This window comes from Pinus tabuliformis, chromosome 6, assembly GCF_031772625.1.
Source record: "Pinus tabuliformis cultivar Carrire ecotype Pingquan chromosome 6, CPIR1, whole genome shotgun sequence".
Taxonomy (NCBI): Eukaryota; Viridiplantae; Streptophyta; class Pinopsida; order Pinales; family Pinaceae; genus Pinus; species Pinus tabuliformis.
Genome location: NC_142292.1, coordinates 249,089,890 through 249,234,068, shown reverse-complemented (window position 1 = coordinate 249,234,068; position 144,179 = coordinate 249,089,890). Strand labels below are relative to the sequence as shown.

Sequence of the window (144,179 nt, the reverse complement as noted above, 5' to 3'; positions counted from 1 at the left end):
TGATTCTATTTCCAAGGTTGCATCTTGCATATTAGCCAAGGTAGTACATCGTCTCTCCCTCAACAGTAGACAGAAGTCAGAATCAAAGGCATTAGCATAGGTGAGTTTAGCAGAGGTAGTGGTGGGTTTTACTTCAGCTGGTATCTTGTTGTACATGCGGTTAAACCTCTTATTAAAATCAGAAAACAACTCACCATTTTCCCTCTTTAAGTTCCCAAACTCGGTGTGGTAGTAGAGTAGATCCTTCTTATCCCCCCAATGCTTTAGGAATGCATCATCTAAAGCCTCAATATCTGCTATAGACCTTGGGGTTAGTTCTCTGAACCATTTTCTAGCCTCTCCATCTAGACTTTGGACAAAGACTCTCATCCATACATCATCTTCACTAATGTCCAGGTTATCAGCATAGCTATAGAATGATTCAAGATGTTCTTCAACTGTAACACCTTCAGTCCCAGTGAACTTAGGCATATACTTCTGATATTCTCCAGTAGGCATGGCATTCAAAGGAGTGGCCAGTACTAGAGGTCCATACCTAACAGCTATGCTTCTTTCCATTTTGGTAGGTGCTGCCATAGCTGTGGTGGCTATAAGAGTACTGGAAGTCTGAATGACAGAGGGTTGAGGAGTGACTGATAGGACTAAAGGAGTATGATGGATAGGAGGAGTTGCTTCCTTTGGGCTTACAATGAAAGGAGAACCTAAAGAATAAGGAGCTCTATGAATCTCTGAGATTTTTTCTTCACTACTAGTATTAGATGCTATACTCTCAACATGTATTTGTTCTATTATAGGATTTTCTTGAAGAGATATAGAATATTGTTTAGAGCTACCTGAACCTGATGCTCCTTTTTGCAACGCCTTTCTTTCTTTGATGATTTTTTCAGGGTCAAGTACTAGGTCAGCTCGTGGCTTCTAAGGATTTCTCCGAGTATGCCTCACAAACTGAGCCAGAACTATGGAGTGGAGTTGCCAAGAGGTTCGTCCTCCAGTAGAGTCGCTAGATAGATGACTACAACCCAAATAGTGTCCAGACTTTGTCTATCATCAAAGTTGGATCTGTGTCGTCCCCCAGGGAAGCTGAGCTTCAGTCTCCTCTCCCCGGCAACGATGCCAATTATGTTAGCACTCCAGGAAACTCTCCTAGGTTGTAGCTCGGAGATGCCTAGAAACATATAAATCTTCAATATCGTTCTCTGAACTATTGGAATGGATTGGGGTTTGGATCAAGTCAGATGACTGTTTCAACTTTGTTTTCACTCAAGACATGCATGAACACCCTCAGCTTGACAAGGCTTTCGACCACTAATGCTCAATAGTTTATAGATTCAATGAATAGATGGAGAATCCTGACTGTACCAGCAGATACATACATAAACACATATGAATGGCTAGCTATAGAAAGTAAATGAATTTTACAAATCTAATTTATCAATGTAGAGATAAGATGACAATTATCTGGCATTCGACACAAAAGAAAACATGAATAACCTATTCAAGTGCAAGCTTAGAACAGAGGAGAAGACGACAATTGAACATGTAACTGCAAAAGAAGCTTGTATTACTGGAATGAAGATGAGACGCTGGGAGGAACAGAGTATCCACAGTCTCCAAAAGTTGAACCCTTCTTCTTTCAAACTTTCAGCCATTTATAGGCTTTTTACAATACTTTCGAACTCTCTGAGGCTCGAGATGTCTTAATCTATCCCCTCTGTCTTCTAACTACTTGATGCCGTAACTAGACAAACATGAGCTCAAAGAGCTCTGTTTCTAACAAACAAGGTAATCAAATTCTGGTAATTTCGCCGCGCTATCAGGTGGTTCACTCGTGCCAGCGATGTTCCATAATCATTTTTGTTGGTTCGGCTGCATCGTGCTGTTGTTTTTTCCCTTTTCGGCCATGCATTCTGTTATTTCAGTTCACTGTCCGACTGTCAAAAACATTGACGAAGCCAACAAATTTCCTCCTCGGGTGACTGGTGGGAAGTGGGGTACGGGGCGGAGATGAACCGAGAGCGGACCCGCCGATATTTATAAGCGCGGGTGTATAATTTTTGAAGTCCGACTTATGTTTCGGCTGCGGGTTTTCCCGTTTTTTTTTTTGTATTGCGATAATTGTATGGTCCCGGGTTTTTAAAGGCTTATGGTCAAAGCGGAGCAAGAGGAGACGTGGACCATCAAAGCTAAAACATGGGACATTTCCGTTAAAATAGCAGCACTGCACCTCAAGGCTAACACATCTAATAAAAAAACTAACCCTAACATAAGCTCAACCTAGTGATAGAAAAATAAATAAATAATTTCAGCCATCTCAATATTGGTTTTGGGATAGACTTGGTTTTGGCATAGACTTTGTACATTTTTATTTGAGTGGATCTCATTGTCTATTCAAGAGATGAGACTCAGCCTCCAATACTGGTGGAGTTTGATTATATTTACAGTTCACTTGTATAATTTCTGTGCATTATCACCTAATTGATATGGTATATCTATGAGTGGTTTACAATTTTCATTTGATACTAAAATAAGATGAATTAAGTGCATTAAGAAGCATCGAACACGTTCCAGTGAAAGTGAATATACTCTAATGCCTGCAGGACATACTGTAGTTCTTAAGCATAGGAATATAACATCAAAACTTGAATACAAGAAAACTGAAAGTGTAAGAACATGAAAGGCATATAGAAACGTTGGACATGACTTCACAGTAATCTAATGCTAATATCTTTCTACGGGCTTATGATGATCTGGACTTTTTTAATTTTGGGTGAGCTTCTCAAAAAGTTTCACTTAATTTTTTCCTGTCAAAATAATTTTATTTCCTCATGATAAAGAGCTCTACCACACACCTTTCTGATCGGTCTGAACCATATCTATTCTGAATGCTGTGTTATCTTCAAAGATAACGAGTTCGCAGCAAGATATTGTTTTATAGCTTTATCATTGTTTACATATTCTTCCGGATTTCTTGCATTCATTTTTACAAAATTGAATGTGACAGCTCTAGAAGAACTTGTAAACAATGTTATTCATCGCCAAAGTCTGAGAATGGAAAAGCTTTATCATTGTTTACAAATTCTTCCGGATTTATTGCAGTCATTTTTACAAAATTGAATGTGACAGCTCTAGAAGAACTTGTAAACAACGTTATTCATCGCCAAAGTCTGAGAATGGAAGAGCTTTATCATGTTTGTGCTTATGATGGTCTAACCGATTTTCTTTCAGATTAGGTGTTTAGTTCTGGTTTGTGTTTGGTCATATCCTAAGTAACGACAAAGAGTTTGTTGGCCTGATTAGATTAAAGAACTTTATTTTGAGGCTGTGGAGTTCAGTAAGAGTCCATACTAAGTCATTAATCATTAACGATTATTTTGGAATATATGAATTAAAAAAAAACTTTCGTAGGTTCAGTGGGTTGTTTGTTTGATTTACTGAATTTATCTATTCCTTTGTTTTTTTCGAGGAGGGAGGGTTAAAGGCGGGCCGAGGAAGGAGGGTTAAGGGAGGGTTAAAGGAGAGAGGGTTATTCTTTTGTTTTTTTCGAGGAGGGAGGGTTAAAGGAGAGAGGATTAAAGATGGAAATCATTTTGGGAATTAAATTTCTTAAGAAGTGTCTAGGCTCGACTGAACTTCACATAATTTTGATAGTAAGTAAGTAATAAAGAGGCTAGCCCCAGCCTAAGCTCAGTTAATGTCAATCTATTAGGCATCAGTATTGGTTTGGGCGTGGACTTCTTACATTTGTATTTGAGTGGATCTCGTTGATTGTCTATTCAAGAGATGAGACTCAGCCTGCAATATGGCTGGAGTTTGATTATATTTACAGTTCACTTGTATAATTTCTGTGCATTATCACCTAATTAATATAGTATATCTAGTGAGTAGTTTACCATTTTCATTTGAAACTAAAATCAGATGAATCGAGTGCATTACGAAGCATCTAACACGTTCCAGTGAAAGTGAATATACTCTAATGCTTGCAGAACATATCTATCTGTAGTTCCTAAGCATAGGAATATAACATCAAAACTTGAATACAAGAAAACAATGTGTAAGAAGAGGAAATGCATTCAGAAACCTTGGACGTGACTTCACAGTAATCTAATCGTAATATCTTTCAATAGGTTTATGGTAATCTGCACTTTTCTAATGCTAGGTGAGCTTCTCAAAAAGTTTTAGTCAAATTTTCTGTCAATTTTTTTTTTTTTTTTCTCCTCATGATAAGGAGCTCTACATCACACCTTTCTAATCGGTCTGAACCATATCTATTCCGAATGTTGTGTTGTCTTCAAAGATAACGAGTTCGCAGCAAGTATTGTATTAGAGCTTTATCATTGTTTACAGATTCTTCCGGATTTATTGCATTCAATTTTACAATATTGAATGTGACAGCTCTAGAAGAACTTGTAAACAATGTTATTCATCACCAAAGTCTGAGAATGGAACAGCTTTATCATGTTTGTGCAGAGGATGGCCTAACCGACTTTCTTTCAGATTAGGTGTTTAGTTCTGGTTTGGGTTTTGGTCATACGCTAAGTAATGGTAAGAGTTTGTTGGCCTGATTAGATTAAAGAACTTTATAATTGAGGCCGTGGAGTTCAGTAAGAGTCCATACTAAAATCATTAACGATTATTTTGGGAAAATATGAATTTAAAAAAAAAATGTTTCTTAGGTTTATAGGTTGTTTGTTTGATTTAATGAATTTATTTATTTTTTTGCTTTTTGTTTTTAGGATGGAGGGGTTAAAGATGGAAGCCACTTTGAGGGAATTCAACTTCCTAAGAGGTGTCCAGGCTCAACCGCGCTTCACACAATCTTCGTGATAAACATCCCATTGTGAGTGGATCGGTCTTTTTCCTTCCAATAAAAGGGCTAGCCCCAGCCTAGGCTCAACCTAGTCGCAAAAAATAAATAGTAATGTCAACCTATCAGACATCGGTATTGGTTTGGGCATGAACTTCTTACTTTGAGTGGATCTCATTGTCTATTCAAGTGATAAGACTTAGCCTGCAATACATTGGAGTTTGATTATATTTACAGTTCACTTGTATCTTTTTGTTTGTTTGTTAGTTTATGTGAGTCCTGAAATGACTAGTACGATTAATTTATGGCTTCAGTAACCACAACCCAGGGGCTGCTAAGCTATCAAAATCACTGAGGGATCACACCTGACCTAGGCCACACCAGCGCTTAGCATGGCTAGATTTTGCCCATAAAATTTCAAACCTACCTTACCTTAATAAAACACTTTGTCACCATTTACAATTTACTTATATCATTAATAAAACACTCTGTCACCATTTACAATTCACTTATATCATTTCTGTATGGTGCATTATCACCTAATTGATATAGTATACCTAGTGAGTGGTTTACCATTTTCGATTGAAACTCAAATCAGATGAATCAAGTGCTTTAAAAATCATCTAACATGTTCCAGTTCCTAAGCATAGGAGTAAAACGTCAAAACTTGAATACAAGAAAACAGAAAGTCTAAGAAGAGGAAAGGCATTCAGAAACCTTGGACGTGACTTCACAGTAATCTAATTCCAATATCTTTTTACGGGCTTATGATATTCTGGACTTTTCTAATGCTGGGCGAGCTTCTCAAAAAGTTTTACTCAAACTTTTTCTGTCAAAATCATTTTTATTTCCTAATGATAAGGAGCTCTACGTCACACCTTTCTGATCTGAACCATATCTATTTTGAATATTGTGCTATCTTTGCACGTAACGAGTTCGCAGTAAGATATTGTATTAGAGCTTTATCATTGTTTACAGGTTCGTCCGGGTTTATTGCATTCATTTTTACAGAATTGAATGTGACAGCTTCTAGAAGAACTTGTAAGCAACGTTATTCATCGCCAAAGTCTGTGAATGGAAGAGCTTCATCATGTTTGTGCTTATGATGGTCTAACTGATTTTCTTTCAGATTAGGTGTTTAGTTCTGGTTTGGGTTTGGTCAAATGCAAGAGTTTGCTGGTCTGATTAGATTAAAGAACTTTATAATTGAGGCCGTGGAGTTCAGTAAGAGTCCATTAATGATTATTTTGGGAAATATTGTTGGTTCGAGCAGTTAATTAAGCAAGAAAGAAATGAAATGAAAACTGAATGGAAACCAAAAAGATCACACAAGTAAACACAATATTTTATGTGGTAAAACCTTGACAGTGTGTCAAGGAAACATCCATAGGGCAAGGGATTGGATTTTTATTTAATCAAAAATGACTCTCCATGATTACATTATCTCAGGCATTCATCAGTTTTATAAGAGCCTCTCCTCCGTTACATAACTGCTATTCGGTATAAAACTAACTAGCAGTAACTAATAAAATTTTTACTCATTTTTACACAATTCGTTGTCACATTTCAACAAACTCCACCTTGACAACAATTTTCCTAATCCCTTGCCCATGCCCATTCATCATCTCTTCTGCAAGCCAAGAGAAGCTAAACACCATTGCAGCTTCTCTACTGTAACTGGCTTCGTGAATATGTCTGCATAATTCTCTCGTGTATGGACCTTCTTGAGAGCTACTTTTCCGCTATTGATCATGTCTCAGAAAATGATACCTTACATCAATGTGCTTGGTCTTGTTGTGATAAACTGGATTTGTACCCAAGTGAATAGCACTCTGACTATCACAGAATACATTCACTCTCTCCTGTGTCCTTCTAATCTCATCAAGTAGACCCTTTAACCAGATTGCTTCTTTACTGGCATCTGAAGCAGCTATATACTTTCCTTCAGTAGTGGACAACGCAACTGTTTCTTGAAGCTTTGACATCCAACTAATTGCTCCACTTGCAAGAGTAAAGACATAACCTGTAGTAGATCTCCTTTGGTCCAAATCACCTGCATAATCAACATCCACATATCCACAGACTGATCCGTCACTACCATTAAAGATGATGCAATGATCACTTGTGCCTTTTAAATACTGAAGCACCCATTTCACTGCTTCCCAATGTTGTTCACTTGGATTTGCCATGAACCTGCAGACAACTCCAACTGCATGTGAAATGTCAGGTCTTGTAGATACCATCACATACATTAAGTTGCCTACAACATTAGCATATGGTACACGAGACATATACTACTTTTCTTCATCAGTTCTGGGACTCAAAATCGAAGAAATCTTAAAGTGGGAAGCTAATGGAACATTAACAGGTTTCACATTGTTCATACCGAACTTTTCAAATACTCTTTCCACATACTTTTGTTCCGATAAGCAAAGCTTACCATTTTTCCTGTCTCTATGTATCTCCATGCCCAAGATATGTTTTGCTGCTCCAAGATCCTTCATATCAAACATCCTAGAGAGCTGAGCCTTTAACCTGTTGATCTCTTCCATGCTTTTGCTTGCAATAAGCATATCGTCAACATACAAAACTAAGATAATGAATATGCCACTGAAACTCTTGAAGTATACACAATGATCATACTCACTTCTAATAAAGTTTTGGCTCACCATGAAGGAGTCAAACTTCTTGTACCATTGCCTGGGAGACTGCCTCAGGCCATATAATGATTTCTTGAGCTTGCAAACTAATCTTCTGTTGCGATCTTGTACAAAACCTTCTGGCTGTTCCATATATAATTCTTTATCTAAATCACCATGTAGAAACGCTGTTTTAACATCTAACTGTTCTAACTCAAGGTTAAGTAATGCAGTTAGTGCCAACATAGTACGAATAGAAACAAGTTTTACAATTGGTGAAAAAATCTCATGAAAGTCAATACCTTCAACCTGAGAATACCCTTTTGCTACCAATCTCGCCTTATACCTTTCGATACTTCCATCAACTTTCCGTTTCAATTTGAAGACCCATTTGCATCCAACAACACTTCTCCCTTCAGGAAGTTCTACAAGTTCCCAGGTATTGTTCTTTGCTAAGGAATCCATTTCTTCTTGCATAGCCGTTTTCCATTTTTTTCTATCCGTAATCATCCACTGCTTCCTGATAACAAGAAGGTTCCCCATCTTTAGTAATCAAAGCATAAGTTGAAGCAGAATCTTCATACCTTTTGGGAGTTTTTCTTTCCCTTGTAGACCTTCTTAGAGTGACTGGTTGCTGAACTGGTTCAGAAACTTTAACAGATTCCTTTTTATCTTCGTCACCTTTTCCTCTAGAAGTCTCTCCTTCCTTTTTGACTTTCAAAAAAAGGTCTAGCCTCCAACTGAATTTGTTGATTTGGCGATATTTGTTCCTGTTCAATTCTTTCAACATTTGATTTTAAAAGAGAAGATTCATCAAATGTTACATTTCTACTAATGACTATCTTCGATGATGTAGGATCCCACAACCTGTATCCTTTCACCGCATAGTCATACCCAACAAAGACATAACATTTTGATTTTGGATCTATTTTTGAACTCTGATTTTTAGGAATAAGAGCATAGGCTTCACAACCAAATATCCTTAAATGTGAATAATCACAAGACTGACCGGACCAAACTTCTTAAGGTATTTTACAATTAATTGCTACAGAAGGTGATCTGTTAACTAAGTAACAAACATTGGAATTTGCTTCTGCCCACAACTCCTTTTGCAGGTTAGCATTGCTGATCATGCTTCTGGCTCTTTCCATAAGAGTCTGATTCATACGTTCAGCAACACCATTTCGCTGAGGAGTAATGTCTAACAATTCCTTCATCCTTAGAGTATTGTTCAAATTCTAGAGAAGTAAATTCACCACCATTGTCAGTTCTTAAACATTTAATTGATTTGCCTGTTCTTTTTTCTACCATTGCTTTAAATCGTTTAAAAACATTGAATACATCAACTTTCTTTTTAAAAAAAACATTGAATACATCAACTTTCTTTTTTAACATAAAGACCCAAACTTTTCGGGAGAAATCATCAATAAACATTAAGAAATATAAAGCACTTCCATACGATACTACAGGAGATGTCCCCATAGATCAGAATGAATGTAGTCCAAAATTTCTTTACTATTATGATTTCCAGTTTTAAACCTCTGTTTACACTATTTTCCATACACATAATGTTTACAGAAATCCAACTTCAAGGATTTCAAATCAGGGAGTAATTTACGGTTCATCAGTACCTGAAGACCTTTCTTGCTTATGTGACCCAATCGCTGATGCCATAGGCGAGTACCTTCTTCTTTCTTCGACACAATCGCTACTTCACTGACCAGAGTACTGCCTTTGAGTCTGTAAAGATTTCTGACCTTTTCTGCGTTCATAACAACTAGGGCGCCTTTTGAGACTTTCAACACTCCATTCTGACCTGTAAACTTATAACCATTCGAGTCCAAAACTCCCAAAGAAATCAATTTCTTCTTCAATTCAGGGACATGTCTAACACTAGTTAATGTTTTCACTGTGTTATCATACATTTTAATCCTGATATTTCCCATCCCAACTGTCTGACATGATACATTATTACCCATAAACACAGAACTACCATTTACACCTTCATATGAAGAAAACCAATTTCTGTGTGGACTCATGTAATGAGAAGCACCAGAGTCTAACAACGAACTTTCAAAATTCTAAGAGACATTACATATAGGTAAAGTTTCATCTATCATACATAATTCTTTAGTAGATAAAACTTCATCTATCATACCTGAATCAACTTGATTTGCTTCTTTCTTTGGATTTTCAGACTCTTTCCGTTTCCAACAGTCTTTCTTGAGCTGTCCAATTTTATTGCAGTACCAGCATTTGGCTTTACATTTTTTACTCTTTGATTCTGACATGGAAGAGCCCCTTGTTTTCTCCCCTTTTTCTTTTGATTGTCCTCTGGCTACCATGGCTTCTGATGCAGAGGTTTCAACATTGGACTTCTTCTTTACTTCTTTAGCTAATAGAGCTCCCACAACTTAATCAAATTCCAAGGATTCAGTTGTGCTCAAACTGATAGAGGTAACGAAGTGGTCCCATGACTCAGGGAGGGAACACAGCAAGGTGATAGCTTTGTCTTCTTCCTGAAATTTAACTTCCATATCCGAAAATTGGCAAATAAGTGTATTAAAAACATTTAGATGTTCTGCAATTTTGTACCCTCCTTCATTCGAAGATTGTACAATTGTCTTTTTAGATAAATTCTGTTGGTTAATGATTTGGTCATATATAAAGTTTCCAGTTTTCCCCACAAACCTGCTACTGAAGTTTCCTCAACCATATTGAAGAGAACTTCATCCGCCAGGCATAACCTGATGGTACTGAGAGCTCGGGCATCCAAGTCCTCCCAGCTCGAACTTCGAATCTATTATGCTAGCAAGTTTGTTCTTCACCCCGTCCAATGCTTTGTGCAACCCTTGTTGCACTAGCAAATCCCTAACTTCCAGTTTCCATAAAGCAAAGTTGTTCTTGCCAGTGAATTTCTCTACCTCGAACTTTGCATTCGTCCTTTTTGATATTTCTTTCCTACTAATCCTCCCTCCTAGGGCTTCTGTCTTTCACCTAGGGTTTCTTGGTTACTTGAGTTTCATTTTTTCTTTAAAAAAAACTGAGCAGAAAACCTACTCCAATTTCTGTTACTTAAAAGAATTCCAGAATCATTTTTGCCATTTCTTTCCTACTAATCCTTCCTCCTAGGGTTTTTGTGCTTCACCTAGGGTTTCTTGGTTACTTGAGTTTCCTTTTTTGTTTTCTTTAAAAAAAACTGAACAAAAAACCTACTCCAATATCTTTTTTTTTTGCTTAAGCAAGACACGGTCCTTATATTAACTTAGGTAAAAAATTATTTTACACATGTTACAACAGATGCCCATAGGCACAAACTTCCTCAAAGGGGAGTGAAAAAAACCCAATGTACCCAACAAAACCTCCAAAAATCAGACAGAGACAGGGCCTAGACTGCCTTGGAACCAAGAACGGGCCAGTGGATCCGAGGTCCGCTCCCCAAAACCGACCAAGGAACAGTCTTCAAACAATCCGACAGTCAAGAAACGACCCACGCAGGGGCGAAGTCACCAAGACACCCTAAAGTTGCCCGATCAACGCTGACTGTTGATCTTCTTTTCCTGATCCAACGACTAAAGTCCATATCACGCGGCCTAAAAAGCCCACTGAATACCTCGCAATGAAGGTGGTTTGCTTTTTCGGTCCTCCGCCATGTGTTACTTCCTGAATGGAATCGCTGGCTTTTCCTTAAAACCGTCTTTGGTTTGGAAGGCGCTCGATGAAGGTGGGAAACCATTAGTGGTTTTATCTTTTCGGCCCCACCAACATGCGCACCAAAAGGTGGCCGTTGATCTTCCCTCTCCAGATCTGACGGCCACAGATCAAATCGGACCACACACCTGCACACGAAAAACCTTAAAGTTGCACGATCAACGTTGACTGTTGATCTATTCCTTTTGATCCAACGGCTGGAGTCCATATCGCGCGGCTTAAAAAGCCCGTTGAATACCCGCGATGAAGGCGGTTTGCTTTATCGGTCCTCCGCCACGTGTTGATTCCTGAGTGGAATCGCTGGCTTTTCTTTAAAACCGTTTTTGGTTTCCTTCTCAATGAAGGTGGTAAACCATTAGTGGCTTTATTCTGTCGGCCCCACCAACCTGCATACCAAAAGGTGGCCGTTGATTTGCCCTCTCCAGATCTAACGGCCACAGACCAAAACAGACCACGCAACTGCTCACGAAATACCCAGCGATGAAGGTGGTAATCACTGCCCAACCATCTCCACGCGTCGCTTTCTGAATGGTATCGCTTGTCTTCTGTGAAAACTTCTCCCGGGCCAGAGGTTTCGGGCAGTTTTGACCACAGTAATTTCTCCCATTGCCGTCTTTGTCTTCCGTGGAAACATTCCTCCTGTGAACAATTATTTGCTGTCTCGATAACCCACTGTGCATCTCCACTGAAAGGCCGTCTGAAGTGAACTTATCCATCATTTTCATGGAGTAAAATTCTGTCTCTTGATTTTTCTTGATACTGCTATCGGTCGCTGAGGGCCCTGGATGAGCATCCCTCCTTCAACCTGTCATCCTTTACCTCCTCCCACCAACAACACAAGTCGATATGCTTGTTTTGTACCGCCTCATTGGCAAGCTAGTTCGCAACTTTGTTGGCTTCCCTGCGAACATGCACCAATCTAAGAGTTCTTAGCATTCTTAGGTGTACTTGAATTCTTTGGTAGACTTGCAGAAGCCGCCAGTGTTCTGAGATTTTCTCTGGAGCAGCGCCAACATTTATCCTCTTCACTGAGTTAATGACTAATTCCGAGTCAGCCTCAATGATGACATTGTGAATGTTGTACTTGAGCAGTATTTCCAGGCATAATTCCATCGCCATGAGCTCAGCCATATTGTTGGTTGCCTTTCCTAGATAACTGTGGAAGATGACTTGTATGTTTCCTTCCTCATCCCTCATGACCCCTCCATATCCTACTTCTCCCGGATTCCCTTTTGAGGCCCCATCTATGTTAGATTTTAAAAAGCCATGTGAAGGGGGTTGCCATGAAGACTTTTCTGCAGAGGTATTCTTGTTGATCTGCATAGAACCCTGAGGGGGATGAACCTTGAGCTCTAACTTCTCCAATATTCTGGCCTCTCTTTGTCCAATGGGTTTGCCAGTAGCTGCACCTCCCAGGATATGAACAGTCTCTTTGAGTTGTTTAAGGATTAGCTTAAGGATGCTGCTCACCGGACTCGCTTTCTCCTTGAAAATCCTGTTGTTGCACTCCTTCCAGACATTCCAAATTATGAATCTTGGTGTCAACATCCAGGCAGAGTTAATGATCTCATTATCCGAAATTTTTTTCGGCCAATTCTTCAAAGTAGTAATGATGTCATTTACATTTTTGTCTGTCTGCTCGAAGACTTATCCAACCCAATTCCAAAGTATTGTAGTGAAAGTGCATCTATTCAGGAAATGATTTGTAGTTTCTTCCTGTTGTCTACATAAGTGACATCTTGAGGGGCCAACAAAACCTCTTTTTCTTAGGTTATCCCATGTCAGAATCTTGCCCTGTTGAACCAGCCACTTGAACAGTTTGACTTTCATCCAATGAGGATTTTCCCAGATTTCTTTCCACGTCTTATCAATGTTTGGAAGGTTAAGCCCTGAATCTATCTTTTTGGCTTCCTTAAGGTTGAAGAGACCCGCCTTGTTCTTTCCCCATCTTAGTTGATCGTCCAAGTTTGAGTTTAAGATTTGTCTCTTGTCTAAAAGACCTTTAAGGGCAATAGCTTGAGTATGCAACATGCCCATTCCACTGTAATCTGGAAGTTTCCATGTTCTCCATTTCCCATTGTTCCTTGATAGGTCCTAATAGTCACTTACCCACCTTAATCCTTTGTTGATGGTGTCGGTGTGAATGTCTGCTAATTCTTCACTTTAGACATTGTCCTCCTGCTGCCAGTTATCCTCCCAGAACCAAGCCAGGTTTCCATTTTTGATCTCCCAGAAACTGTGATTTTGGATTAAGGCCCTGTTCTCCCATGCCCTATTCCAAATTGCAGAACCTTTTACTTGTCCTGTCATTCTGATTAGATTCTTCTCTTGCCATTCTCTGGCATATTTTTGCTTCCAAAGTTTTGCCCAGGGGGCTTGTATTTCTTTTAGCCATCTCCACCAGATTTTGGCACCAAGAACTCTGTTAAGAATTCCTGGGTCATGAAGACCCAAGCCACCATGGGACTTAGGTTTGCATACTCTGTCCCATGCCACAAGGGCCCATTTCTTCTTTTCTTCACCTTTCCCCCAGAGAAAGTCTCTCTGAATGTTTCTTATATTAGTAATTACACCAGTTGGTGCTGGAATGGCAGATAGCATATAGATAGGGATACTTTGGAGGATAGCCTTAGTGAGAATCAGTCTCCCTACTAGATTTAGTGCTCTATTTTTCCATTTTCTAATCTTATCTTTTAGCTTATTAAGAACAGGCTCCCAGATATCCTTGTGTAATGGTTTGTCAGTGAGAGGAACTCCCAGGTATTTTGCAGGCAGTGACTCCCTTTGAAAGCCCAAAATTCTAGAAAGATTTCTTTGTATGGAAATATCAGTATTGAAAAAGAAAATCTTTGATTTAGTAAGACTTAGCTCTGTGCCTGCTGCTCTAGCAAACTCACTCAGAATCTGTTTGAATGCTTTGGCTTCCTTAACAGTGGGTGTGCCTTGAAGCATAGTATCATCCATAAATTGCTGATGTGTCACCATGTCCTCACCTTGAGTGAATCTCAGACCCTTAATTCTCCCTTCCTTCTTAGCAGCTCTAATTGCTCTCCCTAACCCTTCCATCATTAGAATGAAAAGGAAAGGATAAAGAGGATCTCCTTGCCTGAGACCTCTAGAAGGCCTGAAGGTTTTGGAAGGAGAGCCATTGAGAAGAATTGAACAGCTGGCAGTGGTAACTAGTGCCATAACCTATTTAATCCAATTGTAATCAAAGCCATAGGCTTTTAATATTGCTCTTATGTACGACCAGCTAAGTTTGTCATAGGCCTTTGCGATGTCCAGCTGCATTATCATTCTTGCCTGTTTGTTGGTAATGAGTGAATGAACCATTTCATGTGCTTGAATTATATTATCTAGAATTTGTCTTCCTTCCACATAGCCCGTTTGCTCCTCTGACACTAGGGTTGGGAGGAGTGGTTTGAGACGGTTGGCAATGACTTTGGATATAATTTTGTATATCACATTGCATAATGCTATAGGTCTAAATCTGTCTGGAGAGGTGGCCTTTTCCTGTTTGGGGATTAAGGCTATGAAAGATTCATTGAGCGCCTTTAAGACTGTCTTAAATCTTCGAGAGTCTTCCACTACCTCCAGGATGTCCTGTTTCACTATCCTCCAACAAGCTTTGAAAAAGTCCACATTAAAGCCATCCGGGCCTGGTGCTTTCCCATTTTGCATCTCTTTCACGGCTTCCTCAATTTCTTCCTCTGTTACTGGTTTGTTGAGATTGTAATTATCTTCTCTGGTAACCAATTTAGGAATGTACTGAGTAAATCTTTTCGTAAACTGGTATCTGTCTTTCGAGGTTTTCTCAACAATTTCCTGAAAAAGCTGGAGTAGAACCTTCCCCATCTCTTCACGAGTGTTTCTCTCTATTCCATGCTGATCTGTAAGTTTCACAATTCTATTGTTGTTTCTGTGAGCTATGGTGGATTTGTGAAAGAATTTGGTATTTCTCTCCCCTTCTTTAATCCATTGTACTCTGGATTTCTGTCTCCAAAATATTTCCTCTTGAAGACATCTGTTGTCCCACTCCTGCTGGAGTGACTCTGCCATCTCTTTCCTTTCATCTGTATAGCCTTCTGTGATAAGAATATGATTTATTTCCTTTAGTTTCTTTTCCACATCTCCTTTAGCTTTGAAGATGTTACCAAATTCCTTTTTATTCCATTCTTTGAGTCTGCCTTTAATGTGTTTGAGCTTGCAATGTAGAAGGAACATCTTTGTACCTTGAAGGTGTAGCTCTTCCTTCCACCATTTTTCAATGTTTGTGAGGAAATCTAAATGTGTAAGCCAAGCGTTCTCAAACCTGAAGGGGGTGTTCCTTGGTTTACCAAAAAGAGAAGCTTCCAATTGGATAGGCCAGTGATCTGAACCCCCAAAAGGTAGTATGAGTGCAGTAATGCTGCTTCCCCTGAGAAGAAGTTCCTCTGAAACAATAAATTTGTCCAATTTGGAGGCTACTTGGGTAGGGCCCCCTCTTTTGTTATTCCAAGTGAAGATTCCATTGCTTGTTTCCATATCAACCAATTTCATATTGGTGATGAAGTTCTGGAAGGCAACTGAGTCTCTACCGAGTGTTCTAGTTCCTCCTTTCTTCTCCATGAGTGATTTTGTTATGTTAAAATCACCTCCAAGAATCTAGGGTAGAGCTGGGTATCTCTTCTTCATATCCTCCAATGTTGTGAGGAGTTGAAGTTTGTCCTCCATTGGCTGCGGACCATAGACATTGGTGATCATGTAACATTGTCTGTCACCCACCGGTTGGAAAATCAGAGAAAGGTGATGTCTGGATGCCTCCACAAAATTCACACCAAATTTCTGTGGATCCCATAGAGTGAGAATGCCACCAACAGATTTATTTGCCTTAACTTCAAGGTATTCATATCTATTTAACCATATGCTATGTTTTTCGCAGATCCTCTCCACTGAGCATTTTGTTTCCTGTATGAATACTATGTCAGGTTTTTCCTCTCTGATTTTTTTACCTAGATTCCTCTGTTTTCTTCTGCTCCCTAGTCCTCTAATGTTCCAGGTTGTGATTTTCATTGAGGTGGGGTTATAAAGGAGTAACTGGAAAAGTCTTTCATCCTTCCAGAGTCAATCATGAGTTTGCCACACTACAGTAGTAGTTCTTTCTGTCTTTTTCTTCCCCTCCTCTTGCCTGGATTCTTTGTTAGTTTTCCTGTTATTAATCCTATTGAGGAAGACCCTTTGTTTTCTTGGTTGTCATGTCCTCGTTTGACTCCTGCAACTGTTTGATGTGACTTGTTAAGGCATATTTGTTGGACCTTGTCCACATCCTCCTGGGGGATGGAGTTTACTCCCAGGGTTCCTCCTAGTTCTAGAAACATTTCCAGCTCTAGGTTCTCCCTTTCCAGGATCTCCTGTAAGTCTTGATCCTCTGTACCACTTTCACTTTGAGTCATTTCCTGGTCTTTTTTTATTTCCTTGGTGTAGGAATTTACAGGGTAAGTTCCTCAGAAAGAATACCAAAAGGACACCGCTCACAACCAGATCACAGATCAATACACCAGTATTTTTGACGTGGTTAAAACCCTCAAAGAGGGAAACAGTCCACGGCCTGTCCCAACGTGGGTACTACAGGCAATTTATTAATCAAAGAATGAAAATTTACATAAGCTTCTCTCATGCACGAATTACCCGAACAATGACCCTCCATGCGCTTTAAATAGAACTCATGGACCAATCGGGTGTCAAGCCACGGATCAAGTGTCGGTAATACCGAGGAGAGAATGAACCGTTGGATCACTACATATCGTGACCGTCGGATTGTAAGTTACAAAATGTACAACGGTAAAGAAACACACTTTACCTAACTCTATACCTAACTCTACACTAGACCAAGTTGAACTTAACTATATCCTATGTGTCGGAATATCCTAACATCCCCCCTTAAGAACAACTTGGGATAGGATTGAAGGATTTACAAATATGACACAATAGGAGAAGGAAGGAGGCACTAGAGCCTATCCCCCCTTAGTGACAACTTCCTGAACTCCAAGCATATATCGAAGTTTAGTGAACTTCGCCTCTGTGAGAGCCTTTGTGAAGATGTCTGCAACCTGATCATCTGTTGAACAATATTGCACTTCAAGAACATGGTCATGAATGAGCTTTCTGATGAAGTGCATGTGTAGTTCAATGTGTTTGCTGCGCTGATGCTGGACTGGATCTTTGCATAGCTGAATGGCACTTTGATTATCACACCAAAGTGTGGTTGGATGCTGCTGCTCAAAGCCAAACTCTGATAGGATCTGACGAAGCCACAAGGCTTCCTTACTAGCTTCCACGGCACCACGATACTCTGCTTCTGCTGACGAAAGAGAAATGGCAGCCTGTTTCTTACAAGCCCATGTAATAGGTCCTGAACCAAGAGTGAAGACATAACCGGCAGTAGACTTCCGATCATCAGGGTCACCAGCCCAATCAGAATCAGTGAAACCAACTAATAGAGGAGCTGCTTTGGCACTGTAATGAATCCCAAACTGTACTGTACCTCGAACATAACGAAGTATTCTTTTAGCTGCTTTCCAATGACTTCCACGGGGGTTTTGCATAAAACGAGCAACAAGGCCAACAGCAAAGGAAAGGTCAGGACGAGTATGGGTTAAATACAAGAGTTTTCCTACAAGTTGACGGTATAAGGTAGCATCAACTTCAGGAGAAGTACAAGAGACTGAAAGTTTGACTCCAGACTGAAAGGGAGAAGGGGCTGGCTTACAGTCTTCCATGTGAAAATGACGAAGAATATCACAAGCATACTTGGACTGGGAAAGGAAAATACCCTCCTTGGATTGCAAGACTTGAAGACCGAGAAAATAGTGTAAGTGTCCTAAGTCTGTCATTTCAAATTTCTTTTTAAGGCTGGACTTCACATGGTTTATAAGGTTGGGATCACTACCAGTAAGAATAAGATCATCAACATAAAGAACAAGGATGATAAGAGAGTTGCCCACTTTCTTGGTGTAGACAGTATTGTCAGAATGACACCTAGAAAAGCCAGATTCTAAAAGAAAGCTATCCATTTTGGCATACCAAGCCCGAGGAGCTTGCTTGAGGCCATAAAGGGATTTCTTAAGTCGACAAACAAGGCTGGAGTCTGTTTGTATGAAGCCAATGGGTTGTTCCATATAGATTTCTTCCTGCAAGTCCCCATGCAAGAAGGCAGATTTAACATCCATCTGATGGACTTCCCATTTTAAAGAGGCAGCAAGGGAAAGAACAAGGCGGATAGAGTTCATTTTGGCAACAGGGGAGAAGGTTTCAGTGTAGTCAATGCCTTCAACCTGTGAAAAGCCCTTAGCAACGAGACGAGCTTTATGCTTATCAACTTTCCCATCTGGTCCATACTTGGTTCTGTAAACCCATTTACATCTAACAAGTTTGCGTCCCTTTGGTAGAGGAACAAGATCCCATGTATCATTTGTCATCAATGAATGATATTCTTCATTCATAGCTGCTTCCCAATGTGGATGGCCTGAAGCTTCTGCAAAAGTGTCAGGATCATGATTTACTGGAGCTTGAGCCAGTAGAGAAGAGGCTCTTTCAAACTGAGAACGTGTACGTCGCTGATCTGTAGGATCACCGGCAAGATCACCTGCTGCATCCCGAGTAGCACGGACCCATCTTGGAAGTTGAGGATCCTGAGAAGGTGGGGGAGGATTATCATCCTCGCTTTCATCATCTGAAGAAGAAATGTTTTCAAAAGTAGAAGAGATAGGAAGAGGTGGCACATCCGCCGGACTAGGCTCGCAGGCCGATTTATTTTCATCAAATTTTACATCTCTTCTAATGATAACATTTTTGGACTTAAATGGAATAAGTCTATAACCTTTTACATCTTCAGAATATCCAACAAAAGTACATTTCTCACTCTTAGGTTCTAAAGCTTTATGCTTTTCATCTGGAATATGGGCCCATGCTTCACTTCCAAACACACGAAAGTGACTTACATCTGGTTTAATGGAACTCCAAGCTTCTTTTGGAGTGATATTCTCTAGAACCTTAGTAGGAGTGCGATTGATTATATAATTTGCACAATTAATTGCTTCGGCCCAAAAACTAAGACTGAGTCCTTTAGATTGCAGCATACAATTAGCCATTTCCTTTAAGGTGCGATTTTTCCTTTCAGCTACACCATTTTGTTGTGGAGTGTATGGAACAGTATGTTGCATTTGAATTCCATTTTCGGTGCAAAAGTTGATGAATGTGTTTTTAACATATTCTCCACCATTATCAGTTCTTAGCTTAAGAATTTGATGTCCAGATTGTTTTTCAACAAAGGCTTTGAAGGCCAAAAATGTGTTAAATACTTCGCTCTTGAGGTTTAAGAAGTATACCCAAGTGCGTCTGGAGAAATCATCAATGAAAGTTAAGAAGTACTTGCAGCCAGAGAATGAAGCAACAGGAAGAGGACCACATAAATCACTGTGCACAAGCTGTAAAGGGGCTGAGGCGTGCCAAGAGGCACGTTTGTCAAAACTGTCCCGATGATGTTTTCCGAGTACACATCCGGAACAAACACCATCTCTGCAAGATACCATAGGAAGACCTGTCACCATATTTTCTTTACATAGATGCTGAAGGGAGCGATAGTTTAAGTGACCAAATCGCTCATGCCAAAGTTTGCTCACTTCATCACTATGAGCAACAAATACTGAGGGAAGATTTGATGACCCAAAGTTGTGAAACTTATACAACCTTGTGGAATCATCAGCAAGACCAGTAGCTAGAATCTGTTTAGGATCTTTTAGATCCTTGATTACAACATCATGAGGTGAAAATTCAACAATTTTACCTTCACCTGAATGAGTTATCTGATAGACAGATAGAAGGTTGCAGGATAAGGTTGGAACACATAATACATCATTAAACTGACCATTGTCTAGATGAATAGTTCCAGTCCCTACAACATTAAGAGATCTATCATCACCAACATATATATTTTTGGTGTTACAATCATTTAAAGAAGAAAACATGGCTTGGTTTTTGGCCATGTGATAAGAGGCTCCAGAATCAATGAGCCACTCATGAGAATGAGAAGAAGAAGAAGATACATTTAATGCATAACCAGACTGAGATGATTGACAACGACATGCAGAAAGTGCCATTCCGGAAGTTGAAGTTGAAGTAGGCTCCACATGGATGTTATGTTTCTTCATTGCGGCTTCCAAGGCTTCCATCTTCTTAAAGCATTTAGATTCTAAGTGGCCATCTCGATTACAAAAGTTACAATGTCTATCAGTCTTCTTCCATTTGTTTTTATTGGTCTTATCATTTTGCTGAAATGATCTTTCATTTTGAGGCTGAGTTGGTTTAGGACCATTCTTTTGAGGATATGACTTCTTAGGATTCTTTGAATTTGGTTGCTGCTGGGCGGCTAACGCTTTCGTGGAAGAGTTTCCAAGATTAAGAAGACCAAGGTGTAAGAGTTTTTCTTGTTCTCTTATTAAGGAATCACAAAAGGAGTCAAAGGAAGGGGCCTTGTAGTCTTTTCCTTGACAAATGAAAGCTTCCCTTGTAGAATGGAAAGTGGAAACAAATACAGAGTAGGCTGGTCCCAACTTAGTAAGGATGGAATAAATAAGGTTACCATCTTCTTTCTTAACTTTATCACCTTCCAAGAGATATCTAAGGGTCTTGAATTTGGACAAGAAATCTTCAATGCAAGAAAAATTATTAGGATCCAAAGTAAGCAACTCATTTTCAAGTTGATGGGCTCTAATTTCATTTTTAATCCCAAAAACTTTAGCGAGTTTTTCTAATGCTTCATGAGGAGTCTCAAGTTCTGCAATGTGGAATCTAAGATCAGGAGAAATAGACATCCCTATCAAACCACGTGCTTGATCTTGTCTATTTTCCCATTTTGCAGCCTTGTCTTCATCTTTTGGTTTCTTCTCTTGGTCTGTGGCTATTCTGAAGAGACCTTTACTTCTAAGTAAATCTTCCTTGTAGGCTACCCATTGGAAGTAGTTAGTGCTGTCAAGAATGACTTGGCATGGACTTTCCATTTTAAAAAAAAAACTGAAGCTGAAGATGCTGAAAGTAAGTGTTCCAATGGATAGATCTCGAAAAAATAGGCGGTTTTAAAAAAAACGGCTCTGAAAAAGGCTTCCGGATGAAGAAGTTATGGCTTTTTGAAAAAAAAATTGTTGACGTTGCCGGCAAAGTGCGCGAATGTGCGGGAATGAAAAATCTGCCCCCACAAAATGGAGACTTGAACCCAAGACCTCTACTCTCTTAAAATAGCTTTGAACCAATTGATCTATACAAAAAATTTGAGAGAGAGAGAGAGAGAGAGGGGGGGGGGGCCTTGGTTTGCGTGCTTGCCTTGAGAAAGCTCTTTTTCCCTACAAAACACAAAACACAAAACCCAACACGAATATGCAAAGAAAAACGAACCTTGCGGCTCGAAGTTAGCTTTAGCCAAAAAACTAGAAATTTTTAAAAAAAATCTCAAAGTTAGCTTTAGCCGAAAAACTAAATATTTTTCTCAATGTTTCTGATTTTCCGAGATCACACTAAGGTGCAGGGAAAAGAGCATACGCATGAGAAAAATCCTTCCTTTCTGTTTCTGATTTGCCCAGATCGCACAGAGTCGCAGGGCAAAGAGCATACGCAGAAATGAAAGGTATAGATCCGGTTAAAAAAAAGGGCTAAATAAACCGAAACCAAAATAAGCAGAGAGAAAATAACAATAAACTGCAAAAAACACTGTATACCTCCCGATCTGAAAAATGACGCAACTAGGGCTACCGGAAACCTTTTCGCGTGAAACGAAAGGGCTTCCTCACTGGAACAGATGCTCTGAACGCAACAGAGCAGTCCTCTCGGCCCGAAAGCAGTCAGAAACAGCAGATCTAGGAAACGACAGCCGCATGCAGTTCTACCGGCTTCAGATTTGGATCACCAACGGACGCGGCCCTCAAATAGCTCTGATACCATGTAGGAATTTACAGGGTAAGTTCCACAGAAAGAATACCAAAAGGACACCGCTCACAACCAGATCACAGATCAATACACCAGTATTTTTGACGTGGTTAAAACCCTCAAAGAGGGAAACAGTCCACGGCCTGTCCCAACGTGGGTACTACAGGCAATTTATTAATCAAAGAATGAAAATTTACATAAGCTTCTCTCATGCACGAATTACCCGAACAATGACCCTCCATGCGCTTTAAATAGAACTCATGGACCAATCGGGTGTCAAGCCACGGATCAAGTGTCGGTAATACCGAGGAGAGAATGAACCGTCGGATCACTACATATCGTGACCGTCGGATTGTAAGTTACAAAATGTACAACGGTAAAGAAACACACTTTACCTAACTCTATACCTAACTCTACACTAGACCAAGTTGAACTTAACTATATCCTATGTGTCGGAATATCCTAACACTTGGTACTCAAAGGGTCCGTCATATGTTCATTATGTTCCTAAGTGAACTCCATGCTGGTCTCTTTTCCTTTCCCCCTTGCTATCTGATTCTCTGTACTCTCTTGATCACCTCCATGTGCTTCTTTTTCTCCTAAGATATCAAAACTATTATAACTTTTTGTTTTGTTATCATTCGCAATAGGGTTCTTTTGTGTCTTCCTTCCCCCTCCTTTTCCTTTTCCTCCTACTTTGGTGAAACCTGTCTGGTCTTTCCCTTTGCTAGTATTTAGGGTTTCCTCCCTTCTGTTAAGAGGACAATCTCTGGATAGGTGCCCATGCTCATCACATTTGTGACATCTGAACGGGATATGTTCATAGTCAACTGTTTGAACCCATTCCTCGTCATAGACTTCTAGAATGACCTCATTTGGAAGGGTTCCTGATAGGTCCATATCCACACATATATGGGCATATGATGTATATTTTCCCTGTAGAGTTGCCTCTGAAATTTTTAAGAAATGACCTAATTTATTGCCTATAGCTTTTAAAGACTCTGGCATCCAATAATCTAAAGGTAAGGAGTATAGTCTAATCCATACCGGTACCAAAGTGAAGGTTTCTCGTTCTGGCACGAAGTTCATCGTCCATGGCCGCATATAGAGACCAGCAGCTGCAAAGAAGTATGGTCCTCCTTCAAAAATTTTGTCTCTGTCTTCCATGTTTGTAAACACCACAATAAAAAAAACCCTTGGATCCAAGATGTATATTTAACTCCCCCTTTGGTTTCCAGTTGTATTTTATCCAGGTGTACAACGCTTTCTCTGATGGCCAGATTCCCATAAATTTGCATATGATGGCATAGTTTGCCATGTGATCCTTGTGCGCTTGCAGAGCTGGATCATTTAGAATAACCCGAGGTTTAGTTATGGTCTTGGGTTTACAGGGCCCCATCTTGGCTCTGTTCCCTGACCTTTGTCTTCCTCTTTCATTTCCTGACGGTCTTCTTCGAGGGTCCTTTGATCTGCATGGGTTTTGCTGCCTTCCGCCTTCTAAGTTTCGGTGTTTTTTGTCTTGACCTCCAAGGGTTGTGGAGGTTTGTTCTTTTTCCCTCCTCTTCCTCTGTTTGCTACCATATTACTGTAGGAGGGAGTGGAGCTCCCTCCTCCCTGTGCCTCCATGGGTGTCTGTTGCCCTTTGTCACTCGCTTATTTAAACCCTAGAACTCTCTGCGGACTCCTATCTACCAGATAATTTTTATTGTTCACGGTTACACCAAAAATATAAAAAAACCTACTCCAATATCTGTTACTTAAAAAAATTCCAGAATTTTGTTCCTTTCCCCCCCAAAAAAAAATGCCTCTTTTTTTTTCAATTTAATGAAAATCTGGAAAATTATTTTCTTCAATTTAATGAAAAACCACTACAGTTTTCTGGGCAAAAAAAATTTCACTGGTTTTCTGAACTCGCAACAAATAAATTCGGAAAAGATTTGCTTTCATAAAGAAGGAATAATTTTGTAGAAACAATGAGAATTTAGAAACAATATTGGTTTTTCCTTCAGAAACCCTCTTCACGCAGGAACAATGGCCTCCTCTTCCTTGTTCAACAAAAACGACAAACTGCTTCTCGATTTGCAAACAGGTTTATGTGCAACTTGCTTATTGGGCTTTGTCTTTCACAAGACGGCTCAATAAAATTCGACTGTTCCTTCGGACTGCTTTGTGGTACTGTGCGTTCCTCCAATGATGGACAACGTTCCACCAACGATCACTGCTCTACGACACTGTGTGTTCCTCCAACGATGAATGCTCTGCGACATTGTGCATTCCTCCTTTTCCAGCGGTCCAGCGACAACTGAACTTCAACGACTTTGCTGCATTTGACTAACCGACGTCTCCTTTGTCCTTCACAACTTCTTTTTAACAATAACAATTTTTCAAACAGTTATCACAGCAGTGCTTCAGTTCTTCAACCAGTTCTTCAATTCTTCAACCCTACTTGATAGCTTTCAACCTAGCTCTGATACCACTTGTTGGTTCGAGCAGTTAATTAAGCAAGAAAGAAATGAAATGAAAACTAAATGGAAACCAAAAAGATCACACAAGTAAACACAATATTTTACGTGGTAAAACCTTGACAGTGTGTCAAGGAAACATCCACGGGGCAAGGGATTGGATCTTTATTTAATCAAGAATGATTCTCCATGATCACATTATCTCGGACATTCATCAGTTTTATAAAAGCCTCTCTTCCGTTACATAACTGCTATTCGGTATAAAACTAACTAGCAGTAGCTAATAAAAATTTTACTCATTTTTACACAATTTGTTGTCACATTTCAACAAATATGAATGTTAAAAAGATGCTTCCTAGGCTCAATGGGTTGTTTTTTTATTCAATGAACTTACTTTTTTGTTTTGTTTTGAGTATAGTGGGTTGAGGATGGAAGTCACATTGGAGAATTAAATTTCTTAAGGGTGTTGAGGATGGAAGTCACATTGGAAAATTAAATTTCTTGGTGATGTTATCGGTTTTCTTCCCTCCAATAAAGAGCTAGCCCAGCCTAGGCTCAGCCTAGTCACAAAAAAAAAATGTCAATGTCAATCTATCAACCATCGGTATTGATTTGGGCATGGACTTCTTACATTCGATTGGATCTCATTGCCTATTCAAGAGATGAGCCTCATCCTTCAATACGGCTGGAGTTTGATTATATTTACAGTTCACTTGTATCATTTCTGTGCATTATCACCTAATTGATATGGTATATCTAGTGAGTGGTCTACCATTTTCATTTGAAACTAAAAATCAGATGAATCAAGTGCGTTAAGAAGCATCTAATGCGTTCCAGTGAAAGTGACTATATTCTAATGCCTGCGGGACATATCTATCTTTAGTTCCTAAGCATAGGAGTAAAACATCAAAATTTGAATACAAGAAAACAGAAAGTATAAGAAGAGGAAAGGCATTCAGAAACCTTGGATGTGACTTTACAGTAATCTAATTCTAATATCTTTCTATAGGCTTATGGTAATCTGGACTTCTCTAATGCTAGGCGAGCTTCTCAAAAAGTTTTACTCAAATTGTTTCTGTCAAAATAATTTTTATTTCCTCATGATAAGGAGCTCTATATCACACATTTCTGATGGGTCTGAACCATATCTGTTCTGAATGCTGTGTTATCTTCAAAGATTACGACTTGGCAGCAAGATATTGTATTAGAGCTTTATCATTGTTTACATATTCTTCCGGAGTTATTGCATTCATTTTTATAGAAGTGAATGAACCTGCAAACAATGTTAGTCATCCCAGAAGTCTGAGAATCGAAGAGCTTTACCATGTTTGTGCTTATGATGGTCTAACCGATTTCCTTCATATTAGGTGTTTAGTTCTGGTTTGGGTTTGGTCATATGGCGAGAGTTTGATGGCCTGATTAGACTAAAGAACTTTATAATTGAGGCCGTGGGAGCTCAATCAGAGTCTGTACTAAAATAATTAATTTTTGAGAAAGATTTCCTAGTATGCACTGATGCCAGTGGCTAGGGTATCGGGGGAGTGCTTATGCAGGAAGGAAAAGTGGTTAGCTATGAGTCTAGGAAGCTGAAGGTTCATGACCAGAATTACCCAACCCATGACCTAGAACTCTTGGCGATAGTGCACGCACTGAAGGCATGGCGGCATTATCTGATTGGCAGAAAATGTTCATTAGACACTAACTCCCCTCAAGATAGATACTTCAACCGAATAACAACCAGAAAGGTCCCCCTTCACACTACACGACGAATTATCACACTCTCACGGACCTTTCACACTACACTAGAGCCTACATTCTTACACTATCCATTCGGATGGATACAATTATTACATATGTTGTTCCATTCAATCCCACCTGCCTCCGATTGGGGCTCCCTATTCCCCGACCAAGCGCAGGGGGCTAGGGATAGGAAGCTACTGAGTACTCACCCCCATCCCTACCTCCGATCCAGGGACATCCAAAGCACCATCCAACTTTTGCACCATACCTCATGCATATACATGGACAATTTTGCTTTCTTTGATATTTCAGTGATATGTCCTTCCATATGCCTCAAAAGTGGTGATGTTTCAGTTATATGTCCTCCCAGTGACTGGAATATTTTGAAATGACGTGCTCAACTGCATCTTTGTGGGTTTGTTTACTGCAACCAAGCGAATTCCTGTGCTAAGTTTCAGCGGTCACGAAATTTCTGTTCAGCAAGATATTCACATTATCTGGCTCACGGCAATTGATCGAAGTGATTTAGTTGATTGCAGTGTTTTCCCATTCCTCTCATCTTGTTATTACCCATTATGTAACAGTGACATTCTCAAAGGAAATAAATACCTTTCAAATTGGGGATGGGGTTTACTTCTTTTGTTGGATCTCCATTTAAAGCCTCCATTATAATATGGTCCTTTTCAAAAGTACCTTTGAAGCTCACAAATAGCGTTCTTTCAGAATAAAATACTTCATCGTCTTTTTTGGAAGTGCTACCCTTGAGAAAGAATGCAAATTGTAAATTTATCTCATTTAACGGCAATTCCAGCAAGAAATAACTTCTATGAAGTAAAAACATAAAAACCTTCACAGTATCTTTTTAACAAGTAGTACACTTGAGGAAGAAAGCAAATTGCAAGTTTATCTAATTTAAGGGCAGTTCTTGCAACAAAATAACTTGTATGAAGTAAAACCTTAAGCATTACACTTTTGGAAGGATACAAATTCCCTATTTATCCAAGCATGATCTGAAGTTAGTGTGTATCTGGTAATTAGAATATGAGGGGCATTATTGATCAGACTTAGCAATAAAAAATGTGGTTGATGTTGGGAGGAATTTCATTTCATTATTAAGTGTCAACAAAATGCAGTCTAGATTCATGCCTTGGAAACTGACACATCATCCATCCAAAGATGATACTCACTCAAGATGAACAAAATGTAGTCTAGATTCATGCCTTGGAAACTGACACATCATCCATCCAAAGATGATACTCACTCAAGATGAACAAATGGATCTGGTTAGCATCGTTACTGATAGCTAATAAGAATATATTGTCAAACAAGAAAAAGAAACATAAATTTATCGTACATCATATAGTTATGGCAATTCTCATCATACACACGAAAAGAATGAGAAAGGAATTCTCATCATACCCAGAAAAGAGTGGAAGGGAATTGATATTGTTCTTTTCATTACTTTCAGGAATCAGTTCATGGCTTTTCAGAAAACGTGATACATACAATAACCATGAGTCAATTCTGCAACGATAATCCAATAGCATTTTGACATCATAGGCAGCTTGTCACTCACTATTGTATATTAATTACGTTGTATGGAACTACCCGAAATTATTTAGTTGGTAGCTACATACAAACAGCTCTATTATAATCAACTAGATCCGCAGGTTCCAAGCCTTCATCTGTGTATCTGCAGGTTTCCATGTCCAAGTCCCTTGATGCAAGCGCCTTATTGCAAATTCTGGCCCACTATCGGAGTCATAAACACAACCATTTCTTTGACCAACATCACACCCAACGCTATCAAGTTGTGCTGTCCTTTTGACAATGCCTTGGAAAAATTGTAAAACTAGAGTGACTTCTTGGAAAATTGACTTGGTTGCACTAGGAAAATGATTCCTCAACTCAAGGATTCCTTCCAAAATCAACTGCCTTAACTATGGTGGTGCAAGCCTATAATTCTGCCAATTAAACTGAGCACAATGCATCAATGGTGGTGAATTCATAGGCGACAATATTCCGCTAAATTAAAGCTTCAAACTTTACATGCAGGGCACAATGGGTTCTCCTTGTAACAATATATGTGCTATGCCCTTCTCAAAAGATCAAAACTACCCCTTGGTCTTAGTCTCGATGTGAATTACAATGAGATGCATGGCATTTTTCATTCTCTGCTTCGTTCATCTTCCATTGCATGAGCCCTTTTTCGTTCACTTCCACTGCTATCTGCCTCTTCTTCGTTTCTCCATGAATATGAAGAATCATGAGGGCAATGCTCTTCTTCTTGTGCTCCATCTCTTTTGTTCTTTTACGTTCACTTTATTGCCAAATACCCACCAACCACATAATGGGTTCATGAAGATTTTGCAAGCTCATAATGCTTGAGAGCTTGCTTTTCTTGTCATGCATCAATGCTTGTCGACTGTGGGCTTTCTGTTATTTTCTTAATGCTTAGTCAGCCCCTCAAGTCATCCTTTGTCATCCTTTGCTCATACATTCCATAGCTTCCTTCGCTGTATTTGCACTATCGATGGGGAGGGGATCCAACAACATGTGCACACCACCTTAACATCCCCTTGTCCAGGGCCTTTAGAATGCACATATTGTCCATCTTACGGTAATCAAATGGAGCATGCATTTCTCCAACTCATCAATGTAACAACCGCTCTACCACAAATGGGAAAAAACTTTCAACATGTGCATAGGATCTTGCAACTAATGGGGAGGGCACCCTGCTTCGGACTCATAGGGAAAAATAAAAATGTGCTCCTGTTCACAAGATTAGTAGAATATTTTGGCCACTTGATCCCACCTCTTCTTCCGAAATCCACATGGCTAGTTTTAATCCCCCACCTTCTCAACAAATCTAGTATTTTTGATCTCAGATTTTTGTGATCCATATTATTTCTTCGGAATTGATTTTCGGAATAATCACATCATCTGTACTCTAATGGGGCCAAGGTGAAAAAGTCAATCTGTCATTAAGAATAAATAGCAGAGATGCATCCAGTTCCAGAACTAGCCGTTAAAAATATAATTTATTTTTAACTCACAAAAGAACTTATTTTTAATTCACAAAAGAACGTTAAGGGGGATTTTAATTGAATTTAAAATATTAATTCTTTGGTCTTTTGACTTCGAGTTGTTCCTGCAACTTTTTCTTTTAGTATCTCTGCAATCTCATCCTTTTCCTGCTTTGTAATTTGCTTTTTCCAATCAATATCTGCTCACCTTGATCCGCGATGTCCTTGTGGTACTTGTACAATTTTCTCACGACGTCCTCATGGTACTAGTACAAATTTACAACATTGAATGTTGATGACACATTGAAACCTTCGGACAGTTCTAGCACAAAGGTGTTATCTTAAATTTTCCTCAAGGTCCTCTCTTCTTCATTTTCAATTTGTTATATGTTCCTCTCAGGGACCCCTCCTTCCATAGGTGTACTAACAAGGTCACCTTCTTTGAATTTCTTCTCTCATCTTTTCTTATTAACCCTCTGCTTATATCCTTAGCTATTTGTAGTTGTTGCACTTGTGTATGCACTTCTTTATCTGTTCTGCAAGTGAGTCTACATCTGCTGTTCTCTTGCTTGCTTTAGGGATGCTTGCCAAATTTGTCACGCCTCTTGGCAACCTGCCATTCACAATTTGGAAAGGACTCTTTCTAACAGACTTGTTCATTGAATTGTTGTACACAAACTCTTCTTGCACCAACACCACTTCTCACTATCCTGCCTTTTATCCAACCAAATATCTAACAAATTTCCAAGGCCCTTGCTCTTGTTCATACCTTAGTTTTCCCATCAATTTGCAGATAATGTGTATAACTATATAATATGCATAACTAAATGACAATCTGATATCAGGCTTCTTCTACAGTGCCTTCCAAAAGTGAACAATGAGTTTGCATGGAATAAAACGTAATTAGTCTTTTTGCATAGCATAAAATGTCACATTTTCAAGAATATATCTACAATTACTAATAATCATTACCTCTTTGGGTCCTTGGAATTTCCAGCATGAAGTCCATGTTAGTATTTTCCCATGGCACTTTTGACACTGACAATGGCTTCTACAATATGCTATTTTGATTCTTCCCCTGTGCACGTTGGAATATTTTGCAATTTTCGACTAATCTCTTTATGCCCTCGGCAATTTCCAGCCAATAATAGTTCTCTTACATTATTGCTCGATGGTTATCCATTCTGAAATGGAACTTAAGCTCTTAAAAGGTTCTCCCTCATTGACCCTCTTGTGATGAATAATATTTTATTTTTGGAAAGAAATCCTTCTTGGATGAAGAAATTCAGTTATGGAGTTTCGTCTCCACTACACTGTTCTTTGTTGCCTGCCATGCTTCATCAAAATTTGCATCTAACTCATACAAATTCCTCATTTCTTCTAGCTGCCAGCTCAACAGTAATGGTAGTCAACATTGGCTTTCTTGGCTTAAGGCATCAACGACTTTGTTTGCTTTTCTGGATATATGCTGTTGGAAATTGACAACTAATTAATGTAAATTTGGGTAAAATTGTATTAGTTATTGACAAGTTAGTTTTATACCGAAACAACAGTTATGTAACTGAGGAGGCTCATATAAAACTGATGAATGCCCGAACTATTGTAATGGAGAATCATTTATTGATTGAATAGAAATTCCAATCCCTTGCCCCGTGGATGTTTCCTTGACACCTTGTCAGGGTTTTACCACGTAAATCTTGAGTTTTTACTTGTGTGGTTGTATTCAGTTTCATTTTCTTTCTTGTTTAGTAACCTCTTGTAACTACAAATGGTATCAGAGCAAGGTTGAACCCGTTTTAGCTTTATAAGCTGCCCTCCAAAATCTTTCTTGAATTTATTCACCGCGTTGATCATCTCTGCCATATCTTTCTTGTAAACACATTCTGAGAGGATCATGGCACAGAGAATTTGCTGCAGATCATGAATATCGTCGGCCCTGATCGCTTTGCAGAGGCCTTGGACCTGGTTCAGCCATCTATCGTATTCTTCCTACAATTTCCGCATCTGTTGTCAACGCGGGGGTTTCCATCGTCAAATGCAGTGTCTAAATGCAAATAATTGGCAACTGGAACCCAGTGCTCTCTGCGTGGACCTGAGCCTGCCGCAGACTCGTCAAGGAGTGTTGCTGCGTCGTTGCTGGCTTGTCGAAGAGCCTGCTGCCAGAGGAAGAGCCGTCGAGGAGGAGCTGTTGCTGGCCTTGTCCAGAGCTTGGCTTGTCGAAGAGCCTGCCGCCAAAGGAAGAGCCGTCGAGGAGGAGCTGTTGCTGGCCTTGTCCAGAGCCTGGCTTGTCGAAGAGCTTGCCGCCAGAGGAATTCGATCAGCAGAAATAAGTCCGGGTATTTAAAAAAAAAACAACAGAAATAAGAATTTGTTGCTGAGATGCTGGTGAATTTGAAATTTTTTGGGGTTTGAAGTAATTTTTTATTTTTATTTTTATTTATTTATTTTTTCTGGAAATTGAATTGTTTCATGTATATTTGAAGTAATCAATATGTGTAAAAGAAATTTTGGGAAATAAATCAGGGTTTTTTTAAAAAAGGGCAACAAAATTAAGTTTTTTTGTTGAAAAGAAAGAAACCCTAGTTGAAGACAGAAATCAGGGTTTTAAAAAGGGGCAACAAAATTAGTTTTTTTTTTTTTTTTGTTGAAAAGAAAGAAACCCTAGTTGCTAGTTGAAGGCAGATTGTGGAGAAATTCAACCCTAGAAGTAACAGTTTAGAAGCAAATTAGAAAGAAATGGCTAAAATGACGAATGCAAAGTTCGAGGTGGAGAAATTCACCGGCAAGAACAACTTTGCTCTTTGGAAACTGAAAGTTAGGGATTTGCTGGTGCAACAAGGGTTGCACAAAGCTTTGGACAGGGCAAATAAGAAACCTGCTAGCATGAAAGATTCGGACTAGGAGGACTTGGATGCCCGAGCTCTCAGTACCATCAGGTTATGCCTAGTGGATGAAGTTCTCTTCAACATTGTTGAAGAGAGTACAACTTCAGGCTTATGGGAAAAACTGGAAAAACTATATATGACAAAGTCATTAACCAATAAAATTTATTTGAAAAGACAATTGTACAGTCTTCAAATGAAGGAGGGTTCAAAAGTTGCAGAGCATTTAAATGTTTTTAATACACTTATATGCCAATTATCAGATATGGAAGTTAAAATTCAGGAAGAAGACAAAGCTATAACCTTGTTGTGTTCTCTGCCTGAGTCCTGGGACCACTTTGTAACTTTAATCAGTTTGAGCACCGCTGATTCTTTGTAATTTGAATAAGTTGTGGGAGCTCTCTTGTCTGAAGAAGTATGAAGAAAATCCAGTACTGAAACAACTGCATTAGAAGCCATGATAGCTAGAGGACGATCAAAGGAAAGAGGAGAAAAAACAAGGGGGTCTTCCAGGTCTAAATCAAAGGGAAAGAAGTGTAAGGCAAAATGTTGGCACTACAACAAAATTGGACACCTTAAGAAAGACTGTTGGAAACGAAAAGAGTCTGATAACCCGAAGAAGGAAGCAAATCAGGTTGATTCAGGTATGACAGACGAAGTTTTATCTGCTGAAGAATTATGTATGATAGATGAAACTTTACCTATATGTAATGTCTCTCAGGGTTTTGAAAGTTGGCTGTTAGACTCTAGTGCTTCTCATCACATGTGTCCACACAGAAATTGGTTTACTTCATATGAAGATGTAAATGGTAGTTCTGTGTTTATGGGTAATAATGTATCATGTCAGACTATTGGGATGGGAAATATCAAGATTAAAATGTATGATAACACAGTTAGAACATTAACTAGTGTTAGACATGTACTTGAATTGAAGAAAAAATTGATTTCTTTGGGAGTGTTGGATTCGGATGGTTATAAGTTTACAGGTCAGAATGGAGTGCTGAAAGTCTCTAAAGGCGCCCTAGTTGTTATGAAAGCAGAAAAGGTCGGAAATCTTTATAGACTCAAAGGAAGTACTCAGGTCAGTGAAGCAGCGATTGTGTTAGAAAAAGAAGAAGAAGGTACTTGCCTATGGCATTAGCGATTGGGTCACATGAGCGAGAAAGGTCTTCAGGTACTGATGAAACATAAATCACTTCCTGATCTAAAATCTTTGAAGTTGGATTTCTGTAAACATTGTGTGTATGGAAAACAATGTAAACAAAGATTTAAAACTAGAAATCATAATAGTAAAGATATTTTAGACTACATTCATTCTGATTTGTGGGGACCATCTCTTGTTGTATCATATGGAGGTGCTCTATATTTTTTAACATTTATTGATGATTTCTCCCGTAAAGTTTGGGTCTTTATGCTGAAAAAGAAAGCTGATGTATTCAATATCTTTAAACAATTTAAAACAATGGTAGAGAAAAGAATAGGCAAATCAATTAAATGTTTAAGAACTCATAATGGTGGTGAATTTACTTCAATAGAATTTAAACAATACTATAAGGATGAAGGAATTGTTAGACACAAAACTGCTGTTTATACTCCTCAGCAAAATGATGTTGTTGAACGTATGAATCAGACTCTTATGGAAAGAGCTAGAAGCGTGATCAACAATGCTAACCTCCAAAAGGAGTTGTGGGCAGAAGCAGTATCCACTGCTTGTTATTTAGTTAACAGATCACCTTCAGTACCAATTAAATGTAAAATTCCTGAAGAAGTTTGGTCAGGTCAGTTTTGTGATTATTCACATTTAAGGATATTTGGCTGTAATGCTTATGCTCTTATTCCTAAAAATCAACGTTCAAAATTAGATCCAAAATCGAAATGTTATGTCTTTGTTGGGTATGACTATGCGGTGAAAGGGTACAGGTTGTGGGATCCTACGTCACGAAAGATAGTCATTAGCAGAGATGTAACATTTGATGAATCTTCTCTGTTAAAATTAAATGTTGAAAGAATTGAACAGGAACAGGTATCACGAAATCAACAAATTCAGTTGGAGGCTAGACCTTTAGGTGAAAGTCAAAAGGAAGAAGAGATTCTGGAGCAAAAGGTGTTGAAGATACAAAGGAAGTTGTTGAAGTTTTTGAACCAGTTCAGCAAACAATCACTCTAAGAAGGTCTACAAGGGAAAGAAAACCTCCCAAAAGCTATGAAGATTCTGCTTCATCTTTTGCTTTGATTACTGAAGATGGGGAACCTTCTTGTTATCAGGAAGTAGTAGATGATACGGATAGTGAAAAATGGAAAACAACTATGGAAGAAGAAATGGATTCCTTAGCCAAGAACAATACCTGGGATCTTGTAGAACTTCCTGAAGGGAGAAGTGTTGTTGGATGCAAATGGGTCTTCAAACTGAAACGGAAAGTTGATGGAAGTATCGAAAGGTATAAGGCGAGACTAGTAGCAAAAGGGTATTCTCAGGTTGAAGGTATCGACTTTCATGAGATTTTTTCACCAGTTGTAAAACTTGTTTCTATTCGTACTGTGTTGGCACTAACTGCATTACTTAACCTTGAGTTAGAATAGTTAGATGTTAAAACAACTTTTCTACATGGTGATTTGAATGAAGAGTTATATATGGAACAACCAAAAGGTTTTGTACAAGGTCGCAGCGGAAGATTAGTTTGCGAGCTCAGGAAATCATTGTATGGTCTAAGGTAGTCTCCCAGACAATGGTACAAGAAGTTTGACTCCTTCGTGGTGAGCCAGAACTTTATTAGAAGTGAGTATGATCATTGTGTATACTTCAAGAGTTTCAATGTCATCTTCATTATCTTAGCTTTGTATGTTGACGATATGCTTATTGAAAGCAAAAGCATGGAAGAGATCAACAGGTTAAAGGATCAGCTCTATAGGACATTTGATATGAAGGATCTTGGAGCAGCAAAACATATCTTGGGCATGGAGATACATAGAGACAGGAAAAATGGTAATCTTTGGTTATCACAACAGAAGTATGTGGAGAAAGTACTTGAAAAGTTCTGTATGAACAATGTGAAACCTGTTAATGTTCCATTAGCTTCCCATTTTAAGCTTTCTTCGGTTTTGAGTCCTAGAACTGATGAAGAAAAGCAGTATATGTCTCATGTACCATATGCAAATGCTGTAGGCAACTTAATGTATGCGATGGTATCTACAAGACTTGACATTTCACATGCAGTTGGAGTTGTTAGCAGGTTCATGGCAAATCCAGGTGAAGAACATCGTTTAGTAGTGAAATGGGTGCTTTGATATCTAAGAGGCACAAGTGACCATTGCATCATCTTTAATGGTAGTGAAGGATCAGTCTACGGATATGTAGATGCTGATTATGCAGGTGATTTGGACAAAAGAAGATCTACTACAGGTTATGTCTTTACTCTTGCAGGTGGAGCAATTAGTTGGATGTCAAAGCTTCAAGAAACAGTTGCGTTGTCCACTACCGAAGCAGAATATATAGCTGCTTCAGATGCCAGTAAAGAAGCAATCTGGTTAAAGGGTCTACTTGATGAGATTGGAAGGACGCAGGAGAAAGTGAATGTACTTTGTGACAGTCAAAGTGCTATTCACTTGGCTACAAATCTTGCTTATCACAGCAGAACCAAGCACATTGATGTAAGGTATCATTTTCTGAGACATGTGATTGATGGCGGAAAAGTAGCTCTTCAAAAGGTCCATACACGGGAGAATTGTGCAGACATATTCACAAAGCCAGTTACAGTAGAGAAGCTGCGATGGTGTTTAGCTTCTCTTGGCTTGCAGAAGAGATGATGAATGGGCATGGGCAAGGGATTAGGAAAATTGTTGTCAAGGTGGAGTTTGTTGGAAATTGACAACTAATTAATGTAAATTTGGGTAAAATTGTATTAGTTATTGACAAGTTAGTTTTATACCGAAACAACAGTTATGTAACTGAGGAGGCTCATATAAAACTGATGAATGCCCAAACTATTGTAATGGAGAATCATTTATTGATTGAATAGAAATTCCAATCCCTTGCCCCGTGGATGTTTCCTTGACACCCTGTCAGGGTTTTACCACGTAAATCTTGAGTTTTTACTTGTGTGGTTGTATTCATTTTCGTATCTTTCTTGTTTAGTAACCTCTTGTAACTACATATGCTTCAACACGAGGGAAGAACTCCGCGAGATCTGAACCCATTCCATGTGCCTTTGATTCAGATGTGCTCGACTGTTTATGAGCTATAGTGCTTGATGATCAACCTATAAAACAGTTCCTTCGCCAACAAGTAATGCCTTCACTTCTTCAATGCCTTAATGATGGCATAAAACTCCTAATCATAGATCGAATGTTTTGTTTTTGCATCTTTTAACATCTCATTGAAATATGCAATGGCCATACCTTCCTCGCTAAGCACTGCTTCCATTCTAGTTTTGTTGGCATCGCAATCCACTTAGAACACTTCAGTAAAATCTAGTAAAGCTAATACATGTTTTTTCTGTTATCTTTTTCAGCAACACAAAACCTCATTGTGTTGTTGCATTCCATTAGAACTTTCCTTTCCTCGTGCACATTGCTACACACACATGCCAATAAAATTTCGAATTTTTTATTTTTATTTTTCTTTGATAGGATCTTGCCAACCATGGAAGCTTCTTACCGTGAATATCCTTCTTGGTATAGGCCACTTCACAATGGCACTCACATTCTCTGGATCCATCTTCAACCCATCTTTAGATATCATGAATCGTAAATACATGAGTTCTTCCTTCCTAAATGAACACCACTGTAGATTTATTAAAGGTCTCTCATTTTAGTCCTTTGTCTTGTTGCACACAAGTATATTGACATATACAACCAGAAGCTTCCCCAAGTATGATTTCAATGCTTCATTCATCAACCTCATGAAAATGCTGGACACATTTAACAACCCAAATGGCATGATAATGATTTTTATAACCCTTCATCTTGAACGTTGTCTTTCATTCATCACCTTCTTGAACTTTAATTTGGTGATGCCTACTCTTCATCCAGTTGTGGTGAAGCATTTTGCTCCACTCAAATAGTGCATTAAATCGTTTGTCCTCAGTAACAAAAACCAATACTGAATGGTGATCTTGTTGATCATGGCCACTGAACCAGTGCACATCCTCTATTCTCCTTCTTTCTTCAGTGCTAGTACAATTGGTATTGCACATGGACTCAAGCTTTTTGTGATTAGTCCTTTGTTCAATAGTTCTTACACTTTCCTATTGATCTCCTCACTTTCCACTAGAGTCAATCTATGGGTATTTTATCTGGTAAACTTGAACTTGGCACCAAGTCAATTTGATGGAAAATACTCCAGCGCATGGCAATTGATTCAAAAGTTCATCTAAAGTAACTTAAACACTTTTAGCGATGTTGTGATGTCTATGGGCACTGCACTTTTCTCCAATTCAGATTTCACATATTTTGACAAAATTGCAAAACAACATTTCACCCCTTTCTCCTCTTCCAAGATTCCTTGTATTGTACACAACATTAATTTGTAGTAGTTGTTATTTTTGTCCTATCTTTCCTCTCATAATGGCAACAACCTTAATCTTCTTTCACCCTTCTCCAGCCGAAAAGTGTTCTTCATGCCATCATGAACAACTTTCCTACTGAATTGTCAAGGCCTTCCCAACATAAAGTGCTAGAGATCCATTTGTACAACGTCACATATAACTTGGTCATGCTAGTTCTCTAAGTAGAAACTTACCAAGCGCTGTTTTGACATACTGACCTGATGCCCCTTCATAACCAAAAGACTTATGCATTAGGATGTTTAGCCTCTAAATCACCTTACTAGACTCTAAATTTTTTTAATGGTACCTCCATCAACAATGAGATATCAAAACTGACCTTTGATTTTGTATTTGGTATTGAAGATAGCCTAAATTTGTTGCTTTGGCTCCTCTTTGAGCTCTCTTTGTCTTCAACAACTCTCTATGGAACATGAGATTCTCGCCATGCATTTGTTGAACTTTATCAATGTTGTCTCCAGTGACATACCCGCTGGTACTTTCAGCAACTTAAGCTATATGTACTTAAATTTGTTCCCCCTGCCGTGGGATAAGCACTTAATTATGTACCAAAGTTCAAAAGATTAAACATGGAAAACACATGGGTTTTATCCATCAATGGAATTACATGTTAAAGTCATTTTCCCTTTAAAATTGAAAGAAAAGGAAACATGTGGCTTTTATTAATAGAAATAGATGCTACAAAGGAAACCTTATTGTTTCTCTTGTGCTGAGGCCTTGTTTTGTGTAACTTTTTATATGGATTGGTAAAGTTCAGAGTCACAATATGGACTCAATAGAGGATTAAGGATTTTTTCTGTTCATTGCTTTACGGGAAATCTTGCCCCTTACATTGTATTTTGAAATGGAGGTATTAAGGTAGTGACAACAAATCCACTAAATGATCTGGTTATTGATGGTAGAGTTGGTTGCTTGGTTGAAATGCCCATTTAGCATTGCTTTAATACAACTTGAGTTCAATGAAAAGGCAACAGATTCTGTTAACATATATGGCTATCTAAGAATCCCCTTCATAGGCAATCTACCAATTCTCACTGCAAGTTTGTTAAGAGCGGCTGTATTTAAGGATTGGTAGGTACGTCGATTCATGATATAATTTTTTATTATAAGATGGGTTGTCTCATTGGTGTGGCTATCTAGTTCTGCTTTTGCATAGCATGAGTCAAAATGTTAAAATGGTTCCTTCAGTTTTTCTGCAATCTAGAAACGCCCTTTAGATAAGATTTTTGAGAGGAAGGCGAGATCTAAAGATGCGTGCGAGGGATGTTCTGGCTACCATAATAGATCCCACACTCGATTAAACAAATGGGTTTTGATTGACTACAGTTAAGGGTTATCTACAGTATGCTTATGTAGTCTAAACCACACACCCAATTCTTCTACTTTGCAATTCATGAAGTCTTATCTACAATGCCCACGATGTGGTCTCCATCTTATGGTAGTGGCCTCCTTTAAAATCTACAACAGTCACTACAAAGATATTTGATTGTAGCATGAGATGGGTTGTAATTGTAATGCAGGACATAGTGACTAGACACAGTTGTCGATCAGATTAAGGATCACAAAGCCATATGACTCAGAATCGTGGTTACATATACTGCAGAAAATTACATGGCTTAGAGTGGACAACAGATCAGAGAAGGATAAGCTTAAGATCACAACATTGTCTCCTTAATACCTCGATGCACATGAGTATTGGTCAAACTTGTACGAATTGGTTAGGTTAGAGTAGATGGCTTCTCTAGCTTTCTGGTAGCATGATTGGTGTTGTGGATGGTAAAGGAAGTCGGTTTGTTGCCAATGCATTTCAAACTAGAACTCTGGGCAATTATGGTGCCAATAGCACCATTTGCTAGTGTTAGCCTTGTTGAATTTTGTAGCTATGTTCGGTCTTCATAATCAAGTTTTATGCCTCCAAATATACAAGAAATGATAAATATATGTGGATTCCAAGTCAACTTCAAAAGAAGAAAAAAATGAATTTTAAAATTTTCAATTTTTGCCTCCAAATGTAAGGTTGGCTTCAAGTCGGCCCTAGTGAGGGGATGCACCCATTCGGGTCATTCAACATCTATATATTGGCATTCATCCTCTCCATTTGGGCATCAAAACGGATCACTTTCTGTTCACACATGGAGGATAAAGAGGACGAAATCTGAGGCAAAATAAAGGACGAAATCTGAGGAAGAATAAAAGGACGAAATCTGAGGCAAAATAAAGGATGAAATCTGTGGAAGAATAAAAGGACAAAATCTGAGGCAGACCGAATTCTTCTAAGGCAGACTTAATTGTCTGAGGTAGACTGAAATTTTTGAGGCACTACTAACCGAATTTCTGAGGTTATTTATAGGAAGTTTGACCAGGTTTGACCTGGTTTTAATTGCTGGTTAGTTTGAATTGATTTGACTAGAAAATTCAATTTGTATTCCTTGTTGAATTGGTCAAATTTCTCTAAGATAAGGTTGTTGGAATTTTTTCCCTGATTTAGGGTTTTCTCAGGATAATTTTTGTCCCTTTTGTTTGACTGTCTCTTCATGTTCATATTGTCTTTATTGTCTTATTGTTGAGATTTTCTATGTGTAATTGCTTAAATACGAATGTGATACAAGACAAATAATGAACTAATCATTGGAAGTAATTATTAATCTAGGAAATCATGAAATATCGACATTGTATCAGGGCTTGGGTTATAGAGCAACCATTAAAAGCGAAGACACTTATTGAAGGGAAAAACTATCTAAGTATTTCTATCTTAGCCAAACCTTGCTTATGTCAAGTATGAAACAAAAACCAAGTTTGAAGGAAGACTAAAGGCCTAACTCTTTTTAGAAGACCCTCATTTTAATTCTAGGTTGAAGTCTACCTCAGGTGGGTCAAGAGGCCTCAGGGATAATCTTAGAAGGCCCAAGGAGCCCCAGGACAAGGCCACAGACCTAGTAGAATCTGAAAAAGGGTCTCAGTCCGAGCATCAAAGGCCAAGGAGCCTCAGAAAGTGGCCGGAGAAGTCTGAGGAATTAGGCCAAAAAGCCTTAGTCGACTAATTACAGAAGGCCAAAAAAATCCTTTGGATGTTACAGGAGGCCGAAAATGACCTCAGGACTGAGGACAGGAAGCTTAGAAGCCTTTGTCTCTTGAAGTATAGTCGAAATGCCTTAGAAGGCCAACCAAGGTGGATATATGTTGCTAATGATTTTGGAGATCTTGTTTTATTGCAGATCCATATGTAGAAAGGTAATAAGTCTGCTCCATATGCTGAAGCTATTGATCATACATGCATCGATCTCAAGAAATCAAGGATTATTCAAAGTCTGATTGAAGAATGAATTCTGGACTATAGAAGAGACCTTGGACTGAATTGTGCAACAAAGAAATGGAAGTCAAGGGAAGGCCTATTTAGGACCTGGATTGGATTAGGAGCTATGGATCTTAAACATTCCTTTGAAATGCTATGAATAAACCTGTGAGGCTAGTTGACTATGAAGTACACCTGCATAGAGATTGGCAACATGAAGTGTGATATGATTGCCTTCTATTACAAAAGTAGAACCCTATCTTGAAGATGATCACTGCCATAATTAAAGAAGGATCAATCTTGTATGAAAGAAGTTTCTGTGTGAACATTGGAGGGATGCCTGTAAGTCTACTATGAAAAGGAGGCCGAGTTCCTCATTGTTTTTGGAGAAAATAAATTCTCTTGTAAAGATTGAGTCATTTTCAGAATTGAAGATTGTCCTTGTAAAGGACAAATTGTTTCTATAGCTACAATTGTTTGAAGAGGCCGGGCCACTTACTTTGAAAAGGCAAAGAACAATCATCTCTATAGACAAAAACTGTGGACAAAATTTGCTATTGATTTTGAATATTCACATTGTCTATTACAATGCTCAAATATGGAGGTTTTTCAAACCCAGGTCAGTCTAGAAGTGTTGAGTTAGTTTGGGATACTTCTAGTGAACGTTTTTGATGTTATGAAAGCTCCATCCATCTCTCATTGGGAAGCTGTTGTTCATTGCTAAGTTATAGTCCTTTCAAAATGATTTGAGAGAAGTCTAAAACCTGAGTTGCTGGACCAAAGGACTGTGTGGGCTTGTATCAATCAAAATCTTGAAGTAGGATCCTTATCAATTTCCATTGAGCTTGATTCTGCATTCATATTGTTTGGAATCAAATTCTTTCACATGCTCATGCAAATTGAATATTGTCTGATGGAACAAGTTTTCTTTGGAAATTTCTATGGAAATTATTGAAACATCTTATTAAGCAATATTTTTGTTGTTGACATGACATTAGGCAGATTACAAGCCTTGCAAAGGCTATATTGAATCACTTTACATTTGCTTGGACTAGATGGAAGATTCCTTGATTGATTTTGTTGACAACCTCATCTCATATGCAAAGGAGTCCATGTTCTTTTGGAAGATATTATAAGGTCCTACACCTGCTGTTTTGTAGTTTCACGAAGTAATGACATCATCACAGTCTTGAGTTTGGATTTCAGGCAAGATAAGGCTTGCTAAAAGGGATGGATCGAATGTTCTATACACTTATGCTGAGACTGGTTGATTGAAGTTTTGGATATTTCGTTTGATTATATCAAATTGGAAGATATGTGAAGTGTTATTTTGAAGTTACTAATGCCATGACTGTGTAAGGGCTCTTGTCAAGTATGTACTGATCTATGACAGTATTGAAGCTAACATAAACTCAAATTTTCAAGAAAAACCTGAGTTGATCTGTGTTGTAGATTGTGCTTATTGATTTCAAGGGTTCATTGTTGGAGCTACTAAGAATATCAATTTATTCACTGAGTTTAGCTCATATTAATGCCATTGCATATAGCAAGAATGTTAGCTGTAGAAGTATGCTGCCTAAGTTAAGAGTACAAGTGTTGCCATGATGGCCAGAAAGAGAATCTCTTATAGCAGGAGTATGATGACTGATTTAGTACTAAAGCAGCAAGAGGACAACCTGGTACAAGGTTGAAATTCCTAAGAAACCCTAGCTCATGCAAGGAAGCAAGGAAAGCAAGATGATGAGTTTGCAAATGGATTTCATTTCTGCAAGAAAGCAAAGATCAAGAGGGAGCTGTAAATCCCCTACAGTCCTCAAAGATAAGTATTTCATATATTTCCTTCATTATTATTATTAATTTAATTCTGGTTATTCTCTTGTCTTTATTTCCTTTTTCAGGTTATGATTGTTTTTTCCTTGACTTCCTACTGAGGGTTGCAGGCACATTGTGATAGCATGCCTCTGGCAGTAGTTGGAAGAATTCAGAAGAACGAAGCAAAGTATGTAGCAAGACAACTCTCCCAGGAGTGATTTGTGTTCAAGAGGGAGAAATTGTATTGATATCTTGAAGGGATCCTAGTTTAGAGGGAGTAGACAGGTCCACAAGTTTGAAGGATGTCATTGTACCAATATCTCTGGAAAATTTAGCAATGATTTCAAGATGGATTTATAAGATTAAGCATTTGTTGGCAGCATAGAAAATTGCAAAGCGAAGATTCTCTCAGGAAGAGGGAGAGCACATTGAGAATACATTTGCTCCAATTGCAGTTTGGCAAGTTGAAAAGTAGGGGAGTTTCAAGATTGCTTGATCAGGTACAATCATGATGATAAATGCATGTGATACAAAAGTAGTGAGGCTCCTATGTATTGCTATGGTCGAGTTGTTTGCTGACATTCTCACTACCCCTGAATGAAGTTGGACAAGCTTGAAGTAATTGAGAATGTTTCCCTTGAAGGGAGTGTTGATGTTGTAGCATCAAGGGGAAAATAATCTCCCTTAGGTATTGGACCGGGAAACCATGTAATATGGTTGGGGAGACTGGCCTAGTTAGCATCAAGGCCTCTGAGTGCTCTCCTAGTCAGTGAGTTCTCACCATATTTCCATGGGGTTTGGTCACTGGTGTAACAACCCTAGGTTGATTTTCCATGTAAATAAAGTTGAACCAAGGTCATGGGACACGTATTCCAAGTTGAATGGAGGGAAAAACATTATAGTGGACATCACGTGTAGTTTATTAATGGCTATGGAAATTGGCAAAGACAATGACAAAGGCAAAGAGATATAAGTGACAATTTAATATGAAAAATAAAGAAAAATAGGAGGAAAGGAAGATGAAGAGACACAATTATGCATGCAAGGGAAATTAGAGAGAAAATGAAAGAAAATAAAGAAAAATGGAAAAAGGAAATTAAGAGACTAGACATCAATGATAAAAAGGCATCAAAGAAACAATTTACAACTTTTGACAATTTTTGGCTCAATTATTATTCATTCTAGCTCTCTTACACTCTTTGTTGGCAGGAAAAATTCCCTAAGGCAAGGGTTGAAAGCCTTAACAAAGAAGAATAAGATAATCAACAAAGATCAGTCAAATAAGCATGCCAAGCATATGAATCACTAAACATGGATTTGGAAACATACCTGGAGGTCCTACGTTTGATGATGTTCCTGTAGGATCCAAACCCTCTGCTTCCTCCAGAACGAGTGGGCCTGCAAGTCAATTCATAGAAACCTATACATAATAGATAATTCAATGTGCATACATAAAGGATATGTTAGATCATCGTATATAAGCATATAAACTACTATTCATGAGACAATAACATATCAGGTGTTGAGAAATCTAGGGCATGAATAGTTAAAAGATTTCTTGGCTTGATAATTGCTTGTGATATACTTTTACCTCTTAGCCTATAGTCTTTTCTTCGTTATGTTATTATTGTGTTCTTTTCATCAAGACAATTACTAATATGCACAATAAAAGACAAGTGACTCAGTATGTAGGCTTGTCAACTAGGGCCAAAACCTCTCACCTCTTGAGAGGAAAATCTGATCAAAATTCTTCTTCTAGATCTTCAATTGATGAGTACCAAGACCATGACAAAGACCCTTGATTCTAGTATCCACCCAAGAACCTTGTAACTAACCTTGATGCTCTGCCTCTTCCCTTTCTTGACTTTCTGCTTGATCTCGAACTGCTCTCCTCGACTCCTAGAGAAACTTGGCCTCTATACTTCACACTGCTTCTTCTCGAATTCTCTTAGAGAAACTCGGTCTCTAGATCTCTATCTCGGTTACCCATAACAAGTATCCAGAAAAATCCTTCCTACGTTGCCCCAGAAGAAACCTCCTTCGCTGTCCCAAAAGAAACCTCTTCTTTGTTGCCCTAGAAGAATCTCTCCTTTGCTGCCCCAGAAGAAACCTCTCTTCATTGATCCCAGAAGAAACCTTACTTCGCAATACCTAGAAGAATCTCCTTCGCTATGCCTTCTTTGCACTTATTTTGCTGGACTCTACTTCGCACTTCTTCTTGATTGAATGCCTATCCAGTTGCTTGTTCTAAGTGAGGCCGAGTGTGGCTTATATATACACTTTTCCTCATGCCCTTTAGGCTGACATGATTATTTGTAGTTAGGTCGACTTCTTCTAGCAACTTCTTCCATCGTTGTAGGCCGACTTGAAGAGGATAAGTGACAAGGTCTTGGAGGATACTTTACATAGACAAGTTTGACCTTTTACAAAGTGTAACATGACTTCATTACATGACAATGACCCTAACATTTTATGACTAGGTGACAAATAAATCCTAAAGACTCTCAATGGGAGTCTTGACTCAAAAATAAAATTTCTTGCTCATAAAACCCATGAAGCAAGTCAATACAATAATTTTATTTTTCTTCTTTACATCTCATTACATAAAATCATAATTACATGTCATTATGAAGACCGAACCTAGTTACACTTTTCAACACTCCCTCTTAACTAGGGAGGTATTTATAATGGTACTTGGAATTTCTCAATATTAAGAGTTTCCCATAAGAATAATTCAGATTTGTAACTCATTTGTATAACATCATATCAACCAACATTGTTACATAGTAAGACCTTGACTAGCAAATCCTTATCTCCACAAGATTTGAGCTCAATGCTGGTGAGACCAATGATTTATAGACACTCTCATCATTGTCTCTCTCGGAACATCCCTTTCTGGGTACTCAGGGTGTGTTCCATGAGGACTATTCTTGGATTCCCCAACTCTCAAAGAATATCAGTCCTCCACAACTACTCTCCTATTAGATTCCCTATCTCATCCTCAAAGAGTATTAGATACCAAATGATTACCCAATCCTCCATTATGTCTTCCGAAGTGAAGTCTAGAATGATATGTCTATCTCTCCCTCTCAAATAGGGAGGGCATATTCCAATAGAGGAATGTACTCATTCCTACCGAAAATGAATGTACCTAAATTCTCTCTGGGCTTAGAAATTTTCAAGTTTCTTCCAAGTAAGAAACTTCTTTTTCCATGCTCCCTCTCAACTAGGGACCTACAACAACTCCTCATGTGGAACCACCAACTGCCTAAAGAACTCCTCTCTTCTTTGATGTCATCAATTTCTTTTGTCATGGAGTCTTAATCTTTCGAATCTTTCGAGAACTTCTTCATAGGGCACAAACCATCCATCACTTTCATCCATGAGTTAGTCATGTCCTCATTTCATCAGAAAATGATCCATCAATTTTCCATCTGGCTTTGCTTCATGTCATTCTGCTTTCATGCCATATTTTGCGGAAGGATCTTACATCCTTCAATATGATCATCTTGGAAGTCATCCACAAATATTTCCTTTGGTAGTCCTATATAAGCCCATCCAGATATTAGTTTAAAAATAAATGAACAGTTAAATCAAACATTACCATTGTGATGGTTTTTCATCATGACATCTTCTTGTAGGTATCAACATCCTGCATACAAGTTGACACATCTCCTAAAGATATTAATTTTCAAGGGTCTCCATCTTTTTCTGACTTTTGTTAGAGTCTTCATATCTTTCCAGGAGATATTCTAGTCAACTCTTCTTGGACTTCGGATGTTGAGTGCCTTCAAAGTTTGTTGCATATTTTACGATCTCTTCCTGTCTTTTCACGCACTTCATTCCCAAGAGCTTCTAATCAGAGTTCCTTAATTGTAGTCAACTTCCTCATGATTCACATGAGAATATATTATGTTGATTTCATCTAGTGTGACTTATGCTTTTCTGCAATCTTTCAGAGGAGGAGATCCTCTCTCCTTTTGATCATGTTTCCCAAGATGGAAATAGTGATCCATATTATCTGCAACCATATGACATGACTTTCATAATAATCTATGTAAGCATACATACCTAATCTTTCCTTTCAGTCATCCAAACTTCCTGTAGCAACTTCATTTGAACTAATGAACTTTATCCTTTAGACTTGCTTTCATGTTATGTCATCATACCATCATCCCTTGAATCCTACGAGTTGGAATTCCTGATGAAACTCTTGCTTCATTTCTAGATCGGTGAATCCTTTGATAAGGATTCCATCATAGAAAGTTGAGGATCTTTCATATCGTCACTCGACAAATGTTTCCTTATTGACTATTGTATGATGGTCCTAGTCGATGATGACCTCTACTTCTTTCTATAAGTATCACTTGAGGTTTTAATGAGGTTTCCAAGAACTCTTATCCTTTGTAACCAATAGAATTTATTCCAGACATTCTTTCTACTTGCCATGTCAAGAGTTCTTACTTCTAATGCTTCTATTATGATCCTATCTTATTTACATTGCTTCCTATCTATAATTTATAAGTGAAAAGTACCTTATAGTGAAGAAGATCATGTTAGTCATAGTAGAGATTTTTTTACTTCTTCCTTCTTAAGATTCTTTGTCTCAGGTTCTTTCACTTTCTCAGTAATATGGGCTTCTTCCCTGTCTCTTTTGCATTTAGGACAATCTCTTATATAGTGTCCAAGTTTCTGACAACCATACCATCTTTCCTTAGCGATGCTCTTCTTTTTCTTTGGAGGATCAAACTTTCCAAATTTCCCTTTTCTTCTTGTCACTTATTGATCCCTTCTATTCGATCTTTTGTTACTTTCTTTCTTCAACATGTCTTCTTCTGCCTTGTTGAGAGACCATAATTTGATGAATGGGATAACTTCCTCTTCCCATAGTAGATATGAGGTTACCTTGTTCATCAGTCAATGCATTTAGAATAACGAAGATTATTTTGTTATCAGATACCGTCTCTCCTAGATCCTGCAATTGACCTTTTATTTGAGATGCCTTTGAGAGTCATGACGATATCCCTTCATCCTTTGACACCTTCAATTTATATAGATAAGATCTAAGATATATGATCTTTTCTATCATGCTTTAAGAGAAAAGTTCTCCCAACTTATCATATATTTCTTTAGATGTCTCTAGCTCGGCTACATAGGAAATGAGAGCATCTTTGATAGACTCCTTAAGAATCTTTTGAGCCTTGAGATCCCTTTCCATGTATTCAGATAATGCTTGTTCTTTGGATGGCTTGGAGACCTTTCCATGGACATGATCGATGAATTCATTTACTTTGAGGACTATGTCTATCCTTCTTTTCCATACAAGGAAGTTTGATATCCCAACCAACTTTTGATTATCCTTGAAACATGAAGTTATTTTTGCTAGAATAAGGAAAATGTACTTACTTGTGAAGATAGAATCTTCAACTTGATAATGATGTTGCTTTAGATGATCCTTTCTTCAATAGAGAGATTATTTCCTTTCGATCTAAACTTCCTTAGATTTGAAGAGCTTCCACTTCTTTGGTGATGTATGAGTGGTGATCTCTGAACTGCTTCTAGAATTTCAACGTTTCTTCCTGCTTTCTTGAAGATAATTTCAAGACTCTTGTTGGTATTGATTTCTTCGATCTAGGGTTTTGAAGATCTTGCCCTTGGTAGCCCTTGGATTTGCTACGATCCTTCTTTGAAGCTTGATTCTCGTGCTTCTACTTGCTTGAATGCCCCTTCTTGACTTCAACACCTAAGCTCTGATACCATGTTGAGAAATCTAGGGCATGAATGGTTAAAAGATTTTTTTCTTGATAATTGCTTGTGATATACTTTTACCTCTCAGCTTATAGTCTTTCCTTCGTTATGTTATTATTGTTTTCTTTTCATCAAGACAATCACCAATATGCACAATAAAATACAAGTGACATAGTATGTAGGCTTGTCGGCCAGGGCCAAAGCCTCTCACCTCTTGAGAGGAAAACCCAATCAAAATTCTTCTCCTAGATCATCAATTGACTAGTACCAAGAACATGACAAAGACCCTTGACTCTAGTATCCTCCCAAGAACCTTGTTACTAACCTTGATGCTCTGCTTCTTCCCTTTCTCAACTTTTTGCTTGATCTCGAACTGCTCTCCTCGACTCTTAGAGAAACTCGGTCTCTATACTTCACACTGCTTCTTCTCGACTTCTCCCAGAGAAACTCGGTCTCTAGATCTTTATCTCGGTTACCCAAAACAAGTATCCAGAAGAATCCTTCCTTCATTGCCCCAAAAGAAACCTCCTTTGTTGTTCCAGAAGAAACCTCTTCTTCGTTGCCCCAGAAGAAACCTCTTCTTTGCTGCCTTAGAAGAATCTCTTCTTCGCTGCCCCAAAAGAAACCTCTTCGTTAATCCTAGAAGAAACCCTACTTCGCAATACCTAGAAGAATCTACTTCACTATGCCTTCTTCACACTTCTTTTGTTGGACTCTACTTTTCACTTCTTCTTGATTGAATGCTTGTTGAGTTGCTTGTTCTAAGTGAGGCCGAGTGTGGCTTATATATACACCTTTCCTCATGTCCTTTAGGCCGACATGATTATTTGTAGTTAGGCTGACTTCTTCCATTGTTGTAGGTCGACTTGAAGAGGATAAGTGACAAGCTCTTGGAGGATACTTTACATAGACAAGTTTGACCTTTTGCAAAGTGTAACATGACTCCATTACATGACAATGATTGAAGATTTAATGACTAGATGGCAAATAAATCCTAAAGACTCTCAATGGGAGTCTTTATTCAAAAATAAAATCTATTGCTCATGAAACCGATGAAGCAAGTCAATACAATAATTTTATTTTTCTTCTTTACATCTCATTACCTAAAATCATAATTACATGTCATTATGAAGACCGAACCTAACCACTTTTCAACATCAAGAACTAGGCATGAGCTTCTTTATTGATTAACAACAATAGATACAGGAAAGGTACAACCTGATCTAGGCCAAAGGCATCGACGAAGTCTTCCTCCGAATCTGTCCAACCCAAGCCACAAAGACAACCTCTCTAACAAGCGCGAAAAGATCCTATAAGGATGATGAACATCTCTGCAAAGGAAACGAGGGTTTCCTAGAGATTGGGAGTGTAGGAAGCACAAGAAAAACATACTCGATCTGGGGAAAAATGGGTATAATGTCGATAACCCTTCTCTTATATCAATTAGGCCTACCCAAGGGGTGTATATATACCACTTGAAATTGGTTAATTCAGTTGTGCCACAGGCTCCTGTAGGTGGGCTCTCGGTAAAACTCGTAAACCCCTCCCGAAAAATAGCATTTTATTTTAGTGTATGTATGCGATTTAGTGTGGGAAAAGTCGCATATAGAATTTGAAATATTATTTTTTAATATAAGATCAATTCTGTATGGAAAAAGGGACTGCCAAGGGCCATAAAAGAGCATCAAGTCTACATGAGTGCTAAATGATGCTATAACAGATGCGCCCTAATACATGAGGTCAAAAGGGGTACATGATGGCTGAAATCTATTGATTATAGAGAATGGAGTCATCCGAGAACCCGGGAGGAGATCACCAGATTCCAGCGCATTGAAAACCAATGAAAGGAGTAAAAAAGAAAACTCATGTTTGAGGCATGCATACCCTTGCACAAAAGTAATAAAGCATGTCCGCTGATAAAGTATAAATCGAATCCATAATGTTTACATAAATGAACGCAAGGAGATGTAGAATACATAATGGATCATTAGATCATAGCCACAAATGAACACATCAGAACTATGTCTCAATATCACATATAGAAGAATATCTGATTAATGATGCTAGAAGACTTTCTGATGAATGATCCTGCATAACTGATCATCATAAAAGTACCAAGTCATATAGGTGAAATAGTGGTACTACATAAACTCGAGTGCCAACATATAAGATGTTGTTGTGAAGGATTGCAACATATAAAGGTGGGAGGTGTCACTGGCAGAAAATTGAAGGATCTGTCAAGTGAACCAAGATGCTAACACAACTTGAGGTCTTCACTGACCACAGATGGTACATTTCTATACTATGGGAATAAATGAGATGAAGTCAACCATGTGAGAATTCGTTTGATTATCGGTCATTGATGTATACCGTTAACAAAATTGAGACAACTCACCAATAATGATAATGAGTGTTAAGGTACCCCAAGACAATCTAACAAGTGCAAATAAATGTGTTGAAGTCGAACACTTGAAAGAATCTACCAATCATGAGACATTGATGTATTCTCACTGTCGATAACGAAGGATTCTGCCACTGATGACTGCAAACCCTAAGGTACTAAAATGAGGACTCTAGACCTTGTTCCCAGAGCAATGAGTTGAAGTCGATGGGAAAAGATTTGCTGGAAGGAAGGCATTAAGGTTTCCCACATCAACCAGTATTGTTAATAATATGCAACTGCAATCAAATTCCACTTTGGACAACTCACCTAATGGAGATATTTATTGCATTGAATTCCTTTTTTCGAGAGGACCAAAATTGACCTAAATATCACTCAAATCGGATAAGGGAAAGTGTACTTATGAAGAAAAGCCCACATGTGCACATTTGATAAGGTCGGCCCTAAAGCAAAGTGGACCACCTTGAAAGGCTATAAATACAAGTGCCCTCTATCTCATTTGGACACCATCAATTAGACACTCTTCTATCTTGTTTTTGGCTCGCACAAGTCCGAGGTTTGTCCATGAATGATCACGTTTGCTATGAGGTGAAATCACTGGGTCCAAAACTCGCATCTATGATTTAGGGTTTTGGGCCCTAGTCGCAGGCACAAAACATGAAAGATTCGACCGTAGTTGCATGCATAGAAGCTCATCCGTGCATCTGGAGGCTTCTAGTCGCATAGACAACTCTCCAGCCATGTGAATGGGGGTTAAGGGTTTCCGCAGTCCAGATCTGACCCTAGTCGCTCGCATGTCAGGCTTAAGGGAGTGACTGGGAAAGCTATAGTCGCTCACATGAAACCTCCTCCATGTGATCGAGATCCAAAAGATGAAATCTCAGTCTTCCGAAGATTTTGCTTAGTGATCGCATGGTTCGACAGTTGACTACAGATAGTGACAACTCAGTATAATCTTCAGAATTAGATTTTTGAGTATATACATTGTTGGGTTCATTTCATGGATGTTGTAGTTGTTTTGCTGGTTAGTTGCATAGATGAAGATATGGATCATTGCACTTTCTTTTGCTAAATTGTTTGATGACAATCTAAGAAGAAGAATTTGCAAAGGTTTTCCCCATAGTGGGTTTTGCCTTGGTCTCCAACCAATCTTGGTGTCTCGATGTGTGCATGGTATTCTTCTATTGTTCCTTTATGTTCCGCCACATTGATGATGATGATATTGTTCTTTCTACATAATTGCATATGATGATGAATAACGATGTAAATCTGAATAATGTTATGATGTTATGGGGTGAACTTAATGTGTTAATGAAGAAATGCAATTATCAAAGCAAATACCAATGTAGCCGTAAGAAAAATTAACATGGTTTCAGAGTTGGGCTAAAGAAAAGTCATGGAGATCATCCCCATGGAGACAACTTTAATGAAAACAAGAGAAGATAGAGGAGACCTAAAATAATTCTAGGGTTTGATGGATATTATGAGGTTAGTGTTTGAGAGAAACCCTGGTTTATGGAAAGGACATGAGATACGAAATCTAGCAATGTCAATGTGAAGATGCTCAAGCGCTTGTGACAGATTTGATGAAGCCCTAAATGGGATAGTCTCTAGTAGGCTTGGTTGTTGATAAAGTTGATTGAAGGCAACATTGTTATATGGACAATGAACAGTGATGGCTCTTGAAGGTTGGTTCAAAAGGGAGATGATCACCTCCCATTGAAGATAAGTATTTCTTGACTTATGATGCTCCTTTATGTCTTTACTTTTGTTATTACATATAGATTTGATTATTGTTTTTATCATTACTTATACTTCTTGCATGTATATTTGAGTATTTGGATATTTCTAACCTCCTTGATGAGATGTAATAAGAAGATCCTTCTTGAGGATCATTTGAGACACAAGAAAGAAATGCTAGAGTTGGAAAAGGTAAAGAGGCACATGATGAAAATATGATTTAGTGCTACACATTTCCTATGTTAAATATGCATAGGTATTTGAACACTACAAGGTATGCATGATATATTGTTTTAATATTGGATGGCAAGGTAAGCCCTAAGGTATGATGAGAATGTCTCCTTCTCATATGGTTCATGCATGCAATTGAAAGTGATTTGAATTCATGGTTCTTATGATAAAATGGTGCACTTGATATTGAACAAGTATCTTACATGATGAACTTCTTGATTCTATTAGGCTACTTAATGTTGATCTTTGATATAGTGGCATACTTGATGTTTGAATAACATCTACCATTTGAGAAGGTTAGTACCTTGATTCTAGTAGATGGTAACTATACACTATTTGTGAAATGCATGGTAGTCATGATGATAGAAATATAACGATGAGATTGGTATTCATGATCTTTTGTTGACCATGGTTTTGCATTGATGTACTTAGTAATTATGATTGAATGCCCTGACTTGATGGATTGAGTTAAGTGACAAAGAAGTAATGTTGTGATCATGATTCTTGAAGTATGCTCCTATTAGCTATTTGACACTAACCCCTGATGAAAGATTGATGTCATGATGTAATGGTGAAATAGCTAATGTTAACATGTATGACCATGATGAATGTGTCTGACTCTATGATCTAACAAATCTCCTGATGTATGGCCATATTATAGATAGGTTGATGGCATGGATGAAGAAGACTGAAGTGGATTCCCATTCAGAGGGAGAATCTCTCCATAAGACTTCTTCTCCTATTTTCCTTTACATTATATGTATATTATTTTACTGTTGAAGTACGATTTATGGGCATCTAACATTGTTAATTTGCAACAAAATTTTGATCTGAGAAGAGAGAGTTTTCCCTGACCCTAAACCTCAGTCACACAGAATCATGTTCACAAGTGCCACTGTAGCCTTTCCGCTGCACGGAAGGTCGGTCAAGGGTGCCACTGTAGTCTCCCAACCGCTTGCAGGGAAGGCCTATGGGTGCGACTATGCCTGCTAGACACAAAAGTGAAGTTTTGTGCATGAGATCAGATGTTCACCTGAAGGATGCCAGTTCTACAATGTGAAGCAGACATCAAGAAGATTTGTGAGATGGAAAGTTTGAATGTTTGCTATAATATGAATATGTATACTGAATTTGTGTTTGCAGGTGATCGAGACATGCATACAAATATGTCATTATGTTTAAAGTTTGAGTTATAAGTGTTTGACATGATTTCGCTGATTGATATAGACGAGCAGTGTTTGGAGTTTTAACATGATGCTTGATAATGACTTAAAACTTTGACTTGATGTTGATATATATTCTAGACTATAGATCTCTTTATGATAGCAAATTTGGGATTTGACTTGATGACTAATGATTTGATTTGATGACTTATGATTTGCCTTGATGAGAATGATATATGAACTTCCAATGACTAATATTGGTATTCAGTAATGGTTTTGTATTGACCTCGTCATTCTTAGCACATTGGTTGAAGTATTGATAATTGTGATTCAGCATGAGGCTATCTCCATGAATGGTTGGAACTTACATGACTTATCCTTGGTGTATACATTTACATCTAGTGACTTTTTATGATCACGAGGATGACTTGACGAAATTTGGATTGATATTTTATGACAACTTGTTGGCATGATAATAGATGAAGTCATGACTTGATGAGAGCTCTACCTATCACCTGGTCTAAAGAATCTAACACTGTGATATTATGATGATCTAGATATTGGTTATGATTTGACATCTAAACTTTGATAAGCCGACTTAGTTGATTTGATTGTACAATATTTTGAGCATATTGGTTTGGAAAAGTGTTATGGTTGCAGAGAGCATTGTATGAAGCAAGCTCCCAGATCCAGATATGTCCACATTGATAGTTATCTAGTGAAGCCAAGAAGATGACGTGTCTATCCAAACTTCTACTTCAGAAGTGTTCCAAGTTGGGAAAAGAAAATCTATATTGTGCATCTTTTGAAGAAGTATTGGAAAGTGGAAATGCAAATCCTTAGACACTCCAATTGAATTTCAAGAAGTTGTGAAGAGATGTTATTGAACTTGACTTTACAACCCACTGCTGATTGAAGCGTCGATGTTTCGTTTTGAACATCTATTCGTATACATACATGATGTGCATACAACCTGAGTTGATTTATGATTGAGCCGCATCATTCACATTGAGTTGCTGCCTAACATCCTTAAAATTACTTGCATGGGACAATCTTCCTGTGATATGCGACTACTTGGGTGTACTAATGATGATTAGGATCATCATTGATGAGATGAGCACATTTGGATGCAGCCTTAGTATGAGATCTGCCATGATATCTTGGATGAGAGGTCCATATCACGACCAAGGTTGAGTACGGTGTTGCTAGCATAACTAGCCATGTAGCAGGATGAAGAAGCTCCTTGGAGAGCCGTCTGAGCAAGATATGGACATGACATGGATACATTATGATGACAAAAAGTGGGAACCGATTGGCAGAGAATCTCGCATATAGTTGGAATGAGATACCTTCATATATGGAGACAATGCTGCTGTATGATACAAGCTCAAGCCTGTGATTAACACCTCCTTGAGACGGAGGACGAATATGGTATTCTTTTTATGATATATATGATTATTTATGTTCTAATATGATATTTGATTTGATGTCTTTTATGAACATGAGACAACTACTATTGACACATGATGACTACCAGATATGAGCACGATGATATGTTTATGATCTATAGAGAAAAGGATTGATTGAGGACACTGAGCCGACTCTTCCCCCTTGTTTGAGCTCCCAGGGTGTGGAATTGAGATAGAGGGCTCCTAGGGTTGAGGGAACTCTGGACAATAGGGTATCACCCCTATCTGTTACCCATAGGGTTGGAGTAGTATCTCACCCTATCTTGGTCTTTGTAGAGTATACCCCAGTTGGCATCATACCCATAAGCAGGGATTGGTGAGATTGTCCCTCCCCGTTTGGCCAATGGGTTGAAGAGGCTTGGAGGCATGTGATCCTTACCTCTTGGTAAGTCGGGTATCTCATCCAAGCTCGGATTATGATGCAGGTGTTCTACCATATGACTATTGAGGGTCATTGTTGGGAAGATTAATAGGAAATAGGATGGGTTGAGTAGTAGCTCCCTTATATCACCTATTGCTCAATATGGGGTCGTAGTAGTAGCTCCCTCATGAGATTCTGGGTTGAGTAGTAGCTCCCTGATGTGGTTCAGGTTGATATGTGCTCCTTGATGATATCCTCTCCTATGTTGATGTGGATTGTAGACCTGACTCCCCACTAATATTCCCAGGTAGTATCCTGCTGGCAGAGATTCTGGGTAGTAGCTCGATGAATAGAGGGTGGTAGCTTAGGCTCCCCTCCGATGACAAATTATTCTTCTAGATTCGAGAATATTCAACACATGAGCAGGGAAAATCAAGAGATAAGTAGGAATGGGCAAGATATGAATTGAGATGATCAATGATGATATGAGATGATGAGATACTTAAGATTATATATGATTTGATGACTGGATACACATGACAGGATGCAGGTGGAATTCTCCCTAGTTGAGAGGGAGTGTTAAAAATATGCAACTGCGGTCAAATTCTACTTTGGACAACTCACCTACTGGAGATAATGATTGCATTGAATTCCTCTTTTTGAGATGACCAAAATCAACTTAAATATCACTCAAATCAGATAAGGGAAAGTGTACTTATGAAGACAAACCCACATGTGCACATTTGATAAGGTCGACTATAAAGCCAAGTGGACCACTTGGAAAGGCTGTAAATAAAAGTTCCCTCTACCTCATTTGGACACCATCAATGAGACACTCTTCTATCTTGTTTTTGGCTCACACAGGTTTGAGGCTCACCCACGGAGGTTCAATTTCACTCTGAAGTGAAATTGCTGGGTCCGAAGGTCGCATCTCTGATTTAGGGTTTTGGGCCCTAGTCGTAGGCAGAAAACAAGAAAGATTAGACTATAGTCGCATTCGCAGAAGCTCATCCATGGGACTGGAGCCTTCCAATCGCACAAACAACTCTCCATCCATGCGATTGGGGGTTTAAGGTTTCCGTAGTCCAGATATGACCCCAGTCGCTCGCATGCTAGACTTGAGGGAGCCACTGGGAAAGCTATAGTCGCTCACATGACACCTCGGTGTGACCAAGATCCAAAAGATGAAATCTCAACCTTATGAAGATTTCGCTCAATCACTGCGAGGTTCAACAGTTGACTACAGATAGTGGCAGTTCAATACAATCTTTAGAATAAGATTTCTGAGTATATACATTGTTGGGTTCATTTCATGGATGTTGTAGTTGTTTTGCTGGTTAGTTGCATAGATGAATATATGGATCATTGTGCTCTCTTTTGCTAAATGATTTGATGACAATCTAAGAAGAAGAATTAGCAAGGGTTTTACCCATAGTGGGTTTTGCCCTGGTCTCCGACCAATCCTAGTGTTTTTGTATGCATGCTTTTCTTCTATTTTTCCTTTATGTTTCACTGCATTGATGATGATGATATTGTTCTTTCTACATAGTTTCATATGATGAAGAATAATGATGTAAATCTGAATACTGTTATGATGTTATGCGGTGAACTTAATGTGTTAATGAAGAAATGGAATTATCGAAGCAAAGAAAAATATAGCCCTAAGAAAAATTAACAAGCACGAGTGTAACCCATAGGCCAATAATTTGGAAGAACTCGGACAAAGAGAGATGAAGTAACCATTCCAAAGTTCATTTCTGGCGTATGCAAGATGTGGCTAGCGCATGACCAAAATCCTCTGAACCAACCAATAATGAAAGATGACACAGAGGCAAGGAATCCACTAATAGGGTCAAATGGAAACCAAGGTACTGCACGAATCCTAATGTGTGATAATGTACGCTGACATCGAGCACAAGGGAAACCAATTAGTCAAAGACCCATAATACTGATTGATTTCGAGCACAAGGTCACTTATCAATGATGTAAATAGGGCCAGGGTGCAACTCTAGGTCTACACTTAGAGCAATTTGTTGGAGTCGATAAGAGCATACTTGCTAGTAAGAAGTCAATGGGGACCCTCTTAACCAACACAAGTGAATGACCATGTCACTAATGTGATATTGAGAATAACTTGACAGACCGGGTATGGCTGACAGAAATGAGTCAAGAGACACTGTAGAATAGCCGACAACAGGTTTACTTGCCTTGAATAAAAGCACGACTTGATGTGACTTTATGGTAGCATAAGATAACTTCGTATAAGTTTGTAATGCAGGAGGCATTAATAAACTCTCCATATGTTTGGAAGAGATAACCAATCAGAGGAGGAATAACTCTAGAACAAGGTTATGGCTTCCCTAAAGTCGAACTAAGTCCCATCCCGATGGAGGAAAGACTCATTTTAAGTGCTTTGTTCAAGGGAAATGTGACTGATTCTTGCTTCCATCAAATGATGAATAAATTGTCCCATTTCCGCTTTTTTTGGAATATTTGATTTTTTTGTCTTTTTCATATTTAAGGCTGAAAAAGAATAAAAGAATGTCTATAGTACAATGGAGAGAACGAGCGTCAAGGGAAAGTGCACTAGTTCCTGGGACTGGAATAACACTATGCTCAATGCAAGGTGGTAGATGCTGGGCATCGACACTCGAGGGATGTTCTCTCCACAGAAAAATGGGTGTCAAGTCGTAAAGGCTAATGAATGCATGGTTTGAACTTATAAAAATTCATGGTCAAAAGTGGCTTATACACGTGTCCAAATGAAGTCGACTTAAGGCTTAAATAGGTACAAGTGGTAAAAATGCAATGCAATAGTACAACTTAACATATGGGAGCCTCTTGGGTATAAGGCCAGAAAATAACAAAGAAGAAGAAGAATGAGGCTTCAACGCAAAGTCCTGGCAGGACTAAAGAGGAATCACGAGCCTACACAATATTTGCAGCATGGGAGACATATGCTAGCGAGGATTTAACTAGAAAGCCCATGGAAGGAAAGACTCTATCACTATGTTATGATTTTACAAGTCCGCGAGTGAGAGGGGTTAAAAAATCGCAACATAATGGGGTCGACCCTATGGCTAAATATCATAGTATGAGGTCAAGATGCATAATGCAACGAAAAAGTGATATGTCGTGACTGTTGATTTTGGATAGCATTGTATGTGCTCTAGCTTCGAAATTTTGTGGAGGGGCTAGAACACATGAGATCTCCAGAACCCAAAAATCATTTGGAGAAATTCCACCCGGATGAAGAGTTATTAGAATAAGTAATATTTTTAATGGGGTTCCTAAGTCTAACTTAGGAAAATAAAAATATTAATGGGTATTAATACAAATATGGGTGAGAAGCTTCTAAGAGACGAGGATCAAGTCTATTTTAATCTTAGCCATTGATTAGGGATTTAATCTCGACTATTGTTTCATCAACAAGAAAAGTATAAGAGGAGGCTTGAGGGTTAGTTGGAGATACACTTGACAGATCAATCAGTTCGATTTTTCTGGGGTGAGGTTTGCTGAGAAAATTGAACGAGTGATCTATTGCATCTGTGGGGAAGGGATAGTTGAGGTTGGAGGATCTTCTCCAGGACCTTGAATACACAACAAAGAGAGGCAGAGAGATGCTAGAGGAGGCAGTGCAGACCCATGGAGATTGATGTTGGGTCAGGAAGGGCCCACACATTTCCAACGATGGGGTAGAGCCACCCTCCAGCAGAAATCTAAATTCAGCTAAAGAGCAACAGGATCAGCCGAGAAGGTTGATGTCAGAGGAGACAACACAGTGCTAACGCAGTGTCCCAGTGTGCTCCACGCAGCTGTTGCGAAGGGGTAGCGCATTTGTAGTCGGGGAAAACTAGTCCAGTTGTCGGAACGGAGAAAATTTGCCGGGTGAAGTGAGGTAATCTCACTTAGGTTTCTTCCAGTACATTTTTATCTTTGTAACTGGATTGCTGAGAGGGCATCCAGAGTTGTATTCAAAACTATTGCTTAATAATAGAAAACCCTCAGAGCTGCTGCACCGATTTTCCCGCATTGGGTTTTTCCTGGGACGATTGTCCAAAAATAACAGTGTCCCTTGTGTGATTGTCTCATTTTATTTCAGTTCATGATCTGTATATATGTGTAGTCTACAATAGTGTTTTCATCATTGTTTAAATAACTTGTTGACTGTAAAAACAAGTAGGAGATGATAAACCATTGATTGCAGTATGATTTCTGATGTGTAGATTTAGAAAATTTCACATGGTATCAGAGCATTACGGATCATAGGAGACTGAAGACACCAGCCGGGAGATCTAGAGAATTTGCTGCAGAGAGGCAGCGGTCCCGAGTGACAACGTTGTTCTAGAGCCAGAGATGCAGAGGGAGATTGGTGCAGTGCAAAAGAGGTGAAGCAGAGGCTCACACAGTGCCCGTGTCTGCATTTTGAGCTAGGTGAGGGTGAAACAGTCGCTGGGAGGAGCCCATGCAGTAACTGCGTCAGCGGTCTAGGCCAGCGCAGAAGCAGAGAGGGGCAGATCAAGCTCATGCAGAGCCACGCCATATTTTCGGACTAGGAAGGAGTGACGCAGTGGGCATGAGGAGCTGATCTAGCTCACGCAGTGATTGCGCAGAACCATAGGAGCTCAAATTCTTCAGTTGTCGGGGTTGGGGGAGGAGAGCAGATTCGATTTGAGGAGCAGGTGGGACACTGTTGCTATTGGTGCAAAACAATGTCTGTGGAGACAAAGCTAAGGTAGAGGGAATCATTGCCTTGATAGATTTCTAGCCAAAAAATATAGATTCGGGTTGCAACAACAAAGGAAGGATTGGAGAGGAGTGATTTGACATTTGGTTGGAGGATTTCCGTGAAGGAAATCAGGACTCAGAGGGAGTCTAGAGTAGCTTGTTCCTTAGAGGGTTTCTTATGCCAAAGAAATCTAGATCCAAGTCTTGTTGGATTAGTAGTAGGAGAGGGAGAAGAGAACTTGTCCTATATTTGTTGAGCAGAGATGGCAGTCAATGGACTAAGAGATCAGGATAGATTGGATGGAGATTCCAATTTTGTCATTTGGAAGGCTAGGATCCTAGCAGTCCTCGACAAAAATTGCATCAAGGACTATGCCTTGAAGGTAGTTGTTGTTCTTATCGACACTGATTCGTTAAAGAAGTACGAGGAGGCCCAGGCGAAGGCCAAGTGCATGATCCTAAACGGGGTCAAAGATCATGTAGTACCACGCATTGCTGAGAAAGGGGAGATGTGGGAGATGCTGACCACCTTGTACCAGGGTACTTCCATCGAGCGCAAGATGCTATTATAAAATCAGCTGATATAGTACCAGATGCAGAAGGGAGAAGAGATCGATCACTTCCCCTCAGGTTGCAAGGGATTAGAGACCAGTTGACTTCTGTGGGGTTTACACCAGATCCTGAGTTTATGGTCAGCACTGCCCTGAATGTAGTCACCGAAGACTGGGAGACATTTGTCCAAAGTATCTTGGGTAGAGCAACTCTCCCTAGTTGGGAGAAGTGGGCAACTCTAACAAGAAGAGATCAGGGGGATGACCAAGGCGGGGGGTAGCGGAAAAGGAGCCCGTGTCAAGAAGGAGGAGGAGGATGCAACTCTCGCATCATCGGGACAACAAGGGCAACAAAAGCGGAAGAAGAAGGATATTTCCAAGGTCAGATGCTTCAAGTGTGGGGAACTTGGACATTATGCCACTTAGTGCCCCTGGAAGAAGGGAAAGGAGGAAGCTTCTGAATCGAAGGCTGCTCCAACAAAAGTTGACAAGGAAGGTGAGGATGACGATTGTGCCATGAGTGCTCATACGCCTCTGAAGAAGAGGTGGGGTGACATGGAGTTGTAGACAGGAGGACTACACTCGGGCAGGATCATTTAGGTGCCCAAACTCTTGGATCACGTACGACTACGGGAGCCCTTAACGACAGTAGCAAAATGACGGGTGTCGGTTGGAGCGAGGTGTGATGGAGCGACAATGGAAAAGCTAGAGTGCCAAAGTCTGAGGCAACACAGTGTATGTTGTAGCAGTGCAAGAGGCACAAAGCAATTTGCAACAACAAAGTAGCAGCACATGGTGAGCACAGATTATCAGTAGGGGTAGCTTCAACATCACAAGGCATCCAGACTGACGAACATGTCAGTTTTGGGTGTTTTCAGTTGCCTACTTCTCAACAATTGAGTTGCAGTGTAGCAGTGGCAGTGCTATGGGCAACATGAGGCAACATTTCGAGAGGGAGTTGTAGTACAGATGTAGCAGTGGTAGTGGTAGAGTCATGGGCAACAGTACAAGAAGCAACAGTGCAGAGGATGAAGGACATCAAGCCAAGCATCAAGAACACAGAGGACCGATGTGGTGCATCAGTGTAGTACTTCTGTTGAGAAGTGTTACTAGAGCACATTCCTCGCTAAGAGGGAGTGTTGATTTTGGGTAGAATCAAATGTGCTCGAGCTCCAGAATTTTGTGGAAGGTCTAGAGCACATGAGATCTCCAGAACCTAAAATAGTTTGGAGGAATTCCACCCGGATGAGGAGTTATTAAAATAATTAATATTTTTATTGGGGTTCCTAAGTCTTAACTTAGGAAAATAAAAATATTAATGGGTATTAATAAAAATATGGGTGAGGATAATTTCATATAAAGAGTTTAGTACCCGCCCATCGCTCTGCAACTGTGCGCGCGATCCTACCGAGGAGTTTTGGTCTGCGCTGCAGGCCGCGACTGTCTTCGCCTTGGCTGGGCCTTCCAAGGTCGCCCACCTTCATGGAGGCGCTGGGTACTCCTCAGGGGCCTCCCATCTCTCCCCCTCCGCCCTCTGCCTCTGATGCATTCAAATCTCTGCTGGCTTCCTTGCCTAAGAAGAAGAAAGTCGAAGCTGCAAAGTTCGTGAAGAAACTGGATGACATTCCTGAGATTTCTCTCCCGCCAGAAGGGCCGATTCAAGTCGCTCTGTCTCTTGCAGATCGTGCCCTCGTCGGCTAGTTCACAGGGCTCTGGCCTTCCCCAAAATCCACAGAGAACTGGGTCGCCAAGAACTGGGCACCCTTGATAAAAGACAAAGTAACCTCATACTTTCTTGGGAGAGGCTACTTTTTGTTTGAGTTCACTGCAAAAGAGGACAAGGATCTGATTTTCTGAAATGGACCTTACTTCATGGGCCCTCAAGGACTGTATTTGAATAAATGGACGCCAGATTTCGATCCGGCAGTGGATGTGCCCACAGCGGTCCCGGTGTGGGTGAGACTCCCCAACCTTCCAGTGCACTGTTGGAATTGGGATTCTCTGAAGCACATAGGCAACACCCTAGGCAAATTTATAGACAGGGCTAACAACAAAGACCAGTATGACTGTGCCAGAATTTGCGTGGAGGTAGATCTAGAGGTCGGGCTACCGGAAGCCATCAAAATTATCGTAGGTCCCTAGACTCATGTGCAGAAACTCGATTATGAGCAGCTGCCCTTCAAATGCCGGAAATGCCACGTCTATGGTCACTTTGCCAGAGGCTGTCCGTCCAATGGGGTGGAAGAAAAAGGGAAAGAAGAAGGCTGGAACTAGGTAAAGCGCACCAAAACCTCTCACAAGAAGACTGCAAATGCAAATGCTAAAGCCCGCAGACGGGTCCTGCTCAGAAACCAACCATGGAAGGACAAGGGAACAAATTCGAGCTCCTAAGATCTGAAATCATGACCTCCCAAGAGGTCGAGATCCCAAAGGAAATTTCTCCCGCCAAAGCTTCCCCCTCCGTCTCGATCAAAGGTGGAAGTGCAGCAGAGAGATCCAAAGGGAAGATCTCAGAAGAGGAGGAGGAAATCCAAGAATCTGAGGAATCAGAAGAAGAAGGAGAAATAGGAGACTCTCAATCCTCTCCCAGAAGATCCACAAGAGGATGCAAGTCTGCAAGGGAAAAAAGAGAACAAGAAACCTACAAGGACAAGCTTCAGGGCAGCCAGCCAACACTAGAGAAGCTATTGGCAAAAACCCCGAAGACGACGAGGAACCAACCTCAGGGCTCCAAGGGAGCCCATCACAACAAAAATAAATGATGAAGATAGTCTCCTGGAATTGTAGGGGTATGGGCACTAGAGCCAAGGAAGAAGCAATGAAAATTTTAACAAGATTGGAAGCCCCAGATATCCTCCTCATCCAGGAGACCAAAATGGAGGACACAACTTTCCTCCAAGCAAGTAAAAAATTTTGGAATAAAAGCGGAGTGCAAGCAATTTCTGCCCATGGAGCCTCGGGAGGGCTTGGATCGCTCTGGAACCCTAATAAGTTCTCATTAATCTCTGAGACTTTGAATACTCATTGGATTTTCTTAAAAATGCAGCATTTAGAAACCAAGGAGATCATTTGTCTATTCAATGTGTATGTTCCTAACAATGCAGGTGAGAAAAAGAGTTGCTGGGATTCCATAAAAAGTCTGGCAGATCTAGAGAATCTGGAAAATATCATCATAGCTGGAGATCTCAATCTCATCCTTCTCTCGTCAGAAAAAAGAGGAGGCAACATTGTAAGGGATCCGGCAAGAGAATGGGCGGAGGATCTCATGCAGGACTGGGACCTGCTAGACATCAAGCCTGTTACTGGTAAGTTTACTTGGTCAAATAAGAGAGTCAGTCCTGGTCATATAGCGGCAAGACTTGATAGATTTTTTGTTCAAAGCTCCTTCCTTCTTCTCGGGCTAGAGGCTAGAATGCACATCCTTCATAGCAGTGTTTCAGATCACAAGCCCGTAAGACTTGAGCTGCTGGCTCCCAAGGACCTGGGCCCTATCCCTTTCAGATTCAGTTCTCTATGGACTAAAGAGGCAGACTTCATGCAAAAGGTTAGAGACTGTTGGAAAGACCCAGTCAAGGGTTCCCCTTTTTTTGTTTGGGAGGAAAAACTTAGAAGAGTAAAAGCAATGCTGAAAAGCTGGGCCAAGACCTTGCCCAATCCTGCAACTGAAAGGAAAAAAATTCAAAACTCCTTAGAAATGCAACATCTTCATCTAGAAACAACTGAAATCACAAAAGAAGATCTGGACAAGGAGACGCAGCTTCAGCAGAAATTTCACAAGGCTTGCTTGGCCGAAGAAGAATTTTGGAGGCTCAAATCCAGGAGTCTTTGGCTCAAAGCAGGTGATAGAAACTCCTCCTTTTTTCATAAGCAAGCTCAAGCCAGGAAATGCTGTAACTCCATCTCTGAAATCAAAGAAGAAAACTGCACATTAAATGATTTTACCAGCATCAAAAAGGCAGCTTCCGAACATTTTAAGAAGCTGTATAGTGAGGACATGGAGGCTGGCCAAAGCTCTAAACTCCTAGATGCAGTTCCTTGCCTTATCACTGCTAGAATGAATCAACTGTTAGAAGCCAAAATCAACAAAAATGAAGTCAGGGACGCCCTCTTTGGTACGGACCCCGACAAAGATCCGGGACCGGACGGTTTTACAACCAGATTTCTCCAGACTTGTTGGCAGATTGTGGAGAAGGAGTTCTTTAAAATGATTCAAAAGTCCCAAGATTGCCAGAAAATTGGAGGTTGCACAAATTCAGCATTCCTCGCCCTCATCCCCAAGGAAAAAGGAGCAAACTCCTTCAATAGATTCCGTCCAATCTCCTTATGCAACATTGGATACAAAGTGATAACCAAGGTTATAGCGAACAGGCTGAGAAATATTCTCCCCAAAATCATCCTGGAGAACCAAGGAGGATTCATTCATGGCAGACAGCTAGTGGACAACTTCATCCTGGTCCAAGAGGCGATCCATTCCAGTCTACATCGAAAAGAAAAAGGTATGGTCATCAAACTAGATCTAGCAAATGCATTTGATCGAGTTAGGCATAGCTTTTTGATAGATGTTCTGCACAAGATGGGTTTTGGTCAAAATATTATAAACTGGATTCGAGCTTGTATCTCGAAGCCCTGGATTGCTCCCCTGGTAAATGGTAGGGCTGCTGATTTCTTCAAAGCCACTAGAGGGCTGAGGCAGGGGTGTCCCCTCTCACCCCTCCTCTTTGTGCTGCAGGCTTCTGTCCTCAGCTTTTATCTAGATAAGAAACAACAAGATCAAGAAATAGTTGGCCTTAGCATAGCAAGAGGGGTAAAAAACATCAATCACGCCCTCTTCGCTGACGATACCTTGCTGCTGGGGGCTGCAACTTCACTTTCAGCTGCCAGATTTAAAGAAGTGTTGGATGATTTCTGTGAAGTCTTGGGCAACAAATTAAATAATGGCAAATGCCATATCTACTACTAGAATATCTCTCCCTCGTCCGCAAACTCCATTGCCAGATGTCTAGGCTTTGCAGCCTCTTCAAATTGGACCTCTTTCAAATATCTTGGCCTTCCCATCTTCCTCAAGAGGGCCTTGAGCAAAGACTGGAACCCTCAGCTCGAGAAATTCAAATAAAAAATGCAGGCCTGGGGATCCTCCTGGCTCAATATTGCTGGCAAAGCAGTGCTTATCAAAGCAGTACTCAGTAGCCTTCCTTTATTCCAATTTTCTATCCTCTTGGAACTTGTGGGTATTCTCAAGAAGATGGAGGATCTAATTAGAAATTTTTTCTGGAAGGGAGGCAAGCAAAACGAAAAGAAAATCCCTCTTGTCAACTGGGAAATTGTCACCAAGCCGCTTCAGGAGGGAGGACTGAATTTCAAAGATCTCTGTGCTCAAAACTTAGCCATGGGAGCAGAGCTGATTTGGAGAATTATAGCTCCCAATCCAGGCTGGGCGCATTTAACATTATGGAAAAAATACTACAGAGGACAAAGACTCCGATGCTTGGATAAGCCCAAATCCCATCTTAGAACTCCCTTCAGCGTGCTCAGTAACAAAGCATCTCCTTTGGTGAATGCGCACGCCTTCTGGATACCTGGGAATGGCCAATATATCAACCTGTGGGAAGATTGCATCATGAACAGGCTCCCGCTGGCTGAATCGAACCCCATGCTCGCGTCGAGGAATTGGATGATGGACGCCCACATCAACTCGCTGTGGGATATATCGAGTTGGAGCGGTGACTACTGGTCTGGTTGGAAGAAGCTCCCGGTTCCACATGCTCTGCAAAACGATTACGCAACTCTCCTTAACCTTCTGCAGGCGCTGGCTCCCATCCACACTCGGAGGAAAGATGTCTGAGTTTGGGGTCTGCATCGTGAAGGATTCATGGTTGCATTGGGGTACTCCAAGTGCGTGGAAAGCCCTTACGTCCCACCTAACCCTGCTCCTTGGATTAGCATCTGGAAATTCCCCACCATTCCAAAAATTGACCATTTTTGTTCGCTGCTCTACCACAAAAAAACAGATGACAAGTGCAGAAGAGGGGATTTCTCGGTCCTTCAAGATGCATGTTATGCAAAGAAAAGCCAGAAACCGCCCTTCATCTCATGCTAGAGTGCAAATTTGCAGGCGTGATCTGGTAAGAGCTACTTGGAACTTGGAATATTAACTTCATTTTCCCCTGTTCCATCCCGGATTTGTTTGTTGGATCGCTGCCATACCCAGGTCCAAATCCAAAAAAAATAATCATAGTAGCTTGGGCTGCTCTTCCTAAATTCATCAGTTGGCAAATTTGGTTAGAGAGGAATAGAAGGATATTCAGAAATAAAGAGCAGGATTTTAGACTTGTTGCAAACACAGTAAAATGTCAGTTAAATGAATGTCTAAGAGACAAAATGGACAATACAAATCTATGCCACCAAGATATTGAGTTGGGTGCTGCACTCAATCTCAAATTTCAAAAATCGACCACCATCCCCATCTCTCCCAAAGAATGGCAAATCAGAAAAAATGAAGAAGAATTTCAGTCCTGGATTTTCAAGCAAACACCTCCTTCTCTCTTCTTTGACGAGGCAGCGAAAGGAAACCCAGTAATTGCTGGCGCAGGAGGACTCATAATAAACTTAAAAGAAACTCCTACTCACAGATATGCTTGGAGACTGGGTCACTCCTCTAGCATGCAAGCTGAAGCGATGGCCCTTCTTCAAGGGATCAAACTACTCAAAGAGTTGGGACACAAGGAAGCAAATGCCTTTGGCGATTCGCAGGTCATCATCAAAACAATGGCGACAAACTCTAATCTAGTAGATTTACGTCTTGTAAGGACGATTACAAGGATAAAAGACATGGCAAAGCCCTTGAAATTGAAATTCTTCCATGTACTGAGAATAAACAACAAAGAGGTAGACATTGAGGCAAACAAGGCAGCCCAGTTATCTGCTGGGATTATCCTCAGAGACAAAGAAACTTCATGGGATCCAATTCCTGAATCTTCCATGCTTTACCGCATTTTATTGAAGCAATTTGTATGCATTCATAAGATCGGGAAAGCAACAACAATAGATCCCACTGTAAAATGTAAAAAGATGCGATTCATAAGCGTATGTGATTTGATCCTCTTGTTGGAGAGGCGCTCAAAAATCAGCTCTAGGATCTGTAATCTGAATTGTGGCTTTTTGCCAAAAATCTAATGAAATCCCATAACAGTTTCTGTAAAAAAAAAAAAAAATATGGGTGAGAAGCTTTTGAGAGACGAGGATCAAGTCTGTTTTAATCTTAGCCATTGATTAGGGACTTAATCTCAGCATTTGATTCATTAACAGGAAAAGTATAAGAGGAGGCTTGAGGGTCAGTTGGAGATACACTTAAGAGATCAGTTAGTTCGATTTTTTTGGGGTGAGGTTTGCTCATAAAATCGAACAAGTGATCTGTTGCAGCAGAGGGGCAGGGATAGTTGAGGTTGGAGGCTCTTCTCCAGGCCCTGGAATACACATCATAGAGAGGCAGAGAGATGTCAGAGGAGGCAGCACAGACCCAGGGAGATTGACACTGGGCTAGGAAGGGCCCATGCATTTCTAACATTGGGGTAGAGCCACCCTCCAACAGAAATCCGAATTCATTCGGAGATCAGCAAGATCAACCACGAAGGTTGACGTCAGAGCTCCAGGAGGCAGAGGAGGCAGCGCAGTGCCGACAAAGTGTTCCAGTGTGCTCCACGCATGCCCATGCAACTACTACAAAGGGGAAACACAAATGTAGCCGGGGACAGCCAGTGCAGTTGCCAGAATGGAGAGATTTTGCCGGGTGAAGTGAGGTAATCTTACTTAGGTTTCTGCCAGTACATTTTTATCTCTGTAACTGGATTGATGAGAGGGCATCCAGAGTTGTATTCAGAACTACTGCTTAATAATAGAAAACCCTCAGAGCTGCTACACCGATTTTCCTGCATTGGGTTTTTTCGGGGATGATTGTCCAAAAATAATGGTGTCCCTTACGTGATTGTCTCGTGTTATTTCAATTGATGATCTATATGTATCTGTAGTATGCAATATTATTTTCATCGCTGTTTAAATAATGAAATAACTTGTTGAGTGTAAAACAAGTAGGAGATGATAAACCAGTGATTGTAGTAGGATTTCTGATGTGTAGATTTAGAAATTTTCATAGTAACCTATATGCCAGTTTAGAAAATGATAGCTGCGATGATAGGTTAGTGATCATGGAGTTCAAGCGGTGGAAAAAATAGGACCAAGTCATGAAAAATATTTGACAACTTGAAAATATCATTTTCCAACACTTCAAGCAAAAGGTTAAAAGTTCATGAAATAAAATAATAAAGTTTTCTAAAAACGAACTTTATGAAAGTGGGTTTTAAATTTTGGCTATAAAAAGAGTTTTTGAACTCACCCCATTTCATTTTTACCATCCAAGTGTTGATAAGAGGCATCTTGGAGCAAATTTCAACAAACCAAACTGGTCAAATCCACCAACGAATCCAACAAACACAAACTCCAAGTAATTCATAACCTCTATCTTGTCCATTTGATTGAAATTTTTGATAGATTAATCTTGAATTATATATATATTTTGTGTGTACGTGGGTTGGGAGTTTTGAAAGTTGCATATAGAAAGCCCTATATGCGATTTCATTAAGGAAAAGTCGTGTATGTACGTCACTGTCTCTTATAAAAATCGCGTATGCCCAGAGTAAAGATGAAAAACACAATTTCTAACGGATGAAAACCTTTCATTTTCCAGGGTATCGATCATTTGGAGAGAGAGAGCACAGTGAGGTAGATAATTAGGTATTAGATGATCAAGGCTCATTGGATGGATTGAAAAGTTGTGGATTGCTCAAATTCTTCATGATGCCCAACACGAGAACTGAGACTCGATTGTTGGAAATGTTGATTCATTACTGGGACCTAGAGTAGGAAAAATTCATCATAAATGATATGCCCTTACAAATCGAAGTAGAGGATATCTACTTCATAACAAGACTTTCCCGGAGGGGAGAAGTAGTAGATGTGAAAGGGAAGGCCCGTGGAGGCCTCAATATTGCTGACTATATTGTTGTGTACTACAAACTAGATATTGACAAGGTCAAATCACAGGGCCCGATCAAAGAAATCACAAGCTTGCCTATCAAGATAATTTTATTTACTATTGCCAAGATACTAGGTTCTGCTTCATTACATTATGCCTCTTGACCATATATGTTTCTAGTAGTAGAATGTCTAAAACCAATAGTATATGATTGGTGCACAATGATCTTAACCTATATGAAAAAATAGTTAACATCAGTAAGATGGGGAAAGATGAATAGTTTTGGCTATGGCACCATCCTCTGCTCATTTTTCTTTGAGCGGGTTCCGACGCTTCGACCCAAAGTAGCTACTGCCATCAGCAGTCCTAGAAATCTCAAGATGGCCAGATGGGTAGATCCGATCAAGTGACTTGACGAAGGCAAAGTCACTCAGGAGGCATTTGACAACGAGTTATGCCACTGGTGGGAGAAACAAGTCGTGGCCATAAATGATTACCCTTATGCAAGATTAGACTTTTGAGTAGACCCGGAGCTAGTACTTCCAGAAAGAGCTCCATGGGGAAACATGAGTAAGTTTTGATTTTTTAACATATTTGATTTTGTGGATTTTTGAATATAATCTCAAGAAATTCAATTTTTATTTATTTATTTATTTTTTATATTTCCATGAAACAAAAATCTTACAAGATTAAATGATCATGATACAGATATTGGACCAATGATACCCGAGGGTTTATAGAGGCACAAACGTCGCGACAGAGACGCAGAGAGAGCAACAACTAAGTCTAAGAGAGTGCTCCAAACTATTCAAAGGAACTTGGAGAGTTTGACTTGCCAAGTTCCAATGGCAGCAATAGAGGATCTCCCTGAGGCTATATAGAGATGAGTGGTTAGAGTACCATGAGAGTGGGTGCGACTCTTCCAATGAGTGGCGAATGCCATCATCTTCTACCGGGATGCTCATCTAGGGCAGGGCCCACAGACTTAGATTTTATATGACTGATATTTTTGATACATGGACATGATCAGGCTTAAGCCCTAATTTTGTAGGACATTTGTCCACATTTTGTAATATTTTTACATACTATATCTATCTATCTAGAGAGATTTCGTGGCGATTTGATCATATATACAAATGATTTTTGATATTTCGATTTAATGTGATGAATGATTAATATGCCAATCCAATGCTTGGTTAGCTATAGAATCAACAAATGCATTATCTGATCATGGAATGTGAATGAAAGTAATAAAAGTGAATGATCTTTGCAATAATATCACTCTTAGAAATTGATGATGTAATGAAGGATCTCTTACACGATAAACATCATTTAATTGAGACACAACCAATTGCGAATCCAAGTAAACCACTAATGGTTCAATACCATAAGATATTGCTTCAGATAGTAAATTAATAACGACACTGTATTCAACCATATAATTATAAGTCGGGCCGATACATATGCCTCTTGTGACCAACAACTGACCAGATGGATAATTTATTACCCAAGCAGTGGAAGCTAAATTCTGAGTATGTCTACTAGCACCATCTACGAATCCTAAATTCACTGCATCATCCATCAAAGCCTGACAAAGCAGATCAAAAATATCATCATCACCATGACACCTATAGAAGAAACTAAAACTATGTACACTATTTACAAAACAAAGCAAATGCTAGGCAAATGCTTAGGCATAATACTTCTTGAGATAGATCCCATTTTTGGGCTCCGACAATACATTTCCCTCAAAATCAACCAATTCATAAGCGCCCTTATTCAAGAAGCTTTTAATGATGAAAGGACTGTACCACAGGTTTGAATTTTCCTACCCCCATGGTGTCTTTATCTTGGTCATAGACCAAGAAAAGGTCACCTTCAGAAAAAACCCTAGGTCGTACAAACATGTCATACTGAGCTTTGACTCTTTTCTTATGGGCCTCACAAACTGCTCATAAAGATGTTCCAAATGAATAAGGCGTTCTTCAAGACTTGAGATGTCTGGAAGAAGCTAAATTGCTAACTTAAGAGATGGAATCTCACATTATGTAGGAAAGATTGATTCCAAACCATAAACCAACTGAAAGGGAGTGAAACCCGTAGCAGTCTTAACTAACATTTGGTATGCCCATAGCGTAGGATATAACATGATGTTCCAGTTGGAATTAGCTTGATTGATTGTCTTTTGCAGGATACTCTTAAGGGATTTATTGACGACTTCAACCTATCCATTAGCTTGAGGATAATAAGGAGACGAATGCTCTTTCCAGAACCCCAACTTCAAGGCCAACTCAAACATCATTTTATTCTAAAAGTGTATGCCATGATCAATGACAATCTCTTTAGGAATACTGAAGCATGAAATGATTTGATTGAATAGAAAAAGTGTTGTTGTCTCACCGTCATTATTAAAAGTAGGCATAACTTCGACCCACTTGGTGAAGTAGTCTACTGCTACGATAATGTACTTGTGGCCCTTAGTTGGAGCTGGGTTACAAGTAGTAAAATCAACACCTCACTTATTAAATGGACTGACAGTGATAATAGGAAAAATCGGAGTTGGACGAGTATGCATTTTTCGAGTGTAAACTTGACAAGGATGGCATTTTTTGACCGCTTCTATAAAATCTTTAAAAATTGAAGGCCAAAAATACCTTGCATGCAATATTTTTTGGGTTGTAGCAAGCCCAGACAAATGACCTCCACAAGCTCCACTATGGTAGTAATTCAGAACTGACTCAGCTTCTTCTAAGGTTAAACAATGTCTAAGGATTGAATCAATCCCGCGACGATATAGAGTATCACCAATGATCAAACAATTCTTAGCCATGTTACATAATTTTCGATGTTCAACCTGAGAAAGAGTCCGAGGAAACTTCCAAGTGTGGAGATATACAACGATGTCTCCATACCAAGGATCTCGTGAAGAGACAAGAAAAATATGTTCATCTGGAAATGATTCTTCATAAGTAACATCTCCTTCACAAGGCAATTCCGAAATAAATTCTGCAAATACCAATGATTTCTTTGACTTAGATGACATAAACTCGAGATCAAACTCTTGCAAAATGACAATCTATTTATTGTATTTTCCCCCAATCACTCACCTACTGAGAACAAATTGAAATGGATTGACATCAGCCAATACCTTTTCTTGAGGAAAATATAATGACGGATTCACTGAACAACATGAACTATTGCTAAAGCCAATTTCTCAATATGAGAATATCGGAGTTCAGGACCAACTAAGCCACGACTTAGATAATAAATCACATGCTCCCTAAGGGCATTATCTTCCTGAACCAGAACCATACCAATAGTTGATTCTGCTGCTGTGAGGTTAAAAAATAATTCTTTGCTATAATTATGTGGACTTAGAAGAGGAACAGAACTCAATGCCTTTTTCAAAGCATCAAATGAGCGTTGAGTGAAGTCATCCCAAATGAATGGAACTCCTTTCTTAAGTAAACGCATAAATCCTTTCGTGATCTCAACATAGTTTACGATAAATCTTCGTAAAAAATTGGCTTTTCCTTGGAGATTTTGAAGTTGACGAATGTTCGATGGGGGAGGCAATTGAAGTATTTCCTCAACCTTGAAAGGATCAACACGAATCCCTTCATTAGAGATGATGAATCTCAACAATCGACCAAATGTAACTGCGAAAACACATTTATTAGGGTTCAACCGGATTTTATAATAACAACATCTTTCAAAGACTAAACGAAGGTGTTTTGGATGTTCCATTCTCTTGCGAGAGAGAGCATCTAAATCATCCAAATAAGCTTCAATTATATGCTTGATGTCATGGAAAGTGTATGACATATCCTAGTGAAAGGTAGCCCAAACATTTTTAAGGCAAAAATGCATCTTCCTGTATGCAAACATACCTCAGGGGCAAATAAGTGTTGTCTTGTGTTGATCTTCAGGATGAATCGTTATTTGATTATATCTAGAAAATCCGTCCATGAAGGAAAGTATTTCATTTCCCGCACACTCTTCAATAATATGATCTATAAATGGAGTGAGGAAATTGTCTTCAGGACAATTTTTATTCAAATCCTTGAAATCGATGCATACCCTAATTTTTCCTTGCTTTTTGTCAACGAGGATTGGATTTGAAACCCATTCAGTTAAAGGAACGGGGTAGATCAAACTTGCCTTAAGCAGTTTATCTACTTTAACCATGATAGCCACAACTTTCCTAGGGTTAACTAGTCGAAGCTTTTGTTGAACAGGCTTTGCGTTTTCATAAGTCTTGATCTCATGATGAACTATACTAGGATCAATCCCATACATTTCATCATAAGACCAAGCGAATACATCCCGAAACTCTTTAAAGAGATCGATGTAAATTTTGATTTCTTCAGGGGAACACTCAACTTCGATGAAGATATTTTTGATAACATTGGGATTCTTGGAAATGTTCACCAGAATGGTTTCTGAAATATTAGCCATGTTACCTTCGACAAAAATATGTGATGGAGCCAAAGGGTTTAAAATTTTATGAACACTTCCACTAGAAAGAGGACTAGACAAATTTGATTCAACTTCCTGCAAGTCAGGGAGAAAATAGGATTGATGATGCAAATCATCCCATGATCTTTCTACACCAGTCATTGCTTCTAGAATTTCCTCTTTGGATGGTAAAACAATATCAAGGCAATCCATAGCCGAAAAGGTATCAACTGTCTAGACTGACGCTGCATCACCATCTACATCCTTTGATGGGATATGGATGGGATCAAAATATGCAGAATTAACAATAGATTGATATGCAATTTCTGCTGCATATATTGGATAATTCATTCCACCCACTTGCCCTTTTTCTAATGTGGCAGTAGGAGGGGGCAAGGGCCAAGGATATGAAAAATAATGATTTCTAAAAGAAAATTGCCGAGGAATGGTCCGGGAGGATGAAATGACATTGACATGAGAAACAAGAGATGGAAGATCAAAAGTACCCATCAAAGAAGAATACATTCCAATTCCTAAATTCTCCATAGGCCGCTTGGTATGTTTTACGAAGGGGACATTTGAGTCAACATATGCATTAAGGTTGTTGGGAGAGTAGGCTAACTGATCAATCGTAACAATTCTCCCTTCAGGAGGAAATCATAGGACGCAAAATAAAGATGAGACAATGGCATCCATTGCGTAAACCCAATTGTGACCCAACAAAATATTATAATCGAGATTAACATCAACTATCTCTACTTCCACGTTAACCACCTTGTCCCCTACACAAATAAGGAAGGCAAGTAGAATCCCATGAGGCCTATGAGAATGACCATCGAATGCAGTTAAGAGAGTAGGAGAGGGAACAACTTCAAGGGACCCGATAGCTTTCCAACATGACATAGAAATGATGCATGTGGAAGCCCCTTCATCAACTACGGTTTGAAAAATGGCCTTCTTATTGTTACCACTCAAACTAGCAGGGGACCTAAAGGGAAAATGTTAGGCCAAGGGAAACAAATGGAGACTTAGCCCACTATCACCTCAGCTAAGGCTCCCTACTATTTACGGATTTTCATCGATGGGAGGAGACTTAGTATATTATGGAGTCAGTAATGAAGGATAAATCAATGAGTGGATGTGGAGTGACCCAAATGATTCCCTTTCCAGAAGAGGTTGAAGGATAGAGCTTGCTTGCTTTCTAAGCAAGGTACAATGTATTCTAGGAGAGGAATGAGAGGATTTGAGGGCTAGGTTTAGGGGATATGAGTCGTGAAAGAATTTCCCAATCCCTAAAATCCTTATTGAAATTGGTATCTCGTATGGTTCTTGAAGAAATGTATTTTTAAAGGAACGAGACCACAAGGGACCAAGTGGACCCGATCTAGGTCAAGAGGAATGATTTTATCAACCAATGGTGTCCTTAACCTATACAAGGTAGAGGAAAGGCTCAAAGAAAGAATATTCACTTAAAGGTGTTGAATTGATCCAATAAGGTACTATCCTTTGGAGATGCAAGGGCAAAGTTTGATCTTGGAGTTAGGGCTTGGATTTTCTCACAACTCCATGGTAACAATGGCCTCAAATTTGGAGGAGGTCTAGAGGAAACACCAACGTAGGAGGGGCTAGGAGATCAAACTTTTTGGAAGGCTAGTTCATTAGGAAAATGATTCCCTAGGTTACCCAACTTGGCTAGACCCAGGAAAAGGTGAAAAAAGTTGGTTTAAGGTGACCACCTTTTGGTAGATCAATGCCTTAATCTTGGGAGAATGGAGCCTATGATGAATATGAGTGAGGGATTTTGTTTCTTGGTCAAGGAGGCCTCAAGACTACTTTGCTAACCTTCTAAGTCAAAGAGAAGCACTCTCACAGCTTTTATACTTCGATGTGCAAAAAGTGATGGGTTATCAAGATAAATTCGTTGATAGAATTACACCTAGGAGATTTCATTCAAATTAGGCCCATACATTAAAAGATGCTATAATAGAGACACAATTCCACAATTTAAGCAATAAATGCATGCAATAGTTAGCCCTAAAAATAGCGAAAATCCCAGTCTAATGTATAAGACAGTAAAACAAGAATAACATTAAAAACATGTACTTACATGCAATAGAATATATCCAACCATCCACAATTTGACTAGAGAGAAGCTCCAAGATAAGATAGACCAAATCAACACATCAAAATTCATCCATAAAGCTCCTATTCATCCTCTAAGAAAAAGTGCAAATTCTCGAGAGAGAGAAAATATCCAATCCAAAGTGATGATGAACAAATGAATTCATCTCACTTGTATTTATACATCGATGAGAAGTTTGAATTAGCCTCCTTGGCCTACATAAGCCCCAAAAATAAAATAATGTTATAATAATCTAACTTTTGGTGATAAGCCCACCAAACTAGCTCATAAATGAAAGAATAAGCCTCTCAAGAGGTCAAATAATAATCTATGCATGTCGTAGGGCCCTCTAAAAGGTTTGATGAGGTCCATGGGTGCCATATGGAGAGTAGGACCCTCAAAAGTGATGGACAAGGGGTTGGCCCCTCGTTCTCCAAACAATAAACCTGTGGTGCTCCCTAATGGGTGTGGGGGCACAATAATAACCTCACGGGTCTCCAAATGAGTCGAGGATACCTATAGATCATCTGCAAGGACTTTGATGATGGTGTAGGGGATACCACATCGTCCTACATGTCATGGGTCAGTTGCCAAGTGCATGGTACATCTGTGGGGCTGACAATGGTGAACCAGGTGCATCTTTCTTGTCCATTGGGAGTATCTCGAGCATCTCTAACCATCCTCGGGGATCCATGGAGTGCTATCTATTGCTACGAAGACCCGTGGATCTCAACACACACCCTACATGTGCCAATGTAGCCCTCTGGAGGATTGGGATCCTGTATAGGGAGACCAAATCCAAGATGGAGACCATTTGCAATCTTCCATAAGATCCAATGCATCCCGTAGGCTTCCAGTACAACAAGTCATTAGAGAAATCGAGTAAATGATTTTACCAATCATGACCACAGGTGGGAACTTCATAATGTCCTGCCCTTCCATAATGGGATTCAGGATATGCCAATGTCTCCTAAAATCCAAATGGGGTTAACCAAGTATTCTATTAGGTGGTTTCTACTTCTAAAGGGGATAATATGTTCAAGGTACATCCTTCAAAAGGTGGTGGCATGTGACAGATAGGTGAATGAAGTAGGGGATGAGAATGGGTAGCCCTGGGTCACACGCTGGGGTACAAGGGTAGCTAATAAGAAAGAAGCCCACATTTGGGTTTATAATGTATAGGAGGGAGCAATCGTGGTAAATGAGGTGCCCCGACCCTAATTTTTCCACCCTTCTTTATATTCCTTTTTCCTTTTTATGATTTTCTTTTATTAACTACTAGGGGCTCAAGGGGTAAGAGCATGATGCATAAGATATAACATTGAATACCCCCCTTTTAAAGTTAGGGTGGTTCATTGCCCACCAGGGGTTGGGACAATCATGGGTTCCTATATGATGAGGGAGGTTCATAGAACCTGTAGGAACTATGGTGATGACCATGATGATGGGATAAAGCTCATGTATTGGCATTTTCCCTGGTGATAAATGTGTTTGTCGCAGCCATATTTTTCATTTTGTGGTACATTTTTCTATTGAATGCGGCCAAATATGTTTTTATCTTTCCTTTTAGCTACATCAACCTTTAGGCATCATTCCAGGCCTGACCCAAGGCATGGGCAAGGGGAAGGGGAAAGCTAACCCTATGTGGACCCAGTGGAGGAATGTGGACCCAGGTGGGAGAAATGATGAATGGGACAATAATGAGTGGAAAGAGGGTAATATAAGAGGATAAGGGAGTGGGACCACACAACCAAAATCGAGGTTTCCCATGAAATACCATCCCTAAAGCCAAATGGTCAGTAAAAGACATCCCATGGGACTAGAATGCAAGGTTATTATCCAAAAGGGGTCTACGGGACAAGGGCACAAACCTAACCCATTCTTTCTATCGAATCCCGCCATTAATCCATGCCCATAAGTGTCTATGATAAGCAAAATACAATACTCAATTATCAAATGATAAGGCATACCTTTAGGTTCGGGAGGCCCACCTTCAAAAATACGATCATGGCAGATGGGCGAGGGACCACATGGCTGGCTCAAGTGGCAGAGAAATGACACAATGAGCTAGATGGTGGTTGCTTGGGGATGCTGGCTGTGGGTTGAGGACCATCTTGGAGATTTTTTTTCTCCTAGGGATATCACTCAAAAAATGGTGGTAAGATCTGGCTTCACCTAGGATGTGATCTCTCTAAGAAGTGGGCAAAGCTACTTGAACGAGTGGTCACAAGAACTCCAACAATCTCTTGGTTACCCTAGATCTGTCACTTGCACATGTAATAAATGGAAAAAAACACGGGGCAACATGATTTTGCGACGTTTCATGATCACATGTGCTATATGTTAGTCCATAAAATAAAAAGAAAATAAAATATGAAAATATGCATCTATCTACAATAAGAAATATAACATGATGTTAATTATAATGCGGAAATGAGCATGCAGTGCATCCTACTCTAACATGCATATGACGAAGCTATTATTAAGTGTAATCATAAAGCCAGTGCAACCAACATATCATCAAGTCAATATAAATATGCCTACCTATATGATCACTCATGAAAAAAGTCCCAAAGGGAGTGCAGACCCAAACACATGGAGGATGTTGTGGGCGGGAGGTGGGAAAATATGATGCCCACATTTGGATGATTATGTGAGAAAATGTAAGAAAAATATGTAATCTAGTCCATGAGATATTATCTTGCAACCAAAATATAGAGATGCTAACAACCAAAGCTTGTAAACTTTCAATGGATGGTGACCTCTGACATATCACTTCCACCATTGTTCTTATTCTTTACATCATGGATTATGGCCTTTATCGAGTTATGGTTAGCAACACAAGAAGGTTGCACGTGATGATTACAATGGAGAGGGGAGACTATAGAGTGATCAAAACCCCGAGGGTGTGTCCAATGAGGAATAGTTCCAATGAGGAATAGTATAATCAGTGAAGGCTTTTCCTATACACTATACTTGGGAGGGGGAAAGGGCTCACAATTACTTGAGATCATGTGACCAGGGGTGAGGGAATATCTTGATGAAGGCCTAGGATGATGACCAATAGGAAAAATGGAGAAAGAATTATTGTATTCAACGGGTTTTGCTTTCCTAAAATCATAATCTAAAGGCTCAAGCGATTTGAACATTGAATCATACCTAGGAGAAGTGGGAGTCTTATCAATTTCCTTAGTATCAAAGATTAGGTCTCTCCTAAAAGAAAAATTGATAACTTCCAACCGCCCCTGTTTATGAAAAGGTAAATGAAGATTCTCCTTCCCAAGGGTATCAATGGGTATGTCAACACAAATGGTGAATGAGGGGAAGGGAAGACCAATATTATCTTCACCCTCCTTGTTAGTGTCGTAAATGGGAGCACAATCAAATTGAGGACCAATAATTTCCCATTTATCCTTTTCAATGTGGAAATAATCTTCAATTGCATCTTCCAAGGGGCTAATGGGATCATCTTTCTCAGGGTTTTGAAAATAGGATTCATTGGGGGTAATATCCTTGAGAAAGGTAAAGTTGGTCTCAATTTCATTTCCCATAAACTCATCCTTCCCAATGCATGTGTGCTCAAAATCATCATTTTGATCATGTGGACCCAAAGAGGACTTGTATTCTTGCTTATTACCTAGATTCTTAATGTCTTGATGATGCTCAACGGAGGCTTCCTCTTGGATGCTTAATGCAAGGTGTACTTGAAAATGTCTAAGAAAGCCATAAACGAACTCTTCAATAGGTGAGATACTCTGAGGTTCATGATTATGCAGCCATGAGTTATGACCACCAAGATATCCCATGAGCAATAACATAAGGACATCTTAGTGGACATTCTTCTCTCTTGAAGCATGTGCATTAAATATTTCTACGTGGTCATTTGCGGAGAGTGGATCACCATCAAACACAGGCACCCCACGTACCATCCTTCCCGCAACATGAATAGGATGCCGAGGGATGCTAGCAATGTCCAAACCGGGAAATTTATCAAAGAATGACAACCTATTTGAGGTATACATGAAAAATATGTTGGATTCGCTAGAGTGAAATTAAAGATGCCTAGAAAAATGCTTGCTTCACCCTACAAGCATCAACCTTAAAGTTCAATGAAGAACTAAGGTTCCGTTCTTCCAATGGATTCGCTAATAATGATATGTCAATATGTCGTATGGGGAACAGAACACACGTTTCGTGTCCCCAATAACAACACCAAAATGTTATCGCTCAAACTAGCAGGGGACCTAAAGGGGATCGCTAAAGGGAAAATGCTAGGCCAAGGGCAACAAATGGAGACTTTGTCCACTTTCACCTTAGCGAAGGCTCCCTACTATTACGTAATTTCATCGATAGGAGGAGACCTGGTATATTATGGAGTCACTAATGAAGGATAAATCAATGAGTGGATGTGGAGTGACCTAAATGATTCACTTTCCAGAAGAGGTTGAAGTACATAGCATGCCTGCTTTCTAAGCAAGGTACAATGTCATCTAGGAGATGAATGATAGGATTTGAGGGTTAGGTTTAGGGGATATGAGTTGTGAAAGAATTTCCCAATCCCTAAAATCCTTATTGAAATTGCTATCGCAGATGGTTCTTGAAGAAATGTATGTCCAAAGGAACGAGACCACACAAGACCAAGTGGACCCGGTCTAGGTAAAGAGGAAGGAGTTTAGCAACCAATGGTGTCCTTAACTTAGACAAGGTAGGGGAAATGATCAAATAAAGAATATTCACTTAATGGTGTTGAATTGATCCAATAAGGTACTATCCTTTGGGGATGCCAGGGCAAAGTTTGATCTCAGAGCTAGGGTTTAGATTTTCTCACAACATCATTGTCGGAATGACCTCAAATTTGGAGGAGGTCTAGAGAAACACCAGTGCAAGAGGGGCTAGGAGATCAAACTTTTTGGAGGGCTAGTTCATTGGGACTATTGTCGCACAGATTGTCACAAAAACGCTCAGACCGGGGGTTGTCACCCTGATCCCTGATCTCTCCTTTAAGCCGTATCCCAAGGCTAAAGGGGGTAGACCCTATGAGATAAAGGATGACCAACTGTGGACCAATTGGGTTGGGAGACACAACGAGGCAACAAGCACTTGATTGATTTAAGAACTGATGTACTAGTGCCTTACAGAGTTAATGATTGAATAATTGTTTATCAAATGCTGCAGAAATATGAACTCATTAACAATCATTTATCATCAAATAACTCAAACAAAGATTAATTTTACCAGATGCGAGATAATTGATAAATGCTTAATGGCTTAACAGTATTCTAGCAATTAAAATTCAAAAGATTAAATGCTTTAAATAACCATGTAATTTTAAATGCTAACCAGAGATCACATTCATATAGCTAATCTTTAAATGATCATTTAAGCATGTTTAACCACATGAAAATGATCAATATTAATCCCACATCAAAAATCTATTAGCTTTAGCGAAATACACCAAAATTTGGAAACCTGACAAAATATGCTAAGACTAAATGTGACACAAAAATATTTCAAGAAAAACAACTTTTTAATGATTATTTATTTATTTTATAAAATTTTAAGTTTAAAAAAAAACCTAAGATCCTAAATAAAATCTATCTAAACTAAAGTCTAAAAAATAAAAATAAACTTTTTAATCTTTTATGATTTTTTATTTATTTTTATTTGACTTTTTGATTTATAAAATAAAACTAAACTTAAAATAAAAAATAAAAAATTCTAATTGTCAAAACTAAAGCCTGAATAAACAAAATTTAAATTTAAACTAAATATAACTAAACCCAAAGCTAACACCTAAAAATAAAATTAAAACTTAAGCTAATTAAAATCAAAAGTAAATAAAAATCTAACTCTAAAATTATATAACAAAATGAAAATCGATGTTATTTTTTTTATTTTTTTATGTATTAATATAGTTCATAAAAAAAAAAAAAACATACGCTAACCTAAAACTAAATTAATCTAAACCAAAACCTAATTCAAATAAAATCAAAACATGAATAATTAAAATCTAATTCCAAATCTAATCGTATCAAATATATGAAAAAAGGAGAAAGTCAAAATGCGTTGAGTTTTTATTGTGCAGGCCTGGACTTTTGATGGCGGAATTGCACCAACAGATCAACGTGAGGAGCTCGAGCTTGAAGGAAGTGGAGCTGGGCAGCGTGGGGATGGAGGGACAAATTTTTGTGCAGGTGAGGAACTCGTATGGCAGAGGACAAGGAGATGGAGGCTGCGTGGATGAGCAGGCAGAAATGCGGAAACAACTGCGTAGGGAAAAGGCTAGCTGCGTGAGGCAGAGGGTTAGCAATAGTTATGGGTTTCTGAGGACGCACATGGCAGCAAATGGAGCAGTGGATGTGGAGGAGTTCACGTGGAAAAAGAAATACGCTGGTAGCAATACAAAGGATAGACGAGTTGCAACTGCATTTTGGATTTGATGATTGCGTGAGGGAATAGGGAGCGGTTTTCTGCGTTGAAGAAGAGACCAAATCGGAGATGAGATGGAGCTGAAACTGTGTAGGAAAGGAAAAACGCAGGAAAATCAAAGGGCAGAACTGAGGAAACCATGCAGGTCTAGGCAGCATATGGAGTTGCGGGTTTGGATGGGATCGCAGGAAGAAATTGCGTGGAGGGCGCTAGAGGAGTGATGAAGACTGCAATCCGATTGATGATGGACAATGGATATGCGGCAACGGTGTGAGGAACTACAGGTCGATGAGGAATTGCAGTGAAGAAAGGAGTAGCGATGAGCTGGGACAAAGTGTATTCACATATTTCGAAGTGCGAGTTTTGATGGCAATGTTGACAGTGTGCATGGAAGCTTTAATGGCCAGCGAAATCAAAAAATGGATTCTCGCAGGACTGGTATGGCTTGTGCAGCCTTGAGCTCCTTCTGAAAACTGATTTTTTTTTTTAACTCCCTTTGCTTCAAAACCCTGAAACAAATTTCCAGATTTAACAGTGATTGAATTTGAACCCTTGGACAACAAAACAGAGCCCTTGTAAGAACCAGTTGTGAGGCCAGATCTTACCCTCCAGGGCCTAGATCTAGCTTCACACAAAAATTTCTTCTTAGACCCGCAATCTGCAATGGAAAAACAAACACCCAGAGAATATATATGCAAGGATTAAGACTAAAACCCTACAAACCAGCTACAATATTTACAGTTTTATGACTCTACAACAACCATATTTGTCAGTAATCCACAATAATATTTTCAGAATTTCAAATTTACTATGAGATACTTCAGAAATCTCTCATGCATTCAAAAATAAACTTAAATGATAAACCCATAATCAAAACTGGTTGGGCTCTTCAAGAAAATGCTTTACGGGAGTTGGCTGGTTCAGTCGGGAACTTCCTCAAACGCCCTTTTATCTTCACAATCTAGATTTCCTGCGCAACTCACTTCAACTATCAATAAAGAGGGAAAAAACAACAGTAAAACCCAAATCCAATGGAGATACCTGCCATTATTTTCAGAAATTTTATTACCATTTAAACCCTAGTGAGTGAACAAGATACATGTGTTCAACATCACTTTACATCAAGCTATTACCAATGGCTGAAAATAAAATTATGCAGAAAATGAAACAACTTACGACATTTTAGGAGAGTAACACGAGCAAGATTTCAACCCCAAAGTCTTCCTTTATTGCACAAGAAAAAGTCTACAAGAGAGCTTTCTTCAGCACAAGACTCACAGATCGAATGATCTCAAATGATCCCTAGCACCCTATTTAAAGGAAAAAATCCCAACGACTAGTTCGAGTGATCCATGTCAAAATGATCTCGATCGTCAATGAGGATCAAAATCCCTTTTAATCTCCTCCGTCGAAATTCTAAATGCGTTTTAATATCTTAAAAAAATTAAAACTTTGCATTTATTTTCTCAAAACTTTGACTTATTATTATTTTATTTTATTTTTTAATTTTATTATTATTATTTTTTTATATTTTTTTTATCTATTTTTTATTTATTTATTTTTTTCAATTTTTATTTTTAAATGGATCCTCGAACTTAGCCTTTGGGGAAATCACCTAGGACTTAGGACTTACGAGGGGATTAAACATTTTCTAACCCTCAAGACACTTTACATCATGACTTTTACAATTTTACATCTCAAGGGGGAAAACCCATTTGACATAGACACTCATAGACCACCCAGTTCTGCGACACAACTATAATCTAGCAGATCAAGCAATTTGTAATAACCTAATCAAATAGTTAGAGTTATTTCCAAACTACTTTTACATAGACTCGAAGCACACTAAGATTCCCCTAAGATTCTAATGACAAAATTCATTCCGGCTTTGGGATTAGGTTGAAGGAAAACTCTGCTGATCATGGATCGGTGAGACACAAAACCTTCCGGAACGCAGATTATCATCGGAAAATTATGTTTACCTAGGCAATTTACATACATGACTCAGATTTGCTAAGATTATTTACAATTTACACATGCACACTAAGTTTACAGCATAACATGATCAAGTCTACGATGACTGTCGAATGGCATGGACATGTCGATTAAGTGCTATCCCTTTTGCAAAAAAGGGGGTGTACCGCTATGGGTAGTTGACATGTAGTGGTCAACATCTGGCTTTACTTGGGACATGTTGCTGCGCTGTAGGAATGTGAGAATCTAGAATCTGCATCCACGCAACACACAACCAAAAATAAGTAGTGTCCATCCAAAACTCATCATATAACATTAAGCACATGAAAGATATAAGCTCCATTTATTTAACTATCTAGTAACATGAAAAGTAAATCTAATCCTAAAACAGAAATAAAATGCTGAAATGAAAAGGAGTAAGGTTAGAAATACAATACAGAGGATTCCCCATGGCATCCGATATCATCTTTGAAGAATAGCTTGAGCATTTGGCCATTTGCAGGTAAATCAAGTAGTTCGCCATCCAATCTGCCCAAGTGTAATGAGTTTGGTCCAACAATATCTCGAATGATGCATGGCCCCAACCACACACTGTTGAACTTCTTATGTTTTCCTGGAGAAAAAACAGTAAGATTATGCTGATAAATTTTAATAAATTTCCTAGTCAACCCCTTGAAAGCATAATCCATAGCGCTTTGAAATTTCAATTCATCATAAGAAAATGTTAAAACATCTCGATATTCGTGAAGTAAATTGGTTAACTTTTTCTTTCTTTAACACTAATACCTTTACCAATTTTAACAATCTTTGGGTTCGTAGGAGTACCAATGTTTATCTCGAGATATTTGCCTAGGTCCATTTATTTTCCTCTCTCAACTTCATGGCATCATGCCGATCAAAGCATTGCTCTAAGGCAACCACATTCCTAGGAGTAGGATTTATGATATGCTCATGATTAAAAGATCCATTCTCCTCAGAATCTATCCAGAAATCTTCAAACTCATCTAGATTATTAAGAAAACAAATGACTTGTTTTTCATCATTAAAGACTTGCCAATGCTCTGAGTTATCTGGAATAGATGGTCTAAATATTATTTCCATTTTGATCTTATCCTTAATTAGCTCATTAGATAACTGGAAGGTAGTAGTAGCTACGGCAAGTTCATCCGCCAAACTATTTTGCTCTCTTGGGATAGCTTCGAGGTCAAGGGCATCAAAGTGCTCCATAGTATCCCACACAACATTTCGATAATTCCTTAATCTTTGATTTTTACATGTGAATTTATTTTTAAGTTGCATGATAATTAAAACACAATCCCCCTTAATTCTAAGCAACTTAATTTTCAAAGATTTTTCCAATTCAAGACCCAACAATAAAGCCTCATATTCAGCGTCATTGTTGGTTACTTCAAATTCTAATCGATAGGAAAACTTGAAAGTGTGACCAAGAGGCGACTTAAGCACTATTCCTGCACTTTTACCATGCCTATAAAATGCGCCATCAAAGTACATGTGCCAAACTCTATCATTGAGATCCTTAATCTTATCATTAGGAGGAATTATGAAATTAGACATGATAGCATAATTCCCAATGTCAGATTTCTCTTTAATTATCTCGTTGTGAGGTCTCTTAGGATCTTCAACATGGAATTTTCTTTCGGGCTCTCTATTAAGTCTTACAAAACCATCACCTCTAGAAGAAGGAATAATAGCATATGACCAATTCATTTGAATACTTCCTCCTAGATCAGAGGCCCACTTTCCGAATAAAAGCATACCCCAGGTATCAGGCACATCAACAACAACAATATCCATAACAATCATGATGTCTGGGTAAACTGATAGATGAACTTGCAAATCTTTGATCAAACCATGCACTTCAATTTTCTTAGAATCCATGGCACATATGTTATAGTAGGGTCTAGAAACTCTTAAGTTACGCTGTTCCATGACCCTTTTAGTCATGACACAAGCTGATGCACCAGAATCCAACATGCAATTATTCAATTTATATCCATTAACCAACAAGGTGATAAAGAAAGGCCAGTGATCTTTGTTATCCACATCTAAACTTTGCAAATATATGGGAGCATCGTGATAGTCAACTTCCTGGGTCTTCTGTTGAGAAATATTTACTTGAGGACCCTAAATAACTTTTAGTAACTTATCTCTTTGGGAAGGGATTTTAGCAATCTCGGAGACAGGAACCCAGATTTTCGCATTGTTAAACCAACTTCCCAAATCGACATCTAATCCAGAGTTTAAATCAGGGTTAAAGGTTAGAGGGGGAATTTGATTCCTGCTCTGATCTTTATCCCTTCTCTGATAGCTTTTATCTCTAGCAATTTCCATGATTTGCTCTGGAGAGGGTTTTTCACCATATAGTTTAGCCAAAATGTCATCTTCATTTGCAAGATTATTTATACCAAAAGCTGACGAGGGATGCATATTGTCTCGACTATTTTCCTTAACCTCCATCCAATCGTTCATAGACAAAGGAAACTTGTTACCCACTACATTTATTTGATCACTTGCCCCAAACATTCCATTATCCAAAATTTTTCTAACGATGGGACAAGTAGCCTCCTCATGAAGAGCATCACAAACCCGACAGTAAGGCGGAGCATCATCGACTAAGTTAGTAAGCGGATTAGAAGGTCTTTGCTCACTAGATTGACCCTTCTTTTGCCAATTATTATTTCTATTATTGTTATTATTTTTGGGCTGGAAATTTTGCATTTTCTCTCTTTCCATTTGGACCAACCTATTCTGCAAAGTAACCATCTCCTTAGCATGGTTAGATGTTAATTTCACTAGATTAATTTCCATGCTTTCGATCTTTTCGAGCAATTTCTGAACAAGTTCGCTTTCAGGCTCTTGAACTGCTTTTGTTTTAGGTTCTTTTAGTTTTGTAGCAACCATATTGAAACCTGGGATCTCAGACTTCCCAGATGCCGCCTTGTCCTTTTCGAGCTCTATTGCTAAGGCTTGGAAATCCCTATAATCATTAAGTTTAGCACGCCTTAATTCATAAGAGGGCTCAGGACTAAAGGCATCAATGTAAAAATCTCGAAGAGATTTGTCAGTAGGTTTATAATCTTGAGGTAATTCTTTAATAATATCATTAAACCTTTTGTTAAATTCTTCAACAGTTTCATTCTCTCTCTTTTTGATTATGCTAATAGCTTTCACGAGGTGTCTTCATTCTCTCTTATCTCCATACTTTTCCTTAAAGGCATCAATGATCGATTGTAAGGAATTAAATGAATTTCGAGGCTTCTCTGAAAACTAGTCATAAGAATCGGCCCCCAAGGTTAAAATAAAAAGAGTCATTCTAACATCCTCATGATCGAAATTAGAAGACCTTACATACTTAGCCATCCATATACTAAAATCTCTCAGATGCGAATTAGCACTAAACGCATTATCTCTCACAAAGCTAGGCAACTTGTCTATCCCAAGTGCTAGAAGATCATTGGGATAACCTTGAATGTTAGAAAAATCACAAGGGGCATATATACTCATGATGTCGTGCCCAACTTGACTAGTAAAAAGCAAATGGATATCAGAGAGGGCTTCTTGTCCGAGGTTAACAAGAAGTGTACGAGAAGAGAGTTTGTGTAAGCGTACCCTGCGAGCCCTTTCAGTATCAGGAGCAGGATTGCATAAACTACTTGGATGTCTTCTACTCTACACTTGCAGATAATATATGAAGTGGAGTAGTCACCCAGACAGGAAGTGAAACACAGAAAGGCTCGAAAGGAAAAAACTAAGGACGAGAGGAAACAAGATGAATGTCGAAGGAACCAAGGACAAAAAAAACTCTATCCCCGGCAGCGGCGCCAAAAAATGTTGTCGCACAAATTGTCACAACAACGCTCAGACCGGGGGCTGTCACCTTGATCCCCGATCTATCTGTTTAAGCCATCTCCCGAGGCTAAGGGGGGTAGACCCTATGAGATAAAGGATGACCAACTGTGGACCAATTGGGTTGGGAGACACAACGAGGCAACAAGCATTTGATTGATTTAAGAATGGATGTACCAGTGCCTTATGGAGTTAATGATTGAATAATTGTTTATCAAATGGTGTAGAAATATGAACTCATTAACAATAATTTATCATCAAATAACTCAAACAAAGATTAATTTTACCAGATGCGAGATAATCGATAAATGCTCAATGGCTTAACAGTGTTCTAGCAATTAATATTCAAAAGATTAAATGCTTTAAATAACCACATAATTTTAAATGCTAACCAGAGATCACATTCATATAGCTAATCTTTAAATGATCATTTAAGCATGTTTAACCACATGAAAATGATAAATATTAATCCCACATCAATAATCTATTAGCCTTAGCAAAATACACCAAAATTTGGAAATGTGACAAAATATGCTAAGACTAAATGTGACACAAAAATATTTCAAGAAAAAACAACTTTTTATGAATTCTTATTATTATTATTTTTTATAAAATTTTAAGTCTAAAAACAAAATTAAGATCTTAAATAAAATCTAATCTAAACTAAAGTCTAAAAAATAAAAAGAAACTTTTTAATCTTTTATGATTTTTTAATTTTATTTGATTTTTTGATTTATAAAATAAAACTAAACTAAAAAAATAAAATAAAAATTCTAAATGCCAAGACTAAAGCCTGAATAAACAAAATTTAAATCTAAACTAAATATAACTAAACCCAAAGCTAACACCTAAAAATAAAATTAGAACTTAAGCTAATTAAAATCAAAAGTAAATAAAAATCTAACTCTAAAATTATATAATAAAATGAAAATCGATTTTATTTTTTTATTTTTTTATGTATTAACATAGCTCATAAAAAAAGAAAACATACGCTAACCTAAAACTAAATTAATCTAAACCAAAACCTAATTCAAATAAAATCAAAACATGAATAATTAAATCTAATTCTAGATCTAATTGTATCAAATATATGAAAAAAGGAGAAAGTCAAAATGCGTTAAGTTTTTACTGTGTAGGCCTGGACGTTTGACGGCGGAATTGCACCAACAGATTAGCGTGAGGAGCTCGAGCTTGAAGGAAGTGGAGCTGGCAGCGTGGGGATGGAGGGACAAATTTTCGTGCAGGTGAGGAGCTCGTATGGCAGAGGACGAGGAGATGGAGGCTGTGTGGATGAGCAGGCAGAAATGCAGAAGCAACTGTGTAGGGAAAAGGCTAGCTACGTGAGGCAGAGGGTTAGCAACAGTTATGGGTTTCTGAGGACGCATATGGCAGCAAATGGAGCAGTGGATTTGGAGGAGTTCACGTGGAAAAAGAAATACGCTAGCAGCAATACAAAGGACAGACGAGTTGCAACTGCGTTTTGGATTTGATGGTTGCGTGAGGGAATAGGGAGTGGTTTTCTGCGTTGAAGAAGAGACCAAATCGGAGATGAGATGGAGCTGAAACTACGTAGGAAAGGAAAAACACAGGCAAATTGAAGGGCAGAACTGAGGAAACCACGCAGGTCTAGGAAACGTATGGAGTTGCGGGTTTGGATGGGATCGCAAGAAGAAATTGCGTGGAGGGTGTTGGAGGAGTGATGAAGATTGCAATTCGATTAATGATGGGCTAGGGGTATGCAACAGTGTGAGGAACTGCAGGTCGATGAGGAATTGCAGTGAAAGAAAGGAGCAATGATGAGCTGGGACAGAGTGTAGTCACAGATTTCGAAGTGCGAGTTTTGATGGCAATGTTGACAGTGTGCGTGGAATTTGGAATGGCCAGCGAAATCAAAAAATGGATTCTTGCAGGAGTGGTATGGCTTGTGCAGCCTTGAGCTCCTTCTAAAAACTGAAAGAAAATTTAACTCCCTTTGCTTCAAAACCCTGAAACAAATTTCCAGATTTAACAGTGATTGAATTTGAAACCCTTGGACAACAAAACAGTGCCCCTGTAAGAACCAGTTGTGAGGCCAGATCTTACCCTCCAGGGCCTAGATCTAGCTTCACACAAAAATTTCTTCTGAGACCTGCAACCTGTAATGGAAAAACAAACACCCAGAGAAGTGACCTCAACTGAGGAAGAGGGAGAAATTTCCGACCTCTGAGCAGAAGCTCGACCCCTTGAGCTTCCTCGACGGCTGCTCATTCTCGGACGCTCGCGCTGCATTATCAAATTTGCCAAAGAGCAGGAAAGTCCCTGCGCAGTCCCCCACAGAACCAGAGGATTTTCCAGTGCTGCCGCTGAGTGCCCAAACTCTGTGAAAGAATGCGGGAAAATGACAGAGGTTTCTGGCCTATGTAGCGCCATCTCACCAATTCGCAGGAACCATTAAGACTGAAAGGACTGGAATTAAATTTCGCTGAGGATCGACCGTCGTCACTCTTAAGAAACCATCTGCTAGGTACTGCGTGGCTCGTCCGGGCTGACACTTGCCCATGTGACGAGCCTTTGGGCTGCTACACGTATGAGACACCCGCATCCGGGAATGCATTTTAATATATTAAAAAATTAAAACTTTGCATTTATTTTCTCAAAACTTTGACTTATTATTATTTTGTTTTTAATTTTTTTTTTATTTTCTTATTTTTAAATTATTATTTTCTTTTATCTATTTTTTTATTTTTTTTCAAATTTTTAATTTAATTTTTTTATTATTTTTTCATTTTTCAATTTTTTTTTTTTTTTTTTAAATGGATCCTCAAACTTAGCCTTTGGGAAAATCACCTAGGACCTAGGACTTAGGACTTATGAGGGGATTAAACATTTTCTAACCCTCAAGACACTTTACATCATGACTTACAATTTTACATCTCAAGGGGGAAAACCCATTTGACATAGACCCTTATAGACCAGTCAGTTCTGCGACACAACTATAATCTAGTAGATCAAGCAATTTGTAATAACCTAACCAAATAGTTAGAGTTATTTCCAAACTACTTTTACATAGACTCGAAGCACACTAGGATTCCCCTAAGATTCTAATGACAAAATTCATTTCGGCTTTGGGGTTAGGTTGAAGGAAAACTCTGTCGATCATGGATCGGTGAGACAAAAAACCTTCTGTAACGTAGATTATCATCAGAAAATTAGGTTTACCTAGGCAATTTACATACATGACTCAGATCTACTAAGATTATTTACAATTTACACATGCAGATTGAGTTTACAACATAACATGATCAGGTCTACGATGACTGTCAAATGGCATGGACATGTCGATTGAGCGTTATCCCTTTTGCAAAAAAAGGGGTGTACTGCTATGGGTAGTTGACATGTAGTGGTCAACAGGGACAATGGTGCCATAAGTGACGCAACTTGGCTAGACCCAGGAAAAGGTGAAAGAAGTTGGTTTAAGATGACCATCTTTTGGTATATCATTGCTTAATCTTGGGGGAATGGGGCCTATGATGAATATGAGTGAGGGCCTTGGTTCTTGGTCAAGGAACCCTTAAGACTACTTCACTAACCTTCTAGGTCAAAGAGAAGCAATCTTGCAGCTTTTATACTTTTATGTGTAAAAGGTGATGGCTTATCAAGATAATTTTGTTGATATTACCCCTAGGATATTTCATTCACATTACATGGCCCATACTTTGAGAGATGTTATAATAGAGACAAAATTCCACAATTTAAGCAGTAAATGCATGCAACAATTAGCCCTAAAAATAGCGAAAATTCCAGTCCAATGTATATGACGAAGTAAAACAAGAATAACCTTAAAATCATGTACTTACATGTAATATAATATATCCAACCATCCACAAATTGACAAGAGAGAAGCTAGAAGATAAGATAGATCAAATCCACACATCAAAATTCATCCATAAAGCTCCAATTCATCCTCTAAGAAAAAGTATGAAATTATCAAGAGAGAGAAGAGTTCCAAAACAAAGTGATGATGATAAAATGAACTCATAGCACTTGTATTTATACACTAATGAGGAATTTGAATTAGCCTCCTTGGCCTACATAAGGCCCAAAAATAAAATAATGTTCCAATAATCTAACTTTTGGTGACAAACCTACCAAACTAGCTCATAAATGAAAGAATAAGAGGCTAATAGTAATATATGCATATTGTAGGGCCCTCTAAGAGGCTTGATGAGGTCCATGGGTTCCATAATGGAGAGTAGGAGCCTCAAAAGTGATGGACAAAGGGTTGGCCCCTTGTTCTCCAAACAAAAAACCTGTGGTGCTCCCAATGGGTGTGCGGGCACAATAATAACCTCATGGGTCTCCAAATGAGTCGAGGATGTCGGTAGATCATCTACAAGGGATCTGATGATGGTGTAGGGGATGTGGCGATGTCACATCGTCCTACAAATCTTGGGTCAGATTTTAAGTGCATGGTACATCGATTGGGGGGTCGTCTTGGTCAAAGGTGAATTAGGTGCATCTTTCTCATACAATGGGAGTATCTCGAGCATCTCTCACCATCCTTGGGGATCTATAAAGTTTTGTCTACTACTGTGGAGACCTGTGGCTCTCAACACACACCCTACATGTGCCAATGTATCCCTCTAGAGGAGTAGGACCTTGTATAAGGAGACCAAACCCAAGATGGAGACTATCTACAATCCTGTATAAGATCCAATGTGTCCCCTAGCCTTCTAGTACAACAAGTCATTAGAGAAATCAAGTAAATGAGCTTACCAATCATGGACCATAGGTGGGGACTTCATAATGGCCTTCCCTTCCATAATGGGCTTCAGGATGTGCTAATATCTCTTAAAATCCAAATTAGATTAACCAAGTATCATATTAGGTGGTTTCTACTTCTAAAGGGGATTATATGTTCAAGGTACATCCTTCAAAAGGTGGTGGCATGTGACAGATAGGTGAATGAAGTAGGGAATGAGAAGGGGCAGCCCTGGGCCACATGCTGGGGTACAAGGGTAGATAATAAGAGGGAAGCCCACACTTGGGTTTATAATGTATAAGAGGGAGCAGTCATGGGACATGAGGTGCCCCAACCTTGATTTTTCCACCTTTCTTTATATGTATTTTTCCTTTTCATGATTTTATTTGATTAACTGCTCGGAGCTTAAGGGGTAAGAGCATGATGCATAAGATATAATAGTGAATACCCCCCTTTTAAAAGTAGGGCGATTCATTTCTTGCCAGGGGTTGGGACAATCATGGGTTCCTATATGATGAGAGGTTCATGGAACCTACAAGAACCAGGGTGATGGCCCTAATGATGGGGTAAAGCTCATGTATTGGCTTTTTCCCACATGCTAAATGTGTTTGTCCTGACTATATTTTGCATTTTGTGGTACATTTTCCTATTGAATGTGGCCAAATATGCTTTTATCTTTCTTTTTAGCTACATCAACCTCCGGGCATCATTCGAGGCCTGACCCAAGGTGTGGGCAAGGGGAAGGGGCAAGCTAACCCTATGTGGTCTCAGTGGATGAATGTGGAGCCGGGTGGGAGAAATGATGAATGGGGTAGTAATGAGTGGAAAGAGGGTAATATAAGAGAATAAGGGAGCAGGACCATGCAACCAAAATCAAGGTTTCCAATGAAATACCATCCCTAAATCCAAATGGTCAGTAAAAGAGATCCCACAAGACTAGAATGCAAGGTTAATATCCAAAAGGGGTCTAAGGGACAAGGGTTCAAACCTGACCCATTCTTTCCATCGAATCCCTCCATTAATCCATGCCCAGAAGTTTGCATGATAAGAAAACTACAATACTCAATTATCAAATGACAAGGCCTACCTTTAGTTTCGGGAGGCCCATCTTCAAACATATGATCATGGAAAATGGGTGAGGGACTACATGTCTGGCTCAAGTGGCGGAGAAATGAAATAATGAGCTAGCTGGTGGTTGGAAGGGGTTGCTGGCTGTCGGTTGAGGACCATCTTGGAGAATTTTTTTCTCCTAGGGATATCACACACAAAATGGTTGGTAACACTTACGATACGTAGATTTAATGTGAAAATCCATATGATGAGGGATTCTCGTTTTAACATTTGACATATCAAATGTAATTACCATAGAGTTTTTTGGGTATACTGCTCTGATCACAGTGAGTAAAGAACTCCTATGTGCAGGAATTGATTGGAGTACCTCTAACATCGGCATAACACAGGGGCTCTGAGCTAAATTTTCAACAATGGAATAGTTTTTAGTAGCCCTCACGTTGGGATTATAAGTCGACGAATTTGAGGAGCTTTTTGACATTCAGGGTATAATATCAACTATGGGCCTCTCTATATGAAGAGGTTCTGGAATATCAAAAGCAGTTTTAGCCTTAGAAGGTTCTGCCTCTCCATAATCATGAGCTCTAATTGAAATATCAACATGAGACTTAACCATATATACATTTAATGTACATTCCCCATCCTGGTTGCTCCCTATAGGGGTTCTAGTACTGGCATTTGCACCAACAAGTAATTGTTGTCCTTGGGGAAAAGGGTTGGTAAGCACAACCTGGGAACTAGAAGAACCTTATTGAGCGTCCTGAATCTTGGGGAAAAGATGGGTAAGGTGATCCCCACTGCATAACTTGCATGGGAACTTAACCTTCTTTTTAGATTCCTTTTTTCCCTCACCAGTGTCATCATTGGGTTTATTAGCATTTCCCTTCCCTCCCTTATATTTTTTCTTCCCACGCCCCTTCTTCTTCCCATCAGATTGTTGATTTCCTTTTGGATTTGAGGACTAAACAACATTAATCGCTAAAGGTTGAGAAGGAATAGACACTGACGACATAGTTTATGTTGTAGAAGCAAATTGTATTGACATCTGATGTAATTTATTCAACAAACTAACCGTATTATTATTGATCGATCCTCTAACTCTGTCAGCATGGGGGCCCGATTTCGGCTTGGCGAGATCGGTTTTCGATATAGGAGCACCAGGGAAAATCTTATAGAGAACTCCCGACAGGGAATAAATGAGCTCTAATTGTTGGGCTATAAAGATAACTAGTTCTTCAGTGAACACCCGAGAAAGTGATACATACTTAGAAATCTCCATTTGTAATGATTTCAAAAACCATTCTAGAAGAAACTCATCAGGGATATAGCCCTTGATTAATCTCTTCCTTATGCGCCACTCTTGAATGTATTCATAAATATGGGTAGCCTTGTCCTGCTCAAAATTGGCTAGGAGTTTAGTTTCAACATCATAATAGAGAAACAACTGAAAATGGTTCAGAAACATTGTAGCTAAATCCCCAAACATAGAAAACGTTCCCCCTTTAACTTGATGTACCATTTATCCTCATTTCTAGATAAGATCCATTGTAATAGTCTCAACCTAATTGAATCACCAATCAAAGAGTTTGATGAGCACCATAAATGGAAAGTGGTTATATGATTTGTCGGATCCTCACCAGACTTCCCTTCAAATTTCAGAATATTAGATGGAAGTTTAGTAGGGACTGGAGGCCAATACAGATTATAACGGATCAGATTTTTAGTCAATTTTGAAAGATATGGCAAATTAAGTGTTGCCAGGAATGGTAAGTGCGAAGGAACAAGAGAATTCCAAGCTCCAAGAGTGGAATTTCCAACATTCGAAAAAGAGTATCCTGGATTTTGAGAGGCACCAGGATGCCAAGGGTTACTTATAGAAACACCTGAACCATAAGGAAAACCTTGTAGTCTAGGGGTATACAAAGGGTATCCACCCCCTACTGCAGGATTACTAGTCATAGGAAAACTTCCTCTCGATGGAACATTATATGAAGGGGAGAGCCCCTAGTAAGGATTCCAAGCACTAGCCAAAGGAGGAAAAACCTGTGAAGTACTAAAAATTGGGAAGGGCTTACTCCCCTTCTGACCAAATAAATGGGAAAGATTCCCTGACCCAAAACCACTAACAAAAGGTTATGCTAAGCCCTCATTCCCTTGAAAATGATTAATGTTTTGAGCATGACCAGAGAAAGTCATTGATTGTAAATTCAATGATGGATTGGAAGGAGGAACATGTTCACTTCGAAATTGAAAACCTTGTAAAGGTACCGAACCAATAACCATCGAAGTCATAGATGTAGAAGCAACAGAGGGTAAAGAAGAGACTGAGGGAATCCCACTATATGTCATTCAGAAAGGATAAGCTCTCGTGAAAGGGATAGAAGGTTGGGTGCCCTCACTCGAAATCGAAATGGAGGTAGAGCCAACAATTACCGTATTAGGTGTAATAGTAGATATAGGAATAATGCCTCCTCCTACAACTGAAGGAGTATGTACACTGTTCGTATCGGCATAGCCACTAAGATTGGACATTTAGAAGAAAGGAGAGTGAACAGGGCTAGCCGGCCTATGAGTCACAATACCCACATATGATACAACACAAGGAAGATGAGAAGAAAGAGGTTCCGTAGGAGTCTCAAGAGGCTTCAAAACATCTTCAATTTCTACTTCGTCTTTTGATTGGAAGAGTACTCTAGCAAGCACCAGAGCGTTTCCATCTGGATTATGGACTAGACTAGGTTCACCATGTGGAATAAGAGCCCTTCGAGAAGGATCTGTCTCCGTTGCATTATCTAACACTGGTTCAAAAGCTCCAGCAAAATTAATCCTATGCCTTCTACGTGAAGGCTTGACACTCATAGGTGAAAGCCCAAAAAGCCTTCGAGACCGACGAATTTGTTGGTAAACCAATTTTATATATAAAGAGAAATTAAAAACTCAAATCACGTATGGAAAGATAGGAACATAAAGAAATCTCTAAAAAATCCTAAAGATACAACCAAGCAAACAACTTCTAGGTATTTCCACTTTGAGTGATTAGGACCAGACACCACAATGCAAGAAAACGAAGATAAGGATCTCCTGAAGGTAGTTTGGGATGATGAGGGCCCAAGCCTACCAACAAAGATATCATAAGCAGTTACGCTGACTTCCAAACAATAGCCTTTTCTGGTGTAAGCACCCAAGCTTCGCAAGGGCACCCTCCAGAAGTACTATGAAAGTGATGCAATGTTTGCCTCAGGTAGCACGCGCATTCCCCCCTATAGTCACCTATGTGGTCCCTAGGAAGGGCAAGTAAGGTCACTAACTCGTGGTCAAAAGCCATGCAGAATAGTTGTGGACACACGATCCAACAAGTAAGAGATGGGTATCTCTCTTTCCTTATCTTCACACGTCCTCGTGCATAACTCCTGTGTTAGAGGAGTTTTCTCGGACAACTTAATGATACTGGATTTCCATTCTTTAATAAACTTCTATGCTTAAAGTTTAAGTGGTCTTGGAGAGCTTACTCTCCACACACCTATTCCCAGGCCCAAAATGTCCTAGACTAGTTGATGTTGCTATGAAAAAAATAAAAGGTATAATTTATTTTAATTTTAAGCACTTATTTTAATTGGTTTTTATTTAAGACAAGGGAAGCGAAAGTGCAACTGATGATGTTTTGATGCAAAAGAAATCATTAGAAAAGCTAGGCTACATGCAAATGAAACAATTCTTTTTCTTCAATGAAAGCGATTTCTACACGGGTTCTACAAGAAAACTAAGAGAGAAAAAACTCTTTTTCTTTTTCTTTTAAGCACTCAAACATTCAACACCTAAAAAAAAGACTAAATGATGTCTAAAATGCATATACCCTAATGCATGCTAGAATGCAAATGCAAGATTCAAAGTAAAGCTCAAAAGCAAACAAATGTGAACCCAAAAGTAAAAGCCAATTTATCAAGCAAAAAGAAGCAAATCTCAAATAAGAAACACTCCTCAAGGAAAAAATACTCTTAGCCTTAAAACAAGAATTCACACCTCTGCCAAAAACCAAAAATCTAAACAGAAGAGAAAATAAATACAAAGAAAATGTTTTATTTTTCTTTAAAAGACGAAGAAGTTGAAAAGGGGAAAATAAGTATTTATTTGAAGACCAACAACATGAAAAAGACCCAAATCCCTTCAGTCACCAATGATGTCAAGGATAAAAGACTAAAGCAGAATAAGAGACTTAATCCTCTTAAATAATTTGATCAATAGGATACAAAAGATTCTGGAAATCAGAAAGACTTCTGAGGACTAAAATATCTCATTCTCCCAAGAATTACAACCACCTTCCACAAACAAACAAAGGAAAGGAAAAATAATCCAACTTCAAGGGTACACAAGAAGCAATCCAAATACTAGGCTATAAACAAGTTTAAGAGCAACCAGACCTGTTCCAAAAACACAGAATAGCCAGAGACTTCGTAAAGAAGATATGGAACCCAACTTCAAACAACAAAAGCTAAAAAAGCTACAAACCCTAGGTTCACATAGGCTTTTCACAAACAAGATGAAGAACACTGACAACAACTGACAACAAGATAATTCCAAGCTTCATTCATATCAAAAAATCATAATCAAACTTGGTCAAACCCCTAACAAAAGCTAGAAATGAAAAAAATCAAATTTTCAAATTTGTACGCGACTATTTAACTATAGAAATGCGTATACATGCCTGAATAAAATAACGTATACATAGGTTTCTTTGGAAGAAAATGTGTATATACGCTATTGTCTACAATAAAAACCACGTATAAATGGAAAACTAGAGAAAAATAAAAAGGCAACTCCAATCCAAGAGATGAGGTTGAATGACCATATTGCTTAAGAGTCAAGAAGGCTGGAAAAAGTCAAGAAACAACAAACCAAATCCAAATCAAAGAACAACAACCCTTCTAGGAAATACTTTATAGTATTCTCCAGTGGCGTCGTCAATTTTGTTGGCGAGAAAAATTCCCTAAGGCGAGGGTTGAAAGCATCAACAGAGCAGAGTAAGATAATCAACAAAGATCAGTCAAACAAGCATGCCAATCATATGAATCACTAAACATGGATTTTTAAACATACCCGGGTGTCCTACGTTTGATGATGTTCTCGTAGGGTCCAAACCCTCTGCTTCCTGCAGATTGAGCATGCTTGCAAGTCAATTCACATAAGCATATACATCATAGATAATTCAATGTGCATACATGAATGATATGTTATATCATCATAATAAGCATATAAAATACTATTCATGAGACAATGACATATCAGGAACAAGACATGAGCTTCTTTATTGATTAACAACAATAGTTACAAGAAAGGTACAACTTGATTCAGGCCAAAGACATCGATGAAGTCTTCCTTTGGATCCATCTAGCCCGAACCATGAAGAAACCTCTACAAGGAGATGCTATAAGGATGATGAACATCTTTACAAAGGAAACCAGGGTTTCCTAGAGACATGGAGTGCAAGAGGCACAGGAAAAACATACTCAATCTGGGAGAAAAATGGGTATAATGTCGGTATCCCTTCTTTTGTATCAATTAGGCATACCCAAGGGGTGTATATATACCACTTGAAATTGGTTAATTCAGTGGTTCCACGGGCTATTGTAGGTGGGCTCTTGGTAAAACCCGTAAAGCTCGCCCGAAAAATAGCATTTTATTTTAATTTTTCATATTTTAAAAGGTATATGCGGGTGTAGTGTTATAGGACCCGTGTATGTACATGATTTAGTGTGGGCAGAGTTGTGTATTGAATTTGAAATATTATTTTTTAATATAAGATCAAGTCTGTATGGAAAAAGGGACTGTCCAGGGCCATAAAAGAGCATCAAGTCTACAGGAGTGCTAAATGATGTTATAACACTCTTGCACACTTTAAGAATTCTTGGAGCATCCTAGCATTCACTTGGACTTGGAGAGAAGCAAGCAAAGGAAAAGAAAAAGAATTGTAGGTAGAGGAAAAGAAGGTTGGATTAGTAGTTACAACTAGAGTTCATTGCACATAACTGGTTGGATGTGTGATTTCCTTGCTAAGATTTGGATGCATGGTACATGCATGTGGTTCTTTAGTTTCTTTGCTGTCATTGAAATGGAATTTGCCTGGATTAATAGAGGTTTCAGCCTTGCCTTGTCATTTCTTGGATAGCCATGGTGTAGTGGGTTCCTTATTTTGGTTTAATCTTTGGATAACTAGTAAACTTTGGATCTTGGTGAGGTGGTCTCGGTAAATTACCAAGGGTCAAGGGTGGAGATGTGCTTTCTCTTGGAAATCTTGACGGATGGGTGGAGATAGGAAAATTCCTTTGGGTATGGTGAAGAAAGTTGGAGGCATATAAGCTTGTTGGTGTGAGTGATTTCTGGACTGGTTAAGTGAAATCATTGTGGCTAAGGGTTGAGGTGGTTTGGCCTCTAAAAGTTCTAGTTGGTTCTATTTTGGTTTAACCCATATGATCCCACATTCATGCTTGGAATATGACACAAGGGTGATTGATTGAAAGAAATATTTGGTCAGGTGGTATGTGGAAGTCCTCAACTTGGTTGGCATTTTCATATGTTAATGTCAACTATTTCCTTATTGTGGTCTATGAACACATATAATGGTTATTGTGTTGATCTTATGGTTGGTTTGTGATGGATTTTATTTTGGTTATATTATAGTTGCAAAAATGGTTTAATGATCCAAATTGGATCATTATATCGTTTGTCATCCATCTCGATGCATTTGGAGTGGGAAAAGTGGAGGAATTAGCTCATGAGACCGTTTTTACCAACGGGACCCATTTTAGTGAAATGAGGTCCGAAACCTTACAGGAGCGTTTTGAGGCATCAAACAATATTTTTTGGGGCAAAACTTTGTTGCATAAGTGCAATACATTTTCATGCTATTTTACGCACAGAGATCTTTCCAACGACACAAGAATCACATCAAACGAAGTCCGTAAGCAAAAGTTATGCCACTCAGAATTTGACCTTCCTGTTTTCACACCTATAGTCCAGGAGGACGCCACGTCAGCCCCCATTATTCATGGAAAAGGGGATAGCCACGTGTTTGTAATGTAAAAGACTCTAGAAGAGTCTATTTTGTAACTCTAGTTAAGAGTTGATGTAGTCAAACTTAACCGCTAGTAGGCTATCAACTTGTGTTATAACTGTGCCACTAGGAGGAAGAGGCATTCCATTATTTTGAGGGAATTTTATTCCATAGTTGAGAAAAAATAGCCAGGAGAGATAGGAGGTAGAGGACACAGAGAGGATCTGTGCACAGTAGAAGTCCACGAGCCACATGCATTACTTCTTTGTATCTGCAGCCATATTTCCAGACAGAGAAAGAGAGCGAAGCTGCCTCACCTTCTAGCTGGGTTTTCTCTCGAAAGGGTTTCCCAGAGAGCATATCTTGTGTAGTATGTGTGTGTGAGCTTATTTTCATTCTCTACTTTTCTTCTTGATTTACTTTTACATGCATGCACTAATTACAATTAATTTAACAGATCTAGAAATTAAATAAAACTATAATAGTGTAGAATTTTAGATTTTTAATATAATATTATCAGATATGTTGTGACAAATTGTTCAATGGAATATCCACGACAATTTATGAATCATTGAATGATGTGCTTTTAATATGGATATTGTTCATGATTTGATTATTTATGGAATTGTTAATGTATGCATGGACTAACTATTGTTGTTGCAACTAGCTTAAGAGGGCATTGAGCACTCTTGATGATTCTCTAATGAAGTTAAGAAGATCGTGATGATATATGCATTCATAACATGTAGTTACTATGTTTACTACATGTTTGATGAAATGTTTATAATGTGACTAGCATGTTTGATCAAGTTCCAGCCTTAGTATTCATTGTACATACTTGTTGTCATTTTAGAATGAGTTCTAAAGAGTTCTGGGTGGTACTAGGCAGTGGCTTGTAGGCTACCCCCAAAAAAGTGACACAGATCTCACAACCGCACCCTTTGAATTGCAGAATTTCATATATAACCGCGTGGAGGAAAGCTTATGTATGCGGTTGCAGTACTCCAACCACGTGCACAGTGGATCAAGCCTGCAGTTGGGGTGTAAAGCTTGAGAAGAGAAAGTTCTAGCTCAGGGATTAATAACCGATGGTTGTTGTGAGTCACCTGGGTGATCTAGTGTCTCTGAGGGATAAAAATATGTTTTTGATTGGTAGACCCCACTTCCATAACTGCAACTTGGAGTTCGAGTCACGTTATAGTAACACTCAACTCCTGTTTACCCTAGAAGGCTTGTAAAAGCAGGTAAATGTGGGATAGCATGGTTACATGGTGGTATCAGGGCGAGGTTGCAACACTGAACCTTAGGGTAATTGTAGATTGTTATGCATGCATGTCAATTGTTTATATGTTTATCATGCATGCATGTTAGCTATTTATTTTTATGGTTATGATATCCATGTATGAGATGGTATGCTTGTGATGTTGTATCATGCTAATCTGGATTGGCCTATGTAGATGCAATAACCTCCCCTGAGATACCTTGAGGTATGTTTTTTATTATGTTTTACATAGCTAATAGTGGCATATTGCAGGAAATAGAAGGCCAAGATACGATGAGAAGAAGAGTTGAGTACAACTCATCTGACTCTCTGTACAGGTCGAAAGATACCTGGGTAGGATGGTAGAGATCAGTTGAGCAACAAGGAGATGGACATTCTCTTGGTTTGGAAGACACATTGAGAAGATTGAATGCATAAATTGTGTGTTGAAAGGTAGACAATGAGAGGTTGATTGAGACATAGGAAAGGGTTGCCAAAGCTCAGGAAAAAAAGCCGAGGTTAATGCACTGATTCTTTAGAGGCTTAGATATTTGCAGAAGCAGGGACAAATGGGGATCAGTTATAAACAAGAAGAAAAGACAAATGGTGCCGATGGAAGAAGGTCTAAAAATGGGTATAGGTTGGAAAACAATGATATGATGATATAATGAGTTGGCATGAGTTTAAAAGACTCCTAAGGAAGAAGTACGTGTCTGAACGATATTATGATGGAAAGGCCAAGGAATTCTATGAGCTTAATATGGGTTCCATGACATATGAGGAATATATGACCAAGTTCCTGGAGCTATTGAGGTATGGGTCCCACCTCAAGGATGAGAAAACAAATGTCCAAAGGTTCATCAGTGGATTTTCTTTAGCATTCAAAGATCAGATTGAGTATGATGAGCCTCGTTCATTGGAGGAAGTCATTGGAGAGTTGAAAGGAAAATGGCCTAAGAAGTGAGGAATATCTTAGGATACAGGTGACAAGGAAAATGTGGGGCCTTGTAAGAAGTTCAATGCAGTTGAGAGAGGACATGAGACTCAACTTGAGCAACAACAAAATAAAGATGATGGAAAGAAACCTTTGAGATGTTGTACTTGTGGTGGAGAGCATCGAAAGAGGAATTGCTTATGACATCAGGGTGGTAGACCTCAAATTTGCAATGCTCAAGAGGCACATATAGTTGGGGATGTATGGCAGAGTATTCCCTATATCTATGCAGTAGAGGATGATAGACAGATTGATCATCAAACATCTATTATCGAGATGGAAGGTAAGATTTGTGATCAAATTGTTTCTATTTCGATTGATCCTAGATAAAATTATAACTATATTAGTCCTGACCTGGTGGATTAGTGCCGATTGAATAAAGATAGAATCTTAGTTGGTGCAGTTGGATACAAGAAACAAGAGAAGAATTCATCATTGGGCGAGATCTTGTGCATTTGAGTTTAATGGCATGCCCACATCAACACATCTAAATGTGCTTCCTTTGGATTCATACAACATGCTTATGAGCATGGATTGGTTGTTCTTCACATGACTAAGGTGGACTGCTATGACAAGGCCATTGAGTGTCTTGATGATGATGGGGAAAGGAGAATTTTATAGAGAAAGAAGAAGCCTACATTAGTGAGAATGGTTATAGCAATGTATGAAAAGTGTAGTTGCATGAAGGGATATGTATTGTTTGTAGTTCATATTTCCAGTAACAAAGGGAAGGAACATGCAGATGATGAAGTCCTGAGGAAGTACCCTGCCTTGTAGTAGTTTCAAGATGTGTTTCTTGCAGAGATTCTAGAGTTTCCTCCTCATAGAGAGATGGAATTTTATATTTGGTTGATGCTGAGAGTAGCACCAACATCTAAGGCACCGAACAGGATGAGCACTCCAGAATTGGTGGAACTGAAGTTGCAACTTAAAGCAATTCTTGACAATGGATACATAAGGCCAAGTGTATCTCCTTGGGGTGCACTAGTGTTGTTTGTAAAGAAGAAGGATGATAATCTAAGATTATGCATTGATTACAGGAAGTTGAAGAAGTTGACTATCAAGAACAAGTATCCATTGCCGTAGATTGATGATTTATTTGATCAGTTGAAGGGAGCTACAATGTTTTCAAAGATTGATCTAAGTTTAGGATATCACCAAGTGTGCATCAAGGAATAAAACATCTACAAGACTGCATCCTATACAAGGTATGGATGCTATGAGTTTGTGGTGGTTTCTTTTGGTCTTATCAATGCTCCAACCACCTTCATGTGTTTGATAAACAATGTGTTGCACACTTATCCGAATAATTTTGTGATAGTGTTTTTCGATGATATATTGGTATATTCAAAGAATGAGGAGGAGCATGCTGAGTACTTGACAATGGTGTTGATATTGTTGAGAGAGCATCAATTGTATGCCAAACTCAACAAGTGTAGTTTCTTTCAGTCTTAGATTCATTGGCACATGTTGTTTCAAAGGAAGGGATAATAGTGGATCTGGAAAAGATTAAAGCTATCATGGAGTGGCCAACTCCTAGGAATGTGGATGAGGTCATATCATTCATGGGACTAGCAGATTATTATAGAAGGTTCATTAGGAATTGATCTTAGATTTGCTATCCTATTACATCTTTGTAGAGGAAAAGGAAAAAGTTTGAATAGATTGAAGAGTGTGCAACTAGTTTTGAACAATTGAAACATTTGCTTACAAATGCTCTGGTCTTGAAGATTGCAGATCCTGACAAGGAATTTGTGGTTTGTACAAATGCTTGTAAGGAAGGACTTAGTAGAGTTCTAGTGTAAGAAGAGCAAGTGGTTTTCTATGTATCAAGGAAGCTGAATTAGCACAAGCAAAACTATGTGACTCATGATCTTGAGTTGGCAGCGATCGTTCATGCATTGAAGATGTGGCAAGATTATCTCCTTGAAGGAGGTTTGTTTTGATGAGTGATCATAGTGGACGGAGGTACTTATTTGACTAACCCAATTTAAATTCCAGACAAGCTAGATGGTTGGCTACTCTCAGGGAGTTTGATTTTGAGATCAGATACACAAGGGAAAAGAGAACAAGGTTGCATATGCTCTTAGTAGGAGAGTGCAGGTGAACCATATTTCAACTATGAGATCTTATGGGAAAAAATTGCAGGAGAATATCTTAGATGTAGGGAAACATGATGATAGGTATCAGCAGCTGAAGCAAAGATTGCAGCAATAGGGTGAAGGTGATAGGGATGGGGAGTATTACCTCACAACATATGGCTTGTTCAGATTCCGAAACAAGATTTATGTGTCAGATAAAAACAAGTTGAAGAAACTTATCTTGAGAGAGTTTCATGTCAATCCATATTCAGGCCACCCAGGATATCATAAGACTTTGAAAACTGTTAAGAAGTTCTACTATTGTCCAAATTTGAAGAAAGAGGTGGCTGAATTTGTCGCTAGGTGCTTGGACTGTCAGGAGGTGAAAGTTGAATGCAAGCATCTAGCTGGTCTATTGCAGCATATTATAATTCTAGAATGGAAATGGGAGGTCATTTCCATAGACTTCAGTACAGGATTTACAAGATCATTGAGACAACATGATTCCATCATGGTTATGGTTGATAGGTTGAGCAAGGTAGCTCACTTCATCGCAGTGAAGTCTACTAATTCACCTAGTGAGGTAGCCCAGATCTTCATTAGGGAGATAGTGAGGTTGCATGGATTTTCCAAGAAGATTATATCAGATAGAGATGCCAAGTTCACTTCTAGGTTTTGGAAGGAATTATTTGCATGTCTGGGGACAGAGTTAGCTTTCAAGCATCTTATCATCAACAGACATATGGAAAGTCAGAGAGGTTTAACAAGATTCTTTAGGACATGTTGAGGATGTATGTCATGCATTAGCAGAGGAAGTGGGAGGACTATCTTCCACTGGTGTATTTTTCTTATAATAATGTGTTGTGAAACGAGATCACAAAAAGATAGAAAAGATAGATCACAAAACCTCCTTTCTATATATAGGAGTCTAAGGGGTCACAATATAACCAAAGCGACCTAACAATAATAATATAAGGGCACAAAAATAACAATAGTGGGCTTCTGTGAGGCACAATAATAACAAAATGGGGACAATAGGGGCACAACAATAACAATAAGGGATACAATGACATAAAATGGGGGAATCACTAGTATTATAGGGACCTAACATTCCCCTCTCATTCAAAAATGTGTTGTCCGCAACGCTTGAGTAGTTATGGATGTTTCTGTATAAAATTCTCATACTCCCATGTGGAATCTTCAGCGAGTAAGTTCTTCCACTTGATGAGATACTCTGAAATTGATCGATTTCGTAGCTGTCGATTTCTTGTTTTTTTGACTACTTCAGGTTCCAATATGATTTTTCACTCCTCATCAAGTTCTGCGAATATTGTTTGAACTGGGAGCTTGTCACCTATAACCTTATTTAAGCATGACACATGGAAAACTGGGTGCACTCGAGAAGCTGCAGGAAGCTCCAATTTGTATCCCATAATACCTATCTTTTGCAACACCTTGTACGAACCATAATACTTTGGTGATAATTTATTATCCTTCTTAGCTTGCTTGAGAGACATTTGTTTATATGGTTGTAGCCGTAGGAATACCCAATCACCTACATCAAAACTTCTTTCGCTGCGAATTTGATCTTCCTATTGTTTCATTCTATTTTGTGCCAAGGTGAGGTTATCCTTTAAGAGTTGGAGAACTTGTTGTTGATGCTCGATGTGATCTTCCACTGTTTGAACCTTAGAATTTTCTCTTAAATATGATGTGATGGATGGTGGACGATATCCATAAAGTGCCATAAATGGGGTCATTTTTGTTGCAGTATGGAAGGAAGTGTTATACCACCATTCAGCCAGAGGCAAGCATTTGACCCATTGTGTCTATTTAACAGATACAAAGAAACAAAGATATCCTTCCAAACATTTGTTTACTATCTCCGTTTGCCCATCAAATTGAGGATGATAAGATGAGCTATGAGCTAACTGAGTACCAAGACAAGAAAATAATTATGTCCAAAAATTTCCAGTGAAAATGGGATCTCTGTCGCTTACAATAATCTTTTGGTTTCCATGTAACTTTTGAATTGTTTCCATAAATGCAGTAGAAAATGTACTAGCTTTAAATGAATGAGATAATGCACAAAATTGTGCATACTTGGTGAGTCTGTCAACTACCACCATGACAACACTCTTTCCTTCAGACTTGGGTAAACCTGTGATAAAATCCATTGAAACCTCCTCCCAACGTTGGCTTGGAATGGATAAATGTTGTAATAGACTTGGGGTCTTAATTGTTTCAACTTTATTTTGTTGGCAAACCAAACATTCTGCCACAAACTTTTGAATATCTTATTTAAGGCCATCCCAAAAAAATTCCTTCTTAACCCTATGGTAAATTTTTAGAAATCCTGAATGCCCTCCTAAGGGAGAGGTGTGCAATTCCCTAAAATATTTTGTTTGAGTTAGGAATTCTTACATATGTATAACCAATCTTTGTACCATAACGAATCATTTTTCCAGCTAAATGTATAAGATGTACTAGGATCTTGTTGTAACTTTTGAATGAGTGCCCACTCTTCTTCATCATTCTTGCATTCATCCCTTGCTTCGTTTATCCAATCTGGTTGGATAATAGAAATGGCGTAAAGAAATGCTTCCACATCCTCATCCTTTCTTGAGAGTGCATCTACCACAACATTTTGCTTCCCTTTTTTGTAAATGATTTCAAAGTCATAACCCAACATCTTTGTGACCCATTTTTGCTGCTCTTCTGAAGATAATCTTTGTTGTAAAAAGTATTTAAGACTATCATGATCTGTTTTTACCTTGAAGTGTCTTCCCATTAGGTAGGGTCGACATTTCTTAAGTGCATGTTGTATTGCCAACATTTACTCCTCATAAATAACTTTTTGTAAATACTTTCCTTTGATAGGACGACTTTCGAAAGAAATGGGTCTTTCTTCTTGCATTAAAACAACACCAATTCCATTTCCTGAGGCATCACATTCCACAGTAAATGTTTTTGTGAAGTCCGGTGTAGCTAAGACTGGTGCTTGACACATTGCCTCTTTAAGATGTTCAAAGGCCTTCTTTGCTTCTGGAGTCCATGAAAATGCATCGTTCTTCAATAATGTTGTTAGAGGTGCTGCTATTCTCCCATAATTCTTAACAAACTTGTGATAATACCTTGTCAACCTGAGAAATCGTCATGGGTGCTTTATGGATGTGGGGATTTTCCATTCCTTAATGATTTTAATTTTGCTAGGGTCTACTTTAACACCTTCATGAGATACAATATGACCCATATATTCCACCTCTTGCACTCCAAATAAACATTTGGAACTTTTTGCATATAATGTTTTTCCTCCAATATTTTGAGCACCCTGTCAACATGTTGAACATGATGCTTCCAAGGCTTGCTATAGATTAGTATATCATCAAAAAATACTAACACAAATTTTCTAAGGAAGGGTTTGAAAATGGAATTCATCAAACCTTGAAATGTAGAAGGTGCATTGGTAAGGCCAAAAGGCATGACCAAAAATTCATACTGACCCTCATGAATTCTAAATGTTGTTTTTGGAATGTCTTCAGTCTTCATTCTGATTTGAAGATATCAAGAATGAAGATCCAACTTGGTGAAGTAAATTGATCCATGCAATTCATCCAGTAATTCATCAATGACAAGAATGGGAAATTTATCTTTAATATTGAGCTTGTTGAGCTCCCTATAATCTGGACACATGTGCCATAATCCATCCTTCTTGTGAACCAATACTACTGGAGCAGAGAAATAACTCTGACTATGTTGAATTATACCAGCCTCTAGCATTTTTGCAACCATACCTTCAATTTCACTCTTTTGGGCATAGGGATATCTATAAGGCTTGATGTTTGAAGGAACACTTCCTGGAAACAAATGAATAGCATGATCATGATCACAAATAGGTGGGATCCCTTTGGGAGTCTCAAATACCTTGGAATGATTTTCCAAAACTTTTTTGAGATATGGAGAAATAAATGATTTTGATGTGGGAACCTCTAGTGAACATAATTGTGCAATTATGCCTCATTGTTCTTTCTTTAGAAGGTTTGTCATTTCGTTAGAGCTTATTATCCTTCTTGGTTTCCTTGCGATACCCCTTAATTCAACTTCGTTTCCTTCTCAAAAAAATTTCATGAAAAGTTCTTGAAAATTAAAAGCTATTGTACCCAAGGATTGTAGCCATTGCACTCCTAGTACAACATCAGCGCCACCCATTGGAATGGAAAGCATTGGGCTTGTTGACCACTACGTGTCAACTACCCATAGTAGTACACCCCCTTTTTCGCAAAAAGGATAGCACTTGATCGATATGTCCGTGCCATTCGACAGTCATTGTCGACCCGATCATATTATGTTGTAAACCCAGTCTGCATGTGTATATTGTAAATAATCTTAGTAGATTTGAGTCATGTATGTAAACTGCTTAGGCAAACCTAATTTTCTAGTGATAATCTATGTTCCGGAAGGTTTTTTGTCTCACCGATCCATGATCGGCAGAGTTTTCCTTCAGCTTAACCCCAAAGCCAGAATGGATTGTCATTAGAATCTTAGGGGAATCCTAGTGTGCTTCGAGTCTATGTAAAAGTAATTTGGAAATAACCCTAATTATTTGGTTAGGTTATTACAAATTACTTGATCTGCTAGATTATATTTGTGTCGTAGAACTGGGTGGTCTATGAGGGTCTATGTCAAATGGGCTTTCCCCCTTGAGATGTAAAATTGTAAAAGTCATGATGTAAAGTGTCTTGAGGGTTAGAAAATAATCAATCCCCTCATAAGTCCTAAGTCCTAGGTCCTAGGTGATTTTTCCAAAGGGTAAGTTCAAGGATCCAAAAAAAAAAAAAAACAATAAAAAAATAAACTTAAAAAATTTAAAAATAGCTAAAAAAAAATTGAAAAAATAAAATAAAATAATAAAATAATAATAAGTCAAAACTTTTGAGGAAATAAATGCAGAACTTAAATTTTTAATATATTAAAATGCATTTAAAATTTCGACGGATGAGATTAAAAGAGATTTTGATCCTCATCGACGGTCAAGATCATTTGACATGGATCACTCGAACTAGCTGTTGAGAAATTTTCCTTTAAATAGGTTGTCTGGGGTCATTTGAGATCATTCGATTTTAGAGTCGTGTGCTAAAGAAAGCTCTCTTGTAGTCATTTTTTGTGCAATAAAGAAAGACTTTGAGGTTGAAAATCTTGTTGGTGTTACTCTTCTGGAAATGCTGTAAGATGTTTTATTTTCTTGCATAATTTTATTTTCAGCAATTGATAATAGCTTGATCAAGATTGATTTAGGCACAGGTATCTTGTCTAATCTCTGGGGTTTGAATGATAGTTTAATTTCTGAAATATAATGGCAGGTATCTCCATTTGATCTGAATTTCACTGTTGTCTTCTCCCTCTATGTTAATGGTTGATTTAAGCTGTGCAAGATATCTTTAGTTTTGAGTTTACTGGGCGTCAGGGGAAGTTCTCGGCTGAACCAACCAACTTTCGGATTGCGTTTTCTAAAAGAGGCCAGTTAGTTTTAATCCCGGACTTATCATTTGAATTTGTGTTGCAGATGCATGAAGGGTTTTCTAAAGCACCTCACATTAAGTTTAAAATTCTGAAAATATTTCTGTGGCATAACGAGAAATCTGGCTATTTAGAGCCTTTAATTTGTAATCACTGTAATTATTTAGGTGATTTTTGTTAGGGTTTTAGGTTTCTTCCTTGCACATTTTATTTCTGGGTGTTCTGTTTTTGCAGGTTACAGGTATAGATTTTGAAAAATTTTCAGGTTTTTCCATCAGGCAATCTGAAGTGGATTGATTTAAATTTTTTTACAATTTCTGAGGAAATTCAAGGGTTTTCCGTTGCTGCCTGGAGGGTTTCTTTTCCGCAGAAGGATTTAGAAATTTGTTTTTGGTGTGCACTGTTCAAACCTCCAGATCTACATCCTTCAAGCTGTAGCACTGACCATTAAATCCTTCATTCTCATGCTGCCGCATTTTCTTCTGGCATTCTCAGCCACCACACAAATCTCAATCAACTGTCCATTCACGTGCAGTCAGCTATTAACCTCAACTATCCTTGCACGCAGCTCTTCAAAACCCTTGCTACAGTGTTATCCGCCTTCACCTGCAAATCACATCGAATGTCGCTGTGGTTATCTGCCTTCTCACCGCAACCTCCACCTTTCTGCTGCCAAAAATCTCACGCTGTGGCACGCAGTCTCCATCCTTGCGTTTTCCTCACTAATCTTGCGTGCCAAACCCCAGCTCCATGATGCTTGTATGCCCCTAAAGCCTACAATCTCAAACCATTCCACAGCTCCTTCACTGCTTCACGCTGCTGATGCATTGTCCATCTGCGTGCTACCTCCTCGACGTGAGTTGCCTCTCCATAGCTCGATCCACCTACGTATTCTTCTTCCTGCACAGTCATATCCCTTGCCAGCTCCCTTTCTCCTCCGCACTTCTCCATCCATCCTCTCTGCGTCCAACCGGCGTGCTGCCCCTGCCACACCTGCAAAAAAAGAACTCGCGTTTCCATTCCGCCATCAAGTTCAGACCTGCACACACGTAACAGTAAAAAAGAGAAATACGCTCAGTTTTTTGCTTCTATGCGTTGTAGAATTTAGCATTTCGATTTTAGGTTTCGTAGGTTTTAACTTAGGGTTAATGTTATTTAGCTTTAAAAATAATTTTTTTAATTGATTTGATTTTATTTTCTGTATAGTTTTGAAATTTATAAAATTTTGTTAAAGATTCGTTTCATTTAAATTTTAATTAGATTTATATTTTCACTTTTTCTATAATTTAGAATTTTAAAATCATAAAAAATTAAAAATTAAAAAATCATTAAAAAAAAAATTTGTATTTTAGATTTTAATGGGTTCATCCAATTTTTAGATTTATTTGATTTTAGAATTTAGTTTAGTTTAGTTTTAAAATAAATCAGATCATAAAAATGAAAAAATGCATAAAGTTTTTTTTTTTAGTTTTCTTTTATTTAGTTTTAGAATTAAATTTTAGTTAAGATTATTATTTAGATTAAATTTTATTTATTTAGACTTTAGTTTTGGTTTTTAGAATCTTAAAAAAAAAATCAAAAAATCAAAATCTCATATATATATATATATATATATAATATTTAAAAATTAAAATTTTTGAAAAAAGACCAATTAAAAATTGACAATTCATTTTTTGGTGTCTCTTGTGGTCCACTTTTCTATAGTTAAATGCAATTAAATGTTTATTTACAAGTTAACTATATGAAAGTGGTAATTGGTTAGCATTTAAAATTTGCATGGTTATTTAAAGCATTTAATCTTTTAAATTTTAATTACTGGAATATTGTTAAGGCATTATGCATTTATGGATTATCTCGCATTTGGTAAATTAATATTTGCTTGGGTTGATGATAAATGATTGTTCTACAAGGTTCATATTTCTGCAATATATATAATCATTTAATCATTAACTCCATAAGGCACTAGTACATTAATTTCTAAAATCAATCAGGTGCTAAGTTGCCTTGCGGTGTCTCTCAACCCAACCGGTCCACAGTTGGTCTTCCTTTATCCCATAGGGTCTACCCCCCTTAGCCTTTTGAGACAGCTTAAACGGAGAGATCGGGGATCAGGGTGACAGCCCTCGGTCTGAGCGTTGTCGCATTGCCCAGACAATCTGTGCGATAACATTTTTTGGCGCCACTGCTGGGGACATTTTATTCTCGGTGTTTCAACGACATTCATCTTCTCATTTCTCATCATTCTTTCATCTTTCTCATCTCTCATTTGAGCTGACAGATTCAACATTTTTTGACATCATTTGGATCCTTTCATCGCCTTATCTTTCGTCATATAAACAACTACTCTTCAGTTCGTTTCTTGTTTGGGTGGCGACTCCATTTCTTTTCATTTATTTTTCCCAGACGAGAAGCCTCCCTCATATCAGCTTGATTGTTGCTTTTTGGATCCTAGAATTAGATTCATTGTTCAAGTGACGACTCCATTTCTTTCATCTCTTGATTTTCTTGAGTAGAGATCTCTTTCTATAATCCATTTGGTCCCTCGTTATTCATCATGGATTATTCGTTTAAACCATGTCATTTTACTGATAATCTCCATGATATTCAGGAAGTGGCCATTTCTAAATTACTTTTGTTCTCGGGTGGTGGTTCAGTCGCTGTTAGAAGACATTTATGGAGTTTTTATCGTATAACGTTCATGTATTATAGAATTCCTCAATATAATCATGAAGATGTCAAAATGCGTCTATTTGTCCTTTCTTTAGAGGGTGATGCTTTGAATTGGTTTAATAATTGTCCTAAAGACTCTTTCACCTCTTTATAAGACATTTTCAATGCTTTTAAAGATAGATATGGTTATCCAGATAGCTCGCCTCGTTCCCCTAAAATTGTGCAACAAAATGAAAGTAATCTTATAAAAGGTCTGACTGTCGATGAAAGACTTCAAGACAATTCTTCATATTAGAAAGTGCCATCCACCTGTACCATTGCAGATCAAATCCATGGAAAAACAGGGACAAATTGTAAAAACAGTGTTGACAATGAAAAGGAAGATCATAAGCAAATTATACAAGAACTAATGCGGCTGGTAAAAAATATGGAGATTAATCAAACTAATTATGCCAATGAAGTGAGAACTTTATGCACCCACCTGGAAAAACGTAATAAGGAGATGGAGATCATGAAAATTAAACACTCTGATTACATAACCGACATGCAAAATCAACATGCTAAGGAAATTGAGGCCATGAAAACTAGTCATGACACAGAAATTAGTTTTATGCAAAGCAAGTTATCAGGCTTAGAGGAAAATATGACGACCATGCAAGCAAATCATAAGAAAGAGATAAACTCTATGCAGCATTGGTTGATGACCATAAAGGAAAAAGACGATAAATTAATAAATGATATGGAACCTAATCAGATAGTCTTCAGAATAAGTTTTTGACCATGGAAGAAGACCATGCCAGGGAAATCAGTGCTATAAAGGTTGAACACTCTAGTCAAATAGATGCCATTAAAATACAGGTTTAGAAATTTCAACAATGGTCAAAGGATGAAAGAAATCAGGGAACGTCAAAAGATCAGGAGCCTCCTTATCTATTGCAACAAGCTCCATCTTATTAATGAGGTCCTTTGTTCCATTGAAAAGTGGATAATTGAAGGTGACCTAGATAAAATGGAAATTAATAATAAGGTTGATACTCACATGGTTAATCCACCAGTCATCGAAGATCAAGTTATAACTCATGGCACCTGTGAGATTGATCCATCATCCTTGGTAGGGCAGATTCAGAATGAAGAAAGACATGTCACGCATATCTTACATATTTCATCTGAGAGCTTTGAAGCAAAATGTTCCACGTCATCAGTGATACAACCTGCCACGAAGAAAAAGTGCAAGAAAAAGAAAACGAGAAGAAGATTTGTTGCATCAGACGACCACGAACAACTTGATTTTTGGATAGGAAAAAGTTCTACCATATGCAGAATTGGACATGGCACATCTGATAAGCAGCTGACAGATTTGCCTTAAAGCAGACAAATCCTCAGTGTACACTATATTGAACACATCTGATGCCATGGGGCATCCTCTGTATTTCTAACCCTACTCCTTGTTTTTTCAGCATTTTCATTTCTGTTTTAGGATTAGATTTACTTTCATGTTACTAGATAGTTAATAAATGAAGAGCTTATATCTTTCCTGTGCTTAGCGTTATATGATGATTTTGGATGGAGGCTACTTATGTTTTAATGTGTGTTGCGTGGATGCAGATTCTGGATTCTTACATTCCTACAATGCAGCAACATGTCCCCAAGTAGAGCCACATGTTGACCACTACGTATCAACTACCCATAGCAGTACATCCCATTTTTTTCACAAAAGGGATAGCGCTTGATCGATATGTATGTGCCATTCGACAGTCATCGTAGACCCGATCATATTATGTTGTAAACCCAATCTGCATGTGTAAATTGTAAATAATCTTAGTAGACCTGAGTCATGTATGTAAACTGCCTAGGCAAACCTAATTTTCCAGTGATAATCTACGTTCTGGAAGGTTTTTTTGTCTCACCAGCCTAACCCCAAAGTTGGAATGGATTTTGTCATTAAAATCTTAGGGGAATCCTAGTGTGCTTCGAGTCTATGTAAAAGTAATTTGGAAATATTTCTAATTATTTGGTTAGGTTATTACAAATTACTTGATCTGCTAGATTATATTTGTGTTGCAGAACTGGGTGGTCTATGAGGGTCTATGGGAAATGGGCTTCCCCCTTGAGATGTAAAATTGTAAAAGTCATGATGTAAAGTGTCTTGAAGGTTAGAAAATAATCAATCCCCTCATAAGTCCTAAGTCCTAGGTCCTAGGTGATTTTTCCAAAGGGTAAGTTCAAGAATCCAAAAATAAGAAATAAAAAAAACAATAAAAAAATAAAAGATATAAATAATAAAAAATAAACTTAAAAAATTTAAAAATTTAAAAATAGCTAAAAAATAAAATAAAATTTTAAAAAATAAAATAAAATAATAAAATAATAATAAGTCAAAAGTTTTGAGGAAATAAATGCAAAATTTAAATTTTTAATATATTAAAATACATTTAAAATTTCGATGGATGAGATTAAAAGAGATTTTGATCCTCATCGACGGTCAAGATCATTTTGACATGGATCACTCGAACTCGCCGTTGGGAAATTTTCCTTTAAATAAGTTGTTTTGGGGTTATTTGAAATCATTCAATCTTAGAGTCATGTGCTAAAGAAAGCTCTCTTGTAGTCATTTTTTGTGCAATAAAGAAAGACTTTGGGGTTGAAAATCTTGCTGGTGTTACTCTTCTGGAAATGCTGTAAGATGTTTTATTTTTCTGCATAATTTTATTTTAAGCCATTGATAATAGCTTGATGAAGATTGATTTAGGCACAGATATCTTGTCTGATCTCTGGAGTTTGAATGATAGTTTAATTTATGAAATATAATGGCAGGTATCTCCATTTGATCTGAATTTCACTATTGTTTTCTCCCTCTATGTTAATGGTTGATTTAAGCTGTGCAGGATATCTTTAGTTTTGAGTTTACTGGGCATTAGGGGAAGTTCTCGGCTGAACCAGCCAACTCTCGGATTGCGTTTTCTGAAAGAGCCCAGACAGTTTTAATCCCAGGCTTATCATTAGAATTTGTGTTGCAGATGCATGAAGGGTTTTCTAAAGCATCTCACATTAAGTTTAAAATTTTGAATATATTTCTGTGGCATAACGAGAAATCTGGCTATTTAGAGCCTTTAATTTGTAATTATTGTAATTATTTAGCTGGTTTTTATTAGGGTTTTAGATTTCTTCCTTGCACATTTTATTTCTGGGTGTTCTGTTTTTGCAGGTTGCAGGTACAGATTTTGAAAAAATTTCAGGGTTTTCCATCAGGCAATCTGAAGCGGATTGATTTAAATTTTTTTACAATTTCTGAGGAAATTCAAGGGTTTTCTGCTGCTGCTTGGAGGGTTTCTTTTCTGCAGAAGGATTTCGAAATTTGTTTCAAGTGTGCACTGTTCAAACCTCCAGATCTACATTCTTCAAGCTGCAGCACTAGCCATCAAATCCTTCATTCTCATGCTGCTGCATTTTCTTCTGGCATTCTCAGCCACCACACAAATCTCAATCAGCGGCCCATTCATGCGCAGTCAGCTATTAACCTCAGCCATCCTTCCATGCAGCTCTTCAAAACCCTTGCTACAGTGTTCTCCGCCTTCACATGCAAATCACATCGAATGCCGTTGTGGCTATCTACCTTCTCACTGCAACCTCTACCTTTCTGCTGCCAAAACTCTCATGCTGTGGCATGCAGTCTCCATCCTTGCGTTTTCCTCACTAATCCTGCGTGCCAAACCCCAGCTCCACGATGCTTGTACGCCCCTAAAACCTGCAATCTCAAACCATTCCGTAGCTCCACTGCTTCACGCTGCTGATGCATTGTCCATCTGCGTGCTACCTCCTCCACGTGAGCTACCTCTCCCCAGCTCGATCCACCTGCATATTCTTCTTCCTGCGCAGTCATATCCCTTGCTAGCTCGCTTTCTCCTCTGCGCTTCTCCATCCATCCTCTTTGCGTCCAACTGGTGTGCTGACCCTGCCATACTTGCAAAAAAAAGAATTTGCGTTTCCCTTCCGCCATCAAGTTCAGACCTGCACACACGTAACAGTAAAAAAGAGAAATACGCTCAGTCTTTTGCTTCTATGCATTGTAGAATTTAGCATTTCGATTTTAGGTTTCGTAGGTTTTAACTTAGGGTTAATGTTATTTAGCTTTAGAAATAATTTTTTTAATAGATTTGATTTTATTTTCTGTATAGTTTTGAAATTTATAAAATTTTGTTAAAGATCCGTTTCATTTAAATTTTAATTAGATTTAGATTTTCACTTTTTCTATAATTTAGAATTTTAAAATCATAAAAAATTAAAAATTAAAAAATCATTAAAAAAAATTTGAATTTTAGATTTTAATGGGTTCATCCCTTTTTTAGATTTATTTGATTTTAGAATTTAGTTTAGTTTAGTTTTAAAATATATTAGATCATAAAAATTAAAAAATGCATAAAGAGTTTTTTTTTGGTTTTAGAATTAAATTTTAGTTAAGATTATTATTTATATTTTATTTATTTAGACTTTAGTTTTGTTTTTTAGAAGCTTAAAAAAAATCTAAAAAATTAAAATCTTATAAAAAAATAAAAAAATAAATATATATATATATATATATATATATATAATATTTAAAAATTAAATTTTTTGAAAAAAGATTGATTAAAAATTGACAATTCTTTTTTTGGTGTCTCTTGTGGTCCATTTTTCTATAGTTAAATGCACTTAAATGTTTATTTACAAGTTAGCTATATGAAAGTGGTAATTGGTTAGCATTTAAAATTTGCATGGTTATTTAAAGCGTTTAATCTTTTGAATTATAATTTTTGGGATATTATTAAGGCATTCTGCATTTATCGATTATCTCGCATTTGGTAAAATTAATATTTGCTTGAGTTACTTGATGATAAATGATTGTTCTACAAGGTTCATATTTCTGCAATATTTATAATCATTTAATCATTAATGCCATAAGGCACTGGTACATTAATTTCTAAAAACAATCAAGTGCTAAATTGCCTTGCTGTGTCTCCCAACCCAACTGTTCCACAGTTGGTCTTCCTTTATCCCATAGGGTCTACCCCCATTAGCCTCGGGAGATGACTTAAATGGAGAGATTGGGGATCAGGGTGATAGCCCCCGGTCTGAGCATTGTCACGCTGCCCAGACAATTTGTGAGACAACAGGGTTATTCAATACATATTCTCCCATGGATAGCTTGATATTATGGCACTTTCCTGAGCAATCCTCCACTTGCAAACATCACTTGACACTTTGGTGCTGGATATAGGAAGCAATTCAATTCCTTGGCTATCTTACAATGAATAAAATTATGGGTACTGCCCGAATCAATCAACATTATTATCTTTTTCTTCTTGATATACCCTTCTATTTTGATAGTTTGAGGAGTGGTAATACCAGTCAATGCATTACAAGATATGGTCGGATTCATTTCTCCTTTCTCTAGGATTTGTTCCTAGTGTATATCCTCTTCTTTTGACGTTTTTTGTTCATTTTCTTCCTCCTCTTCACAATCTATGTAAAATAATTTCTTCTCAGCACACTTATGACCTTCAGTGTATTTGCTATCACAACTGTAACAAAGCCCTTTTGCTCTTTTTTCTTCCAATTATTGTGGTGTCAAGCTTGTAGGTTGTGGATGGCTAGGGGCAACAACACTTCCATATTTATGTTTGTGAGTGGTAGGCTTCCTTGTTGCCATAATTTTGCTTTCCATTTTTCTTGCCAACCTGAATACCTTCTCCAATGAATCAGGTTCCCAAAGGTGAACCTCATGTTGGATGTTATTCTTTAAAGTCCCTGTGAACACGTCAATCATATGCTCCTCTGGAATATCTTTTACCCTTATACTTAGTTTTTGGAAGTCCTCAATGTGCTCCATCATTGAATCCTTTTGTTTGAGATTTATCAATTGGCTAAAAAAAGTGTTGTTTTTGTATCCTCATAATGTGCTCTCATTTCATCTGTAAAATAGCCCAAGTGACAATTTGTTTACGAGAGCAAAGCCATTGATACCATACAAACGGATTTGGTTCCAAATATAAAGTTGCAATGTGTACCTTTTGTGTGTTTTGGACATTATGGAGATCGAAAAATTGCTCCATCTGTAGTATTCATATTGCGGGATCCTTGCCATCAAACTTCCTCATATCGATCTTTGAAACATGGTGGTTCTTCAATCCAATGTTATAATCTATGAAATCATTATTAGCATTTATTTTGTTCTCATCATGAGTTTCCTTTACTACCCTTTCGCCATTAGTAAGCATTTCCTGTAGAAATTTTGTCAAATCTTTCATCTTAGCTTCCACGTCCTTCTTTAAATCATCCATCTTAGCTTCCACGCCATCTATCTTAGCTTCTACACCTTTCTTTAAACCATCCATCTTAGCTTCCACGCCATACATCTTAGCTTCTACTTCTTTCTTTAAACCATCTTAGCTTCTGTTACTTTTTGTGCGAGTGAAACTTGTTGCACTTGGTCTCGTAATTTTGATATATCATGTTGCATTTCTTCCTCTTCTTCATGAGTCATGCTAGAGCTTCCAGGTTGCTTACTAGTTGTTTCCATTTTCTTTCTTCGGGGCAGCAATTACTGATAATAATGCTTCACTCTGCCCTTTGAATTCCTTCAAACTAATTTTTCAAACCAAACTTACGCAAAAAATTAAAAAACACTACACACCTTTTTTTCACTTTGTAGGAGATCGAAATTGAAACGACTGTAACTCTATAATTTTGGATCTCCAAGGTCTGAAATTGTGACATGTAGTATCCCTATGTGCCCTCTTTCCAATGCCACCAGTCTAATCGAAATTGGATTCTCCAAGAAAGAGTTATGCTCCACCTCCCAAGATGACCTGGGTATATACTTCTTTACTTCTTCTTCTTTTTTTTTTTTTTTTTTTTTTTTTTTTTTCAGTAGAGCGAACTTGTACGAAGTGCCACGTGTTACTGTTTCGACCTTTGGACTAGTTTAGAATGTAATTCGGGAGTCTGCAAAAACCCTAACTTCCTCAGATTATATCTCTGAAAATATAGCGAGACAAGATCTAAAATTCGGACCCGAACTTCACCAAGATTTAGTCTCAAATGTGTTTTAATTTCAAAGTCTGAATCTTCGTAGAAAACAAATTATAGTGAAACTTCCATGATGAATTGTTTGAGATGAAATTATGGAGCTTGCAAAAACCCTAACTTCCTCAGATCATAGCTCCGAAAATATAGTGAGACAAGATCTGAAATTCGGACCCAAGGTTCAGACTGATTTCTTTTCAAATGGGTTTCTTTTTTAGCTTCTGAAATTTCGTAGCGAAGAAGTTATAGCGAAAATGCCACGATGACTTGTTTGGACCAGGGAAACCCTAGAATCCAAAGCTCTAATACCAAATGTTATGAAACCAGCTCACAAAAAAATAGAAAAGATAGATCAACAACTTAGAAATCAGCCTCTTCAAGGGGGAAACCTCCTTTACATACACAAATGAACAATTCTTGGATGATACAAATTAAAAAACCTCCTTTCTATATATAGGAGTCTAAGATGTCACAATATAACCAAAATCGACCTAACAATAATAATATAAGGGCACAAAAATAACAATAGTGGGATTCTATTGGGCACAATATTAACAAAATGGGGACAATAGGGGCACAACAATAACAATAAGGGATACAATGACAATAGTAATGGGGGAATTGTTGATATTGCAACAAGATGATGGAGCTTAGTGAAAAGAGTCGCCTTCACTAAGTGGGCCCGCAGGCAAATTATAGCGCAAGTTCTATTTTTGATCACAGTGTGGATGATCACAGTGTGGGTGACCACAGTGTGAGTGATCACAGTGTGAGTGATCACAATGTGGGTGACCAAAGTGTGGGTGACCACAGTGTGGGTGATCAAAGTCTATTTTTAGACTGGCTGTCAAAAATAGAAAAGTCAAATATTATTGTCTCATAATAATATTTGGACTATAAAATTGATCTTATTCTCTTGGAGCACTTCAGTTTGAGCTACAGATGTGGCCCATGCAGCTGTCAGAAGGAAGTACGCTTTTCTTATGAGTCAGTTGAGTTGTTGCATGCATGACTTCAGTTAGAACTCAATCAGTTGAGTTTGGTGGAGTTGATTGTGGAGTTGATGGAGTTGTGTTCAGTTTGACTTGGTTAAACTAGTTGTAGTTAGTCTAATTGCAGATAGACTAATGATGAGTTGTTAAACTAATTATTAACTCATAATACAACTATAGAATACATCAGTTAACTCAGTTGCACGTCAGTGCATGTTCATTTCAGCAGGGACAGGTGTTAGAGAATCAGATTGCTATCAGTTGTGACTATAGTTGTGCATCAGATCTTGCACAATCAAAGGATTGAGTATGCCAATGAGTTTGCTCATGTATTTGCCCAGTTTGTAGCTTCTGCTCACGTCTTACACATTGTGAGTGATTCTTTGGAGGTGAAATACGAGTTTGGTAGACCATTCTCATTCATTCTTGAGCAGGTATTGAGCAGTGGAGGCAGGCAAGCAGTGGAATAGATTTGGAGATCAGATCTTAGCTGTATTGTGTGTAACAGGTGGAGCTGGTACTGGATTGCTTGTGATAAGCATTGTACTTTGTAATGTTACATGGTCTCAATCATTAATATACAGATAGTGTGGGGTTTTTAGCGAGATGCTTTCCCCGGGTTACATACTGTGTTAATGTGTGAATGCTCTTGATGTTTTATTGTTATTGATGCTGCTATATTGATGATCAACGTAGAGGAGCTTATGTATTGTGTATGTATTCCGCAATAGTACATGATCAGGATAATCTCTGTTGAATATGTGTTAAATTATTCAAAATTTCTACATGGTATCGGAGCTGCTTGATTTGTAGAAGAGATTTTTACAGGATATCAAGCAAGGATTGATCATCAGATCTACTATTTAGGAAGTGTTTACATTCTATTTCTTCAGGCAGAGTCTGTAATCGGGCTAGGTAGCCTCTGGATTCATCCTTCCTTTGGAAAGTGAGATATCTGGTGAATGCCCATACAGTCAATCTCTGTACGAGAAATATTGTGTTCTCACGAATTCTAGATCGGAAGCGGTTGAGTTGGAGCTGGTGGAAATTCGAATTTGCAGCAGTGTTGTTGAAAATGTCTTTCAACGGATTGCAAATGTTATTCCAAAGCAAGAGCGACCTGGTGCTCAAGGATAAACTCAGAAACAATAAAGGTGAGAATGGATCTTCATCAAAGGTATCTGATGAAGAGAATTGTGCTTTGGCTGCCAAAGCAAAGAAAGGGAAGAGCAAGAAAGCTTCTCAGTCTGGTGCGAAAGGCAAGAAGCAGGATATGTCCAAGGTGAAGTGTTTTCACTGTCACCAGCATGGACACTATGCCACTAATTTTCCGTAGAAGAAGAAGAACAAGCAGGCTGCTGGATCTTCAGCAGGAGAGGCTCTAGCCTCACAGATTGAGCTTGATTTTTCATTGATCGCATGCTTGGTTTCAAGTGTGATGGGATCAGTGTGGTTCTTGGACAGTGGTGCGTCTTTTCACATGACGGGAGATAGAGATTTGTTCTCTGATCTGGAGGACAAAGATCTTGGAGTGCACATCGAGATGGGCGATGATGGTAGATACAGTGCAACCGGTATCGGTACCATTTCCTTTGAGAGGGAGTCTAGTAAACCCTTCGTATTGAAGGAAGTCATGCATGTTCCAGGATTGACGAAGAATCTCATCTCAGTGGCGATGTTAGAAGACAAGGGGTATGATGTTGTTTTCAGCGAGGGAAAGGCTTTCCTGCGCAGCAAGACAACTAGTGAGACCCGGAAGATAGGGGTTCGAGTGAGGAACCTTTATCAGTTGTATGTAGATGGATGCGCAGCAATGGCGGGCAAGGCAGAAGGATTGGTGAGCCAGGATGATGGCGAGTTGTGGCACAGGAGATTGGGTCACCTTCACCATGGAGCCTTGAAGATACTGCAACAGATCACTACAGGGCTTCCTAAAGGCACACTTGCGCAGTCATATCAGTGCAAGGGGTGTACTTTGGGGAAGTTTGTGAAAGCCACCTTTCACAAGAAGGATAGTCGCGCCACGACGATCCTTGAGAGAATTCACACAGACGTGTGTGGACCTTTCTCAGTTGCTTCGACAGAAAAACATAGGTATTATGTGATTTTTGTTGATGATTTCTCTCATAAGTGCTGGATCTTCTTCATGCAGAAGAAGAGCGAGACATATTCAAAGTTCTGTGAATTCAAAGCACTGGTCGAGAAGGAGTCGGGGAAGAAGGTGAAGGCTCTTAGGAGCGATAATATACATCTCGGACGAGTTCAAGGATTTCTGCAAGGAAGAAGGGATTCATAGAGAGCTCATAGCTCCCCATAACCCACAGCAGAACGGGGTAGTTGAGCGGAAGAACAGAACGATTGTGGGTGCTGCACGGGCAATGTTGCATGATCAGGGCCTACCCCTTCACTTGTGGGCGGAAGCATGCAATACAGCAGTTTATGTGCAGAACCGTTGTCCTCATAGGATACTTGGCATGAGTACACCTGAGGAGACTTATTTTGGTAAGAAGCCTGATCTTTCTCATTTGAGGATTTTTTGTGCTAATGTTTACATTCATGTGACGAAGGATGCCAGGAAGAAGTTGGAGCCGACCGCAGAGGTTGGGATATTTGTGGGGTACACTGATACGCCCCACAACTATTGTGTGTATTTTCCAGACAGTGGTAAAACTGTTGTGCGACGGGATATAAAATTTCAGGAGGAGAAAGCCATGAAGTGTTCGCTTGAGAGGGAGCTACACTTGCATGCAAATGAGGAGCTATTAGTTCCTAAGGATGAGCTTCAGGACGTGGATCAGCCACAGGACGAGGTTCATGGAGTGGAAGAGACCACTCATGCAGCGCCAACCATCAGAGGGCGAAAGCGCTTGACAGAAGTTGAGCGACTGGCTCAAGATGCAGAGAAAGTTGTAGGACCACCTACAGCCCAACGCAGGCAGAGATAGTCACCTGATCGGTACACTGGATACATGGCTCTGATGAGCAAGTGTGTTGTGACTGAGCCATCCTTTTTCGAGGAAGCTGTGGAGGATCCCGCATGGGTAGACGCCATGGTGGAAGAGTATGATTCTATTGTCAGAAACAGTGCATGGGAGATTCTTCCTAGACCGAAAGGGAAATCAGTGGTGGGTTCGAGATGGATCTACAAGGTCAAGCAGGCAGCTGACGGGAGTGTGGAGAAGTACAAGGCAAGATTTGTTGCCCGAGGCTTTTCACAGATAGATGGGATCGATTATGAGGAGACCTTTGCACCTGTCGCAAGGTATTCTTCCATACGGACGATTCTTGCTCTCTCAGCGCAGATGGGATGGCACATTCATCAGATGGATGTGAAGACTGCGTTCCTCAATGGAGTCATTGAGGAGGAGGTGTACATTGAGCAGCCCGAAGGCTTTGAGGTCTTCAGCAGCGAGCCGCATGTGTGCAGGCTCAAGAGAGCGCTGTATGGGTTGAAGCAAGCACCACGTGCTTGGTACACACGGATAGACAACTATTTCACAGGACTTGGATTCTCCAAGAGCGAGGCGGATCCTAACCTATACTAGATTGTGGTGGAGGGTAAGTTGCTTATCATTGTACTGTATGTTGATGATTTGATTCTAACGGGTGATGAGCTGTTGATACTGTCATGCAAGAAGGATCTTGCTACAGAGTTTGAGATGAAGGACTTGGGCCTCCTTCACTATTTCCTAGGATTGGAAATATGGCAGTGCAGTGGTGGACTGTTTGTTTCTCAGGGCAAGTATGCTCGGGAGATACTGGAGAAGTTCAACATGCATGGCTGCAAGCCTGTTGATACTCCTCTTCCTGGAGGTTGGAGGAAGGAGGATGCCACTTCGGGAGAAGAAGTGGATGCCACTGTTTATCGACAGTTGGTGGGGTCGCTGATGTATTTGGTCAATACAAGACCTGATATATGCTATGCAGTTAACCAGCTTTCACAAGCTATGGTTAAGCCTACCAAGCTCTTCTGGAAGGCGGGCAAGCATGTATTGCGCTACTTTAGAGGCACATCAGGATATGTTTTGTGGTACAGACAGGAGGATGAGGTGAAGCTATGTTTCTTCACAGATGCAGATTGGGCAGGGAGCCCAACGGACAAAAAGAGCACATCAGGAGGGGTCTTCAATATTGGATCGATAGCAGTTTCTTGGTAGAGCAGGAAGCAGAGATCTATATGGATGAGGAAGATCCTGGTTGGTTTGTTCGGTTCTCATTTGGATCCTACTGTGATTTACTGTGATAACCAGAGTTGCATTAAACTCTAGGCTAATCCTGTATTTCATGATAGATCTAAGCATATTGACATCAGGTACCATCATATCAGAGATTGTGTGCAGCAGAGGATCATGTTGCTTTCATACATTCCAACGGAGGATCAGGATGCTGATATTCTGACGAAGGCTCTCACCAGGAGAAAATTCGAGTACCACCGAGGCAGGATAGGGGTTGCTGATAATCCATATCTTGTCAAGAGGGAGTGTTGAGATTGCAACAAGATGATGGAGCTTAGTGAAAAGAGTCGCCTTCACTAAGTGGGCCCGCAGGCAAATTATGGCGCAAGTTCTATTTTTGATCACAGTGTGGATGATCACAGTGTGGGTGACCACAGTGTGAGTGATCACAGTGTGAGTGATCACAATGTGGGTGACCAAAGTGTGGGTGACCACAGTGTGGGTGATCAAAGTCTATTTTTAGACTGGCTGTCAAAAATAGAAAAGTCAAATATTATTGTCTCATAATAATATTTGGACTATAAACTTGATCTTATTCTCTTGGAGCACTTCAGTTTGAGCTACAGATGTGGCCCATGCAGCTGTCAGAAGGAAGTACGCTTTTCTTATGAGTCAGTTGAGTTGTTGCATGCATGACTTCAGTTAGAACTCAATCAGTTGAGTTTGGTGGAGTTGATTGTGGAGTTGATGGAGTTGTGTTCAGTTTGACTTGGTTAAACTAGTTGTAGTTAGTCTAACTGCAGATAGACTAATGATGAGTTGTTAAACTAATTATTAACTCATAATACAACTATAGAATACATCAGTTAACTCAATTGCATGTCAGTGCATGTTCAGTTCAGCAGGGACAGGTGTTAGAGAATCAGATTGCTATCAGTTGTGACTATAGTTGTGCATCAGATCTTGCACAATCAAAGGATTGAGTATGCCAATGAGTTTGCTCATGTATTTGCCCAGTTTGTAGCTTCTGCTCACGTCTTACACATTGTGAGTGATTCTTTGGAGGTGAAATACGAGTTTGGTAGACTATTCTCATTCATTCTTGAGCAGGTATTGAGCAGTGGAGGCAGGCAAACAGTGGAATAGATTTGGAGATCAGATCTTAGCTGTATTGTGTGTAACAGGTGGAGCTGGTACTGGATTGCTTGTGATAAGCATTGTACTTTGTAATGTTACATGGTCTCAATCATTAATATACAGATAGTGTGGGGTTTTTAGCGAGATGCTTTCCCCGGGTTACATACTGTGTTAATGTGTGAATGCTCTTGATGTTTTATTGTTATTGATGCTGCTATATTGATGATCAACGTAGAGGAGCTTATGTATTGTGTATGTATTCCGAAATAGTACATGATCAGGATAATCTCTGTTGAATATGTGTTAAATTATTCAAAATTTCTACAGGAATCACTAGTATTATAGGGACCTAACATAATAGGTATCATGAATCCTTGAATATGAGTCCATTTAAATCTCTCTACGTGCAAAGTTGTAATACTCTTATCAGCTGGAGTGATTCAGTGAATAGGGTGTTGATTGGACCAAATATGTTGGCTAAGATAGAACATGAGATGCATATCATTAGAATGAATTTGAAGGAAACATAAGACATAAAGAAGAGTTATGCGGATCAACATAGAGAATTCAAGAAGTTTCAGGTTGGGGAGCATGTGTATTTGCACATAAAGCCCAAGAGGATCTCCTTGAAGATTAGGTCATATGCCAAGCTAGAACCTTAGTATTGCGAACCTTTTGAGATCCTTGAGAGGATTGGACCAGCGGCCTATGAACTTGCATTTCAGCCAACAATGGAAGTCAATGATTTTTTCCATGTTTCATTGTTTAAGAGATATGTGTAGGATGTTAATCATGTGATTGATTGGTATATATTGTAGGTGGAACTAGAGGGAGAAGGTCAGACATATCCTTAATGCATATTGCAGTGGAAGCAAATCATGCTTTGAAAGAGAGCAATAGAGCTGGTTAAAGTGCAATGGAAGCACCTTGGACCCGATGAAGCTACATGGGAGATGGCTGACCAGATGCAAACATTACATCCTTTTTTATTTTCCGGTTGAAACACATGAGTTTTTGATATATATATATATATATATATATGTCATTGTAAATATCGCATCGAGCTGAGTTATAAAGCTCCAATAAGTATTATGTTTGTCATGTTTTCAATAGTTTTCATTTCAAATACTCCAACGAGCTATGTTATAAAGCTCCAATAAGCAATATGTTTTGCTAGAGTGTAATCAAATGTCGAGGATGTGTTTCCCCAAGGGGGAGGGGTTTATAACAACATGGGGTTAATTGTCCATGTAAATAAAGTTGAATCAAGGTCATGGGACATGTATTCCAAGTTGAATGGATGGAAAAACATTATAATGGACATCATTTGTGGTTTATTAACGACTATGGAAATTGGAAAATGCATTGTAAAAGGTAAAGATGCCATAAATGACAATTTAATACGAGAAATAAAGGAAAATAGGGGAAAAGGAAGATGAAGAGACATAATTATGCATGCACGGGAAATTAGAGAGAAAATGAAGGAAAATGAAGAAAAAAGGAAAAAGGAAAGGAAGCGAATAAACATCAATGATAAAAGTGCATTAGAGAAACAACTGGCAACTTTTGACAATTTTTGGCTCAGTTCTCGTTCATTCTAGCTCTCTTACACTCTTGCACACTTAGAGCATTCTTGGAGCATCCTAGCATTCACTTGGACTTTGAGAGGAGCAAGCAAAGGAAAAGCAAAGGAATTTTGGGCAACGGAAAAGAAGGTTGGATCAACAACTACAACCAAAGTTCATTGTAGGTAATAGGCTGCATGTGTGATTTCCTTTGTGAGATTTGGATGAATGGTACATGCATGTGATTCTTTGGGTTTTTTGCTATCATTGACATGGGATTTCCCTAGATTCACAGATATTTTGGCCTTGCCTTGCCATTTCCTGGATAGCCATGGTGTAGTGGGTTCCTTATTTTGGTTTAAGCTTTAGATGGTTGGTAAAATTTGGATCCTAGCGAGGTGGTCTCAGGAAATTTCCAAGGGTTAAGGATGGAGATGGGCTTTCTCTTGGAACTATTGGCATATGGGTGGAGACAGGAAAATTCCTCTAAGTATGGTGAAGAAAGTTGGAAGCATCCAAACTTGCTGGTGTGAGTGATTTGTAGACCGGTTAGGTGAAATAACTTTGGCTAAGGGTTGAGGTGGTTTGACCTTTGGAAGCCCTTGTTGGTTCTATTTTGATTTAACCCATATGATCCCACATTCATGTTTAGAATATGGCATGGGGGTGATTGGATAAAAGAGAGATTTGGTTCAACCCAATCTATGGTCAAGTTGTACGTGGAAGTCCCTAACTTGGTTGCCATTTACATATGTTAATATAACTATTTCTTTATTGTGATCTATGACCACATGTAATGGTTATTGTGCTGATCTTATGGCTAGTTTTTCATGAACTTTATTTTGGTTATATGCTAGTTGCAGGCATAGTTGAATGATGTGCTCTTACTATGGATCTTTTTCATGACTATATTAGTTATGGAATGGTCAATGTATGCATGGAATAACTAGTGTTGTTGCAGCTAGCTTGAGACGGAATTGAGCCTTCTTTATGATTCTCTAATGAAGTTAAGAATATCATGATTAGATATGCATTCATGACTTGTAGTTACTATTTTTACTACATGTTTGATGAAATGTTTATCATGTTACTAGCATGTTTGAGCAAGTTCTAGCCTTAGTATTCATTGTACATACTTGTTTTCATTCAAGAATGAGCTTTGAAGAGTTCTGGGTGGTAATTGGTTGTGGCCTGTAGGCTAGCCCTGAAAAATTGGCACAAATCTTGCAAGCGCACCCTCTGAACTGGATAATTTCGTTTATAATCGCATGGAGGAAAGCTTATGCATGCAATTGAAGCCTTCCAACCACATGCACAGTGGGTCAAGTCTGCGGTTGGGTTTTAAAGCTTGAGAAGAGAAAGTTCCAATTTAGGGATTGATCACTAGTGGTTGTTGTCAATCATCTGGGTGATCTAGTCTCCCTGAGGGATGAAAACTTGTTTCTGGTTAGTAGACCCCACCTCCATAACTAGAACTTGGAGATCAGGTCACATCATAGTAACACTCAAGTCATGTTTACCATGGAGAGTTTGTAAAAATGGGCAAATTTGGGATGGGGTGATTACAAGTGGGTTGAGTGAGTGCCTTATAGCATTGGGCAAGTATGTTTACCATTCAATTACATGTGAAGACATGTGGGAATGGTAAATGGGCCTCAGGTTTCACCATGGGCCAGGTGGGGTTCCTAACAAGACTCCAAGTGACAACTTGGTAGATTAGTAACCCAAGGGTTTCACCATGGGTCTGGTGGGGTCCCTGACAAGACTCCAAGAAATGACTTGGAGATTGGTGACTTTAGGACTAGTGGGTAGCTAGTTCCTCTATTTGGTGTTGATGCGGGGATGCTTTCCACATGGTTATTGCATAAAACATGAGGTGGATGGATTCATCAACATAGATGGGCTCATTCAACCCTTTCTTGAATAGATAATTTATTTTGAACAAGAGAACATATGGAAAATTCATTATTGTTGGAAATACTGAGAGGGGGGTGAATCAATATTTCTTATACAATTGTTATTTTTAGCCAGTTAAGATTTTTCAAAAAATGAACAAAAAAAATGATTTTATTGAAAATCTCAGAGGACACCAATCCTCTTTTACAATAGTTACAAGTTGGAAGAATTATTCTAGGGTTCCAACCCTAGGGACACCAATACTAATCCCAAACCAAAAAAACTTATTTTAGGGCTCCAACCCTAAGGAAACCAATCCTAGGACAAGAAAAATTAATATTCAATTTGAAAAATACTTCAAAGTTGACTCCTCACAATACTTTAACCACAAGTCTTCACAACACACAAATTATACTCATTGGTCTGTAGTCTCTAATGTACAGGTAGTCTTCAATGATTGACCAATAATTACCGCATCTTCCTCAGGCCTACAGATTCTTGTGGCTACAATAGATCCACAGAAAAGAACACAAATTCTCATTGGTATGAATGAAGCCTTTACCACAAATTCGCACTATAACTTTGAACTCAAAAAGAATCCAAGTGTCTAGGATTGTGCTGGCACATATTTCATCACAAAATACTAAAATATGGACACCATCTTCGTTGTTCCTTACCCTTGTATCAAAAATATTTTTGTGAATAAATCACAAGACTTTGGTATCATTGTTCCTGCTTCTTACAGATCCAAAAATTTAAATAATTTGTCACAAATTCAAGAGATTTTTTCACAAATTTGCAAGAGATGTCTCTTGCAGATCTTTAAACAGGTACGTGGCTTCATAGTTTTAGACCAAACCAAAAATCCGAATCCCAGGTCCGCAATGCTTTGATGTACAAATTTGCGTTTCACGATTTATTGAACTCCTTTTCCAATGTGTTACTACCAAAGATTCTAAAATATTTTACTGAAGCGTTACTACCAAAGATTCTAAAATATTTTATGAAGCAGGTCTTCCTTTCCATAATTCATATGGAGTTTTGTAACTATTTGTTCGGAGTTGATCTCTATTCAAGCAACATTGTTCTTGCCATTTCTTATACAATTCTGTTCTTTCTTTGAACCACTCCATTTTGTTGAGGGGTTCTAGCAACAAAAAGTTCCCCTTTGATTCCATGTGTTTCACAAAATTCATTGAATTATTTTGAAGTAAATTCTCCACCTCTATCTATTCTAAGGCACTTGATTTTTAAGTCCTTTTCATTTTCCACAAGAGCTTTGAAAATTTTCAAACATTCAAGTGCCTTCGATTTATATCCTATGAAAAATACCCATGCCATTCTAGTATAATCATCTATAAACATTGCAAAATACCTTTCCCCTTGTAACGCTGGAGTTTTGGCTGGTCCATATAAATCTGCATGTATGAATTCCAAAGGCTTTGATGTTGAATATTCCTTGGTTTTGAAGCTGATCCTTGTTTGCTTACCATGTTGACATGGTCCACATATAATCTTTTCAGGTTTTGGAATTTTGGGTAAGTCTCTTACAACACGTGTTTTGCCGATTTTAGTTAAATTGTCGAAATTTAGATGTCCCAATCACTTGTGCCATAACCGGATTTCATCTATTTGACTTATGTAGCATTTTTCTTCTTGAATTTTACTCAAAATATATACGTTATCTAAAGTTCTTACCCCTTTTCCTATAAGTTTTCTTAAAGAATATTTTCTTATCTCACAATCCTTTGCATTATAATATTGTCATGTCCTTGGTCACAAATTTGGCTAACACTCAGAAGATTGTACTTGAGTCCTTCAACGAGTAGTGCATTTTTTGCTTTTCCTTTTCCATTAACAAGAGTCACTGTCCTTTTACCAACAATCTTAGCAGATCCACTTCCAAAATATATGTTTCCATCCCTTTTATTTAGCAAGAGAAACTTCTTTTGATCACTTGTCATGTGTCTAGAACATCCACTATCTACACACTATTGATTTTCATTACTTTGTGCACATAAAGCTAGACCACACTTACCTATAGTAGATTCCTTTCTTTTCCAAACTTTCTCCTTTGACATAAGTGGACAATTTTGTTCATCACGAACCAAATTATTGTATTTTGAGCATTCTAGACTGTACTTATACAAGGGATCAAAATGATTATAGTTTTTGATCTAAATTTGTTCTCTTGAACCAATCAAATTATTTTGATAATTGGTCTTATATCTTCTTGAACTCTTAACCTTATAAGCCTTGAAATGCTTAGCTTGATTGTTGAAAATGCAACAAGATGATGGAGCTTAGTGGAAAGGAGTCGCCTTCACTAAGTGGGCCCGTAGGCTATTTTTGGCGCAAAGTCTATTTTTAGACATATGGATCATGGTCTATGAGTTGCAGGATGCTATTTGTGGATGATTGGTCATGTTAGTAAAACTAGATGGACTTATATTTTTAGACATATGGATGGAGTCTATTTTTAGACTGCCAGGCTAAAAATAGAACAGTCGAATATTATTAGCTCTTAATAATATTTGTACTATAAACATTATCTTATCTTTTTGGAGCACTTCAGTTTGAGCTACAGATGTGACACATGCAGCTGTTAGAAGGAAATATGATTTTCTTATGAGTCAGTTGAGCTATTGCATGGTGGACTTCAGTTAGAACTCAAGTGATTGAGTTTGGTGGAGTTGATTGAGGAGTTGATGGAGTTGTGTTCAGTTTGACCTGGTTGAACTAGTTGTATTTAGTCTAACTGCAGAATACACTAGTGATGAGTGATGTGAATTAATTATTAATTAATTCACTAATTATTAACTCATAAAGAAACTAAAGAATACATCAGTTAACTCAGTGCATGGATAGTTCAGTGGAGACAGGTGTTAGAGGTGAGTGAAAGGGCAAGACAGCTGTCAGTTGTGACTATAGTTGTGCATGAGATTTGCACAATCAATGGATTGAGTATTGACAATGAGGATTGCATGGTTCAGCCAAGGAAAATACGAGTTTGGATCAGCCATACTCATCTATTCTCATGCAGGATTGCGTAGTGGAGGCAAGTAGACAGTGGAGGAGATTTGAACTTGTGACTTGATTCAGATCTGAGCTAGTTTGTGTGTAACAGGTGGAGATAGTACTGAGTACTTGCGAGGAGTATTGTACTATGTATTGTTACATGTTCTCAATCAATATAATATACATATAGCTGGGGGTTTTCAGCTGTATGCTTTCCCCGGTTGTTGGAAATAATACTGGGGGGGGGTGAATCAGTATTATTAAGTCAATAAAACTTTTTCATTTCCATACTCAGATTCATATATGCTGCTTCAGTTAAGAATACCCGTGTATATTCAGTAAACTTATGATTCAGTTAATTGATCTTCAATGAGTGGATTAGAACATTATTAACCATATTAACAGTAAACAGGTGCAGTAAAATAGAACAGATCATCACACATAAGCCACACACATGAACACCATGATATAAGGTGGAAACCCAATGTGGGAGAAAACCACCTGGTGCAAGTCATCTCAATCTTCTTCTTAATAAGAAAATCCTTTTACAAAAGTTCTGTACTAGTGCAGTGCTTTACCAGTACGCAGGGTACTACCTGCAGAGAGCTAAAACCCTCTCTCGTTCTCCAGTCTCTCCTGGAAGGGAGCTACAACCCCCATAGTTCTTGTACTAGCCGATCCATTTACTAGTACGCAGGCTGCTACCTGCTACAATGCTCCAAAGTTTTAAACTGCTACTGGAAGGGAGATACCACCCCCCTTAGCTCTTGTACTAGCTAAGAGACTAGTACGTAGGCGCCGACCTACAATCTTCTCTCCTCCAAGTACCACGTTTCATACATTTTCATAATGGATACTCCTGAAGCACAACACATAATCTGAAAGGCCACGTTTCATCCAATTTTCATATTGGACCCATTAATATCATTGAAGCACATAATCAATCAATCTTCTGAATCACCCAAACACCAGATCAATACATATACAAGGATAATATGTGAGTTAGCAACTGGATCTAGTCCATCAGATCACATAAAGATAAGTCATTAAGAACATGATCCATTCAACCACCAATACTGAAGCTAAACATAATCATGCTGTTATCAAAACTCAATACCAGTAACCAGACATCAATTATGCACCCAGAACCCTGCAGAATAGTCAAAGGCAGTTAAAACAAATTTCAAGAAGGGTCCGCAACTTCACCCATAGACATCTGCAAACATCCGCGCCTGTGCTTCTTTCTGATATGCGGGTATCCGCACCTGCGCAATCTTCTTATATGCGAGTATCCGCACCTGCGTACTCTTCTGCTCTACGGGTATCCGCACCTGCACAGTGTCACACCTGTGGTCCTGCGGCTACATCCGCACCTACACACTCTTCTGCTCTGCGGGTATCCGCACCTGCACCGTGTCGCTCCTGCAGTCCTGCGGCTAGATCCGCACCTGCACACTCTTCTACTCTGCGGGTATCCACACTTGTACTACGTTGCACCTGCGGTCCTGCGGGTATAAATAGTTTTTCAGTCTTCAAGCATACCCCAAACTATCAGATCTACAGATCTGATCATGCGCCATGGAGATCTCGACCCATTCAGATCTAGCTATCGCTCAGATCTAGCTATCACTCACCAACCGATCACAAGTATTTCAGATCTAGCTCACCTTAAGATATTCAACCCATGAGTGTACAACCAAATGATCTCCTTTCCTTTTTATAGCCTTAGGCCTTTCACAATACCATGGACCAAAAACCATAAAAATTCAATACCATGGACCCAATTACTTGGGATCAACACTTTTGGATGCAATACCATGGACCAAAACCATAGGATCAAAAACTGTCAGACTAATACCATGAACCAACCATGAAAGTGCGTGAACTTTTCTTTGCATGAAAGGAACTTTTCTCTGCATTTAAAGTGCGTGAACTTTTCTCTACATGAAAGAAACTTTTCTCTGCATGAAAGTGCGTGGACTTTTCTCTACATGAAAGAAACTTTTCTTTGCATGAAAGTGCGTGAACTTTTCACCCTATGAAAGAAAATTTTCTTTGCATGAAAGTGCGTGAACTTGAAAATAACTTTGCTGCACTATAATTTATCATCTGTGAGATTTTCCATCAAGGACAACACTTGTCTCATAATGCCAACAATCTCCCCCTTTGGACTTGATGGCAAAACTAACCTGAGAACTGTCATCTGATTCCTTTGAGTTGTTCGGCATCCCATGCACTCTGTCACATTTGATATCTCTTCCGTAGACTCATCTAGATATATATAAGTGAGTTGATCTTCTACGAGTTGGTTGCCATCAAGTACAACGCATGCATCATAATGTCAACAATCTCCCCCTTTGGAATTGATGGCAACAATACCAAATCACTCTCCCCCTTTGACATCAAGGGCAAAGGGCAGACCAAGATATTCTCTTCCTTTGCTGTCCATACTCCCCCTGAGTACCTGCTGAAATCTCTGAATGAGCTCCCCCTCTGTATATGCCATGGTGCACCAATTTGTCCATGCTCTTTCTGAGAACATGCTGAAATCTCTGCTCTGCTGAAATATGCTTGTTCATGCTCTCCCTGACTGTAAGCAAGGTCTGCAAAAAGATGACCTACAAGAAGAACATGACTCTATACATCATAAATGACCTTCCTATCACCAAAGACTCATACATACATCTATCTCCCATCACAATGGTGATATACCAAAAGTTTACATATGATAACATAAGAGAACATCATTCATCCCAGGCATAGTGGGGAAACCAACATAGGTCGTTACATGACCTGAAGAGATCTCATCAAATGACTACAATAGATAGAGACACACTATTACATCATGAGTCTTGATATGACCTTTACAGAGACCAAACACCTAAATAAGATCATGATAAACATTAGCAACGACACTATATGATCTACTCCATAGCATCTGTCAACAACAACTAGACCAACAACTTGTATTAGTGCATGAATCATCAAGGTATGTCAGTATCAACTCATCCTTTTGTACAGAATCCTGTATATACAGAATCATTCACATTCTATCATATGTGAGAGACACCATAGCCATCCAGATCTGCATGAACCAAGTATCATCAATTGGGAATATCTGCATCAATCAACATATGTACGAAACACCCCATCATAATATAGGTAAGAACTCATCATCATCATGTCTCCAACAATGCAACTTTGAATAATCATCCATGTATCCAGCCAACAATCCTCATCCATATATGTGCCAAGAACAATAGGAATCCTGCATCATAACTGTAATATATGATCTTTATGCATATGACGACAACAGCATATGAGTGACTCATCATCAAGTAAAGAAGAAGTGAATTCAAGCTATGTACTTCTCCTTATCCTTATGAAGATCACCATGTAAGCACCATTAGAGAATCAACCACAAATCTGATCTAAATATCAACTATGTAACCCCAAGAATCATCTGAACAACTCATAACCATATCATAGCAAGATGAATCATTTATCCATATAAGCATCATCACCAAGGACTATTAACCATAATGCCAACAATGCATTAAAAGCATATGCTCCCCTAAACCTGTGCCATCTTGTTTACTGTCGGATCTGATCATGCATATCAGCAAGAAGTATCAAGACATCATCATTATCAAGTTAGAAACAAAACACTTCTAACCATCAAGTCATTTCCACACATCATTAGCAAATTGTAACCATTATCAAACAGCGCAAATAATAAACTGAATCATAACTGATCCTTTTCTTGAACCTGTCCCTACTCCCTTTCCTCAAACAATCATATACGCGACTATGCCATAACCAACTCGCGTATATACGTGACTTCTCTTTAAGAAACTTGCGTATGAGATTTAGGACACTGAAGTTTTACACTTCCAGCTCCCTCTGATTCTGTTATGTCTGTATGTTGTGCTGTGCCACCTCTTTCTGATTGTACTTCTTTCTTCTTCCACATCTTCAAGTGTGATGATGATGTTTTCTCCTTTTGGTATGGTGCCCATACTTTGTTCCTACATTCCTTAGCTATATGTCCAAGCTTGTTACATGTGTAACATCTTACATGTCTCATAATTCTTCTATAGCAATCAACAACTCTGTGACCAAACATATTGCAAGCAAAGCAATATCCATTAAAGTACCTTGAATGTGATGATATTTCTGCATGATGGTCTTGAACCCTTCTTCTTCTACATCTGGCTGCAACATGTCCAAGATTATGACATACATAACATTCAACATTATTCATAGGAGGAGTAAAAGATTTTATTTGAATAATTTCTTTCCTTGGTTGATGATGAGATTGACCTTTCATCTCCTTATTGAGCATTTCAGATTTTGCAGTAGAGTCCCTTGTCTTACTTTGTGAACTAGATTCACCTTCAATAGATTCATGAAAACCAAGACCAGTTTTGATAGAAGGAGACCTTTGACTATTAAGAATATCATCCAAGACTTTAGTACTATCTTGAAATCGTAAAAGCTTATCCTTTTCTTTTAATTTACCTTTCAAGATATTTACCTCAACCTGAAGTTTTTCTTCCTTTTCCAGACATTTCTTCTTCAAAATTTCTTCAGATTTTCTTCCTTCCTCCATTTGTTGCCTTAGTTTGAGAATCTCCTTTTCTTGTTCTTCATTCAGATTCTGCTACATTTGACGAATTCTGAAGGCACATTCCACCTGAGATTTTAAGCTGATAACTTCGTTTTCCTGTTTTTCAATAGCTTGGAGTAGATCTTTATTCTGCTTCTTTGATTCTTCAAGATCTTCTTTTAGTGAGAGGATCGTAGCTTCAAGCCTTTCATAATAACTGGATCTATCTTTGAGTTTCTTGATTGTTGTGCTCTTTTCATTGAATTCACTTCTTAAAGATGTCACTTCATCTTGTAGCTTTTGACATTGATTTTCCTTGTCCTTGAATAACTTCCTTACCTTGTTTCCTTCCTCTAATTGAGCTTTAAGTTTGGTAGTTTCTTCTTTGCAGGCACATTCCCTTTTTTTCAATAGATCTTGTTGATCTCTAATTTTATCTGTAAGCCCTTTAAATACTGACTCTATTCGATATCTTTCTTGTTCACCCATAAGAGCAAATTCAGTTATTTCACCATCACATTCATCATCTTTAGATGGATAGATATCTCCGGAGGATAACAAATTCATACCTGATAGTTCATCTTCATTCTGAAGTGATTCTGAATCTGAAGTGCTTCTTCCACATAATCCCCAATCGATTCTCCCACTGTCATAGTTCTTCTGAGATGTCTTCTTCTTCTTAGGTGCTTTCTTCTTAAGCTTCTTTCCCATTGTTCCACGGATCTCCTTCAAGCGATCAAGCTTCTACCAAAGGAACTGCTCTGATACTAATTGTTGGAAATAATACTCAGAGGGGGGGGGGGGGGTGAATCAATATTATTAAGTCAATAAAACCTTTTCATTTCCATACTCAGATTCATATATGCTGCTTCAGTTAAGAATACCCGCGTATATTTAGTAAACTTATGATTGAGTTAATTGATCTTCAATGAGTGCATTAGAACATTATTAACCATATTAACAGTAAACAGGTGCAGTAAAATAGAACAGATCATCACACATAAGCCACACACATGAACACCATGATATAAGGTGGAAACCCAATGTGGGAGAAAAACACCTGCTGCAAGTCATCTCAATCTTCTTCTTAATAAGAAAATCGTTTTACAAAAGTTCTTTACTAGTGCAGTCCTTTACCAATATGCAGGCTACTACCTGCAAAGAGCTACAACCCTCTCTCGTTCTCCAGTCTCTCCTGGAAGGGAGCTACAACCCCCATAGTTCTTGTACTAGCCGATCCATTTACTAGTACGCAGGCTGCTACCTGCTATAATGCTCCAAAGTTTTCAACTGCTACTTGAAGGGAGCTACCACCCCCCTTAGCTCTTGTACTAGCTAAGATACTAGTATGTAGGCGCCGGCCTACAATATTCTCTCCTCCAGGTACCATGCACAACACATAATCTGAAAGGCCACGTTTCATCCAATTTTCATACTGGATCCATTAATATCATTGAAGCACATAATCAATCAATCTTCTGAATCACCCAAACACCAGATCAATACATATACAAGGATAATATGTGAGTTAGCAACCAGATCTAGTCCATCAGATCACATAAAGATAAGTCATTAAGAACTTGATCCATTCAACCATCAATACTGAAGCTAAACATAATCATGCTGTTATCAGAACTCAATACCAGTAACCAGACATCAATTATGCACTCAGAACCCTGCAGAATAGTCAAAGGTAGTTAAAACAAATTTCAAGCAGGGTTCGCAACTTCACCCATAGCCATCTGCGAACATCCGCGCCTGTGCTGCTTTCTAATATGCGGGTACTCACACCTGCATAGTCTTCTTATCTGCAGGTATCCACACCTGCGCACTCTTCTGCTCTGTGGGTATCCGCACCTGTACAGTGTCGCACCTGTGGTCCTGCGGCTACATTCGCACCTGCACACTCTTCTGCTCTGCGGGTATCCGCACCTGCACCGTGTCGCTCCTGCGGTCCTGCGGCTAGATCCCCACCTGCACACTCTTTTGCTCTGCGGGTATCCGCACCTGCACTGCGTCGCACCTGCTATCCTGCGAGTATAGATAGTTTTTCAGTCTTCAAGCATACCCCAGACTATCAGATCTACAGATCTGATCATGCGCCATGGAGATCTCGACCCATTCAGATCTAGCTATCACTCAGATCTAGCTATCACCCACCAACCGATCACAAGTATTTCAAATCTAGCTCACCTTAAGATATTCAACCCATGAGTGTACAGCCAAATGATCTCCTTTCCTTTTTATAGCCTTAGGCCTTTCACAATACCACAGACCAAAAACCATAACATTTCAATACCATGGACCCAATACTTGGGATCAACACTTTTGGAAGCAATACCACAGACCAAAACCATAGGATCAAAAACTGTCGGACTAATACCATGAACCAACCATGAAAGTGCGTGAACTTTTCTCTGCATGAAAGGAACTTTTCTCTGCATGAAAGTGCGTGAACTTTTCTCTACATGAAAGAAACGTTTCTCTGCATGAAAGTGCGTGGACTTTTCTCTACATGAAAGAAACTTTTCTTTGCATGAAAGTGCATGAACTTTTCACCATATGAAAGAAACTTTTCTTTGCATGAAAGTGCGTGAACTTGAAAATAACTTTGCTGCACTATAATTTATCATCTGTGAGATTTACCATCAAGGACAACACTTGTCTCATAATGCCAACAATCTCCCCCTTTGGACTTGATGGCAAAGCTAACCTGAGAACTGTCATCTGATTCCTTTGAGTTGTCCGGCATCCCATGCACTCTATCACATCTGATATCTCTTCCGTAGACTCATCTAGATATATATAAGTGAGTTGATCTTCTACGAGTTGGTTGCCATCAAGTACAACACATGCATCATAATGTCAACACGGTTACATACTGTGTTAATGTGCGCATGCGATTGATGTTTCGTTGTTTTTAATTCCGCAAAATTGATGATCAACGTAGAGGAGGTTATGTATTATGCATGCATTTCGCAATAGTGTATAATCAGGATAATCTTTGTGAATAAGTGTTATATTATTCAAAATTTCTACATGGTATCAGAGTAGAGTTGATCATCAGATCTATTATTCAGAAAGAGTTTACATTTTATTTCTTCAGGCAGAGTCTGTAATCGGGCCAGGTAGCCTCTGGATTCATCCTTCTTTTGGAAGGTGAGATATCCGGTAAAAGCCCATACAGTCAATATCTGTACAAGAAGTACTTTGTTCTCACGAATTTTAGTTCAGAAGTGGTTGAGTTTTGTGCTAGTGGAATTCGAATTTGCAGCGTTGTTTTCTTGGTGTCAAAGTTGAAATGTCTTTCAACGGATTGCGATTGGAGTATGCTCTTGAAGGTAGCTCAAATTATATTGCATGGAAAGATAGGATGGAGGCGGTGTTAGATGACAATGGGTTGAAGGAGTTCATAGAGGCTGAGGTCCCAAAGCCTACTGATACTGCTCAAGTTGAGGCTTGGCAAAAGAAGACAGCAAAGTGTCGAAGGATTCTGTTGGAGGGCGTGAAGGATCACATTATGTCTAGCCTGCATGGAAAGGCTTCTCCATACTTGATGTGGAAAGCGTTGACAGATCTATTCCAAAGCAAGAGTGACCAGAGGAAGTTGGCGCTCAAGGATAAACTCAGAAACATTAAGTGCGAGAAGGGAGACAGTATGCCCAAGTATCTCACGAAGTTCACTCAACGCCGGGATGAGCTGGGAAGTGGGGGGGTGACTGTCAATGATGAGGACTTGGTGAGCTTGGCTCTCCTTGGTCTTCCGAAGAGTTGGCATTCCTATCAGGACTCTGTCAATGGTCGGGAGAAATTTCCAGGATGGGAGAGACTTTGGTCAGATCTTGTGCAGGAGGAGATCAGGCGGAATACCAGGGACAGATCTTCATCAAAGGCAACTGATGAAGAAAATTGCGCAGTGGCTGCCAAAGCAAAGAAGGGGAAGAACAAGAAAGCTTCTCATTCTGGTGCGAAAGGCAAGAAGCAGGACATGTCCAAGGTGAAGTGCTTTCATTGTCACCAGCACGGACATTATGCCACAAATTGTCCGCAGAAGAAGAAAAATAAGCAAGCTGTTGGATCTACAATGGGAGAGGCCTTAGCCTCGCAGTTTGAGCTTGATTTTTCGTTGATCGCATGCTTGGTATCAAGTGTGATGGGATCAGCATGGTTCTTGGATAGTGGTGCATCTTTTCACATGACAGGAGATCGAGATTTGTTTTCTGATCTGGAGGAGAAAGATCTTGGAGTGCACATCGAGATGGTAGATACAGTGCGACCGGTATCGGTACCATTTCCTTTGAGAGGGAGTCTAGTAAACCCTTCGTATTGAAGGAAGTGATGCATGTTCCAGGATTGAAGAAGAATCTTATCTCTGTGGCGATGTTAGAAGACAAGGGATATGATGTTGTTTTTAGCGAGGGAAAGGCTTTCCTGCGCAGTAAGACAACTGGAGAAACTCAGAAGATAAGGGTTCGAGTCAGGAACCTTTATCAATTGCATGTAGATGGCTGCGCAGCAATGGCATGCAAGGCAGAATGATTGGTGAGTTGGGATGATGGCGAGCTATGACACAGGAGATTGGGTCACCTTCACCATGGAGCCTTGAAGATACTGCAGCAGATTACTACTGGGCTTCCTAAAGGCACTCTTGCGTAGTCAGATCAGTGCAAGGGGTGTACTTTGGGAAAATTTCTGAAAGCCACCTTTCACGAGAAGGATAGTGGCACCACGATGATCCTTGAGAGAATTCAAACAGACGTGTGTGGACCTTTCTCAGTAGCTTCGACAGCAAAGCACAGGTACTATGTGATCTTTGTTGATGATTTCTCTCGGAAGTGCTGGATCTTCTTCATGCAGAAGAAGAGCGAGACATACTCAAAGTTCTATGAGTTCAAAGCACTGGTCGAGAAGGAATCAGGGAAGAAGGTGAAGGCTCTTAGGAGTGACAATGGTGGTGAATTCATCTCTGGCGAGTTCAAGGACTTCTGCAGCGCAGAAGGGATTCGAAGAGAGCTCATAGCTCCCCATAACCCACAGTAGAACGGGGTTGTTGAGCGGAAGAACAGAACGATCGTGGGTGCTGCACGGGCAATGTTGCATGATCAGGGCCTACCCCTTCACTTGTGGGTGGAAGCATGCAATACTGCAGTATATGTGCAGAACCGTTGTCCTCACAGGATACTTGGCATG

At 38.8% G+C, this 144,179-nt stretch overlaps 1 protein-coding gene across 1 annotated transcript; it reads left to right on the top strand.

Moving 5' to 3' along the window:
• The first annotated feature begins 63,178 nt into the window (after nucleotides 1-63,178).
• Nucleotides 63,179-66,237, top strand: LOC149258319 (uncharacterized). The gene is made up of 3 exons (XM_089410466.1): nucleotides 63,179-63,233; nucleotides 64,382-65,631; nucleotides 66,007-66,237. The coding sequence occupies exons 1-3, from the start codon at nucleotides 63,179-63,181 to the stop codon at nucleotides 66,235-66,237; spliced, it is 1,536 nt and encodes a 511-aa protein (XP_089266592.1).
• Nucleotides 66,238-144,179: the final 77,942 nt, after the last annotated feature.

Excerpts from the sequence above, each read along its gene's own strand:
- LOC149258319 (XM_089410466.1), top strand. The coding sequence starts at position 63,179 with ATGGACGCCAGATTTCGATCCGGCAGTGGATGTGCCCACAGCGGTCCC. Across the intron at positions 63,234-64,381 it reads CCACAGCGGTCCCGGTGTGG|GTGAGAAAAAGAGTTGCTGG; the intron begins GTGAGACTCCCC and ends CTAACAATGCAG. Across the intron at positions 65,632-66,006 it reads GATACAAAGTGATAACCAAG|GCTTCTGTCCTCAGCTTTTA; the intron begins GTTATAGCGAAC and ends TTTGTGCTGCAG.